The sequence below is a fragment of the Bubalus bubalis genome, chromosome 5 (assembly GCF_019923935.1).
Source record: "Bubalus bubalis isolate 160015118507 breed Murrah chromosome 5, NDDB_SH_1, whole genome shotgun sequence".
Classification (NCBI taxonomy): Eukaryota; Metazoa; Chordata; class Mammalia; order Artiodactyla; family Bovidae; genus Bubalus; species Bubalus bubalis.
In genome coordinates, this window is record NC_059161.1 from 1824007 (window position 1) to 1959417 (window position 135411).

General features: G+C 47.6%; 1 protein-coding gene and 3 long non-coding RNA genes across 10 annotated transcripts; 3 read left to right on the forward strand and 1 right to left on the reverse strand.

Moving 5' to 3' along the window:
* The first annotated feature begins 11040 nt into the window (after positions 1–11040).
* Positions 11041–23109, forward strand: LOC123333609. Its single transcript, XR_006550994.2, has 3 exons — positions 11041–11281; positions 12384–12456; positions 20682–23109. It is a non-coding gene; the product is annotated as an uncharacterized LOC123333609 (long non-coding RNA).
* Positions 23110–45686: 22577 nt separating this feature from the next.
* ZNF281 (zinc finger protein 281) lies at positions 45687–60648 on the forward strand. Of its 4 annotated transcripts, none has more exons than XR_006550995.2 (3): positions 45704–45822; positions 59938–60081; positions 60265–60648. XR_006550995.2 is itself a non-coding variant. In XM_025285305.3 (2 exons), the coding sequence occupies exon 2, from the start codon at positions 45974–45976 to the stop codon at positions 48593–48595; it is 2622 nt and encodes an 873-aa protein (XP_025141090.1). In that variant the 5' UTR covers positions 45687–45822; positions 45960–45973; the 3' UTR covers positions 48596–50684. The 4 variants fall into 4 exon arrangements, 2 of the variants coding, with proteins under 2 accessions (XP_025141090.1, XP_025141089.1); XR_006550996.2 differs by having other exon boundaries at positions 45709–45822; positions 56755–60081; XM_025285305.3 differs by lacking the exons at positions 59938–60081; positions 60265–60648 and adding an exon at positions 45960–50684 and having other exon boundaries at positions 45687–45822.
* A 10876-nt stretch (positions 60649–71524) lies between these two features.
* On the reverse strand, positions 71525–77367 carry LOC102392082. 3 transcript variants are annotated; one of them, XR_329285.3, is made up of 3 exons: positions 77230–77367; positions 76029–76149; positions 75533–75674 (listed from the first exon to the last, which is right to left on the reverse strand). It is a non-coding gene; the product is annotated as an uncharacterized LOC102392082 (long non-coding RNA). The 3 variants fall into 3 exon arrangements; XR_006550997.1 differs by lacking the exons at positions 75533–75674; positions 77230–77367 and adding an exon at positions 71525–71613 and having other exon boundaries at positions 76029–76367; XR_003109315.2 differs by lacking the exon at positions 77230–77367 and having other exon boundaries at positions 76029–76367.
* A 37948-nt stretch (positions 77368–115315) lies between these two features.
* On the forward strand, positions 115316–127612 carry LOC112585026. 2 transcript variants are annotated; one of them, XR_003109317.3, is made up of 3 exons: positions 115316–120648; positions 122711–122873; positions 123351–127612. It is a non-coding gene; the product is annotated as an uncharacterized LOC112585026 (long non-coding RNA). The 2 variants fall into 2 exon arrangements; XR_003109318.3 differs by lacking the exon at positions 115316–120648 and adding an exon at positions 121508–121807.
* The last annotated feature ends 7799 nt before the right edge of the window (positions 127613–135411 follow it).

Here is a 135411-nt window from a genome sequence, read left to right on the forward strand (position 1 = left end):
AATGCATGAAAGTGAAAAGTGAAAGTGAAGTCGCTCAGTCGTGTCCGACTCTTCGCCACCCCATGGACTGCAGCCCACCAGGCTCCTCTGTCCATGGAATCTTCCAAGCAAGAGTACTGGAGTGGGGTGCCATTGCCTACTCCATCTTAATGTACTAGTGAGCACCAAAAACCACTCCCGCCCTCCCACCTCACACCGAGCTGGAGACTGGACAGCTGCCCCTCACTGGCAGCTGTTTTCCCCTAATTCCTAGGACTGTTCAGTCCTTCAGTCAGGGAGTTGTTTGGGGATTTGGTACTACATCAAATAAAGATGAATTTGACTCCAACACATGGTGAGAGTGAAAAGTGAAAGTGTTAGTTGCTCACTTGTGTCCAACTGTTTCGACCCTGTGGACTGAAGCCCCCCAGGCTCCTCTGTCCATGGGATTCTCCAGGCAGGAATCCTGGAGTGGGTAGCCATTCCCTTCTCCAGGGGATCTTCCCGACCTAGGGATTGAACCCAGATCTCCTGCATTGCAGGCGGATTCTTTACTGTCTGAGGCATCAGGAATATATTCAAAATTGTTAGTAATGCCTGAAACCAACATTTAGCAAAATATTTCACACATGGCAGTACTCAATAAACTTTTGTGGGATGAATGAATGTTTCTAGGAGTGGTCTTTTAAAGTCTTTGAAATCCAGTGGCTGGGTGTCCTCTTATCTGAGAATATGAGGCTGGAAGGAAGGAAAGGTAGAGAAGAATCCAGGAAATTAAATACTTACAGACAAATATATATCTGCTCTGGAGCCCTAGCCTCTCTTCAGATGCACACGAAACACCATGTAACACGTCTCTTAGCACACTTCTGGACACCAGATATTTTCCTTCTGTATGTGGGTTTTAAAGTAGACTTGTGTTGTTGAATTGGGTCTGGAGCCACATGCACTCAAGAGCACCCGATCGAGAATCTCTTCTTATTTTAAACTGCAGTTCCATCAGCTTTCATATAAGACTCAGGACGTGAGCAGTGATACAGACTCTGAGTGCATCATCACGACTGCAGACAGGACACTTAAATGCACTGACCTGTAGCTTCCAGCAGCACGATGGACCGACGTCGAAGGCAGATTTGGACTAGGTTGGCTGTTTTGAGCTTCAGAGGAGATTCAAAGCAAATCATACTGAGTGAAGTGAGTCAGACAGAGAAAGACAAATATCATATGACGTTGCACAGATGTAGAATCTAAAAAAGCAGGACAAGTGAACTTATCGACATGTACAGAACAAAAACAGACTCACATACATGGAAAACAAACTTATGGTTACTGTGGGGGGGGAAGGGGATGGAGGGATAAAAATTGAGTGATTGGGATTGACATGCACTCGGCTATGCATACGATAAACAAGGACCTATTGTATAGCACGGGGAACTCTACGCAATACTCCGTCACGACCTATATGGGAAAAGAAGCTAAAAAAGAGTAGCTCTGTGTGTATGTGTAACTGACTCACATTACTGCACACCTAAAGCTAACACATTGTAAATCAACTGCTGCTGCTGCTGCTAAGTGGCTTCAGTCGTGTCCGACTCTGTGCGACCCCAGAGATGGCAGCCCACCAGGCTCCCCCGTCCCTGGGATTCTCCAGGCAAGAACACTGGAGTGGGTTGCCATTTCCTTCTCCAATGCATGAAAGTGAAAAGTGAAACTGAAGTTGCTCAGTCATGTCCGACTCCTAACAACCCCATGTACTGCAGACCACCAGGCTCCTCTGTCCATGGAATTTGCCAGGCAAGAGTACTAGAGTGGGTTGCCATTGCCTTCTCCGGTAAATCAACTATACTCCAATAAAAATTTTAAAATGAAGAATCACTGTTTCCCAAATGTGACTAAAATCTGTGTATGTACGCATGGTGTAACTCCTAGTGTGTGACTACAGCGAGAAGGGGAACACTACAAGACCTGAAACTCAATATACCTAAGGTCATGGCTTCTCAGATCCTACGATGAAAAAAGAGCTTGGATACGTTTAATTAAGCTTCCTCATCTCTCACAGCTTCAGAAAGCCCGAGTAGGGTGGAGAGGGGAAGGCTTGCGAGGCATGTGGGTCCGTCCCCTCAAGCTCCCTCCGATTTAATTGAGAGTGTAAATGACCCCCAGTCCTGCAGCATCTCAACCTGATGTGTGTAATTGACGGCCAAACATGTTTTACAGGCTGTTAAATGGTGCGCCCACAATGAAATGTATATACGGTTGATTAAAGTGATTTTTTTGTACAAAAGGGTCAGAGACATTAACAAGTTAAAAGAAAGCGTGAGCTCTGTTCTTATTCTTCTAACCTTTGTTCGGTTTTCCCCCATAATTGACACCACATGTTTACTATGCCTATTTTGGTCAAATTTAAGGCTGTAAGTATTGTATGTATTTAGAAGTGCTCTTGAGATTAGGGCTCTCGCGGAGTGCTCAGAAAGGTAGATTTCAGATATTATTGTAGCACATGATGAAGGGGAGAGATTGAAATAAACCCCTCCAGCGTGCCCTGCATTAAGTTGTCTGGCTCGTGATGGCAGACGAAAGTAACAGTCACTCTGAAAAGGATTCGAGTGGACATCTAAATGATAATTACCGGGTAATTTTGTTTTGGTTATAATTTGTGGTGTTATTTTTATAACTGACATGAGACATAATAGATTTTCAGGGCTCTGCAACAACTAAGCAACAAATGGAAGCTGTCAGAAAACATTTGTAGGAACGGTTCTTGAAGAAAGCTGTGACGCTGCTGAAACCTGCACAGGCCGAGCGTGTTTTCAGCCCGCACGTCAGTGGAATAGTTTCCTAAAAATGTAACTGCCCCGGCTTGAAACATTCTCTGATTTTCATTAATGGGAAACCCACAAGGTCTCTTTCGGGATCTTTCAACACGTCCTGTGTTGCAACGTGAACATCACTGGACATCTGGTGCTGTGGGCGCTGGTCGTCTCCCGCCCGCGGTCTGGCCCCGCCCCTCCCTCTCCCTCTCTGCTTCTCTCGGTCTCTCCAAGGACGCTGCAGGCTCTTTAGCTCCTGGTCCTTAACTGGCAGCTCTCAAATCGACTGCGTGTACTGACCTCTGCCCGAGCCATGAACTGAGACCAACGCACAGACCACCCAAACTGCCCGCAACTACCAGACGGCACTTTCACTCGGCCCTTCCCGAGCGACGTAATTTGGTAGAATTGACCTCTCTGCTCATATGGCTCTGATTATTTGCTGACTTGTAATTTCAGGTCTTTGTGTGCAAGTCTGATTTTCCTCGCCCAACGATAAGCTCCTGGAGCACAGGAGCGACACTGCATGCTTTTCGTGCGTCTGCCCTCACTCCCTGAGCGTGGCGTGGTGCCCCGCACAAAGTGGAAAGTCAGTAGGGACATGGAGTATCCTAAAGGTAATTGGCAATGCCCAGATTGGCCACATCCCTGGCTGAATCTGCAGCTACTCAAAGTATGTTTCCAGTACCTTATTTCCATAGGTAGGAAATCACGGGGGTGGGGGGGGTATATATTTTTAAATTTCTACAGTATCTTATTTCCAGAGATTTGAAATCAAGATGTTCCATCTTCCTTCACTGAGTAGGAAATAGCTCTCATGGCCTGCGGTGGCAGTACAAGGCTGGAGGAGTTATAATAATCCTTGGACTCAAATCTGATAACACATTTTATTAACTGGTTGGGGACCGGAACAAGACTTGTGGGGGAAACCAGCATGACTCAAGCAATTCTATTCTCCAGGCACAGAAACTGTACTTTTATGTGAGCAATGGCTTTACTAAGGGAAATTCAACCAATCATTTAATTTCTTTTTAATTATAGGAAAAGGGAAACTCAGCCTCAAGCACCCAGATATACTTGCTATTATAACAGTTTGGCTGGCATTGCATTTTGTTCGCTTCATGGTGATCTGGGGGAAATACACAAGAAGCTACCTATGTTTATTTATGAATGTTTCTGACTTTTCTAATTTTTCTTGACTCAGTTTTTCCATCACACAGAGATCTAAAATAATGAAATCAGCTCTTGCAATAATGAACCCACTTGGGACAAACCAGTGCTTTTCCATTTATGTTGTTTTCCAGAAAAAAAAGACTCTTTCATTCCCAACTATATTTGTCCTCAATTTCTGTCCAGTCCTTGATATTCAGTTTTAATTGAGATGAGATATTTTTCGAGTCACAAGCTCAAGAGTGCAGACAAGACCTTTCTGTTATAAGAGTGAAAATTCAAAAATGCCTAAGTTAGAAACCATGTTTCTGATGGTTTTTTTCCATGACTAACCCATGTCTATTCTCTATGAAATTGGTGTCAGAAAAGTATTATATATTTTCAGTAGGAAATAGAAGGCTGCCCTCTACTATCCTTGTCAGGACGCCGTACCCCTTTAATCATACTTTTCATTTCGGTACATTGAAATTTCCGTTGCCAAGGACAACATCATAAATAAAAGTGTTTGTGAAATTTTACCTGCAGCTTTCTAACTTTGTGCATTAAGCATGAGGCCAGCAGAGAGGTGGTCAAATGTGAAAATTTATAATCATTTATTACGTACGGCTGAAGCAAGGAGGGAATAAAAGCGTGAAGGCATACATCTATAAACGGAAGCCGAAAAGCTTAAATGAAAAGTAAAGTGAATTTCTGTGTCTTGTCATAAAGTAATGAGAAGCTAGAGCTTTTATTCATAGCAACCCAAGATGCATTTACTCTCAATCTAGCTTCGGCAGTAAACGCTTCCCTGATGTATTGCTTTGGACTTACAGAGAAATATTTGTGCTCTACATAATAGTATAGTTAGGAGAATTACTGCACGGTTGAGAAGATTCTATAAAGGTTTATAGCTGGCGGTGTTACTGTAATTTAATCACAATGTAGCTAATGTCGTACTTTAATATCACAGGTTACTTTTTTATTTACCATTTATTAGTAACTGACAGAGTCAATCATCTCTACATCATAAACAAATCATGGGAGGGTTCTATAGGAACCCTAAAACCCCAGAATAGATGGACTATGTTGTCATACACTGCCACATTTCCTGTAATGAGCTAACCATCGGATTATTATTTAGATCTGTGAAATGCAAGTCAGGATTCTCGTTTGCAGCTCATTGGCCAAAGGAAACTTGAGAGCATTTTATGTCATCAATACAATTAACACTGCACATCCTTTATGCATGGAAATAAGTCATCGATCCAATGTGAGCAATGATTAGAAGTGCTTTCTGAATACTCCTCAGGTATTTAGCTAGAGATTTTATCTACCTGTTTTGTAATATATTCATGAACATTACCATAGTGTTAACCTCAGTTTTTAATTGAAGTACAGTTGATTTATAACACTGTGCTCGCTTCAGGCGCACGGCATAGTGATTCAGTATTTTTGCAGATTATATTCCATTACAGGTTTTTACAAGATAATGGGTATTATGTTCTGTGCTATGCAGTCAATCCTTATTGCTTACCTATTTCATATACAGTAATTTGTAAGCTTGAACTGATGCTTTCTCATTAGAATTTTCTACAAAAAGATTTTGTTTTTACATTTGAAAATTAAAATCAACTGCTACTATGCTTTACTTATATACACTCGTTTTGCTAGATAGATGGGTAGATGGAATAAATACATGTAGAGAGTGAAAATTAGTGGTTGTATACATCAAGCCATGTTGATCGATCGATGCGAGCATTAATCCAGACTAGTGAAAAAATGGGACTCGTGTGCGGGGGCCGTGGGATGTTGTGGAAAGTGGACTGAGGCCAAATCTACATCAAAGCCAAGTTTAGTTTTCCAACCGTGGACAAGTCTCCTGACTTTCGTGAATGTCGGTAGCTCCATCTGTAAACCTGGAGAAGTGGTGGACTTCCCTGGGGGCTCCAATGGTTAGGACTCAACGCTTCCACTGGAGGGGGCGAGGGTTCCATCCCTGGTCAGGAATTAAGATCCTACAAGCTGTGGGGCACAGCAAAATAAGAGAGAACAAAAGGAATAATGACACTTGCCCTACTCACCCCTCTATTGCTGTGAGAATCAAATAAGATATTATAGGAAACGCATTCTGCAGACTGAGGAGGTGCATGAACCATCTGTGCATTGGACATAAAAGACACTGAAATAAACATAGAATTGAGTGCTCAGAGCAGATACTTTTCTATAATACTTGAACAGCTTTTATGACAATATGGGTAAAAGACTCAGGCCCAAAAAAAGTCTGTCATTGAGTTAGTAATCATTGAGCACCTCCTATGTGTCAGGCACTGATGGAGCCTGTTGTATTAAGAAGAGTTGATGAACATTTCTGAAGGCGTGATGAACTTGAACCAGGTTCAATGAGAGTCCCATTCACCTCCTCTAGCACCTTTACACAGAGGCAAAATACTCCTCCATCCTCAGTGGGATTGATTAGATTTTCTACATTCCTTAATTTCTGGGAATGTGCAGGCTTTCAAATGCTCCACAGATGTTCAGCTCACGTAGGGCTGATTCTGTGTGAAGTCGTTAGGCTCTAATTCAGTGACAATGACTGATCTCTGGTTAGGAGGTGATGCTTCTGGAAATAAAAATAGTCCTGCTGCAAAGAACAACCTTAGATTAACAACTCAAAGCAAGAGAAGCAGTCTTCAGGTACCTGAAGTGACTGTTCAGTTGAGAACTGAAATGTCAACACCGTCGTGGGCTTTATTGATTTTCCCATGGATGTTATTTAGTTCTGGGTGTCTGGGAGATCCCCTCCTTTGTCTGTCAAAAGTCTTGCTAATTTTTCAAGGTGCCGTTAGAGGGTCTACCCCTCATATGCCATCACACTATTTCTTACTTACAATTCTAAGATTCTGCCTATGTTCTGTTATTTCTGTAATTAATTAGTATAGTTTAAATTTTTAAAGCAAGGGCAGTGTCATCTTCTTCTTTGAGCTCCTTTGGCTTCTGGTAGCATGTCTTGCACAAGAAGCAAACCAAATAATCATTAAACCTAATGATTTAGGTTAACCTAACCACTTAAAAGAATTGTCCGACATAGGTGAGCATACAACATTAGGATTCTTATTAATAACACACTGGTGACCTCGAAAATAACAGCTAAAGCTGTTTTAGGCACTGAAGAACAGTGTCATATTGGGTTGGTTTTCCTTTAATGAAATTAATTTTAAAATATCACCAGTCCAGGGACTTCCCTGGAAGTCCAGTGGTTAAGACTCTGTGCTCCAAATGCAGGGGGCATGGGTTTGATCGCTGGTCAGGCAACTGAGATCCCACATGCTGCATGGCACAGCCAAAAATATCACCAGATTAGCCTTTAAATGTGGTTTTAAAATTCTGTTTTCTCCTCTGTCCATCGTATGACAGGTTCTTTAGTGAAAAGCAACACTAGTTCCTACGTTTTTTAGCACTGCAGTGGGTACAAAATAGACTCGAGAAAATCGAAGATTAAACACTTTTGAGGAGGCTTAGCTGTCTGAGAATTATAACAAACCCAGTGGACTGGCGCCCATCAGAACAAGCCATTGTGAAGACCCCGTGAGGAGGGGTTTGATCTTCAGGATTTGATGTTGGGATCAAAGAGGAAAGCAACGGGGTGGGATGTGCCCGCTTTCCCAGCTTCCCTGAGATGGGGGCACGTCGTCCCCATTCTACAATATGGAGCATTTCATCTCAGGAGAAGACAGTACAGAACTGTAGCAAAATAGGTTTGATAAAATATGCCCAGAGCCTTCCGTTTGAGGTAATTTTTAACCAGTCTCTAAACACGTTTATCTTCCTTTTACTCTAAGATGTAGAAATAAGCTTAAATATTTGTGTTAGTGATAACAGAAAATCACAAGTCAGTGCACAAAATCAACCTTGGGTAAGCTCTCTGTGTTACAGCAGCTTGAACACCAGGCACACCCCCGGCCATACAGGGTCACTTCCATATGCGTAGAACATTAATTTTTTATTTGTTTCATGTCAAATGTCTAATTGTGCCTTTTAACGTTAGCGTGTGTGCGCTTAGTTGTTCAGTCATGTCTGACTTCGAGATCCATGGACTGTGGCCTGCCAGACTCCTCTGTCCATAGGATGCTCCAGGCGAGAATACTGGAGTGGGTTCCCTTGCCCACCTCCAAGGGATCTTCCTGACCCTGGGATCAAACCCACATCTCTTATGTCTCTTGCATTGTCAGGTGGGTTTTTTTTTTTTTTTTTTAACACTTGCACCACATGGGAAGCCTTTTAACATTAGAGACTAAGATGGTTTAGTTCAAACTTCATAAAATTTTTGAAAGTCTACTCTTCCAGATCTTTTCTAGGTGTGCACCTATGTTCTGGAGGATTCTGTGAACAGAAAAACAGGTCTGTCCTGGCGGACTGTGCAGACCTGCCCACAAGGTCAAATGGCTTACCACATATGATGCAGAATTACCTTCTTCACAAGGGATTTCATTAAGTAGGATCTCTCATACAATATTCAAGACACATTTTCCCAATTTCTTTTCACTTTTGTTGTTTTTGTGTATTTCAAATGTCTATCCCCTTGGACTGGAATCTATTATCTTTTGCAATTTAAAAAGAATTTTTTTTTTTTTTGCCAAATCTTGGAAACGATCATTCTTTCAAAGAAGGGATAAATACACATGAGTTTTTCATGACTGGATTAATATTTAACTCTTTAATCCAAGTTTTGTTAAAGCAACATTTAAACCACTGTGAACCCTGGTACTTTTCCATCACCTTTCAGCCCAGTGATCACTCGCTGGAGGCACTGGGGCTGAATGGGGCCAGGGGTCGGGGGCGCCCCGCTGCCTCCTCCCCAGGCAGGATTTCTCTCCCTCATGTCACTGATCCAGTGATCCCAGTTGAATTTGATTGTGATGATATGTTTCTTCCTATGACTTATTTTACTTTGTGATGTACAGACTGCAAACACCATGCAAACAGGAAAAAGTTCTGGTTTTGTTCAGCCTTGTATTCCTAGCAAGGCGGTGGTGGCGGTGATGGGGCTGAAGATGGAAAGAAGCAGCAGACCCAGCACACAGTTAGGTTGTGAGGTTGTCAGGACAGGACAAAGTTCCTGGTTCACAGAACCGGGTGAGGGGTGGCGTCATTTTCCAAGAGGAAAACCTGGAAGAGGGCCAGCTGGATGTGCCTTGGAGACACGCAGTGGAGACGTCGAGCAGACGGCTGTCTTCCTGGAGCTCGAGAGAGCAACCAGGGCTAGAAATGACAACCTGAGAGTCCTCAGTGTGGTCACAATGAAGACGCCTCAGGAGAGGTTTTAGAGTGAGAAAACTACGGAGCTGGGACCAGTCCTGGAGAAAGTCTAACATTTGGGAAGGGAGGATGAGGCTGAGGAGGAGACAGGGTCCAGGGTCCAGCCCCAGCTCCCTGATTTCTGGTAGCCAGGATATTGCACTGTTTCTTTTTATGGAAAAAAAAATGATCTCATATTCTACAAACTGTGATCTGAGTCATTGTGTCTCGAGACAAATCTAGATGGTTACTCATGGTTCTAAAATCTTTAATTGAACAAAGATGTGTTGGCTTTTGATGCAGTTAGACCACGTAGTTCTTCTGTTCAAAAAACCCTTCCAAAGGTTAAAATTTTGCTATTTTATCTCTGTTTCCCGAGTAACAATGAGGTTGATCACCTTTTCTTTTTCTTACATAAATAGGTAGGTGGGAGCCGCCTTAAAATTTAGAGTTGGGGGTAGGGGAGAGGAGGATAGGAGGGGGTTTGGGGGAGAGGAGGACCTGGGGAGGCACATTTCCAGAACCCTGATAGCTCAGTTGGTAAAGAATCTACCTGCAATGCAGGAGACCCTGGTTCTATCCCTGGGTTGGGAAGATCCCCTGGAGAAGCGAAAGCCTCCCCACTCCAGTGTTCTGGACTGGAGGATTCCATGGACTGTGTAGTCCATGGGGTCACAAAGAGTCAGACATGACTGTCACTTCCCTTCCCAGCTGCAAAATCTCTCCTCCCTCTGCTCCCATCATCAGAGGCCTGACCATGTTTACTTGGAATAATTCTCAGAACAGAAGCAATCACCTCGCCTGGGGAGAGACCCAAGCTGCCAGGAAGCCTGGACTCCAAGCTTCTCAGATGGAAGACCCTCCAGGGGTGCAGGGTGGAGGGGTGGTGGCCATCTGTGCCTGAAGCCAACACCCTGGATGCCATTGTGGGTTTGCCCCTGTGCTGACAGAGGGGAGGGGGCCTTGGGGTCATTTCAAGGGAAGGCCAAGCAAGACGTGGCCTGGAGTGTGTCCATGAGGCTGAGGAGGTCACTTTCAGTGGGGGCGGTTTGGGGAGAAGGGGTTTTCAGGGAGTGAGGAGCGGGTGGGAGCTGAAGGGATACTGAGGAGGCAGCAGATGACGCCACAAAACCACATCATCACTGAGAAATTTTGTTTTAATCCAGTAGAACGTGAGAATGTGTGTCCTGGGTGGAATGGAGGAATAATTAGGAGTTTAGGATTAACAGATACTCACTACTATATACGGAGAAGGCAATGGCACCCCACTCCAGTACTCTTGCCTGGAAAATCCCATGGACGGAGGAGCCTGGTGGGCTGCAGTCCATGGGGTCGCTGAGCGTCAGACGCGACTGAGCGACTTCCCTTTCACTTTTCACTTTCATGCACGGGAGAAGGAAATGGCAACCCACTCCAGTGTTCTTGCCTGGAGAATCCCAGGGACGGCGGAGCCTGGTGGGCTGCCAGACGTCTATGGGGTCGCACAGAGTCGGACACGACTGAGGCGACTCAGCAGCAGCAGCAGCACTATATATAAAACAGATCAACACGGTCTCGCTGTACAGCGCAGGGAACTATACTCAAGATCTCGTGCCTGCGTGCTCAGTTGTTCAGTTGTGTTCGACTCTTTTGTGACCCACTGGTCTGTAACCCACCAGGCTCCTCTGTCCCTGGGGTTCCCCAGGCAAGAATCTTGGAGCCGGTCGCCATTTCCTTCTCCAGGGCATCTTCCTGACCCAGGGATCAAACCCACGTCTCCTACTCGACAGGCGGATTCTTTACCACTGAGCCATCTGGGAAGCCCAGATTAGAGCTATCTAACTAGTGGCTCAGTTCTAGAAAAGGGACCCCACATGCAACTTCCAAAGAGGAACCGAAATGGAGGGGAGAGTGGCAGGAAGGGTAAGGAGGGTGAGCAAGGAGGACGGACCGGGGAAGTGATTCCCTGACGCACGACGTCCTTGCGGGCTGCTGCGACCCCGATTCCAACCAGGAGCGCCTAGCGCCCCCGCCAACACCTCCCTCAGGAGAGTTTAACGACCGGCACGGTAAGGAGAGAGAAAGCAGAGATGTGGGGCTGAGATTAGGAGATTTAGGGTGGTGCCCGTCAAATCCGCTTGCCACCTACATCAGACTGCCGGCATGCCCGGGAAGGCAGACCCCTGGACCCGCTCCACACCCGCTCCGTGAATCTTGGGCCGGAGGAGGGGTGCGGCCTGCCGCTGACGTGTGTGCACGCTGCGGTGGGAAGACTCCTCATTTAGGGAAGCGCCAAGAGGTTGGTGGTGGGTGCCGTGACAAAATCATTACGGAAAATAAGCTCATCTTTCCAGCTCAGTCTTCAAAATTTAGTCTCGGCGCTTGCTTTGCTAGCACGTATACTAAAAATAACTTACAAACAACAACAACAAAAATCAAATAAACACAATTACTTATAGCTTACTGGGATTATTTTTGGAAAAAAATTAGGAAGCCTAAGAAAATGTACAGATAATAAAAATCACAGAAAGTTCAACAATTAGAGAAAATCCCCACTACTATTTTGGCTCTTTTCAGTCTTTTTCAGTATTCAGATCTCAATATATTTATATAATTGAGGTCACCTGCTCTATCCTCTTTTTCTCCTGACATTGTATATATCATAAGGAAAATTTCAAGTTGCTAAAAAGCCTTTGAAAAATTAATGGCTGCTTAATGTTATCACTTGGATGAGAGGAACTATCAACAATGTTTTCATCATTGGACATTTAAGTTTCTGTTTTTTCCCTGTTTTATTCAGTATATGGGGCTTCCCAGGTGGCGCTAGTGGTAAAGAATCTACCTGACAATTCAGGAGACTCCGGTTTGATCCCTGGGTCAGGAAGATCCCTTGGAGAAGGAAATGGCACCTCATTTCAGTGCCTGGGAAATCCTATGGACAGAGGAGTCTGGCAGGCTACAGTTCATTGGCTCGCAAAGAGTTGGACACAACTGAGGGACTGAGCACCGTTCGGTGTACCGCGTAGAGCTTTTATTATTTAAGATCCAGCCTCATTAAGTTAACGGGTCTCTTTCTCATGTCTCTTAGAAAGTTCCAGTGGGCTTCACTACAGAGCTCTGAGAGGCGTGTAGCCTTACTAAGTTAACGGGTGTCTTTCTCATGTCTCTTAGCTCCAGCAGGCCTCACTGCAGAGCTCTGAGAGGCGTGTATATCAGGTGTTCTCAGTACTTTGCATCCTGAGAGGTACGTCTGTTGAGCTGGGGTCCCAGGGGAGGGTTCTCTCTGCATGTACAACCACGGACTGGGAAATGAACTTGGCTTAGAAGGATATTGTCAGAAAGAGTGAATGAAAGCTATCTTAATAAAATCGAAACCAGGGGATTTTGCTGAAGCTGCTTTCAAAACATGAATGACCCATGCAGACATAAGGAAAGAATAAAGATCGAAAGGTTTGGTTTCTATATGATTGTTTTGGAATTTTTCCAGTTACAAAGTGTTATTTACTAGTACTGTAAAAGTATGCCAAAAATACATCTTCGAATGCAGAAGAGATAATTAGGTTTCACTGTCCCAAGTAAAAGGAAAAGAATTATTTTCTGTCTGATCTCTCAAACTCTGGCTACCTGCCTGGTATTTCCCTGCGATTTCACACTTTGGCATGGCCTTTGGGCAGACACCCGGAACGGTACCAAAGAACAAGGCTGCCAAAATAACCCTTTCACCCACTTTTCAAAGGAAACCAGCCATCTTAAATCTATATTTAGAGGATAGCTAAAATTAACCATTGCTTATGAAGATTATTGTTTTTGTGTCATATTTCTTACACTGCAGCTATCCCTGATTACAAGCCAACAGAATTCATGGAATTTATAATAAATACAAGTTATCTCACCTGAATCTTCAAGCTTATAGAGCTTTAACTAGAGTGTGTCCATTTCCCTGCAAAACAAACCTTAGGCAAATTTTTGAAAAAGGAAAATTGTGTCTTTGGATATTCTTGCTTTGATTTTTCGGGTTCCTTACATGTTCTTCTTTTTCCCTACATGCAAACCAGGAATCTCCATTATTAATCAGTACATCAGGTGACTCTGAGACACCTGACAGATATATAATGGGAAGAGGCACAGATGGGTAGGATTATATAAATACTGCCAGTGGGTAGTTAAATTACCATGTTGAATATTGGGCTTTTTCCTGTGTTTCCTAAAATGGAAGCAGGGAGGAGGCCCAAAATCTGTCTCCCTCTGGGCTACATTTATTCCTCAACTACTCACTCATTCATTCATTCATTCCCTCATTCATTCATTCCCTCATTCAATCATTAATTTACTCATTCAATCAGTCATTTAACAGATACATCTTAAATATAAGCTCTTATTAAACTGTAGGGAGTGGAGGGTGCGGAGCACCCAAGGTGGGAAAGACTATATTTGCCATGAATTCTAGTGTGGAATTTGCACACCTTAACAGGCAACCACAGTGTGAGACAAAATTCAAGAAATACCAAAGGATACCTGCAGAGTACATCATGTGAAATGCCGGGCTGGATGAAGCATAAGCTGGAATCAAGATTGCCAGGAGAAATATTGATAACCTCAAACACGCGGATGACACTACCCTTATGGCAGAAAGAGAAGAAGAACTAAAGAGCCTCTTGATGAAAGTGAAAGAGGAGAGTGAAAAAAATGGCTTAAAACAACATTCAGAAAACTAAGATCATGGCATCTGGTCCCATCACTTCATGACAAATAGATGGGGAAACAATGGAAACAGTGAGACTTTGTTTTTTGGGGCTCCAAAATCACTGCAGATAGTGACTGCAGCCATGAAATTAAAAGACACTTGTTCCTTGGAAGAAAAACTTGACCAACCTAGACAGCGTATTCAAAGGCAGAGACATTACCAACAAAGGTCCATCTAGTAAAACCTATGGTTTTTCCAGTAGTCATGTTATGGATGTGAGAGTTGGACTATAAAGAAAGTTGAGCACCGAAGAACTGATGCTTTTGAACTGTGGTATTGGAGAAGACTCTTGAGAGTCCCTTGGGCTGCAAGGAGATCAAACCAGTCCATCCTAAAGGAAGTCAGTCTTGAATATTCATTGGAAGTACTGATGCTGAAGCTGAAACTCTAATACTTTGGCCATCTGATTCGAAGAACTGACTCATTTGAAAAAAACCCTAATGCTGGGAAAGATTGAAGGTGGGAGGAGAAGGGGACGACAGAGGATGAGATGGTTGGATGGCTTCACCTACCCAATGGACATGAGTTTGGGTAAACTCCGGGAATTGGTGATGGACAGGGAAGCCTGGTTGCTGCAGTCCATGGGGTCACAAAGAGTCAGACATGACTGAGCGACTGAACTGAACTGAAAGGATACCAACATTTTCAGAAAGTCTTTTTTTTTTTTTTTTTTAAACTTATTTCTGCCTCATTTGGCTTCAAAAGAGGATTTGGGGTAGCTCCAGGGATACATGTAATGCAACAGAATAAAAGTAAAATAGATGAGAATGGCAGAGGAACATAAGGGTAGAAAAAGATGAAATCAGAGTGAACACCGTACACGAATGTCCATCTTCAGTTAAGCACGTGCATTGGTAGAGGTGGGCTGCACGCTTGGGTCTGAGCTTTCTCAGCTGCCGAAGCAGAGTCCCATCCTGTGGTGAGTTCACTGTACCAATAAAATATAAAGTTTCCAGGGATCGAGGTCTGAGAGAAGTCTCTTTTGTGGGTCTCCATTTAGGGTACTTTCGTGAGGCAGTGGACACTGTTCCCAGCCACATCCCTTGCAAAATACAAAGCTGTGTTTCACAAAGCTATCTATTGTAATACTAAAATGCAAAACAGTGAAGTTGGACCCTTACCTCACACTATATACAAAAATTAACTCAAAATGGATCAAAACCCTAAAAGTAAGCCCTAACACTAGAAAGCTCTTAGAAGAGACTTCCCTGGTGATCCAGTGGTTAAGACTCCACGCTTCCACCCAGGGGATGTGGGTTTGATCCCTGGTCAGGGAACTAAGATCCTCTATGCCGCATGGTGTGACAAAGGAAAAAAACAAAAACAGCAAAAGAAAAGGAAAACACTTAGAAGAAAATATAACAACAAATCTTGGTGACCTTGGATTTGACAATGGATTCTTCTATATGGCATCGAAAGCACAAACAATAACAACAACAGATAAATGGGACTTCACCAATATAGAAATCTTCTGTGCTTCAAAGGACAGAGCAAAGAATGAAAAGACCACCTGTAGAGCGGGAGAAAATACTTGCAGATATAAGGAACTTCTTTCAAAGTATACAATATAATACTATATTCTATACTGGCAGTATAGAGTATAATACTATATAATATAGAATATAATGCAGTATTTATAAAAGAAACTTATACAACTCAGTAATAAAAAGACAAATAACCCAATTTAAATAATGGACAATAATGGGCTTCCCTGGTGGCTCAGATGGTAAAGAATCTGCCTGCAATGCAGGAGACCTGGGTTCGATCCCTGGGTTGGGAAGATACCTTGGAGAAGGGAATGGCTACCCACTCCAGTTTTCTTGCCTGGAGAATCCCGTGGACAGAGGAGCCTGCTGGGCTCCAGTTCATGGGGTCGTAAGAGTCAGACGTGACTTAGCGACTGAACAACAACAACTCAGGGAGGACTAGGCTGCTGCAGCAGCCGCACTGCCAAGGTGAGATGTCCCCGTTTCAGAGGAGGCTGCTGCTGCTGCTGAGGCGCCTCAGTCGTGTCCGACTCTGTGCGACCCCGTGGACTGCAGCCTACCAGGCTCCTCTGTCCATGGGATTTTCCAGGCAAGAGTAGTGGGTTGCCATTGCCTTCTCGGATTTCAGAGGATGCATGGTGCTCATGTTAAGTGGTGAAAGAGGCAAATCAAAAGACCACATATCACATAATTCCATTTATAGGAAATGTTCAGAACAGATGAATCTGTAGAGACAGAAAGCAGATTAGTGGTTGCTTAGAACAAGGGGAGAGAGACAAAGAAGAGGCGTAATTAAAGAGTGGCTTTTTTATTTTTTGGTTAGGCAACTTAAACATTCTAAAATTGATGGTATTGATGAGAATACAATTCTGAGTGTTCTAAAAACCAAAAACCATTGAATTGGACACTTTGAGTTAACATTTATATCTCAATAAAGATGTTACCAAAACAAAAACAATCCTAGGAGAATTTAAAACATTGCAATCAAGTATATGGCCCTCTGATGGTCTGACTTGTCCCAGACAAGTCAAGAATATCTAGAAAAATACGTGCTGCATATCTTTCTGAAAATCATCCATTAATGTCATTTCTCGTAAGCAAGCTCTGATACAAATGGAGTACCAGAGAGTTCACATTACGCTTTCTGGCAGGATCCTAAAAATACAATTTTTTTGTGTGATTAAGGATAAATTCTTGTGCCTTGGCAATCCAAAATGGTGTTCTTTCATGAGGCCTGACGGTTTAGATATACTCTGGTGAGAGCACCGAGGTGTTTGGACGATAGCGCTGCTCAGTGCTGAGAATTAAGATGAAACAGAGTGAGTTTAGTCAACAGGATGACTGTTCACCACGCAGAATGAACCTGAACCATTACACTCGATGTGGTCCCAAGCACCATGATGAACTTAGACAACATAAATTAAAAAAAATAAATAAAGTGGTATCTGTTCTGATTTTCTTAACGTAAAACAGACACTGTAACTAAAGTAATAATAATTATTATTATTTTCAAGACGGGTATTCAAGGGACAGCCTGACACAAGCTCTGGGTGAGTCATCATTATCGGCATGGCTTCACATTATCTTGTGTGATGTGTGAAGTTCAAATATTATTACATTGCCTCCCTCAAAAATAACTACCGTACAAGGGGAGAGAAGGCCAAAGGTCGTCTTGTTCTGGGTAGAGACCCAGATCAGTCTTCTCGTTGACGTCATCCAGGGATGACGCCTCGCCTGCTGGCACCGCCCGCTCCGAGCCCGGGTCTCCCGCTGCAGTGCTGCCTTTAGAAGCCCGGCTGCACCCTCACCTGCTGGCCTCACCTGCTGCATCCTCACCTGCTGGCCTCACCTGCTGCACCCTCACCTGCTGGCCTCACCTGCTGCATCCTCACCTGCTGGCCTCACCTGCTGCACCCTCACCTGCTGGCCTCACCTGCTGCACCCTCACCTGCTGGCCTCACCTGCTGCATCCTCACCTGCTGGCCTGCTCTGGGCGCTTTCTGTCACTCGTGTCTCACTGGAGATCACTCAGGTCCATCTCTGTCACCTCAAAGCTCCACCTCTCTGCCTCTGTATCCTGCACACAGTCCTCATCTCAGGCTTTGGCCCCTCCCCAAATCAGCCTCTTTTTAGTATTTGTTTTTGGCTGAGCCACGTGGCAGGTGGGATCCTAGTTCCCTGACCAGCGATCAAACCTGTGCCCCCTGCAGTGGAAGCATGGAGTCTGAACCATGGGGTCGCCAGCACGTGCGTGCTAAGTCACTTCAGTCATGTCTCACTCTTTGTGACCCCACACACGGTAGCCTGTCAGGCTCCTCTGTCTGTGGAATTTTCCAGGCCAGAATACTGGAGTGGGTTGCCATGCCCTTCTCCAGGGGATCTTCCCAACCCAGAGATCAAACCCATGTCTCTTTTGTCTCCTGCACTGGCAGGCGGGTTCTTTACCACTAGCGCCACCTGGGAATTCATGCTGTAGTTCTGCATTTATTCCCTTCAAAAATACAGATGGTAAGAGAAAATAGCATGTAACAAAACAGAAAATAGTATGGTCCTATTTTTTTTTAAATGTACTTTCATATCAATAAGCATGGAGTTTCCTTTTCTGGGGGGCCACGTTGTATGGCTTGTGGGATCTCGGTTCCCTGACCACGGGCTGACCCGGGGCCATGGCAGTGAGGGCAGCACATCCTAACCACGAGTTTCCTTTTTTTACCAACAAAAGTGAGATGATACAGTTTGGCAACTTACGTTTTTATGTTTTATGCCATCGACCTCTCTCCGTTCTTAAAAATGACAAAACGTTATTATCCATACAAATGTAAAGTTACTAATAAATCATGTTCGTTTTCTTTGATACTATTATAAACACAGATTTGTATGTATTTTTAAATGTAATCACTCCTAGGGAGAAGAATTTGGGGTGATTTTTACTTTCCTCTTGTAATTTTCTTGTTGTTTAGCCGCTAAATTGTGTCTGATTCTTTTCGATCGATGGACTGTGGCCCTCAGGCTCCTCTGTCCACTGGATTTTCCAGGCAAGAATACTGGCTTAGCTGCCATTTTCTCCTCCAGGGATCTGCTTGACCGGGGATGAGAGCCGTGTCTCCTGCATTGCAGTTTGCCACTGAGCCACCGGGGACGCCCCTGTGTATTTTTCCCACCAGATTTTTTTTTTTTTTTTTACAATGAAGAAATATTTTTTAAAAAGCAATAGATTGCTCTCTTAATCATAAAAAGCTGGTCTACATAACAAAAACAAAGAAGATAAAACTCTGATTTCAAATCCTGCAAATAAAGCACAAGCGAGGAGAGGCAATTGGATGGTTTATGTGAATAAGATCTGGGGTTTTCCGTCACTTCATGCATCTCACCCAAACCCAGGAACCCTGTGAGGTGCTGTGGTGCTGAAATTCTAATGCATTTGTAGGAGACGTTAACGCTGAATTACGGCATGCCGACCGTTGGCTTTGAGCTTGTCCAAACACTCACAGATCAGCTCCAGTTGTGCATGGTCGACAGAGGCCTTACAATCCAGGGAACATTCAGACAGAGGACAAAGATCACAGGTCAGTGCTGAGAAAACCCCCAGCAATTGGCACAGAAGATGCAAGAGGATGTGTGTGTGTCCTCAAATACTTCCTGCTTTTGAAAGCAGGATGGAGTCCTTCTGTGTTGCCCCAAAGAGCAAAACTAGGCCAAGGCGCTGGGATTCATACAAGCCAGCCCGATGTCCCCCGCACATCAGTGCTGGCTATGCACAGCACCAAGTGCAGCGAGCTTCCCACTGCTCTTAGCGTTTACTCCCTGGGAAGTCATGGTGCTGGGGGCTGATCCAGACGACAGCCAAGCCCCCTTCTGCCCATAAAGGCATATCCTCAGTGGCCCCAGAATCTGCTCACTTCTCAATCTCTGTCTTCAGTCACTTCAGTTCAGTCGCTCAGTCGTGTCCGACTCCCTGAGACCCCATGGACTGCAGCACGCCAGGCCTCCCTGTCCATCACCAACTCCCGGAGTCCACCCAAACCCATGTCCATTGAGTCAGTGATGCCGTCCAACCATCTCATCCTCTGTTGCCCCTTCTCCTCCTGCCTTCAATCTTTCCCAGCATCAAGGTTTTTTCCAATGAATCAGTTCTTCATATCAGGTGGTCCAAGTAATGGAGCTTCAGCATCAGTCCTTCCAATGAATATTCAGGACTGATCTCCTTTAGAATGGACTGGTTGGACCTCCTTTCAGCCCAAGGGACTCTCAAGGGTCTTCTCCAACACCACAGTTCAAAAGCATCAATTCTTTGGTGCTCAGCTTTCTTTATGATCCAACTCTCACATCCATACGTGACTCCTGGAAAAACCATAGCTTTGACTAGATGAATCTTTGTCAGTAAAGTAATGTCTCTGCTTTTTAATATGCTGTCTAGGTTGGTTATAGCTGTCATCTCTGTCATATCACTTACTTTGAACTACATTATCATTGGGAAGGATAAACTAGGAGCTTTGGATTAATAAACACACACTTCTACATAAGATAGATAACCAAGAAGGACCTACTATAGAGCACAGGGAATTCTACTCAATACTCTGTAATAACCTGCGTGGGAGAAGAATCTGAAAAGGAATGAACATTTGTATGTGGATAACTGGGTCACTACCCTGTACACTTGAAACTAACACGACATGGTAAATCAACTACATGCCAATAAAATAAAAAACAGCACAACTGCGGCTGGGACAGTTGCACGGCTCTCAGTCGGGGTAGCCTGTGGCCCACAGCTCGGGGCTCATACCAAAGAAAATAGGAATGCATCTTGATGAACAACCTCATGTCTTTCCACTTGCAGGATTCGTCTCAATAAAGGAAAGTTTTGCTAATAACAGACAGGCAGTGCTGCCTGAAATTGGCAATGACGATTCAGTCGCCTCCCCCTGATGACCCATCAGAACCACTCGGCAGGACTCCCATCGATTGTAGCATCCTCTGTTGGCAAGGACACTTTTCTGTGAATCATTGGTGTCTACGCCGGTTACAGTCAGGCTTATAACACTTCAAATGCTATGAATAAGGTTGTTTTATCACAGCTATTTAAAGATGGCCATTTTGACCACGAATTCTGTGCGACAGACATTTTCACCCCTTAAGGTTGGCCCTCGTGTTAATTTTAACCCACACTCCTCTTCTGTTCCATGCCTGAGTCTGGCTCCGTTACAAAACCTTACCCATTCCGTTATTCCTATCCCATAGGAGTCTAAGCTCTTCCTCATCCTCTCCCATTGAGGAAAGGCTGTGATTCCTCAGGAAACGGTGTAGAAGGCCTTAGGTAGGTACGTGACATAATTTCTCATCTCTCTCTAGGCCCCCTTTCTTAGATGCAAAAAGCTGAAAGGCAAGGAGTCAAATGAAGAAGGAGTGAAGGAAGATGCTAAAATAGTGCCCCAGTGGCCAGGACAGGATTGCTGTTGTTCAGTTGCTAAGTCTTGTCTGACTCTTCGGCGACTCCATGGACTGTAGACCTTCAGGCTCCTCTGTTCATGGGATTTCCCAGGCAAGAATATTGGAGTGGGTTGCCATTCCCTTCTCCAGGGAATCTTGACCCAAGAATTGAACCTGCATCTCCTGTGTTGCAAGCAGATTCTTTACCACTGAGCTGCCAGGGAAACCAAACTCCTGAAGGGAAGCTCATTTTTTTCAAGCAAAGTTATTTATTGTTTTTAATCTCTGTTTCCTTTCTATTATCTTCTATAATGAGAAAGCCTTTATTTGGTCTTGCTTAGAAGTTTCACTTCCAATGAAGAATCATAAAGGATTAATTTATTGATTTGTTGATTTCCTCAATTATCCATTCACCGATCCATCACACCCATATTGACCACTGTGTTCTACAGGCAGGGAGATGAGAAGGGACAAGACACAGACCTGCCCACTAGGTGCCCATTCGGCAAAGTGGGCAGGAGCTCCCTCCTTGATGCCCTCCAAACAGTAAGGTCAACATCGGGACACTGATGATGTCATCTCTACTAGTGAATTCTCTTCCCAAAGGCCAGGCTTGAAGAAGTGGGTTTGTATTGAGATGGCAGCTCTCTGGGAAACTCCTGTTCACCCTTTGAAACTTACAGATGACACTTAGCGTACTGCCTGGCTTCTTATCTGGTAAACGTTCCCTGGCTTGTCCTGGTGTTGTAGGATAACGAATAATTCCCCAGACAACTTGGGCACTTCGTTGTTTATCTTTCTGTCTCCCTCTCCCAGAGTGTTAACTCCTCTGGGAAGGACTGAGTTTTAGCACTGCTGCACCCTAGCACCTGGCAGTGAGCCGGGCACATAGCTGGCACGTGTTGGCACCCCATCTCCGGAAGGGGAGTCAGGGCCGCCTCTCTGTTTGGATCTCTCCACAAACTGTTGGGATGCCAAGGTGCTGGACTGGCTGAGCAGCACGGGGAGGGAGGCTTGGAGAACTCCTTTTTACTTAAGGGACAGTTCTTTCCATTCTAAGTCTTAGCGTTGTCTGTCTTCCATGCGAAGCTTCCAAATGGGTTTTCCCCTTGATGGGAACTGCTGACCATAAATCAGTCATTTCTGCACATCTGTGTTTCATCCAGAGCAGCGCAGTGGAGTCCTTGTGTTTAGGGGTCCTGCCTTCTGCACCTCATGTGCTGGTCTAAGCCAGAGAAAGGAGTCATTATCATCAGGTCTGTTACCCTGGATACCCTGTACCCATGGTGATCAGATTTTATAAACAAAAGTCAGAGCTTATGTTCAGTCATGGAGGGAGGACTCACGGAGTAAGGCAGAAATTGGGGCGTAGTGGACATGAAGTCCACAGTGGGGTCACTGGGCCCCCCCTGAGTCCAGCTCTCAGAGTGTCTCGTGAGTGCTCTCCTCTTTTAAAGGCACCACAGCGGTCAGCAGGGTTAATAGAGCACCAAGCCGTCCTTGCCTCTTATGCCGTGAGAAGGGCCGTGTGCTTGGACCTGGGCTTGAATTCCTGGCTCTGTTACCTACTGACCTATGAGGCTGGGCGAGTGGGTGGACATCTCTGCGCCTCTCTGCTTTCCTGTTACGGGGTGAGCTGGAGAGCAGGTGCGCTGCAGCACACAGCCTGTCCAGTAGACGCCACGGGCACTGCGCACACACTAAGGCCGCCTCTGTTTCCTCAGCTCCTGGGGACAGGCTGAAATGATCATCTTACAGGCCCAAATCAGATTAAACCAAAACAAGATTTAAACAAATGTTAAAAAAGGAAAAGACAACAGCTTTAAAATTCTGGCTTCCAAATTCCTGATTATTTCACTCCAGGAGCTGTGGCCATGTTCAGAACAGCCTGGGTTACACTTGGATTGGGGTTCCCTTGCCCCACTGTGGGCGCCAGGGCTGGACACTGTGTATTCCTTGGGGTCAACAGAGGCCAACTTCCCTCTATGTAAGGGCCCCACTTGGCCGAGTGCAACGTTGGTTCTACTTTTGTCATGGATGTTGATGAGCGCTGTTCAGAGTATGATTCACAGTCTTGTCAAAATCACATTCTGCATTTCTTCACACAGATACTGAAATGTATGGTTTATCATTTTTGTATAAACTCATGGTCTCTGAAGATCTGCTTATGTGATGTTTCTCAGCAGTAACATTGTGAAAGTTGGTGGTTGTCTAATAAAGGTTCCTGGTTTCAAAATCAGTTTATTTCCTTGTTTCCTTATAAGTGTGTTTAAGTTCATTCTTGATGGTTTTTCCCTAAATTTTTCCAAGCTATTAAAAAGAGGCTGACTAATGCATTTGTACAATGTACACAACACTCTGAAAGGAAAAGAATCCAACTGAAATGAACCACAGTGCAATTGTGGTTGAGATTTGTTATTATGTGAAAAAGCAGAGAGTACAGAAACAGCCCTCCTTCCCTTTTAAACATATGTACATATGTAACATATGTGCATGTTTAGGTATGATAAAGATACCTAAAGATAAAAGACCAGAAAGCTACGTACCAAACTGGCAGCAGTGGCTAGCCCTAGGTGGCAAAAGTACAAATGACTTAAGGTTTTTCTTTTTCTAATTCCTACTTTATGGGTCACTGGACAGTCTAAAATGAGCATGTGTCCCTTGTTTAAGAAGGGTGGAAAAAGAAAGTTACTTTAAAAAATATATTTAAAATATGTTCTAATTTAAGTATTTTATATTAATAATAGAATAAATACATTTTATCATATAAGATATAATGTAAAATATAATATTTAGAATATTTTTAAAAATCTGACTTCTAAAATAATAAGCTGGGTGGACAATGATGTTAAGGTTCAGTTCAGCTCAGTTCAGTTGCTCAGTCGTGTCCGACTCTTTTCGACCCCATGAATCGCAGCACGCCAGGCCTCCCTGTCCATCACCAACTCCTGGAGTTCACTCAGACCCACATCCATCGAGTCAGTGATGCCATCCAGCCATCTCATCCTCTGTTGTCCCCTTCTCTTCCTGCCCCCAATCCCTCCCAGCATCAGAGTCTTTTCCACTGAGTCAACTCTTCGCATGAGGTGGCCAAAGTACTGGAGTTTCAGCTTCAGCATCATTCCCTCCAAAGAACGCCCAGGGCTGATCTCCTTCAGAATGGACTGGTTGGATCTCCTTGCAGTCCAAGGGACTCTCAAGAGTCTTCTCCAACACCACAGTTCAAAAGCATCAATTCTTCGGTGCTCAGCCTTCTTCACAGTCCAACTCTCACATCCATACATGACCACAGGAAAAACCATAGCCTTGACTAGACGGACCTTTGTTGGCAAAGTAATGTCTCTGCTTTTGAATATGCTATCTAGGTTGGTCATAACTTTTCTTCCAAGGAGTAAGCGTCTTTTAATTTCATGGCTGCAATCACCATCTGCAGTGATTTTGGGATGTTAAGGTTACTTATACACAAAGCTCTAACAAATCAATAAGATCTCAAGTGCCTCAACAGAAATATTTATAAAGGGCCTGATAAGACAATTCATAAGAGAAAAAATTTCAATGTCCAACCCAGGTAGGAAAAACTAGACCTCATTCTTAATCAAAGAAACAGAAATTAAAGACAGCAAACCTCATCAAATTCTCATTAACTGTTGGATGCTGGAGCAGAGCGGTGAGTCAGTAACAAGAGCCCCCATCTATTGAGTGTTTGCTGACAGGCAGGCACTGAACTGAGCCCCAGAGCTTAAGTAACCTGTTCGTGACGACTCTGAAGCCAAACCAGACTCTGTGAACTAGAAGCTCCGTGGGTCAGTGGGGCAGGGAATAGGAACCGCAAGGCTCCTGAGGAATACTGACAATCTGCTTTCCAGGAGTCTGCCTCAAAACAAACCCTCTCGCCAACTCGTCAGATCCTACCTTCTAGGAATTTACCCCTCACGGTCAGATAATTATTTTCATTACCTGAAAATAATCAGAATGCCAACAAAAATAAACACAAAAGTGTGCTAAAGTAAAATGTGTAACTTAGAGAAATAGTGAAATAAATGATATTATATCCTATTTTGCTGTCCTAAACGTAGCTATTTTGAGGAATTTTTAGCGACCTAGCAAAAGGCTCATGATTTAACACTTTAAACCAGTAAAACACTCTAGCCAGATCACCATTTGGAGAAGCCCACAGTTGATAAGCCCTCATCCCCAGGTACAGAGCTTCCAGCCAACTTTTATTGTGTCCCACTCTTAAATATATGAAAGAGAAAACAAACCCCAAATTGTAAAATTAATATCACTGGTATCCATGAAATGAGAATAAGATACTGTTAAAGGATAAGAGAAATTCAGGGAAGAAAATAAGAGTTTTTGAAAATTAAAATAGTATGGCATGACAAATTAAAAACTCAATACAAGGTCAGAGACTTCCCTAGTGGGCCAGTGGCTATGATTCCGAGCTCCCAATGCAGGGTTCTGGGTTCAGTCTCTGGTTAGGGAACTAGACCCCACATGTGACACCCACATGTCACCACTGGGACCCCACGTGCTGCAACTAAGACCTGGAGGAGCCAAATAAGTGAGTATTTAAACAAACAAACAAACTCAGCAAGAGGTGAGAAGATAAAGTTGGGGAAACATCCCAGAAAGCAGAACTGTTGTGCTTAGTCTCTCAGTCGTGTCCGACTCTGCGACCCCATGGACTGTAGCCCGCCAGGCTCTTCTGTCCATGGGGATTCTCCAGGTAAGAATACTGGAGTGGGTTGCCATGCCCTCCTCCAGGGGATCTTCCCGACCCAGGGATCGAACCCAGGTCTCCCACATTGAAGGTGGATTCTTGATCATCTGAGCCTCTGGGGGAAGGGGTAGAAAGCAGAATAAATAGATAAAAGATGGAATGTGAGAAGAAAAAAGGAAATTAATGATTCTATCCAGGAAATCCAACATTAAATAACAGAGTGTTCAAAGGTGGGAGGTGGGACATCAGGGGAGAGAGAGGAAATGATCAAAGAAACTATTTGAGAAAAATTCCCAGACATAAAAGATAAGAGTTTTCAGACTGAAAGAACCTCCAAATGCCAGCTCCATGAGTGAGACGCCATGACACCAAGAACACCATCCGTACCTGTAGGTCAGCTGTGTTGTTGTCTCGTCACTCAGGCGTGTTTGACTCTGTGCGACCCAGTGGACTGCAGCCAGCCCAGCTCCTCTGCCCCTGGGATTCTCCAGGCAGGAGCACTGGAGTGCGTTCCATGCCCTCCTCCAAGGGATCTTCCCGACCCAGCAATTGAACTCACATCTCCTGCATTGGCAGGTGGGTTCTTTACCACTGAGCCACCCAGGAAGCTCATATTTTAAGAATAAGCAGATCAGCAGAGTCTGGGGGCTTGTCTGCCTCCCCCCGCCCAGGGGCCCCACCCACCTCTGGGACTGCTTGTCCCATGTCGAAGAGCATCAGGACCACCTCATCCATGTTGGTCTGGGCCGGCACTTGGAGCACCTTCCAGATGGTCTCTTGGGCCGTGGCGTCCGTGGCGCTGGGCATGTGGTGGTAAACATGCTTGATGATCTCAGGCACCTGTGGGGGGTGGGGGGATGCGGAGTGCCTGCTTCCTGGGTGCTCGACACCCGCTCGGCAGGAGCCTCGGACCCAGGCATAATCAACTATACCTCAATAAAACTAAATGAATAAAATAAAGTTTAGAATAATAAATAAATAGAACGAACCTGTGCAGACGCTGGGACTAATGAAGAACAAGCTTTCAGACAGAACAATGCAGTCTTCACAGAAAGGATCAAGAGTAACAATGACATCCAGCTCTGAAAAGCAGCCCTAGAAGCTGGAGGATAACTGCTAGAGGCCTTCTGACATCTGAGGGAAAATCGTTTCCAGGCTAGAATTCAGTACCGTCCACCAAGCATGAGGGAAAGACAAGAGGCATTTTCAGATGTGTGTGGCCACAGCTTTGTCTCCGGTTCACACTTTCTCAGGAAGCTACTGAAGGACACACTCCACCAAAAGAAGGGGTAAACACACAGAAAGGAGAGTCAGGGTCATTGAGTAGAGCGGGGCTCTGGGGAGCCCAGTCCACATTTTCCACTGTGGAATGTCCATAGATGGAATGAAAACCGAGAACTAGGAACTAGTCAGAAAAGCATATCATTTAGAGATGGTAAGCACGAAAACAATCAGCTAAAAGTTAGTCGCCTCTGGGGAATGGGAAACTGGAGGTGGAGGTCCATGCTTTTTATCACAGGTCTCGGGCAACCGTTTGACTCTGTAACCTCTGTATAACTTCTAAAAGAATAAAAATTCAGCTTAAAAATTCACATAGATAATATTACTGGCTGAAGGAAACCGTGCAAACACGATTTGAATATATTGCTTTCTGACGCTGTCACTTTATGCAGAACCAGCACTCCGAGACTCTAGGAAGAGTTGACAGACCCCATCCCATAGCTGTCAGGTGTCCCGGACGCCTCTGACAAGTGCTGGGCGGCGGTCAATGGATCCTTGAAACCCTGTCAAGTGCCTGAAGGGCTGGCCCTCGGTGGTGGTGGTGGAAGGGCCACCAAGAGGCTCGGAAGCCTGACAGCCCAGGTGGGTCTTCCTCCCACCACACCGAGCAGCTCTGCGTCCTCTCGCAGCTGGGTGTGCACGCTTGCACACGGCTGCGGCAGGTGGGGTTCGTGTGCGGCTTGCTCCTGAGTGTTTCCAAGCTCACTGGAAGCCCACAGTCTTGCTGCAGTAACACGGAAGTGCTTATTTCAGCCCGTAGAACTCTGACCTGAAGAAGGCAGCCTAACGGAGCTCTCAAGATGCCACGCAACAGCGCCCTGAGGATCTGGGTGCCCCTGCCCAGCCGAGGCCTCTCATAGCTACTTTCATATTAAAGTTGTCCGACTGGAGACAGCACTCTCACTGTCAGCAGACTTGATGCTAAGCTGCCGCTGCCTACTCTCCTGTGTCCATAGGATCAGCTGCTTCTGAGGTCAGCACCCAGGGGAGACACAGCTCTCCAGGCCAGCCACTCAGGGGTCAGAGCCTGCTTAGGACAGGATAACTATTATTTAATTTAACGAAAAAGTGAGAGAATGAGGAGCCTACCTCCAATCCGTATTTTATACTGCTTAGGAGTGAAGGTTCTTTGACGTGATCTCAGTAGTAACGGGCTTCCCAGGTGGCACTAGGGGTAAAGAACCCGCCTGCCAAAGCAGATTGATGTAAGTGACCTGGCTCAATCCCTGGGTTGGGAAGACCCCCTGGAGAAGTGGCAACCCACTCCAGTATTCTTGCCTGGAGAATCCCATGGACAGAGGACCCTGGTAGGCTATGGTCCATAGGGTTGCAAAGAGTCAAACACAACTGAAATGAGTTAGCATGCAGAGCAGTAATATCATGCTAATAAATTTTGAAAAAAGAATGACTAATCATTCAGGATTTGGGGACAATTTAATTCTAGAACCCAGAACTCGGGCTGCGGGTATGCCACAGAGATACACGCTACTTTCAGCTCTCGTGGACCCACCGCTCCTGAGAGCTGCTTAATCTCACCAGATTTTAGGTCAGGTCCAAAAACTCATTGCCTAAAAAACTCAAGATATGTGGCAGAAATAGTAGATTTAGTCAGTTTCGCCTTTTAAAGATGGGTTAAATGAGCTTTTAAATCCATCTTAAGAAACGGTGATTACACAGTATCTTCTGTAGGAAATTCACCCATTAATTTTTGGCCCAGCACACAAAGGGGGTGAAGATGAGAGCTACAAGAGTAGAAGACAAAGCGGCAGATGGGACAGGCCATGTCATTGGTTACGGAGGAGAGTGTGACACCAGAAAACACCAGCCAGGAGCCACAGCAGGTGGTTCTGTCTGCACTCTGCTACGCTGCAACGTTGGGCAAATGACTTCTTTTCCTAATCTTTAGAATGGGATGTTGTAGGCCAAGATGAGATCATGCTCCGTAAAAGTAACTCACAAACTATAAAGTACTATGCAAATGTTTATAAGGAGTAAATTAAATACCAGGAACTGGAAACGGGAACTTGCATGGGCCAGCCTCAGGAGTTCTGGCGCTTACAAATAAATACTAGGCCGGGGGTTAGATTTGAGGGGGGATTTCCAAGCAGTTTGGACTTGTGCCATCTTACTGTTGATTTTTAAAGTTTCATACTTATTCCTTCTTTCAAAAAGCTTTTTTTTGGGGGGGGGGTATACATGTAATAACACCACTGAATTTTACACTGATTGGTATACGTATGTGTGATAGAGGAGCCCGTGAACTTGATGAGATGGTCTGGAGACTAGAAATCTGAAAGTTGACTATCTGGCCAATTAAAGCACTCAACAACACACATTCACAGCACACGCTCAGCAGTATTTGTCCAGTGATGTGGGTGATGAGGGCCTACCTGCAGGGTGCTTCTGGCCAGCGTAGCACCTTGATCTGAGAAACTGCTGAACTACCGACTCCACGTGCAAATGGTATGAGTTCCAAGGGCTAAAGTTGACTTTGGCAGAAGATACAGGTTGTTTCAACATGCCAACATTTTTAGGCTTTCTTTGTTTTTTGAATTTTTCAGCAGACCATGGCAACTACACAGTGCGTTTTTTTGCCTGGAGCAATTTGCCCGAATTGCATAGAAGAGGGCACCACGGGTATCAACAACTTTCCTCCATGCTCTGTTTCCAGACACCAAAGCAGCGAGATACCCCCGTCTTCCTTAAGCTGTCCACACCGTGTCATTATCTTCCAGACACAACAGGAAGTGTGAAAGTCGTCCTTAGCTCTGATTTTCTGGGATGTTCTAGGAAACAACAGGTTGTCCAATCCTGCTAAAATGTTAAGCTAGTTTTGCAAAACTCTCCCAAAAATATGTTGTGACATCTTTTAAAAAAAATGCAACTGGAAGTCTAGATTTATGACAGACATAGTTCACAAATAATTAGCAGAGTAGCTACTCTGGATAGTTTAGATTTATTAGGCTTTTAGGCCCACAGAGTTTTTTATATTACTTTGGAGGAGCAGTTCTGATTGTAAAAGACACACCCATCCACTGGAGAAACAGAAAAAAAATGGAAAAACAGGAAAAAGGACATTTTCTTAAATTTTACCACATAGTAGTGACATTTAGGTGTATTTTTGTCCATTTTTTCCTACGTGTACCGTTGTATCTTTGTGATTGTATTGTGACACAAATATGTATGAAGATTTTTGTCATTTAACAGCCTGGAATATTTTTGCCTCATGCTATTTAAAAAATCTTTTAAAATCTATTTTTACAAAGCATGTTTCTGATAATAAGAAACATAGAAAATTCAAAAAAATATATAGTAGATGTGGAAAATAAAATAATCCATAATCCTACAACTCAAAGTAATCATCATTAATACTTTGCCATATTTCCTCTCTTCTCTTTAAATGCATTTTCTTTTACATAGCCAAGATAATACTTCTTTATTCTGTTTTTCTTCACTCACATTTCTTAAGTAGTTCCCTACAAAATTAAAAACATTTGATAAAAATTATTTTTAATGTCAGCAAGTGTTCTAGCATGTCAGTATACACGTTGGTCATACCAACATATCATATGCACGTATGTGATGCTTAGTTGCTCAGTCATGTCTGACTCTTTGTGATCTCATGGACTGTAGCCCACCAGGCTCCTCTGTCCATGGGATTTCTCAGGCAAGAATACTGGAGTGGGTTGCCATTGCCTCCTCCAGGGGATCATTCCAATCAATGTATTTCCTTAAACACTCCTCTTCTCAGTCAAGGTTTTTTTCTAACAGGTTAAATCTTTCTTTAAGTAATCCAGGAGTCTTGAGTTTTGTATTAATTTTCAATAAACACTCAAATAGCTTGAGAAATTCTACCAAAGCTAAGGAGGAGAAAATGGGTCACTATAAATACGAAGTCAAGACGTCATCGTTCTTAACCTCAGGTACTGAGCTGGGCATTAAATATTTGCTGCATGTACATTTGCTTCTCACCTTTTCCAAAAAGAGCTTGAGAAGGTTTAGAGATCCTCAGAAATTAGGACAAGCACAAAGGTGCTAATGGCAGGCCACACTTTTGATTCTGAGCATCCAGCTGCCAAAGCAAATTAATCTTAAGAGTCACAGTTTCCTTACAATGGAAACTACGCTCAGCTCAGAAGGGCTGCTTTGCCTGGTATGGAGACCCATGAGACTTCTTTAAAAGAGAGTGAAAGCTTTGGGCTTGGCATTGGAGGCTGTGCCTGAGCCTAGGAGCAGAGGGTCTGAATTCCAGCTCTGGCCTGGCCACTCACTAGCAGAGCAAACTGGGTAATCACTTGTTTGCTCTTACAGCGTTTATTTCTGTCACTTAGGGGTCATTTTTTAAGTACCCCACCATGTGTCACTCAGATTGGAAAAGCAAATAAGAAGCTTGTGTCCTGAAGGAGCACAGATCCTGGTGGGGAAGACCAGTGTGTACGTTGCTCGGCCCAAAGCTTATCATAAAGGTGTACACCAGGGCTCCCCTGGTGGCTGAGTGGTAAAGAATCCGCCTGCCCGTGCAAGGGACACGGGTTTGATCTCTGGTCCGGGGGACCCTGGAAGCCGCAGAGCAACTGAGCCCAGGAGCCACAACTACTGAACCTGTGCTCTGGAGACCGGGGGCCGTGACTACTGAAGCCCATGAGCCTAAAGCCTGTGCTTCGCAGCAAGAGAAGTCACCGCGATGAGAAGCCCTAGTACCACAAGGAAGAGGAGCCCCGCTCGCAGTGGCTAGAGAAAAGCCCACGCAGTAACGAAGACCCAGTGCAGCCCCAAATAAACAAATAAACAAAACCGTATATATATGAAAAACATTATTTTTAAAAAAGTATAAATAGGTCTGGAATGTCCTATCTGACACCTGTGACTTGCAGGTTAATCCAGACACCAAAGAGCAGCTCCTGTACAATTCCATTACGCTGGTCAAAATCCACGCCCTGAGTTAGGGAACACTGAAAGCTTAATAGCACTGAACCTTCTCAAGCATCGGTGAAGCAACCAGGGCCGGTATGACATGGAAAACTGAGTACGCGCAGAAGGTAAGTGGCGGTGGTATTCTCACTCACTTTGTAATTATAACGTGGGTTGTTTTGCAAAATCTGTTCCAGCAGAGCGCAGTCTTTTTGAATTGCATGCCCTGTCGGAAAGCCAGCCCTTTCTGTCCCTACATCCACTTCTCCGGCACGACGGTCTGGCCAAGCCCTTTCCAGTCTCTATGTGATGCCCCCCCATCCACCTGTCCACGCTATCATGGCAAGTTCCCCTCTACTGTTCCACCTTCAAGTTGAAAATATTCACATGTCTTTGGCACTGAGTTTTCTTTGGTTTCTTGTATCCAGTTCATCAAACTTGACAACTTTTTTTCCTGAAGCACACGTTCAGGTTTTCCATTCACCTCTGTTCTCACAGAGGCATCCTGGCCTCCATTCTGGGGTCTCCCAGTAACTTCCCCTTGTGGCTTTCTGCCTTTTCCCCCCAAGCCCCCTTCTAATTATTCCTATAGATCTTTACACTATTAGCTTCTACGGTGACTTGGAGAAGGCAATGGCACCCCACTCCAGTACGTTTGGAAAATCCCATGGATGGAGGAGCCTGGTAGGCTGCAGTCCATGGGATCGCTAGAGTTGGACACAACTGAGCGACTTCACTTTCACTTTTCACTTTCATGCATTGGAGAAGGAAATGGCAACCCACTCCAGTGTTCTTGCCTGGAGAATCCCAGGGACGGCGGAGCCCGGTGGGCTGCCGTCTCCAGGGTTGCACAGAGTCGGACACGACTGAAGCGACTTAGCAGCAGTGGCAGCAGCATGGTGACTTACTTTTTAGAATTCCTTTGATAACTCTGCTGTTTTCCAGAGTAAATAACTACTTTGGACTCAGTGGAAAACTATAAAGACTCTAATCAGGATTTTCCATCCAAGCAAGTTTTTTTTCACATAATCTTTGTCTCTCAGGCATAAGACCTCTCATTGGTCACTATGATACTCCCTCCTCTTTTAAGACTCAGAATCCCAATTCACAAGAGATTCTTTCATATTTTTATTATTTGTTTAGGCTGTGCCAGGTCTTAGTTCTGCCATCTGGGATCTATTTCCCTGACCAGGGATTGAACCCATGCCCCTTGCATTGGAAGTGTTACCCACTGGACCACCAGGGAAGTTGTGATCCTTTCATATTTAACTTTGCATTTCCTAATTCCATAATTCACATATATTAGCCTTGGAGAAGGAAATGGCAACCCACTCCAGTATCCTTGCCTGGAGAATCCCAGGGACAGGGGAGCCTGGTGAGCTGCCGTCTCTGGGGTCGCACAGAGTTGGACACGACTGAAGTGACTTAGCAGCCTTTCTGCATTTTTTTAAAAATGTTTGATATAATTATTTAAGATTCAAATCAACATTTCGAAGCAGACTTAACTCATTGGAAACATTATTAAGGCAGAACGCCAAATGAGTCAAATTCAAAGCACTATTATTTCTTCTGTTCACTGATGGAGTTTATTATTCATTTTGCATTCATTAATTTTTTCAGTCTATGTGTATCTGTATTTCTTATATACAGCCTTGTTTGTTTTGCTCTCTCACTAAGTTGTGAGTCCTGGGGACAGTGAGCTTGTCTGCTGGAAAGTCTTCCTGGGGTGTCAGACATTTCTGTCTATCCCTCCCCATGGCTTCAGCCCTGTGGTCTGAAGGGAAGAGACCGTCTTTTCTTAGGGTCTTGCTTTTCCCAGTCACACGATTGGTTAAGAGGTAGGACTGTAAACCAGTGTGAGCCAGTCACAACAGTCCACTCCTCAGACCACCCGTGATTGGTCCACCAAGGGACATGTGACCCACATGAGGCCAGAATCCTGTCTTACGACTTTGAAGAGAAAAGCTGCTTTTTCCCCGTTGTGTGTAGAGGTGTAAGAACCAGGAGTCTGGACCTTGTTGGGCATGACATCTCCCACCCGCGAGAATGGTCTGGGAGGATGTGGAGAAGCAGGCCTCTTCACATGCCTCTTCCTGACATTCTGAGATTTAATTATTCAACTAGTATTCAATTCTGATAGCTACCCCAGTATCCTTTCAATAAATCTCCCATTTTATGTGTTTCATCTAGTTTCAGTGGAGTTTCTGTCATTTGCAACCTAGAGGGTCCTGACATAGAAAATTTAAACTGTATTCTGGAGTCCTTGTAGCAGAGAGCTGTAAAATGCTAACACGCATATAATGCAAGCCTTAGAGAATATCAGGCCCATTATCTTAACTTCAAAAAAGCTTTAGAAGAACATTTTTGTTGCTAAAATTCTTTACATTCTGTCCTGGAATTCTTCCTATTTTTTTCTTTACTCCCCACACCCTGTGGTTACAACACCTAAAAATTGTCACGAGATAGAATTTATTTGGTCTTCAGATAAGGGAAACTCCAACCTCTCTAAAGTGAAACAGACTTATATTTGCTGATTATTCCTTAAAACACAAAGTACCATGCATGAAATAAATAAGGTATAAGGATGTATTGTACAGAACGGGGAATATGAGAGTATTTTACAATCAGTCTAAACGGAGCATATCTATAAAAATGTTGAATCACTATGTTGTATACCTAAAAGTAATATAATACTGTAAATCAACTACACTTTAAAAAATGAGTTGTTTATTGTACATGACAGATATGTGTACAGTGCTTATATTGAGCCAGGCATGTGCTAAAATTTAACTCATTTGAGTATCCCAATGAATCTCTGAGGTAGATACTATTATTATTGCCATTCATAATGAGGTAATTGAAGCACAGAGAGATGGAGTAATTTGCCCTAGGTCACAGAGCTAGTGGAATGAATTTGACAATTTATTACGCGTCAAAACCAATGGGGTGTGCATGAACAATGCAGATTCCTGAGACCTACTTACTCAGAACCATACCAAGGAAAGATAAGACTACTCTTCCCATTTTTTTACATTGACCAAAAACTCTGATCTCTCCTCTGCAAGCTTTAGCTGTCTCAAATCTGGTCAAGAATACATTTCGTTGTCTTTGATTTTTGTAATAGAATGAGATTCTGCCACATGTGGATCTGATATTTCAGTTACACTGACTTTGCTTTAATAAATAGTGCCAAATATATACTCTCAAGCATTCACGAGAGATCTTAGTCTTGACTATCCCCCTAGCTCACTGCAAAAAAAAATAGTGGAAACAGATATTTGAGACAGACTTAACCAAAGAACAGGCTTACTATTCCAGCTTTCAGCCATTTCCTTACTCTATCATGCAAACAAAATAAACCCACGGGCTTGGACTTTGTTAGTTTGCTTCTCTGTGGAAATGCTTTCAATCTCTCTCTTGATAAACAAGCTGCCACTCAATGCTGTCTTAACTGCAGTCTGGGTACTCCCCCCAACCCCGTGCTTGTGCAGCGGCTGTGTGTGAGGTCAGCAGCAGCCACCTGGAGACCACAAATGTGGAACCCAAGGAGGTGTTTTCCAGAGCCACTCCAGCTCAGTTCAAAGACTGCTCTGCCTCTTCCTGGCCCCCAGGGGCTTTCCAAGTCCCCCTGTGCCACTCAGTGTTCTTATCTGTAAAATGGGATAATTATGGTACCCGCATCAGAGGGTAGCTGTGCGGAATGAGCGGGGTCAGTCCGTCACGTGAGAACAACACACACAATCTACATCCAATAAACCTCCTTCACCAGAGTCTGAGTTCCATGAAGAGCAAGTTCATTGTTTTGTTCATGAATCTATCTAGAGTGAACTGCAGCCACAAAATCAAAAGACGCTTGTTCCCTGGAAGAAAATCTGTGACAAACCTGTGAAAGTGAAAGTCGCTCAGTCGTGTCTGACTCTTTGCGACTGCATGGACTATACAGTCCATGGAATTCTCCAGGCCAGAATACTGGAGTGGGCAGCCATTCCCTTCTCCAGGGGATATTCCTGACCCAGGAACCAAATCAGAGTCTGCTGTACTGCAGGTGGATTCTTTACCAGGTGAGACACCAGGGAATCCTAGACAGTGTATTAAAAAGCAGAGACATTACTTTGCTGACAAAGGTCTGTATAGTCAGAGCTGTAATTTTTCTAGTAGTCATGTACAAATGTGAGAGCTGGACCATAAAGAAAGCTCAGCGCTGAAAAATCGATGCTTTTGAACTGTGGTGCTGGAGAAGACTCGAGAGCTCCTTGGACTGCAAGGAGTTCAAACCAGTTAATCGTAAAGGAAATCAACCCTGAATATTTACTGGAAGGGCTGATGCTAAAGCTGAAGCTCCAATACTTTGGCCACCTGATGTGAGAAGCTGACTCATTGGAAAAGACCCTGATGCTAGGAAAGATTGAAGGCAGGAGGTGAAGGGGGCAACAAAGGATGAGATGGTTGGCTGGCATCACCAACTCAATGGGCATTGGTTTGAGCAAACTCTGGGAGATAGTGAAGGACAGGGAAGCCTGGCGTGCTGCAGCTCATGGGGTCACAAGTCAAGCCTGACTTACTGACTGAACAGTAACTGTCTAACACGCCTAAAACACAGCAGGGACACACACGTAAGTGGAGTGAATAAATAACGCCCAAGTCCACCCGTGCTTCAGGGCCTTTATTTGACCTTACTGTGAAGTTATCATTCAGTAGCAATTACTTGTGCCACGGTCTGTTCTAAGCACTTTATAGACACTTTAAACCATTTAATTTCTGTAACAATCCTGTGAGACAGTTACAATGCGTGTGCCTTTTATGCAAGATGAAAGTGAGCGACAGAGATGTGGAGTACTTTGCCCAACCTCACAGAGCTGGCAAGCACCAGAACTAGATCCCTTTAACCTATGTTTGCCACTAATTATTTCTTCCTCCTTGAAACGCTCTTCCCATGTCTTCCCTGAAAACACCCTCTTTTAACCTGATTCCTCCTTCACTGGCTCCCTTCTTTCCTTTTAAAAAAAATTTACTGAAGTATGGCTGATTTACAATGTTGTGTTTAATTTCTGCTCTACAGCAAACTCGCTGTTATACGTTTATACTCTTTTTCATGTTCTTTTCCTTTGTGGTTTATCACAGGATATAGAATATAGTTCCCTGTGCTGTACAGGAGGACCTTGTTGATCATCACTGGTTCTTTTCTTTCTGCTCATCTCTGCAGCAGAAATGACACCCCCCAGAACCTTGTCCACGGCCCCTGTCTCTACTCTCACCCTAACATGCTGACCTGGTTGTTGGTGTCATTCTCCCATGTACTCTATGACTCCCAATCCGTACAGATTTCCATCCCAGACATCCTTCCTAAGGCTCGAACTTCTGTGTCCACTTGCTCACTAGATCACACACACATCCAGCATATGAAAAATAATAAATGGTGTGAAGCTTTCTACTGTTTTCTCTAGTTTAATCAGTTCTATTTGGGCAAGAGGAAGGGAAAGTTTGTCACTCGTTTTGCAAAAATGAGATGAGATAACGCACGTGTCTGTCTTTTCCTCTTTTCTTATTTAACAATGCACGGGAATCTCTCCAGGCTGGTAAGCAGGCTCTCACTCACCCTTGCAGGTGCCGATAGTCCAGGGGCTGGAGGCGCCACCATCTTTCGCTGTGTTTGGGTGTATTCGGGTCGGAGGGCCTGCGGTTGTTTCCAGGTCTCTGCCACCTCGCCCTGTGCTGCCGTGAGCAGCCTGGAGCATATGTGCCATTGTCCCCTGATGCTTTGTTTCCGTGGGATTTTGTCCCCCAAATGGGAATTGTTAACAGCAGCTAATTTGGAGCGTGAGTTATAAAGAAATAAACACACGGAGAGGGCCATCCATGCAAAGAAGTTCGGGAGATGCTGATAAGGATATTTGACTATATGCTTACTTAGCAGGCTTTGGATGTGAAAAGATACATTTCCCAGCAACTAGCAAGCAGGTATCATTGAAGGAGAATTTGGTAGGAAAGGACAAAAGACGGGGCCTGGCACAGAGCAGCTAAGGATCACCCTTGCGAAGCCCATTTCCTGTTGCACTTGCCAGGCCCTCTAAGGCTGGCAGAGGAGCAGGGTTATTACTGGAGACTGAGTCCCTGATCTTGAGCTAATCAAACTGCAAAATGCTTCCAGCAAACTCCAGCTCTGAAAGATCTTTCCAAATGCATTATCTTCAAGCTGGTGACTTAAGTCATGAAGGTGTCTACTGAAGGCAGGGTGTGTGGAAGAGCATCGTGTGAGGAGTGAGAACTCACGAGTCCTTGGCTCCGCCAGCTTGTCGGCATGCTGGCCCTCCAAGCGAGCCTCCAGATCCCCATATATAAGTTAAAGCCAATAATACGCACGCCGCCCACTTGGCAGCATTGTAGTGAGGAGCAAACGGAATTATGTAAATGAAAGTGCTTTGCGAGGGCTCTACATATATTAGCATTGTTAATCTTATTCAGATTCCTGAGTAGGCGGTATACTGTGTATGGTGGCACCTTTCCTGCTCTTTGTGTTGCCAGGAAAGAACATATTAGCACTTCAAAGAAGATTATTTTGTAGCAGTCACGAAGTGCCCTATGAAGGTTCAGAACAATGATATAGAAATAACCAACTAGGTATCAGCCCTTGAATCCATCATCAGACACTCTTCCACGGACTTCTGTAACAGTATTTACAAAGCTGCCTCAGTTTTGAAAGTTTTATAGATAAATGAGAATAAAGAAACAGGATGAGTCCCACCTCCTCCCCTTAAGTTCTATTTTTAACTTCTGTACAGTATTAAATGTGACATCCTGGTGTTCTTCCCCTTTATGGCTCTTGCCCGTAAGCACACACACGCTACAGGGATCCAGCCACGCCTGGAGTGCTCCCTCCTAATCAGTGTTATTTTTACCGGGACTAGGGGTTTCCCTGGTGCCTCAGAAGGTAGAGAGTGTCCACTGCAATACGGGAGACCCAAGTTCGATCCCTGGGTCGGGAAGAGCCCCTGGAGAAGGGAACGGCTACTCACTCCAGTATTCTTGCCTGGAGAATCCCATGGGCAGAGGAAGCTGGTGGGCTACATGGTTCATAGGATGGCAAAGAGTCAGAGTTGGACACGACTGAACAACTAACACTTTTCACATTACTGGGACTAAAATATTGAGAAAGTGGTACCTCTATAGATAAAGGACTCCAAACACACGATGGCTGGGTGTGTCTGTGGATGGAACTGCAGAAACTTCCTAACAGACGTGTGGGGTCATTCATTCCGGAGATGTGGCACACTCCAGTATTCACCCTGGCAGCACAGAATGTGGGCGTAAGGAGCCCCAGGAACCTAGTGCCAGTTGAAGTTTGGCAGTTGCTTCCTTCCAGCTGTTCTTAAAGGCATTCTTTGCGGGGGTTGGAGAGTGGGTCATAGTTATGGCTCAGGACCGCTATGTTTCGCTGTTTCTCTTTTGATTTTTCTCATTGGAAAATAGAGGAAATGGGATGTTTATCCAGCAGTGAAGGGTTTATGAAATTTTTCAGAGTTAGGTGCAAACCATCACAACTGTTCAATAGCTGGTAAAATCAGAGGGGAAAAAGGCATCATGGGTGAGGCATACAGGTCAATTAAAAATTAATTATCACTAACACTTTACCTTTGAACTGGTTGTGGTGGTATCAGGGGCACAACCCAAGAGGAAGAAAGGCAGGCATTCCTTGGAGTGACTTCGAGGCGCAGACTTCTTGGGGTCTTGGGAAGTCATCATTTAGGGGCTTTGCTCATCATGCTCTTAAGTGCGTCTGTTGAAGAAACAGGAAAAAGAGAAAAAAAATGTTTGAGACTGAAGCTGCTTTTATTGAAAAATCTCTTTTCAGTCTAATTTCTTTTTTCAACAGGGAGAGTTTTGATGTTGATCATTTTACAGTACTTTAAGGATAAATGTATTAAATTTTAAAATGTGTAACAAGAAATATGGAAGTGCAATAAATAAAAATATTCTCATTACTTCACCAAGATGTGAGGGGAAATGTGACTGGTTTTTTTTTCCTCTTGGAGAAAATTGAATTTACAAAATAAATTATTGGAGTAATTATACAAATTTTAGAAGAGAAATGATTTTCAGAGCATCCAGTGGATTTCATGAAAACAGCTAAATTTCTTAATATATTGATATCATAGTGCATATTATTCAATATACAGGAAATTGTATTTAGTCCTGAAGCCATCTATTACTGTAAGCAATATTGACTTTAGGGAGAGTGTACTGATTTCTGTACCAAAAAGTAAGACGGGCTGATGGGTGATAGAGGATGGACAGATTGATAGATAGGCAATTAAGCATATATGCTGCTGCTGCTGCTGCTGCTGCTAAGTTGTTTCAGTCGTGTCCGACTCTGTGCGACCCCATCGACGGCAGCCTACCAGGCTCCCCTGTCCCTGGGATTCTCCAGGCAAGAACACTGGAGTGGGTTGCCATTTCCTTCTCCAATGCATGAAAGTGAAAAAATAAAGTGAAGTCACTCAGTCATGTCCGACTCCTAGCGACCCCATGTACTGCAGCCCACCAGGCTCCTCCGTCCATGGGATTTTCCAGGCAAGAGTACTGGAGTGGGTTGCCACTGCCTTCTCCTAAGCATATATAATGCTGTGTTAATGGTAAACTCTTAAAAAAAAAAAACAAAAAACTTATCTATTTCACAAAGCAAAATACTCCTATCTCACAAGCAGAATTAAAGTCTGAATGACCTACTCTTAACTTTACAACTATAAAACACAATACGAAATAAAAAGGAGCAGTTACTAAAGGAAGGAGGGGACTGCCCAGGTGTTGCAGTGGTCAAGAACCCGTCTGCCAATGCAGGAGACGCGGGTTCCACCCCTGGGTCCGGAAGACACCCTGGAGGTCGGCATGGCAGCCCACTCCAGTATTCTCGCCTGGGAAATTCCATGGACAGAGGAGCCTGACTGGCTACATCCACGGGGTTGCAAAGAGTCAGACATGACTGAACACACACACACACACAAAGGAAGGAGGAATGTCCATTATCTTACAGCTTTTTCATAAATCGGAGAAACAAGTACTTCTTGAATGATCTAGAATACGTATGAATAGCCTAGAACATGAGTGCTACTTAAGCAGCTTAAATCTGGTCCGCACTCTGTATATCTTGACAAAGGCAACTTGAAAGATGGGGTGCGAGCACTGTAATTGTCCTAGTTTCTGGCTTTACATGGACAGTGGTCTTGAAAACCAACAGGATTGATTGTAAAAAAAACGTGCCATACTAACGTAAAATGTTGACAGTAGAGGAAATTGAGTGCAGATACAAGCAAGCCCTCGGTACTATCTTCTGAATTTTTCTGTAAATATAAAATTGCTTTTAAAAAATAAAGTCTGCTAAAAAGGAACAAGAACAAAGAACAAAACTCATTTCTGTTTTATTCAGTCTCCTTGTTCTAGGGTGGTTCCCATAGTCTGTAAGATGTAAGTATTCAGAGGTAAAACAAATGTTTAAATTTTCCTGTAGTATTTTCTTTTTGAAAATGCCATATTACTTTATTTGAATCATGTCCAGATTTTACCCCAGACACCTATTTAGTATTTGATTTATTAGTACCTAACGAGACTAATACAATATAGATTTTTATTTCCTCTGTAAGGCAAAAACACATGGGAAATTTCTTGCTCCATATTATTTCTAAGTTTAAGTCATATCAGTTTTATTTACTTCTAAAATTTAAGATACTAGATTTAAAAAAATGTTTATTTTACTGAAGTATAGTTGATTTACAATGTTGTATTAACTTCTACTGTACAGTAAAGTGATTCAGCTGCGTGTGCTCACACACACACACACACACACATATTCTTTTTCATATTCTTTTCCACTGTGGTTTATCATGGGATATTGAATATAGTTCCTTGTGCAATTTTAGATTTAAGAGACAGATTTATATCTTACAATTAAGTATTTTCTAATACTAAGAACTAATAAATACAGATCTTTGGAACTTTTATTACATATAGGATACAATAAAAAGATGTGCAGTTTCACAACGGCTGATAATGTGAAATTTTAACTTGAAGTGGCATTTTAAATATTTAAAAACTATTCACACTTACCACCCTAACTTTATTCTTTCAGCCGTTTTATACTTTAATATTAAAAAAGATTTTTTACCCCTGAAGACTGTGACAAACGTATTCTAATTGCTGTAGTCTAAAAGACGGCTATAAATACTGATGCTTAGCGCTCTTTCTCTGATTCCTTTGATGACATTTCCTGAGTTTGTTTTCCGTTACCCAGCTATCTTTCAGAGACTGGTATACTGATTTTTCTAATTAATATTCTACATACCTGGGATGGCATTTTTATTTTTTCATTTCTAAGGAAAACTGAATAGCACAAGCACTCTAAGTGATGTGCTGGTCTGTTATCTTATAAATGCTCAAGGCACCGCTTCTAATGTTGAAAAATAGAAAAATAAATTGACCTTGATGAAGTGTGTCTTCTTTTGTCTGTCCCCAGGAAAGTTTATTTCAGGTATTTCTACTGCTGAAATGATTAGCGGTAACAGCTTTTTCCCTCCATTTTATTTTACAGGGTCTCTTCATCTTCCTGATATATGGGGTGTACAACACAGAGGCAAGTCGGCTTGGAGTATCTCAAGGCTGACAGAGTGAAGGAGAGAAATGACAGGTTTCTTATCTTGATAACTGAGGAACAAAGTTGGCTTTTCATATGAGTGTCCTGCTGCCCTTCATGCTTGGACTAGCTTATATGCATCCCAGCTTACCATTAAACACTGCCACCCCGAGTAAAGGGACAGCCTCATTTCTCACAGGCACTGACTAATCCTACATGCCTGCCTCAAGTTTGTGCATCTTCAGTCTTTCTTTTAACACTTACCTGTACTTGACAGTATCAAAGTTGCAGTTTAAGTGGCAGAATACTTCAGTGTAGTTGCATGACGTTACAGAAATACTAATATTTCTCTATTCAAAATACTTATTAAATACTGTCTCTAAGCTTTTGAGGGGCTTCCCTGATGGCTCAGCAGGTAAAAAAATCCGCCTGCAAGGCAGGAAACACAGGAGACATGAGTTTGATTCCTGGGTCAGGAAGATCCCCTGGAGGAGGAAATGGCAGCCCACTCCACTATTCTTGCCTGGGAAATCCCATGGACGGCTACAGTTCAAAGAATTGTAAAGAGTTGGACGTGACTGAGCGATTGAGCACCAGCTTTTGAGCAGGCTCAGAGAGGCCTGTTTATTGTTGTTTAGTTGCTCAGCTCAGTTCAGTTCAGTCGCTCAGTCGTATCCGACTCTTTGCGACCCCATGAACTGCAGCACGCCAGGCCTCCCTGTCCATCACCAACTCCCAGAGTTCACCCAAACTCATGTCCATCGAGTTGGTGATGCCATCCAGCCATCTCATCCTCTGTCGTCCCCTTCTCCTCCTGCCCCCAATCCCTCCCAGCATCAGAGTCTTTTCCAATGAGTCAACTCTTTGCATGAGGTGGCCAAAGTACTGGAGTTTCCGCTTTAGCATCATTCCTTCCAAACAAATCCCGGGGCTGATCTCCTTCAGAATGGACCAGTTGGATCTCCTTGCAGTCCAAGGGACTCTCAAGAGTCTTCTCCAACACCACAGTTCAAAAGCATCAATTCTTCGGCGCTCAGCTTTATTCACAGTCCAACTTTCACATCCATTCATGACCACTGGAAAAACTATAGCCTTGACTAGATGGACCTTTTTTGGCAAAGTAATGTGTCTAATGCTTTTCGACCCTGTAGGCCTGGCGTGCTGCAGTCCATGGGATCGCAGAGTCAGACATGGCTGAGCGAATGATCTGAACTGAATTGCTGCATGCTAGCCTTCCCTGTCCTTCACTATCTCTTTGAGTACACTCAAACTCAGGTCCATTGATTCAGTGATGCCACCCAAACATCTCATCCTCTGTCATCCCCTTCTCTTCCTGCCTTCAATCTTTCCCAGCATCAGGGTTTCTTCTAAGGAGTCAGTTCTTCGAATCAGGTGGCCAAAGTATTAGAGCTTCAGCTTCAGCATCAGTCCTTCCAAATAATATTCAGGGTTGATTTCCTTTAGGATTGACTGGTTTGATCTCCTTGCTGTCCAAGGGACTCTCTAGAGTCTTCTCCAACACCACAGTTCAAAAGCATCAATTCTTTGGTGCTCAGCCTTCTTTATGGTCCAACTCTCACATCCATACATGACCACTGGAAAAACCATAGCTTTGACCATATGGACCTTTGTTGGCAAAGTGTTGTCTCTGCTCTTTTGCTCAGTTGTGTCTGCTGCTGCTGCTAAGTCACTTCAGTTGTGTCTGACCCTGTGTGACTCCAGAGACGGCAGCCCGCCAGGCTCCGCCGTCCCTGGGATTCTCCAAGCAAGAACACTGGAGTGGGTTGCCATTTCCTTCTCCAATGCATGAAAGTGAAAAGTGAAAGAGAAGGTGCTCAGTCGTGTATGACTCCTAGCGACCCCATGGACTGCAGCCTACCAGGCTCCGCAGTCCATGGGATTTTCCAGGCAACAGTACTGGAGTGGGTTGCCACTGCCTTCTCCTAATTTTCTTTCCAAGTAGTAAGCAACTTTTAATTTCATGGCTGCAGTCACTGTCTGCATCGATTCTGAAGCCCAAGAAAATAAAGTCTGTCACTGTTTCCACTTTTCCCCTTCTATTTGCCTTGAAGTAATGGGACCGGATGCCATAAGGATAAAATAATAATTTTTAAGTTTCCAATTGGGAAATTTCAATGAGACGTCATTTATTTAACCATGAGAAGTTATTTGGCTAGAAATACCAGCAATGGACTAGTAATTTCAATGGACTAGTAAAGCAATGGACTTGTAATTTCATTATTAAAATGTGCCATGGAAAGAAATTATTGTCATAAGGCTGGTTTTTCTTTGGAAAAAAAAAAAAAAAAGTCTGGGATTTACATAGTCTTGGTTAGGAAAGTTGCTGTCTTAAGTTTCTGCGTGCTTAACATGAAAGTGGGTGCCTTCCTTTTGTGTACATTAGGCAATGAATATATATTTGTTCGATTTTTGTTCATCTGTGATTTCATGATTTTGCTTTGTGACTTTCTCTTAAGAAAACAAATTATAGTGATTTTGCCCGCGTTTCTCAGTATCCTATACTAGGGAAGGGAGAGTGGATCGGAGGAGGGCTCTTAGAGGGGCCTGGCGGTCCATTTTCCGTAAATAACACAGACCGCCAGGCAGCAACACAACAGGGCCGGCAGACTCATTAGACAGACTGCGAAGGTGTGCGGGCATTTAAAAAACATCTGATGATGATGAAGTATGTGTGTGGGCGTGTTTTACAGGGTAGCCGCGCCTGGATTACACGCGGTCTCCTCTTCCCGTAGCCTTCAGGTAGGTTGGCAGTAAGACAATGTTTTGTGTTTTTTTTTCCTTTTTTCAACTGTACCTCTCTCCGCTGCGGTTTCAAAGCGGGCCCCTCCCACAAATGCAGAGGGTCCGCGCCCATTATTAAAGAGTGTGCCAGCCCAGGAGGGGCGCCGTAAGCGCCCCATCTCAAACCCCGAGCACTGGACGCCCCCTGCAAGGCGGGCAGAACCCACGGCGCCCCGAGCTTCCCCCGGGTCGGCGCCGGGATTCGGGTGCGACAGCCGGTCCACAAGCCGCAGAGACAGGAGAGGCCGACCCCGCCGCGCGCAGCCTCGCGTCCCTCCGGCCTTCCGCCGCCGCCGCGCAGCCGCACAGCCCGCAGCCCGCCCGGCCCGCGGGTCCCCACCAATCGCACCGGGCCGCCCCGGGCCTCCCCTCCCGGGGGGCTCCCTCCGCCCAACCGCCCGCGTGATTGACAGGCGGCCGGGCGGAAGCCGCCGCGCAGGCGCGTTGGCCGGCGCCGCGGCCCTCGGGCCGGGTCGCCGAGCTCCCGGCAGGCTCCGCGCCGCGGCTGCGCAGTGCCGCGCAGGCTTTTAATTCCATTGTGGAGAGGACGGCGTTATTTTTATTAACCGGAGGCGGCGGCGGCGGCGGCGGCGGCGGCGGCGGCGGCGGGACCCGTAAGTGCGGGGCGCGGGCGCGGGCGGCGGCGGCGGCGGGAGGGCGGGCGCGGGCCGGGGGCGCGGGTGGCGGCGGCGGGCGGGCGGGGGCGCCGCGGCCGGCGGCCGGCCCACTCCTCTCTCCTCTCCTCAGCCAGGCCTGCTCCGGGGCATGAAAGTCGGCAGCGCGTTCCTGAGCGGCGGCGGCGGCGGCGCGGGCAGCGGCGGGCGGGCGGAGATGGAGCCTAGCTTCCCGCCGGGCATGGTGATGTTCAACCACCGGCTGCCCCCGGTCGCCAGCTTCGCGCGGCCGGCGGGCGCGGCCGCCCCTCCCCCGCAGTGCGTGCTGGCCGCCGCCCCGGCCGCGGCCCCGGCCGCCGAGCCCCCCCCGGCGCCCGCCCCGGACGTGACTTTCAAGAAGGAGCCGGCGGCGCCCGGCGCGGCCTTCCCGGCGCAGAGGACCCCCTGGGGCTTCCTGCAGTCGCTGGTCAGCATCAAGCAGGAGAAGCCGGCCGACCCCGACGAGCCGCCGGGCGCCCCCCACCCCCACTACGGGGGGCTGTTCGCGGGGGCCGACGAGCGGGCGCCGGGGCTGGGCGGCGGGGACGGGGGCGGCGCGGGCGTCATCCAGGACCTGAGCGCCCTGCACCCGCCGCCGCCCGCCCCGCACCAGCACCCGCACCCGCGCGACGTGCTGCTCGGCCGGACTGACGACCCCCGCGGCCCCGAGGAGCCCAAGCCGGACGCAAGCGTCAAGAAGGCCAAGAGGCCAAAGCCAGAATCTCAGGGAATCAAAGCCAAGAGGAAGCCGGGCGCCTCTTCCAAGCCGCCGCCGGCGGGGGACGGGGAGGGCTCCGTGCTGTCCCCGAGCCAGAAGCCCCACGTCTGCGACCACTGCAGCGCCGCGTTCCGCAGCTCCTACCACCTGCGCCGGCACGTCCTCATCCACACGGGCGAGCGGCCCTTCCAGTGCGGCCAGTGCAGCATGGGCTTCATCCAGAAGTACCTGCTGCAGCGGCACGAGAAGATCCATAGCCGCGAGAAGCCCTTCGGCTGCGACCAGTGCAGCATGAAGTTCATCCAGAAGTACCACATGGAGAGGCACAAGCGCACGCACAGCGGAGAAAAGCCATACAGATGCGACACTTGCCAGCAGTACTTCTCCAGGACCGACCGGCTGCTGAAGCACAGGCGCACGTGCGGGGAGGCCCTGGGCAAGGGGGCGCCCAGCGCGGAACCTGGGTCCTCCGGCAGCCACAGCGGCGTGGGTAACCTGGCTGTGTTGTCTCAGGGAAATACCAGTTCTTCGAGGAGAAAAGCGAAGTCCAAGAGCCTCGCGGTTGAGAGCAAGGAGCCCAAGACGGGGAAAGCGAATGAATCCCACCTGTCCGCCAGTATAAACGCGCAGAGTTACTCCGTAGAAATGCCGGCCGTGCCTTCCAGTGGAGGCATCGTTGGCCCTGACATAGACGAGCTCCAGAAGAGGGTGCCAAAACTGATCTTCAAGAAAGGAAGCAGGAAGAGCACCGATAAAAGCTACCTGAATTTTGTGTCACCGTTACCAGACCTGGTTGGGCAGAAGTCCTTGTCCGGGAAACCCAGCGGCTCCCTTGGCATCGTGTCAAACAGTAGCGTGGAGACCATTAGTCTCCTCCAGAGTACAGGTGGCAAACAAGGTCAGATAAGCAGTAATTACGATGATGCCATGCAGTTCTCAAAGAAAAGAAGATACCTACCAACCGCCAGCAGCAACAGTGCCTTTTCCGTGAACGTGGGACACATGGTGTCCCAGCAGTCCGTCATTCAGTCCGCGGGCGTCGGTGTTCTGGACAGTGAGGCCCCGTTGTCCCTTATTGACTCCTCCGCCCTGAACGCGGAGATTAAGTCTTGTCATGACAAGTCAGGAATTCCTGACGAGGTTTTACAGAGTATTTTGGATCAGTACTCCAACAAGTCGGAGAGCCAGAAGGAGGACCCCTTCAGCATAGCGGAGCCACGAGTGGATCTGCACACCTCAGGAGAACACTCGGAACTGGTTCAAGAGGAAAATTTGAGCCCCGGCACCCAAACTCCTTCAAATGACAAGGCGAGCATGTTGCAAGAATACTCCAAATACCTCCAACAGGCTTTTGAAAAATCCACGAATGCAGGTTTTACTCTGGGACACGGTTTCCAGTTTGTCAGCCTGTCTTCACCTCTCCACAACCACACTTTATTCCCAGAAAAACAGATATACACTACATCTCCTTTGGAGTGTGGTTTCGGCCAGTCTGTTACCTCAGTGTTGCCATCTTCATTGCCAAAGCCTCCTTTTGGGATGTTGTTTGGGTCTCAGCCAGGTCTTTATTTATCCGCTTTGGATGCCACACATCAGCAGTTGACACCTTCCCAGGAGCTGGACGACCTGATAGATTCTCAGAAGAATTTAGAGACGTCGTCAGCCTTCCAGTCTTCATCTCAGAAACTGACTAGCCAGAAGGAACAGCAGAAAAACTTAGAGTCCTCAGCAAGCTTTCAGATTCCATCTCAGGAGTTAGCTAGCCAGATAGATCCTCAGAAAGACGTAGAGCCTAGAACAACGTACCAGATCGAGAACTTCGCACAAGCGTTTGGTTCTCAGTTCAAGTCGGGCAGCAGGGTGCCAATGACCTTTATCACTAACTCTAATGGAGAAGTGGACCATAGAGCAAGGACTTCAGTGTCAGATTTCTCAGGGTATACAAACATGATGTCTGATGTTAGTGAGCCATGTAGTACCAGAGTAAAGACCCCCACCAGCCAGAGTTACAGGTAAGGTCCCAGGAGTGACCAGGCTGGAGGTCTTCTAATGTAATTTTGTTTTATTTTGAGAACACTGCCATTGGAATGTTTCTACACGATCCTATTAAGAATAATGTAATGCCCTTTCAATGCAACTTTTCATATTTAGTTTATTTTGTTAGCGTGATTTTAGCTCTGTTTGTATTATGATTTTTAATCAAAATCAATAGATTAAAATAGTTTGACATTCGAAGTGACAATGTTTAGCAATCAAATTTACATGTATAGATTGTCAGGGAATAGCCCAAAAGTTTTAAATGCAAAAAAAAAAAAAAAAAAATCATACAAAAAAACAAAACAAAACAAAAAACCACAAAAAAAAAACTTTGTTGCTAGGATTAAGGTTATTCTAATTGCTTTACTCTCAGGAAAGTGTAATAACGCATGGGAATTCTGTACGTTATCACTGTAATGGAATATCCAATTTACAGATAGTATGATAATACATTTCATCACATAAGTAAGGGATCGAAAACATTTCAGATTGCTCTATCTGGGCTGATGTGATACACGTTTCATCATTTAAGGGATCGAAAACATTTCAATTTGCTGTCTCCATCTGGGCTGATCCAAAATTCTGAGATGTTGGCTACCTATATTTTGTTGCAGCTTTTAAATGTACTCTGATCTTCCAAACCACATTCATTCCAGCCTGGTAGAACAAATATTCTTGGATCTTTGATCAAAGCCTGGAATGATAGCTTTAATAAGAGAAGGAAAAGAAAAAGCACCCTCTCCTTATCCCAGCTGTAAGAAGGCTGTGACTCCATCCAGAGCTGATGGGCACAGTGTTAAGACCCACGTGGTTGGTTGGTTCCAGTATTAGAACCCAAGTTGGAATTACATAATTCTTTGAGGTTTGGGGTGTGTGGTATTTATACATGGCCTAAAAACATTGTTCTCTGTCTCTGTTATTACATGTCACCCACACTCTGGGGGAGTTTGTTATTTTGGTTCTTAACCTGTCCTCTCTCAAGAGTTCTAGGCCTTCCTGGTTCCCTCTTCTCCCTGTCTGAACAGTTTTAATTCTAGAATGATTCACATTCCAATGCATGATTCGTCTTGCATTTCGTATGCCTTATGGCATCCAAACAGCAAATAATAGGTCAAACATCCCCCTCTCCCTTTTTAAAAAACAGCCCACACAGATGTCCATGTATAATAAAGCCCCACATACTCGGAGCTGTGGATATTAATAAGGTGGTAATTCCAACCGGTGACAGAGCCAGTGTGAGGGTTAAGAGTATCTCCTTTAGTAAGGAAGGACATCAGCACCTCTTTGTGAAATTGCAGCCTGTGTAATGTACGTGTTAAAAGGGTGCGTTAGTCAGTATTGTAGAAGGGTCCTGTAAAGTCATCCACACTTGCTTTGAACGCTAATTGCCATTTGAGGCCACTGGTAGACAGTGGCTCTGCTCTAAACCACTTTTTAGCAATTGTATTTTTTTCCTGATTATATTTTTAATGTACTTTGATGTTTATGCTGATGAGTTTTTTATGTACTTTTCGTGATGTTTCAGTCTTATGTACTCTTCTGACGTCAGAAAAGTACCACTGGCTGTTTGCAGTCTTATTGTGTAATGAGCCTAACACAGGCTTCCATGTATAATAAAGTAATTAATATTGTGCAAGTGTAAAACACTTCTGTTATGAAAGCAGTGTTTGGAAAATGAGAAATTATTTAAAATGGTTACAAAATAGTTAATTTCCTATCCCCACTTTCCTCTTTTAAAGGTCTGCTTTACCAGCGAAAGGGTCACTTATTTGTCATTGCAAGATTCTTAGAAAATGTGTTTAATCCTCTTAAATACACTCAGCACTAAAAGTCTGTTATCTTGGTAAGTGCTGTCAGTCCTGTTGGGCGCAGAGTACAAGCTGCAATCAGGATGGAGAGGACCTTTCCCACTGTATCTCTTGAGCTGTATGATTTTTTTCTCCAGTGTTTTGTTTTATACAGGTTTTGAATTCCTTTAACTTTTATTGTGTGTACTGAATACTGCATATGTACTATTCTGATTGTTTGCTCTAGTTTACTACCAATAAAAGACCTGTTAATCACAAAATCGAAGAAAGGAGATATCACTTAATATCCAGTCACATTTTTCAGGTTTTTATTTTAAATACCTTTCATAAAATACTTATGTCAGTAATACAACCTGCAGTTTAGGGACTGGAATTTTATGTCTGTGTTTTTAACTTGAGTGTTTCATGTTTCTAGGTTTTATTTTACTTGAAAATTGGTTGAATATTTTCTTCAAATTGAGGCGTATGCAACAATAGAAACTTAATAGTATGGAAGTTAGAACATGGAAATGTGGTTAGCCATCCCAAATATTATTCCAGAGAGATTACTTATTGAAGTTTCATTTTAAATCAGATTCCAGTATCTCTGGGTTCTAGGTGCATCCTTTTTAACCCCAGAAGATTGTAATAAAAGAACAGTATGATACAAAGGTGGCCCTGAGCATTTTTAGTAGGGAAGAAAACATTTTTAAATCATAGTTTAACAGTGTTTCGTTTCAAGAAGTTGTGAGTATAGATATTAGAGGGAGAGAGCCAAGACATGTAAATACTGAGGATGCAGAAAAGGTTTGAAAGTTAGTATGTATGTTAAGTTTTAAAGGTAAAGGGGAAGAATTGTATGTGTGTGTAAAATCTGTGAGAAAAATTATGCTTTGAAATTTAGGGGGTAGACTAGGTCTTTGAGGCTTTGCTTTTTTCGTATATCATACTATGTAGAGAAATGATACATTCATGTTAAGTGTAAACGTGGATTTCTCTGTAGAGAGGCTATCTACTCATGGAGCCATTTAATTAGGGAAAGTAAATTTGTTTTTTCTTTGCCAAGATTATTCCCTAGATTTGGTCATTTTCTTGAACAAGAGCACTAAGTGAAATCTCACTGATGCTGCGTTAAAATCCAACTCGTGATGTCTTCTGCACCGGTGACTTATTTCTCTGTTCTAGATTAACCTTAACATTAATTAACCTTAGCATTAATTTTGTTCATCTACTGACCCTCCCCTCTCTTCATCCTTTGCATGGAATATCTGTATCTGAATATGATAATTTTAAAATTTAGGTTTTACTCCTCACATATTAGGGTATGAAGTAGGGAAATATGCTTTGAATTTGGACTTCGCTGCTGTGAATTCAAGATAAGGTCTACCATAATTTGGCAGTTGCCTGTTAGTGATTTGTAAGGTAATCTTATTCAATAATGAAAACAAAAAAAATGTGGGGGAAAAATCTGTACACGTTTTTGTAAAAATTGCAGTTTACAAATATTTCTACCTCAGATAGTTTTTCTGTCTTACAGTCATCAGATGAGCGAGGCGTAACTTTGGGTTCACCTCTGGTGTCTGGTTTTGCAGTCACTTGTCATTAGTAGCATTCAAGCCTGAACTTCGTGAGTTTGAGCAGTCCAGCCTCCTGAGGCCACACAGTTCTTAGCTTCCGAATTCCTAAGTTCTTGCTGAACTGGAGAATTTCCCTCAGAAAAGAATTGACTGCTGGACTAAAGAGCTCCATTTTTAGTGAGCTGCGCCTGAAGACTGCCGTTTCACAGTGCCACGGTCTCTGTGCTCTGAGACGCGACGACAGGAGCTCGTCCTGGGATGTGACGCGAGGCTCCTCCGCCAGCGCTCTGCCGCCAGCCTCGCGTTGTCGCGGGAGGCGGCGCGGCTCTGGCCCACGGATGTTGGCCGTCTGGTGTTCACGAGGACAGGTCTGAGGGGCTCCTCCAGCCTGCTGTGCCTTCTAAGTGCGATAGACGGTTTCTGATAGATTTTGAGCAACGGTGTTGTTTCAGTTTCCACTTGTTATTTCTCTGTCTCCTTAATAATTTATTCCTTAAAATGCATATTAGCATGAAGACAGCATCTGGGAATTCTTATGTCCTTAACCCTTGATCAAAAAAAAAAAAAAGATCTACAAAAGCCCCCAAATTCTCTGAGATTATATAGTTTTAAAAGAGATCGTTACCGTAAAGAGGCCATGCATTTTTCAGATTATTTCTGCTTTGTTTTTACCTCTCTTCCTTTTTCAAAAAGTATTGACTGTGTGAATGTAACTTAAGCAGATTCTATTTGAATTCTTTGTGAACCTTTGGGAAGAGTTGCACTGCATTTCTAGGGTCATGGACTCTGGGCAGCTCATTATAGAGTGGATATCTCCCCGCCCCCTGCATTAGCAGAAATATATTTGCACATGAAAATTTACAAGCCCATCATATAGGCTCACAAGAACTGCCCCCTACCAAAACCTGGTAATGGTAAAAAAAAATTCAGGTTAAGGGTCCTTTCTTTAGAAGGCTGTTTAAACATTGAACTTTTGTTGTATAAATAACATAGGCAATACTTAAAAAGCATGGAACAAAAAGCATGGAACAGTGGTTTTCAATATTAAAATTTCTTTTATCTGTTAGCATTTATGGATTACATTCAGGTTACATAAAGCTATAGAGTTTTATGGTAAGCTGGTCAAATAATGAATAGATAATTCTTTGCAGTTTCTCATCTGATAATAAGTACTATCGAGATGCTAGGCTAGAGAATAGTTCAGTCTTTTCCACCAACAAAGAAATGTGTTAACAGCGCATAATAACTACAGGCAACTCCTGTGCTTCTTCACTTGCGCGGAAGTAGCTTCCTGCATAAGTGTATTGGCCAGAATGAAAGCCCACGGCCTGTTTGTGTGGAAGGAATAATTGGGAGTTTTTAATAACACGAAGCCTGTACCTCAGGTAGCCTGAGTGACTAGCTGGGTTGAAATACACTGTGCAAGATAAAAGCCTTGTAAATAAAGCATGTTTTGTGTTGAAATAGGTATCTTCTTGGGAAATGTAGATGAATAGCCACAAAAAAATGTAATGATTTGGACCTTATACTCCACAGGGGAAAATGTGCTGCCTGTTTTGGAGAAGCGGGCAGAGGTGGTGCGTTCAGGGAGAGAGGTAGGGATGTCTTAGAGTGGAGGCCAGAGGGAACAGGATTTGAAGGGGAAGTGGGGAGTGTAAAACAGCCCAGTACTGGCGGGGGTCCTGGAGGGTAAGTGATCAGAGGGTAAAGGAGCTCTGTGATGGGAAAACGCAGTTCTTTTGTGATTTTTCAGTTTAGACTTCCTTGGGTACTTTGGTATGAACTGTAGTTCATTGTGGAGCAATTAATAAATAACAGACAACCGTGGTGAACTTCTGTTTACATTCCCAACTAGGAAAAAGATGGCTAATCTTTGTGTTTATATATTGTTATCTTTGCTTTAGTAACTCAAAATCACATAGCTTCCATTGGTTGGTGAGAATTTTAAGTGACTTTCTCATCAAAACGATTAGTCAAAATTACTGTTAACATGCGATGAAGTGAATATGCACAGAATTTAGGAATTGACAGAAGCTCTTGAGTTGCCCTTCCCAACCCACAGAAGAAAGAAAAAATGACAAGTACAGTATATAAAGGCGTACTTGGTTATAACAGTGGGAAAGTGTGATTGTAAAAAGTTGGGAACTCCCTAATTAATAATTATTTTTTAAGGTTTGCATTGCAAAATGTTTAATTTTAACTTGTGATGGCTCATCCGTTCTTTCTAATTTGAATAAGAATCTTGTTTTAAAGCATTATCTATTGGAAAGTTAATTTTAGTTGGGAGCTCAAGTTTTGATTTTGGGGATGCAGATTTTTTAAGTCTGAAAGTGATACTTTAGATTGTTTTTTTTTTTTTTTTCTTTAAGGAGTGGATTGCAAAACTGAGTGACAGGATCAGCAATATAACTGTTTTATGTTTGGTTGTGCATAAACTAGGCTCTTCCTACAAGAAAGCCAAGTGCAAACATTTGAGAGTTCCTTCTTTCTGGAGGGTGGTGAGAGCTGTAAATGGGTGTCCTTCTGGGACTCGGGTAGGCAGCCTTGACCTTGAGAGCAGGACTGGAAAAATCCTTTCTGAAGGTGCCCTCTCTTACTTAGGGGCCCAAACAATAAAAGTGCCTGTTAGTGATTACATTAAAAAAACCTTGATCTTGCACTACTTTCCACTTTTGCTATAAGTAGACCTTCAGTGAACATCTTTAAATCGGGTTAATACTGTTAAGGGTTGTGTTTGTGAGGTAAGTTACTGTGGAATTTGATTCCTCTGGATTCGGGAGACAGTCCTGCAGAAGTTATAGACATTTAGCTTGTTTTTAATGAAGTCCACTAAGATATTGTAGGTGTTTCTATACTCAGTCACATTTGGAATAGTTAGCTGTGTTTTTCTTAGAGGTGTTGGTAATTTAGCTGATCTTTTAAGGTTTAGAAAAAAATCTGAGCCCATTTCTAGCTAACGTTTTAAATTGCTTAATTAGTAAGGAAAATAATCAGGCTATGACTAGATTTAACATAGTTTACTCTGAGGATTTATGTGAATATAAAAAACCTATTTTATATTCACATAAACGTAAGGATTTATGTGAATATAAAAAACCTATAAACGTTGAACAGAGTGTAACATGTTCAGAGTATTAGAACTGTTGTGGCAGATTCGTCTTTGAAAAGGAAGGAAGGACTGCAGTGTAGAGGGAAGAGGGATCCGGGAGGTTGGTATTAAAGGGCGTTTCCTCTGGTTGTATCCTTGAAGGGCCCTGAAGGGCTGAGTGAGACAGCTTGGGAAGACGGGCAGCGGTGCCAAGCTGATGTGGGTTCCTGTGGGTTCCTGCCGGGGAGACACAGGCGTGCACGGTGGAGACAAAATAAGATGGGGGGAAATTTTCTATAGAAGACAGATAGAATGAATAAGAAAATCACAGCCTTTCATTTTGTTCACTCTGGGTTTTACTAAACCTCTGAAATTGGCGTTTGGCAAGAAGAGCAGAGGACTATTAATGGCATGATAGTATTCTTGCCGATGATGCTAGCGTAAGTGACGTGTGAAAAGGAGGACAGGTTGTGTGCGTGTTTTATAATTTAACAAGCAGTGATCCCTCTGGATTATACTCAGTCAGTCCACCCAGCTGAACCAGTAGTCCATCTGGAACTAAAATACAAAAACATTTTGAATGGCCTGAAAGTACTGTTCGTTAAAAATGTTGAGTACTGAAATACCAGTTGGAATCTTGGCAACTGAATGTGAGAAAAGAAATCTAAAATATTTGTAGAATTTTCTTTCATGTTTCAGTTAATGATTTTGTTTAAAAGCCAGGTGTAAACAGTTATTTAGGTACTCAAATTTATCCTCAGTACTCCTTGCCCACCATGTACTGTATGTTTTGTAACAAAATATTCAGGACACAAATTACTAGGGCTGAATATATTCCTTAAAGAAAGAATTTTCTGATGAAATACCAGCAAGAACAGATGGTGGGTACGTAGCTCAGCAATAAATAAGATTAATATATTCAGAGCTCTTGAGATTCTGAAGACAGGGGAAGAAAGTTTAGCCTGTCAAGAGGGAGCAACCACTGCCTACCTGAACCCAGCTTGACTTGGGCTTTGGAAAAAACCCATTTCTGATCAACATGCCTAGAAAATTGAGCTTCACCTGTGTTTGAAATTCTTTGTTCATGTACGGTTTCTGCCTGTGTTTCAAGAACATCCACTTGAGACCTTTCAGGGGACCCGCAGGTGTTGGGTGGCACAAGTCAGGCTGATGGTAAAATGTGAGTTAAAGATCTTTTTTTGAAGAAAACTGAAAGTTTTCACTTGATAAAATTGCAGTGCATTTCTAGAAATATCTGTTGGAAGGTAAAAGTTAAACACCGAAGAGAGTAACATGTGAAGCGAATTATCTTTTAGAAATAATCACTTGGGTATTTGATTAGAACCAAGAAATCATAAACTCGGTTTGCACTTTGGAAGTGGGTATCTTAAAAATTCTGTGATTTTCCTGTCATTTTTTTTCTATCAAACGTCTTGGTTAGCTGAAACTTATTAATCCATAAATAATACAAGTTTTAGTCATTTTTTTCTGTTAGAAATATAGCATCACTTGATTTTAAATTAGTAATTTTTTTTAAAGACATTTTGATAGTTGCTCATTGCTTACTTAAAGTTGCCTTTTGTAATAGAACTAAAGGGAGCGTTCTGTTACAGAGGCTCTCAGAGGCAAACCTGCTTTTGTGAGTTGGAGACGGTGATGCTCAGTGGCTCTCAATTTTGGTCCCAGGTACATTGTTGCCACCTCGGACTGAGGACAGCCGCCTCCCTCGGGCCTGCCGTGTCCCCTGCTCCATAGGTGGTGCTGAAGCATCACTGCAGCATTCAGCGACTGTCCCTCACTGAAGAGACGCATTCATCATCAGTATTTATTGTGTGGTAATCAGGAATTAAGCTTACTATTTTTAAATATTACAGATTCCAGTATATTACTGCCCAAACAAGACCAAAATGTATATAGATGGTCATCACATTGTGGACAAGATGTTGTGTAAACCTGGGATTGTTTAGTCTGGGATGCGCAGGCTCTCGGTGCACCTCCTCGGCCTTTGAAGCTGAAAGGCAGGCGGTACAGAGTTACACACGAGTGTGCTTTCCATGGGCAGGTCACTCTAGTTAGTTTTCTGTGGCCCTGAGTCTCCTCTCGGAGCAGCGTTGTTTAAGACCCTGCCCAGGTGCCCTGTCTGGTTGTCCCGGGGCAGGCTATGCAAAGTGGACCTGCGCCGTGGGCATCACCTGGGCACGTGAGACCCGCAGCGTCTCAGCCCTGCCCCCCCGGGCCTGCGAGTCGAAGATGCAGCTGAGCCAGAGCCTCCGGGATGTCTGCGGAGCGCTGTCCTAAGACTTCCACCGAGGCTCCCACACTTTCTCCTTGGCTTCCCTTCGATGGGACAATCAAACTCCACCCCGATCCTGCAGGTCCTTAATTTGAATTTCTCTGGTTTTCCTCTGTTCACCTTTTAAATAAATTGAACCGAGTCGACACGTAACTTTGTGCTGGCTGTGGAGGTGCAGCATGTGACTTGGTGCCCGTGGCACAGGTGGCATCCGCATGTGACTTGGTGCCCGTGGCACAGGTGGCATCCGCATGTGACTTGGTGCCCGTGGCACAGGTGGCATCCGCATGTGACTTGGTACTCGTGGCACACAGGTGGCATCCGCATGTGACTTGGTACTCGTGGCACACAGGTGGCATCCGCATGTGACTTGGTGCCCGTGGCACAGGTGGCATCCGCATGTGACTTGGTGCCCGTGGCACAGGTGGCATCCGCATGTGACTTGGTGCCCGTGGCACAGGTGGCATCCGCATGTGACTTGGTACTCGTGGCACACAGGTGGCATCCGCATGTGACTTGGTGCCCGTGGCACAGGTGGCATCCGCATGTGACTTGGTGCCCGTGGCACAGGTGGCATCCGCATGTGACTTGGTGCCCGTGGCACAGGTGGCATCCGCCGCCACCGTAGCTACAGTCACGGGCTTAGGCTTCAAGAGTCCATCCACCAGTCACACACCTGGGTGCCAGGCAGTGCTCTGGGTGGTTCGAGATGAAGGACCGAGTTGAGTGCCCTGCACCCCAGCAGGGGAGTGGGGCGGCCAGGCGCGTCGCAGGCTGCGGGCTGGGGTGTGTGCTTGCAGGGAGTCGGAGGCCTGGCGGGGGTGTGGGAGGCGGGAGGGGACCCTGGGGGAGGAAGGCCCGCAGGGGCTGCTGTCCCGCTTGGGGGTGTAAGACCGCGGGGATGACACACCTGGGTGTCAGCACGCGTGCCTTGTGCTGGGGGCGGGCCCGACGTTTCCACATCCCTGGTGAGGAATAGAGACCCGGGGGAGGCCGCACGTTGGGTAGAAGTGGTGAAACCCCTTGGCGATTCTAAGTCTGGCGGGGCTTGTTTTGTTTGGAACTCTACCCCGCCGCGCTGTGCCTTCTCTCATCAGGGGTCTTCTGGCCTTATGGAAAGGTCCAGATAGAAAACTTTACAGCTGGATGTGACTTAGCAGTGAGGCTCTGCGTTGGATGGGAGTGAAGTGACTTCATCGTCCTGAACCTGAGTTTCCTGTCTGTGAAGCGGCGCACGGAGCTCCAGCCCAGGGGCTGGAGCTGATGACCTTCCTTAACCTGCCAGGCCGCGCCCCATGCACTGCGATGCCCAAGGAGAGACAGGAGAGGAGTGGTTCCCAGCCCGGAGCTGTTACTGCCCTCTGGGGGATGATGGGGGGTTTCTGGAGACAGGTGTGGTTGTCACAGCTTGGAGCCAGGCTGTCTGCTCCTGGCGTCTTGTGGAAAGAGACCAGAGATGTCGCTGGACATCCCCCACAGCAAAGGTTTCCCAGCACAGAAGGTGTCTCTCAGGCTGCCTCTATTGAGGTGACCAGGGAGCAGGCCAGGGGAGCTCCTGGAATATGTAGATGACCTGACCAATCTCTGTGTAAGAGATGCGTACAGGGCTGTGTGTGGTCAAAGCCGGGGTGATTTTTACCCAGAAGCTTTGCTCAAAAGCCTCCTTGGGCCTGCCTGATGCAGTGATTTCATTTTTAAGCTTGTTTGAAAGCCAGTTACTCTCATTGTTTTATCTGACAGTGATACTAGTTAATTGAAGGAACTTCCTGCTTCTTAAATTTTAAATTAAAATCGCTGATGGAGTATTAGAGGCATCTGGAGATTTGACTCAGCACTAGAACGATTCTGGTGCATGCTGGACAATTTCTGGCTCACCATGGTGATGGGTTTAGGATTATTATGTGATATTCAGAGTTTGGGATCAGCCTAGTTTCTTTAATGAGAATAAATCTATTTGTAGTTAGCTAAAATTCCTTATTTATATTAATTTCATGTTTATACTGAAAGCATCAAAACACAAACTAGTGAAGGAAGAGATAACTAATCTCCCTTTTGTTCCAAGACTCTCTTCTCTTTAAAAAGGAAATGTCCCTTAAAGACCAGCCTTCAGCTGTGTGTGTTATCTGATAACCCCTTCACGTGTGGCATGCAAATCACTGCTTCAGATCAGCAGCAGTTCTGGACATGCATGGAGCAGGGAGGGGGCCTGTCATCTTGGGAGGAGCAGGTTATTACAGGTGACCTGGAACTGTGCTCCATAGGCCCGAATGTCTGATTTTGGAGCTGCGTGAACCCCCAGGAGCCCTAGTGATGTGTGCCCTGGCACCCCAAGCACATGTCCTGAACTGGGTGAAGAACCCCGTTCCCGAGGTTCCGCTGGCTTTTGTGGTGGTGGGCCGTTACCAATTACTGAACACCTACTTTGTACAAGAGCAGGCATACTTCGCCTCATTTAGTTCTCCCGACAAGCCTGGAAGGCAGGATCATAATCCCCTCATCTTACTAGTGAACAGAGATGGTGGAAAGGGCAGAGCGTGTGAGTGTGGCCCAACCCAGACCCCCTCCACCTTCCACAGGGCTCCCTGCCCAGCTGGTGCCAGGCTTCCAGGAAATGGACAGACAGAGCTCAAGCCACAGGTCCCAGAGGCGTGAGTTCTTTGAGCAGCTCCTGGCAGCAGGGCTTCGAGCCTCTGCTAAGCTGTTCTGGATGCCTTCTCCCCGTAAGTATAAAATGGGTGCCTGCCTGGGTCTCGGGACTGCTGTGACTGTCAGAGCGGGGACAGGAAATTGCTCTGTGACAGGTAAGGCCTGTGGCCTTACTTGAAAGAGGTTGACTTGGCAGAAGTGTGCTGAGTGGATGTATGGGAGTGAAGGTTTCTGTTCTCACCCTTTCTTTCTTGCAGACTCTGCCCATCCCTGTTGTGATCCCAGCCCGCGGCGGTGTTGGTGCCGCTGTGCTCAGCCGTGTTTCGGCAGTTCACAGTGTGTGTAGCGGATAGTGCTAACGTTGCAGTTTGTACACTGGAAAAGGTTTTTTGAGGAAAGGACATTTTAGAACATGAGAAAGTAAATTGTTTTCTGTCTCTACAATGTTGGATTATTTTTGTGGTTTCCATTGGCATGATGAATATAAAGGAAATTTAGTATAATTATGACCACCTTCTGCATTTTGTTTCCCCCAAATATAACAATTTATAGAGAAATTTGTCTTCTTGTTATTCATCACAGCATTCTTAATAAATACTAATAAGTAGATAAGAGAAAATAAAATTTTCTTAGAAATGGGAGTTGTATAATGGTATCAGCGTTGTTTATAATACCATGCAGTTTGTTTTTAGAATAACTAATTTAGAAAATAGAAAATGACATAGTCAAGAGTAGAAACTAGTGTTTATTATACATTAACTGTATTTTTTTATTTATTGTCTATTGAATCTTTCTGAAGCTGTTTAAGACTTGCTTAGAGGATGAACTGGGAAACTGAAGATAGAGAATATTTTTAAAAACAAAAATGTCACGTGGTTTTTTACTGCTTGTGATGATAATCTGATGACTGGTTTTTCTGGGACTTCTCATTATATAGTCAGCTCTCCCACTCAATCTTTCCCCACAAATAGTAGAAAGGAAAACAAAACTTGTTGCTAGTATTTGGGGTCTGACTTCAGTATTCCACATGAGTGGATGTCAGGCATAAAACACCTCATCTTGGAGGATATAGGTGCTTCTCAATGCAAACCAGCACCTTGTCATCATTATCTCATTAAGAGGCAGCTCATACTTTTTATTGCTTAAGGATTTAATTTGACTAGGACAGTTCAGAATTTCTAGCAAAACAAATTGCTTAAGATACCTGTATAAGATGAATAGTAATATCATAGTTACGTGTAACAGGTTGGCCTCACTTTTGAGACTTCCCACTTTAACATGCTGATAACACAGACATCAATCTTTTCTAGCAGGTTTAATGCCACACACTTTTAATGATTTTCAATATTAGCTTTTTATTTAAAAATTGCCCAAAAAAGGGAAACATAGCTTAACGTTTCTAACAAGTCGATGCTTCAGTATTCTGTGCTGCCAAGTGGATCCTAACCAGCCAGGGATGCTGCAGATTTACGGCCCTGGTTGCAAGGGGAGCAAAAGTGGATGCGCGTGAAGCCAGTCCCCGCAGGTGAGAAGCCAGTTTTACGTCCCTTTCATGGTGGGCGGTGTTTCCAGTCAAACGTAACAGACTAGGTGAAGTTGGTGAAAGAGCTAATATGATGACGTCACTCTTCAACTCAAGAATCACTTCCCTTTCATTATGTCCGTGTTCAAGATAGGGTATCACCTGTAACAGTCGGACTGCGTGCCAGGCTCCACTAGCTGATGGAGAAGCTAAGACTCAGACGTGGCCCTTCCTCTTGACCTTAGTTAAAGTCAAGTGACAGAGGGCAGCAGCCTGGAGTGATGAGGGGGGATTGGGAGTTTCCGGGAGAGGGGCCGGGACGTCAGGCAGGCAGCATGGCCTCGAGGAAAGGAGGCCAGGCCTGGGCACCGCCGCGACTGCGGGGCAGGTGGCACCCCCTGGCCAGGCGGCAGGACGGAACTGCCGTGGGGAAGGATGTCAGACGGGCAGGGAGAGGAGAGAGCCCTGGGACAGGAGAGCCATGGGTGTGGGTGGGATGGAACGGGAGGTGGAGGCCAAGGCAGCGGGGTTTAGTCCAGAGACCGACCTTGCTGTGGGGGCCGGTCGGACGGTGCCGAGCGGGGTGTTAGGAACTCGGGGGGGCGAGGGCATGGGTGGCGGCCCCTCGGATCCAGAGGGTTTCCAGGAGCATGGCAGGACTTGGCGAGGAGAGGAGCCCTTTCTAGAGCATTCCCTTTGGGGCCTGTAGATGCTTGGGAGACGTCCACCAGAAGACACGTGGGCAGGGCCGGAGCCACACGCCCTGGGGCCCAAAACAGCCTTTCAGGAGGGGAGCTTTCAGAAAGCTTTTAGAAAGTAGAAGGGTGAGACCTCCCCAGCCCCCAAACCCGATCCTTCCGAATTCTCCCCGTTTCAGCAGGTGGCTGGGTTCTCAGTCGCCCCAAGAAGAGTCCCTTGGTCTCTCCACTAACTGCCTTCCTCTCCTCCCAGCCTCCGTTTTGCCACCGTGCAGTCTGTCTCCTCTAGAAGGACTCAGTGTTGCTCCTCGGCTAAGGTAAACCCCAAACTTCCTGCAGGGCCCTCGGCCCGCGGTGGTCGCCTCTCTCAGAGTCTGCCCCTACCCCACAGCAGGCAGGTGTATGTCCCTGCGGGAGCCCAGCACAGGCTGACGGGCCCTGCCGGTCACTCTGTCCCTGCCTTGGGCCGGGCCTGTGGCAGGTGCCCTGTGAGTGTTAAGTGAGTGGAGAAAAGCCTCCTCTTGAAAGGCCGCGGGGAGAGAGGTTGCAGTGAACGCAGGAGGTTGGGTTGGAGAGTTTCATCTGGGCTGTGCATCCAGTTCACAAAGGGAGGCTTTGAAGGAGCAGTCTGGCCAGGAGTAGGGCGCAGAGAGCCTGGGGTTTGCAGCAACGCAGGCTGTGTAATTACGGTGTCACAGGGGAACCAAGCGTCAACAAACAGACCCGGGCTCCGTGTGGCCGCGCTGCCAACACTTCTGTGGTTTGGGGTTCAGGTTAGGTTAGGGCATAACTACGGGATCCTTCTGCCCCACGTTACTTTTTCATACTTTCCAGGAATACTTGATTTGGGGTTTCAGTCTGATGAGGGGTGGGGGAGAATGTTGGTTTCACTGTTTCTTCACTACATTAGAAGAAGCCTTCAAACTCTCCCCGTGATGGCACCGTCCATCACCTAATACAAATCAGATAGCAGATACAGTTTTCACGCAACATGTCTTCAGTATTGGGCTTCCCAGGTGGCTCAGTGGGAAAGAATCTGCCTGCAATGCAGACCTGGCTTCGATCCCTGGGTCAGGAAGATGCCCTGGAGGAGGAAATGGCACCTACTCCAGTATTCTTGACTGGTGAATCTCATGGACCGAGGAGCCTGGCGGGCAACAGTCCACAGGGTCACAAAGAGTTGGGCACGACTCAGTGTGCACACACACACATCTTTTTTATTGCCCTCTGATATATTTTATTTCATCCTTTAAAAGGTGCTGGAGGGGACCCACTAAAACCAAACTGATAACTTGAAAAATGTGTTCTGGAAAGTGAGGAGCATGCCTTCCCTGAATGATGGAGTTGTCTTATGTGTCTGCCTGGATCTTATCCCTTAGGGGGAATGAGGGAGAGGAACGGGCGTTTGCGACTCTAGGTTTTACGCCAACATCTCAGGGCAGCTTCTGAGTGTTTCTAACGAATGAACAAATAACCCCAAAGGCCTCTTCCCAATCCCCTTTCCTTGCTCTGTTTCCAGATGTCTGCTGCACAGGGCAGAGAGCTGGAGAATAAGTAACCAATTCTCTTCCTTGTATCCAGCCTTCTGTCACACTTCATTGTCCTTATGCAAGGAAAACACCTTTTATTGCTACACGTGCCATAGGTGGGCCTTAATTGCTAAGTTACTATGCTGTTAAAAGCTCATATAAATCATCTCATCCTAAAGAAAAACAAATTTTAAATACTTTCATGAGCCCTCTAGAGATCATAGGACAGCATTTAGAAGCAAACATATTTTAAGTTATAACCCTGTAGGTGCACAGAGTCCATTAACAGAATGAGCCAAGATGCAGAAGATAAAACTCTAGAACAGAAAGGGGATTTGGGAGCATTTTTACCTTACCAAAAGAAAAAAGTTTATATATACGTTTCTTTTGCTTTTTCTGGTTATCAAGATAACAAATGTTCATTGCTAAGAAGTAGGAAGATACAAAAAAAAAAAGCATTCAACATTTAGAAAACTTTTAAATTAACATTTTGTCATATTTCCTTTCAGTTTTCCCTAGGCCTGTGTAGTTTTTGTCCTTTTTATGGTTTTTCTGTGTATTTTTAAAAATCTGGTTTGTTGCTTCCCTGTTACTGCTTGTTGATAATTTTTCACTGTTGTGATGATGAAATATATAAAGCTGTGAATGCCTTTGTGTCTAGTTGTTTGTGCCTCTCTCTGATTACTGCACTGAGTCTGTAAGTATAGGTTAGAGTTGGAAAATTCTCAAGGTTCTGATACCGCTAAGTTCGCCTCCAGAAACGTGTGCGCGTGCTCTCTCAGCTTCACTGTCGGAAAGTGCCCAGGTTATGCCCGGTCTCACCAACTCCAGATAGTTCTTTCTGAGAAGCGTTGCCATTTTGATTAAGGGGAAATTCAGTCCTTTTCCTCTGCATTTTCATGATTATTTTGAAGGTTTATTGGCATTTTTTGTTAATGGGTTTTTCCTGCGTTTTGATTTAAGACATCATGCAAGTTAAACACACCGTTAATGTCCCATCCCTTTGAAATGGACTAAACTTTCCCATACAGCCAGTTGTTTAAATTAGTATAATTTTGCTGGAGGTCAATTATGTCAAAAGTCTTAAAATATTCATAGAGCATTTGAACTACCATTTACCATCCTGGGGTGAGTTCTGTGGGAGCACTGTGGATTTAACAGTGATGCTCATCCCAGCACGGTCTGTAAGTGGGAGGTGGAAGCATTCTAGATGTGCAGACAAGCTGACCAGCCCTCTCTATTTCTAGAGTGCGCTCATTAAAAGGGCTTTTGGGAGGAGTTCCTGTTGGCCTTCGGGTTGGGATTCTGCGCTTTCACTGCCGTGACCTGGGTTCAATCCCTGGTCAAGGAACTGAGATCCCGTAAGCCGCTCAATGCTTAAAAAAGTGGTTTCATAGAAATGGGAGAATGCTCGATATTGATTCAGTTTCTTAAAAAAAGAAGCAAGGAGCTGTAAAATAAAGTATAGGACCATTCCTTTTTCTTTTTCTAAGAACGAGCACATAGAGAAAAGCCTGGAAGGGCTGGCTGTGTTATGTCTGGGTGATGGGATTGTGGGTGGTTTTCTCCCCAAGTCTGTGTGTACTTGTGCATTCTAATTTGTCTACATCGATACATGTACATGTAGAGATTCAAGCTCTGCAAAAGACAACAGAAAGGAAGTGGCCAAAGCCTCCTAAAGGCTTTGTTGTTGTCAGAAACAGAAGCAGCTTCGACCTTAAGTTACAGAGAAACTGCTACATGGTCGCTCTAGTTGGAATATTACTATCTGCTTAAAAATAAGCTAATATAAAGTTTCTTTAAACTTAACCCTCACGATTTAGTTGGAATAGTATTTGTTCCATCTGGAGCTAGTGTGGAATATAAATTCACCTTTGTGATTGTTGGTAGATCTTTGTTAATATGCTAACCCAGCAACTTCTGGTCTTTTTCAGACGTGTGTGCTCGTTCCTCTGAGACGCACAGAGACAACATATTACAGGGTGCTTAGGCTATCTTCAGAGTTTTTCTAAATTCTAGAATAGTTGTAGGATGACTCTGTGTATGGCAATGAATCCTGTACCTTTTTGAAGGAAAAAAAAATTATTAAAGAGAGTGAACCAACATGGTTTTCTCTCTCTCTTTTTTTTAAGTTTGTCTTTTTTAAATGTTTTATTTGTATGGAGCACATTTGATTCACAATGTTGTGTTACTTCAGGTGTAGAGCAGTGTGATCCAGCCCTCCATGCACACGTATCTATTCTTTTTCAGATTCTTTTCCCATTTAGGGTTGTCGCGTGATATTGAATGGGTTTCCTCTCTAACCACATGAATATTAAAGAACGTGATGGAAACTCGTACTTGAGTGCAGCGTCTGTCTGTAGTAGAGGTGGTGTGTTACGTTCTCTAACACGCTTGTGCGACATGGCTGGAGCCCTGCTCTAGTTTCCGTCCTCGCTGGAGCTGCAGCGCCACCTTCGTTTTATTTTTCACACGCTGTCAGCATGCACGAGTTACCCAGAGCCACGGGGGGTATCGCGTATGCGGAACACGCTGCGTGGCTGGAGACAGGTGACCCCGAACTCGGTGATGTGTAACTGGGTGGAGTCATCCACTGACTGGAGAAAAGTGTAAAGTTTGCTTAAATCCCCAAGAGCTCTTGCGTTAGAAACCTTCCTAGGGAATCTCAGTGCACTCTTTTAAAGATGGTTTATGCTGAATTCCACTACCGACCTACTTGTAGTAACCAGAAGCCACGAACCGTGAAGCAACTGGACAAAGCTTTCTGTTTGTCGTGTCAGCTCCTCTGTTGGGCTTTCTTTCCCGCTCTCCCCGAGCGCTGGCTCCCTGATCACCCCGGGTCGCTGTGTGGGTCCCGCGATGAGCCGTGTTTGGCTCGCCCGTCTCTTGGGGAGAGGCGTTCACGGCCCGGTGTTTCCTCCGGGATGGTAGTCCGGTCGTCTCAGGCCGTGACTCCCTTCCTCCACCTCCTTCAAAGGGAGCTATTTGTGATGCGCACCACGGCTGTTTCTTACTTTATTTCTTCCAGTTAAATTTATTTTTAATATTCCTGTGTAGAGATTGGTCCTTTAGGGAACAGAAACATACCAAACATTCAGCAAGGAGTGTGGCCGTGTGTCAGGGTATCGGGCTGGGCGGGGCAGGCTCCATCAAGTTGAATATGGCTAGACCTCAGGGAGGGGAAGGATCTGAACTTGACCTTCCCGGAGGGCTCACCTCCTGACATTCTTTGAAATGTGTTCTGACTAAGAGATCTGTCAAAGAACAGATCAGTAGGTAAGTAAAGACTCGCTGAGTGCAAAAGCAAGGATTGTGTCTGACTTACACGTGTGTGGTGAGTTCAGACCTCCTTCAGTGTTGTTAGCATTCAGGAAGCGGAGCGGGTCGGCACGTGTATGGCAGAGCCCGGGGCCGCAGGGATGAGGGTGGTAACGTCCCGGCCGTCAGGGGGTACGGCCAGCACCTCTGAAGCCGGTTTCCGAAGAGAAGGTATACTGGATAGTTTTATGAATAATTACTGCAGAATGGCGCTAAGGAAAGTGAAGGTGTCCCGGGGGCGTAGCTCGTAAGCCGTCCCAGAGCGCCTCGACTCCCCAGAAATGCCCGGCTGGGTGGACCAGCCACTGCATACGGCTCACCCCTTTCCTGTTTCTCCACTGCTTTTCTTGACATAAACAAAAACCATAGTGTTTTTATACTCATTCTGCATTTCGAGGAACACCCAGATTACTCATGCTTCTGAGAACAAAGCTGAAGTCTGGGTTGAAATGTGATTGGATCCCTCAGTCCAGGAATTTGCTTTAGAATCTGACAGATGCGTGTAGTGTTCCTTTTGATGATCTCCCTACACATAAATCATACCTCGTGTCCCACAGAAGGAGCATTAAAAAGAAAAAATCATGGGATTTGTCATGAAATATTCACCACTGAAAAGTATAAATGTGAAGTATCTGGCAACATGGAAGAGGTAAAGCATAAAGGACAAAACCTGCAGTAGAATGTATACTACGCATGAAATTTAAAGTTATGTTTGGGAATTCCCTCAGTCCACTGGTTCAGTTCAGTTCAATCGCTCAGTCGTGTCTGATTCTTTGCAACCCCATGGACTGCAGCACGCCAGGCTTCCCCATCCGTCACCAACTCCCGGAGCTTACTCAAACTCATGTCCATGGAGTCGGTGATGCCATCCGACCATCTCATCCTCTGTCGTCCCCTTCTCCTCCTGCCTTCAATCTTTCCCAGCATCAGGGTCTTTTCCAGTGAGTTGGCTCTTCACATCATGTGGCCAAAGTATTGGAGCTTCAGCTTCGGCATCAGTCCTTCCAATGAACATTCAGGACTGATCTCCTTTAGGATGGACTGGTTGGATCTCCTTTCAGTCCAAGGGACTCTCAAGAGTCTTCTCCAACACCACAGTTCAAAAGCATCACTTTTGTGCTCAGCTTTCTTTATGGTCCAGCTCTCACATCCATACATCTATACAGTCCGGTGGTTAGGATTTGGGGTTTTCACTGGGGTGGCCCAGGTTCAGTCCCTGGTCAGGGAGCTAAACCCACAAGCTGTGTGGCCAAAAAAAAAAAAAAATCTTTTTTAGCTGGAGTGATGCGCTTAGTCGGGTGCGATGCCCGTATCGCCCCCTAAACGCTTTTTTCCTTCTTTCAGTCCACAGCTCAGGGAAGGCAGGGTGAGTGCACTGCGCTCAGTGGCACCAGAACAGAGTGAAGTTAGGCTGACGTCGGAGCTCCCATTCTAAGAAAAGGTCCCGTTAGGTAACATCCTTTCCTGAGAATCCAGACATAATGAAAAATTAGAGTACCCTAAAGTCACTCGGTTAGGGCAAAAAGAAGAAATCTTGGGTTTCTACAGATTCACTGTCGAGTTAGTGGATTGGGTTATGCTCACTATAGCCGTGATAATGAGAAGCGGGACAGGACCTTTATACTTACTTGGTAAGTTGAATAGACTTGGAGGCGATGCTATAGCTGGAATCTTGCAGGTTTTAATACATTAATTTTAAAAAATATATACACTTGTAGGAATGTAGGCCATACCTTAAATTTGAGAGCACTTTGAACTGTTCGGGTCTTTCTTAGAATCTGCCTTCAGTGGGAAGACTTGGATGGTTCCTCCATGGAGAATAAAGTCAATTACTTAGAAAGCCTCTTTCTAAATCTCACTTAAAAACAGATAGCAGGGGAGAGTAAGCGGTCTGAGAGCATGTTTGCACAGCTCTTCCTGGAGCTCCTGATAAGCTGTTTGCCTCACCCTTGGATCCATATTCTTTTAGTCATTCATTCATTCTTAAGAGTTTGAATATCTGCCAGGTCCCAGGCCCTGTGTCAGGTGCTGGAAGACGCTGATAAACTAGGACAGCAAGGGTCTGCTCTCCGGGGAGTGACATTCTGGTGGGAGTAACAGATGGAGAACAGCCAACGAGATAACTGGACTGTGATGGGTGCTGGGAGGAGGGGCCCAGGACCCTGAGCCGGGTGGGGGTGCGGGGTGCTGCACACGGGACCCTAGGAGGGCTGACAGTGGCGTCCTCAAGCAGCCTCGGAGCCCACTGCTCAGAGGGGAGACGGTGAATTAGGGGCGCAGGAGGTTTAGGTGGGACTGGCCGGGGGCTGGGCGTGTGCTCAAGGCCTGGTGGTCGCTTTGACCGAGAGCCTTGTGAAACTCGAACGTGACCCAGTCTACAGAGATGGCCTCCTTAGCCCCTGATATTGTCTCTGCCTTTTAAAGGCAGCATCTGTACCTGAATTTTAACACCCAGGTTTTGAATTCGGTGTGTATGCAGCGTCCTCTCTGGGGTGGGGTCTGTCTTCCAACTTATGAAGGCAGGTCCGCCTGCTTCCACAGCCTCACATTGCAAACTGTGTTTCTATTATCTGTGCATTTATCCACTCGTTCTTCCACACATCTATAGTAAACCTGCTCCTGCTGCTGCTGAGTCGCTTCAGTCGCGTCCGACCCTGTGCGACCCCACAGACGGCAGCCCACCAGGCTCCCCTGTCCTGGGATCCTCCAGGCAAGAACACTGGAGTGGGCTGCCATTTCCTTTTCCAGTGCTTGAAGGTGAAAAGTGAAAGTGAAGCCGCTCAGTCATGTCTGACTGTTCGTGACCCCATGGGCTGCAGCCCACCAGGCTCCTCCGTCCATGGGATTTTCCAGGCAACGGTACTGGAGTGGGGTGCCATTGCTCCTGGAAATACCACAGTGAACAAAATAAGCAGCCTCTGATTATGACACTTGATTCCTTTTCTTTTCCTTTCTGATTTTATCCTCATATCCCACAATGCCACTGCTTAACATCATATGTGGAAGACAGTCTGTATGTGACGTAAATGGATGTATTTTATGTTCTGTTGCTCTTAGCACTTATACGTTTTTAGGGATTCCCTGGCGGCCTAGCAGGTAGGACTTGGAGCTCCCACTGCAGGTGCTCGGGTTCCGTCCCTGGTCTGGAAACGTGCTCAGTCGCTTCAGTCATGTCTAACTCTGCGACCCCAGGGACCGTAGCCTGCCAGGCTCCTCTGTCTGTGGGATTCTCCAGGCAAGAACACTGAAGGGTGGCCATTCCCTTCTGCAGGGGATCTTCCCTATCCAGGGATCGAACCCGTGTCTCTTACCTCTCCTGCATTGGCAGGCGGGTTCTTTACCACTAGCACCACCAAGATACCGAATGCCGTGTGGACAAAAAAAAAATTTTTTTTTTGTATTTTTATTGTTGGTGGTTGTGTTCTTTGGGGTGTGGGTAATGTAACTTTTATTAAGGTGGTTTGGGTGTGTTAGATACTCAACACTTGGGCCATTAGAGCGTCCTTCTTTGTTTGGGAGCGTGTAACCACTTGTCCCTGACGGATTGTGCGGTCCTGACATAGCTGGCAGGAAGATCAGCTCTAAACGTTGCGAGATAAATCATTTCCGCATTCTTGCTTAAGTGGCTGTTTTAGTGTGAGAAGCACATTTTCTGAGCCTCGCTAGCACCTGTGACTCCTTGACCCAAGGTCACGGCGGTTTTTGAGCAACAGAGGCAGGACGGCTCAGGAAGAGCTCCACGGATAAGAAGAGATCCCGGAGAATTTCAAGTTTTCCCTTGGAAGAACTAGTGGAAAAACACTCCTTTGAAACCCTGTAAGTCACATCCATCAATGATTGTCAATAGGGACTCTTACTGACGCACCAGGATGACTGTGTCTGGGTTTCCTAAGCCTTGGCTGAGCCATAGGTGTTCTTCTAAGATACCTGAGTTCAAAGAGCTCAAGACACTAAGACAAACCTACAGAATTTAGTAGATCCCCCACCCTTAGTGCTTTTTGTAGCAGATGTGTACGGTCACACTTCATGTGGAAACATTGGTGACCAGCCTCTGTGTGGACGCCACTGTAGTGTCAGGACCCCTCCCTGCACTGCCTCCTTCCTGCCCTGTCCATACAGACGATGAATCCGCTCTCTGCATCCCCTCCTCTGCACCTCCCCGAGGACAGCGGTTGATGGGTCCCAGAGGAAGCTGCTCTTCCCGGGGGGGGGTGAAAAGTCTGCTTTTGAGAAACAAATGTCAAAACAGGTCTCACCGCTGTGGACTTTCCTCCCTTTGGGTCCAGGATCCAAAGTCAAGACTAGGCAGGGCTTACTGGCCTCCCAGAGCGTGCAGTGGCTGTAGGGGGCAGGCCCAGAGACTTTCACAGACCGAGCCTCTTTGGAAGTGGGAGGGGCCTGCATACGGATTCCCCATCCAAGGGCCTGCACTTCCTGCCTAGAGCCGGGTGCCCGTATGATCTTACCGTGTCCGACCGTCATGTTGACCCCGGCATCATCCCCATATCATGACACTCTTCTTAATTCCCGTTAATGGCTCTGTAATGTTTCATAAGAAAAGGGCACCATAATTAGATTTCCTGTTATTGGACATTTAGATTGTTTCAGATCTTGTAGGGAACATCTTTTTCTTTTGGCTCATCTCTGCAGGCCGGTTTCCAGCTGTAAGCTTCCTGTGTCAAAGGGGACAGACGTTTTTATGACTCTTGATACACACCATTAAATGGCTTTACAAAAGGTCTGACCTTTTCTTTGCACAACTTGGAAGCTGAGTCATCAGCTGTGAGCCAGCGCTGCGACTCAGGGCGGTTAATTATTATTCCCGTATCAGGCAGAGAGAGAGCTGTGGGCCCATCTGAATGTCTCCTAATTGCTTTCATTACACAGAGCTGACTTGTTGAGAAAAACGTCCTGGCCGTGGGATATTCCAAACAACTGACCATCACTTTTCAAAAGCTTGGACCCATCCCAACTTTTGTAATCATTTCCCAGAGCTGCTCGTATTTCTTTTGGCACAGATCATCTGTGGTCAAAGGCAGCTGGGTGGTGAAGTCCTGGGGTGAGCTGGTCAAGGGCCTATTTTAGCATTTGCTTGGCAGCCTGTGGCCAGGTGTCTGGGTATTTTGAGAGAAGTAATTTTGAAAAGTAATTTGCAAATCATAACTGCGAATAGCATCAGAAGAGTCATATGCAGGCCTTCCGTGGAAATTCTTTCTCTCTTTCTCTGTCTCCCTCCCTGCCCCCTGCACCACTCAGAGGATAATCATGTTTCCGTGAAAGCATCAGGATAGCAGGGACGTCAGGATGCTTGCATGCATCACAGCACCTGAGCTTTGCAGCAGACTGCTTGACCTGGGTTCCCCCTCTGACGAGCAGGGATGTTGGAAATAGGAGTCCCAGAGTCCCTGGGAGTTTTCAGGTTTTCTGCCCGCCGGGTGACACCAGTCACATCTGCATTTTTGTAGCCAAAGATACAAGTTTCCCCTTCACTGGTGCCGCTGTCAGGCAGCAGCGGAGAACAGGATGTGAGACAGAAAGCGACGTGTACAGTCTTCCCCTTCCACCAAAAGGCTTCACAGCCCGTAGAGTTAGGACTCAGGGCAAAAACTATTTCCGGCCTATAGAATTAAGGCCTTTTAGCTACCTGTGGCTCGAATTACAAAGGCCATCCTTGCTCCTCATAAATATGCTAAATGCAAAACCAAGGGGAAAAGGAAAAAGAGCTTTCACCCCTGTCCAGTGGGTGAAGAGGAAGCTGGCCCAGGCTTAGGGGCTAGCCTGGGATTCACTGGCCATGACTGTTTGCTGACGGCAAACATTTTAGCATGAAACTAGCACTCTCAGCAGCAACACCTTCAGACATGAGGCAGCTGCATTTTATTTAGCATGTTGTTCTCAGTCACTCAGTTGTGTCCGACTCCTTGCGACCCCGAGGACTCCAGCACACCAGGCCTCCCTGTCCATCACCAACTCCCAGAGCTTGCTGAAACTCATGTCCTTGGATTCGGTGATGCCATCCAGCCATCTCATCCTCTGTCGTCCCCTTCTCCTCCCGCCTTCAATCTTTCCCAGCATCAGGGTCTCTTCCAATGAGTCAGCTCTTGGCATCACGTGGCTGAAGTGTTGGAGCTTAGTGTTTGGGTCTCTTCCAATGAGTCAGCTCTTGGCATCAGGTGCCCGAAGTATTGGAGCATAGCATTTGGAGAATCTAGGAGCAATTTGATGAGAGAGATGGGCCAGTTAGGGGAGAAGATAAAGGGTGAAATTCGGGCGTAGGGCTCACTTCCTGTGAGCAGGACTGAATTAGTTTTCATTTGGTCTGTCATCAAAGTAATGATTCTCATTTCCTCCTAAGAAGGCATCATAGAGTCAGAAGAGATTTAATCAGGAGGCTGCATTGTCACCGTGTGGCCCTACACGAAGGATTTTCTGCTGGTGACGGAAACGAAACCCCCCTTGCGAGGCAGAGAGAGGCTCTCTCCAGCCGACCCTGGGCAGCTTCCCTCACTGCTGTGTCCGCGCTAGACAGTATGTTGCTGTGTAATCAGGACCAGAGCAGGGAAAGCACACACCCGCCCTCTGCAAGGGAGGAGGCAGAGTTTAGAGAGGAAAAGAGTCTGCCTGCCACGCAGGAGACCTGGGTTCGATCCTGGGGTCGGGAAGATGCCCTGGAGAAAGGAAAGGCGATGCACTCCGGTATTCTGGCCTGGAGAATCCCACGGACAGAGGAACCTGGTGGGCCACAGTCCAGGGGGCCGCAAGGAGTTGGACACGACTGAGTGACTGACTGCAGGCCTCAGCGCTCCCCGGGGGATATCTGCAGAAGGGTTGAGATGCTTCGCAATAGTTTTTAGCACCACCATGCCATCCACATTCTTTCCTCCAATTCAGCTCTTTTTCTCCGCCCCACCCCACTCCTGAGTACCAGGCACTGTTTCAGGCATTAGGAATAGTGGTGTGAGCAAAACTGACAAGGCCCTGCCCTGCTGGAGGCGATAGACAATAAACAAGTAAACAAACAGGGTTTATCAGATGGAGATAAGTGCTCTAAAGGAAAGGCTGGAGACTGCGGCAAATAGGGTGGATCCACCCGCCCTCCTGGGAAGACACTGGGCGTGTCCTGCAGGAAGTGCAGGGGCTCTGAGCTTGTGACAGCAGAGAGTGAGTTAAAGGCCCTTGGCAGGACAAGATGGCCGGATGGCATCACCGATGCGATGGGCATGCGTTTGAGTAAGCCCCGGAAGGTGGTGAAGGACGGAAGCCTGGCGTGTTGCCGTCCATGGGATCACAAAGTCGGACGTGACTGAGCGACTCGGCACTGACAAAGGCCCTTGGCAACAGCCTCCTTGGTAGTGGCCCCTGCAGAGGCCAGAGTTGCTCGTGGCCAGAGTGGACAAGGAGAGTGGCGGGGACTGGCCGGGACGCTGGGTGGGGCGGCCAGGCCTCGGAGAGCACGCTGCAGGTGACAATAAGGACATTCTTTGGCTTTTGTTTTGAGTCATAAGGGAAGCCATAGGGACTCTGAGCAGAGGCACGGCTGTGCTTGCCTCCAGGGCAGTGTTTGTGGTGGGCAGACTCGGGAAGGGGGCACCCGGGCGCGGGGGTGGGGTGAGGTGCACAGAGCTGTGCTTTCCAGTGTGGCGGCCTCTAGCCACAGGCGGCTGCTTTCATGCGAGGGAACAGAAGTGTTTTCTCTTTTCATTAAAAGTTTATAACCTCAGGAATTACCTGCTGGCCCAGCGGTTAGGACTTTCACTCTCAAGGGCCCAGGTTCAGTCACTGGTTGGGGAACTACAATCCCGTAAGCTGTGCAGCCAAAAAAAAAAAAAAGGTGTACCCGTGTTTTCAGCGCTCACCTCCCACACGTAGCGCTGATGGTGTCTCCTGTGTTAACAGTGGGATCACGTCCAGGGGGCCTCCCCGGCGGCCCGGGGGTTAAGACCGCGTGCTGGCACTGCCAGGGGCTCTGGTTCCGCCACTTGTCGGGGGACGAAGACCCCACGTGGCGAGGCCAAAAACGTGCCTGGATCACTTCCACGACCACAGACATTTCCGTCGGACAGCGCTGACCTGTTGGCCTCTGGGGGGGCCCGCCCGAAGGTTTCAGGCAGAGGAGGATTTCGCTCCAGGCTGTGATCACCAGGCCACTGTGTGGAGAACAGACTGTAACCCAGCAGTTGGGGGAGCAGGGGGCCGTTAACCGGTCGGACGAGCGATGACTGTGTCTTGGATGAAACGTCCTGTCGTGGAGGGGAGACACGGTTGGTTCAAAGATTCTCTAAAGGCAGGACCGATAGTCTCTTTGGTGCAGTTGCTGCGTGATTGGAGATGAAGGTGCTAGAAGTGCCTTGGGTGATGGTGAGGAGAGACTGCAAAGGTGGCGGTGGAGCGGGGCATAGAGGCGGCAGGCAGGGGAGGGTTGCAGGCCTCCTGGGCCCAGGGGGAAGGCAGGACCGTGGCTGGAAGGAGGCCTAAGAGCCGTCCCCTCGGGAGAGGTGAGCGTGGAGACGGGCGGTGCAGAGCGAGCTGAAGGGACAGACGGAGCACAGGCGCTGGCAGCGTTGGGGCCTGTTGATCCTGGTGCTCAGGAACACATCTCCCTTTAAAAAAAAAAATTGTTTTGTTTTTTTGGCTGTGCTGGGGCTGCGGCGCTGAGCGCGGACTTTCTTTAGTTGTAGCCGGTGGGGCTCCTCTCTGGTTGTGGCTTCTCACCGTGGAGGCTGCTCTCGTTGTTGAGTGGGGCTCTGGGGAACGCGGGCTGCGGTAGCTGGGGCACATGGGCTGAGCTGCTCTTCGGCGTGTGGTATCTTCCTGGACCAGGGCTCAAACCCGTGTCCTCTGCACGGGCAGGCGGACTCTACCCACTGAGCCACCGGGTGAAGCCCCCCCGCCCCTCCCCTCCGCCCCGCCCAGTCTCCCTTTTGAGGTTCTCCGGCAGGATTTGAACTGCTCACCTGCAGGTTGAGGGGGAAGAGGTGCTCGTGTCCCTCCAGGGCTGATGGCTTCTGGCTCCACTTCATAGGAAATACAAAGGGATTGGCCAGAGCAAGGTGATAACAGATCCCAGAGTCGAAACTGAAGAAGGAGAGAAGGGCAAGAAGCAGAGGGTTGATGAAGAGGAGGGAGCAGGCTGGGGGCGGGGGGGTGGTGGTGGGGCAGGTTCCTGAGAGCAGGCGGAGCTGGAGAGCAGGCAGGTGGGAGAAGCGGGTGCTTGTCCAGGAGCCAATGGCTGGTCCGCTCACGGGTGCTGGCAGCGGGTCAGGCCTCCGAAACGCAGGCAGATACGTCTCCATCCTAGGCTGACTTGCTGAGTCCTGGGATCCGAGGACTCTGCTAAGTCTTCGGATCCTGCCTCGGCAGGTTTGGTACCCAGACTCCAGAGAGCCTGCGACCAGAGCCCAGAGACCCGCCCCCTGCTCCCAGGCCCATCATCAACTGGCCTGTCCCTACAGGCCTCGAGGAACGGACTTTGCTGGCCCTTCTGACTCTAATCTGGGACTCTGTGACCTCATTATAATTACAGTCTTTCCCCAAACACTGACCTTCCATGTGGACTCTGAGACATTTGCCTGTTAAAGTGTGCAGTTTGGGAAATATTTATCTGCCGCCACCACCTCCTGGATCAGTGAACTTTTGGAAAGCTGCCTTCGGATCTCGTGACCGTGTGGCCACATGAGAGGGTGTGGGGGAACTCTTGCCCACCAGCATCTGGACTTAGTGTCCTTCGGGTCCTAAATGGTGGGCCCCTTTCCCTGATTTTCTCTATAACTCCCTCACCTAACGGGTTTCTCTTGTTAGAGCTCTATAGGGGAGCTCCTGCAGCAGAAATGATAGAGGCTGTCCCTCTCACAAGCAGATGCGATATGGTGACCCGTGAATCCCTGTGAACATCTGAGCGTTTCATTGATATTTATTGAGGAGCGATTCCAGGAGGCCCCCCCCATCCCCCACCCCGCCCCTCCATCACTCTTCCTGCTCTGGGGCAGAGAGAGAATTGAGAACAATCCAAGGTAAATCTTTAACAAGATGGTCTGGTGTGGGCTTTGTAGGCGCGACTGAAGTAAGTGGTGGTTTTTCGCTAAAATAACCACACTGTTTGTACAAGTTTTCCCCTTGGAGTTTTCTAGGGTCATTAGGATGATCTAACCGCCTCACCTGCTTTTAAACGGGGCGCGCCTCTGGAGGGACGGGAAACAAAAGCAGGGTGTTGAAATGCAAATAGAGCGCTCCGGTTCCGGTCCGGCGGCGAGGCTGCAGAATGGAGCCAAAGCTGATGGCACTGTCCGCACAGAGGTTTGGGGAAGGGCTCTAGAAAAATCTCACAAGATGTATTTCTTTTCACACACTGGAGCCCCAAGGTAGGTAAGAAAAACGAAAACAAAACAAAAACAAACAAGGGAGTTCATACTTGAGATCTGCCAGTGCCAGCTGAATGGCTAATTGTTTCTTGTTTTCGTTCCCTCCCCCTCCCCCCCTTTTTTTCCCTGCCTGAATAGATAATCTTTACAAAACATCTATTCATTCTACAAGTGAAAATTTCAGGAATACTGGATACTGACCTTGGCAAGACTAATGGACCGAGACTGAGTGATGGATTTGCGTGTGTTGTGGCTGACGTGTGTTTTGGTGCTTTGTACGCCAGTTTGAGAATATCTTAGCAAAAGGAAAGGAAGGTTTATGGCATTTTAATTAATGACAACGATGAGGGCTTGAACTTGTAGGTAAAATTATGACAAAGTGTTATTTTTATAGCTGATTTTTTTTATTGTTTTTGTTGCCTCAAGAAGGGACCTGCTGATAATTAATGGTGGCTCCCTTTTCTATTTTAATGTTGCTACTCACTGATATGTAACAATTATTTTTTAAGGGAAATAAAATAAGGAGGCAATACAGCCTAGCAAAAAGAAAAACTTTATCAGATTCTTAATGGCTAAATTAATTGGGCTCTTATTTGATTTCTGCTGTCATCTAGCTGTGGGTAACTTTAGGTAAGTTATTTAGCTTTTTTTTTTTTTTTTTGATTTATAAAATTGGAATGAGAAATATGTGATAGGGAAGAAAATGTTTTAAAGTCCCCTGAGAAAAGCACAATCAGAAACCACTGCTGGGTTGATTTTTTAAAACTGAAAATATCTGATCTTGTCAGTAAACCTCAATTTGAGTATCACTTAGTTTATTTTTTTAAGCTGTCATTTAATTTCAGGTGCTTTATGAACTCTTCAATCTGTTAATGGAAAGAAATGCCATTTACACAGGATGGCTACATAGCAACTTTATTCTGTTAAATAATCCCTTAAGTCTTTATATACACAGCTCCTAAGTGTTGGCTTTATAAGGTCAGTCCTAGCAGACCAGCCCTGTGGCTGTCAGGAGCTCGACAACTCCAACATAGCAGCAACACACACACACCCCCCACACCACACGAGTTTAACCGGTACCCCGGAATTCCAAAGTAACCCAGTCTGAACAGAGGACTCAAAAAAAGAAACTCACTGGCAAGGGTGTGTGAGTTATGGAGACTGTTGTGTTGTGGAGTTTTTTGTTGTTTAGTTGCTAAGTGGAGTCCGACTCTTTTGTGACCCCACGGACCGTAGCCCTCTAGGCTCCTCTGTCCATGAAATTTCTCCGGACACGAATACTGGAGCAGGGTGCCATTTCCTTCTCCAGGGGATCTTCCCGACCCAGGGATGGGACCCGTGTCTCCTGCATGGCAGGCAGATTCTTGGCACTGAGCTGCCAGGGAAGCCCTTGTAGAGTTCAGTCACACCTTAGTAAAGAGCAGGGGCTAAAGAGTGGAGTCCCTTCCACTAAGATGTTCTTAAATGAGTAGGGGCCCCACCAGCGGGCCAGCTCCTATTTCTGACTGCTGCCTCCTTTTCCAGGAGAAAGCTTTGGAAACGCACACTCCCGTCCCCAAGGCCTCCAGGAAGCCTGGTCCTGTGAAGGAGTGGATTGTTCGGGCTTACCAGAAGCCAGTGGCTCGAGGAACTGGGAACGCCAGGCCCCGGGCTTGTGGCTCCCGAGCTGACCTGCCTGTGAGTCACCCTGACCAGTCAGTGCCGGCTTGTGCGTTTCGCTCTTTACAGAAGGGCTGAGACTGTTGACTTTTTCAGGGGTTGCAAAACACACTGCTGAAGGGTAGAAAGTCACTGTGCAAACACGTAAATACGAGGCACTGGAAGGGCACACTTGAATCAAGATAAACGCATTCCTTGCATAATTGGGAGTTTGGTTTCAAAATAGTTTTTATGCTTGAAATTTTTTATTTGGACAGTGGGAACTTGGGTCACTGTTCTACTAATTGTATTGCTTACTGAAAGGAAACTGTTACCGAGTTGCCTTCCTAGAGTGGTTAATTGGTTATCAGAGATCAGACCCTCAGGCCGATTTAGAAAAGTACATTAAAATTTAGGAACCGGACTTTACAAAAGGGACACTAACTCTGGTAGTCTACTGGACACTGCCCTTAGGCTGCTCTAGGGACCTTACGGAAGTGTGTGTGTGTGTGTGTGTGTGTGTGTGTGTGTGTGTGTGTCTGTGTGTGTGTTAAGGAAACTGAGGTACCCACTTTAGCCCTCACTTTCCTGGGACCACCGTTCAGCACAGGTTGGAGTTTTGAATTCTGACTTCTTGTTGGACGTCACCTGGATGTCTCATTTATATGGCAAGCCTTTCTAATATGGAGCGGAATGTTTTTTAGTTCTTTTAATGGTACAGCCAGCCTCTTGTCAATTAAAAAAGAAAAGTATAATTAAAATTTTATTTTTAAAAGTAATGTGGTTTTAAATTGTAGGATAACCGCTTCACAGTGTTGTGTTAGTTTCTGCTGTACAACATGAATAAGCTCCAAGTCTACATATATCCCTTCTCTCTCGAGCCTCCCCACGCCCCTGCAACCAACACCACCCCTCTAGGTCAGCATAGAGCACCAGGAATCGAGGCAGAGCTATAGAGGACGAGCGTGTGGACACGGGGAAGGGGGGAGGGGGGATGAGGTGGGATCAGTCGAGAAAGGAGCATTGCCACGTCTACACGACCACGTGTACCACAGACAGCCAGCACGGAGCTCAGCTTGGTGCTTGTGAAGAGTGTAATTTTTGACCCCGTTCTCTCGGCCTTCTTTGTCTCTAGTCCAGCCTGTCCCGAGAGCCTCTTAGTTTTTCCATCTGTGTCTAGCGGCTCTCTTCTGACTCCCAGTAGAAAGTACTGTGTTCCCGTCATCCGTAACTAACAGCTATTATCGATATAATAACTATATAAATACTATAACTATTTCTGTTGGCTTCCCTGGTGGCTCAATGGTAAAGAACCCACCTGCTTCAGTCCCTGTGTCGGGAAGATCCCCTGGAGAAGGAAATGGCAACCCGCTCCAGTACTCTTGCCTGGAGAATCCATCCCATGGACCAAAGAGCCTACCGTCCTTGGGGTCACAGAGGCAGACACACCTGAACTACCAACAGGAACACTATCATCGTCACCATACCTGTTTCAGTTCTTTAAATGGATGAACTATTGGAGACAAGGTCGAGTTCCCTTTGACTATGAATTCCATTCCTTCCTTCTACCTTCTATCTTGCAGAGTCCATGTTCAGTTTGATATGTGCCTTTAAAACATTTTACATACATTTACATGTGCTCATAATTAGTATGCAGTACTGTTTTATGTATGTATGTATTGTTTTATGAGTGCACATATGTATATGCTTATATGGATCCACACATGCCCATTGTTCTACGATTTGCTTACGCTCACTGAACAGTGCTTTTGAAATCCACCCCTGCTGCTGCTGCTAAGTCGCTTCAGTCATGTCTGACTCTTTTCGACCCCGTGGACTCTAGCCTGTCAGGCTCCTCTGTCCATGGCATTCTCCAGACCAGGATACTGGAGTGAATAGCCATTCCCTTCTTCAGGGGATCTTCCCAACGCAGGGATTGAACCCAGGTCTCCTGCATTGCAGGCTGATGCTTTACCATCTGAGCCACAAGGTATATATGATATATACATACACATACACACTTATTTTTTATTAATATTGCCATTCATCCCATCGCATCATGGTATGAATACTACCACAATTTATTAATTCGTCCACTAGTGGATGTACAGATTAATAAAAAATTTTCACTAATAGAGATAATGCTTGGATTACTTTTCCCTAAGCTGGACGTAGGAAATGTTTTCTATGGCAGATGTCTAGAAGCAGAATGGCTACATGGTGAACATGCCCAGTTTCACTTTTAAGAGATACTACCAAATTGATTTTCAACTGTTTCCCCAAATATTTTCCAACACCGGTCAACTTCTTTTTATTGATTAAAAAAAGTTTTTTCTTGTGTGCGATGACAGCTTTCAAGCTCTATGCTATGCTCTGCTAGGTCGCTTCAGTCGTGTCCGACTCTGTGCGACCCCAGAGACGGCAGCCCATCAGGCTCCCGCGACCCTGGGATTCTCCAGGCAAGAACGCTGGAGTGGGTTGCCATTTCCTTCTCCAATGCATGAAAGTGAAGAGTGAAAGTGAAGTCGCTCAGTCCTGCCCGACTCTTAGCGACCCCATGGAGTGCAGCCTACCAGGCTCCTCTGCCCATGGGATTTTCCAGGCGAGAGTACTGGAGTTGGGTGCCATTAATCTAGGAATATTGGACATTAATTCTTAATTCAAAGTAATGACATTCACAGAATATGTCTAGGTGCCAGCCAATATGGAGTTCAAGCTCTACTCTCTTGTTTAGTTGCTCACCCGTGTCCGACTCTTTGCGACCCCATGGCTGTAGCCTTCGAGGCCTCTCTGTCCATGGGCTTTCCCAGGCAAGCAAACTGGAGTGGGTTGCCATTTCCTTCTTCAGGGCATCTTCCTGACCCAGGATGGAACCCGTGTCTTCTGCATCACAGGCAGAGTCTTTCCCGCCAAGTCGCCCGGGAAGCCCTGCACACAGGAGGACCGTGTTGTGGCGTTACCTCCCTAGCAGGTTTCTTCCTCATTGCTGACCGCGGGGGGACGTGGGTCCCACTTGGGTTTTCCAGCTTCACTTCCATCGGCTCCCCTGCAGGCCCCTGGGTAGCTGCGCCAGGCGAGTCGCCACCTTCCCAATCCCAGCTTTTCCTTTCTGCCTCTGCAACTTGATCCTGCTCTTCTGACTTTCTTTATTGATTCAATAAATATTTATTGAGTCCCTTGCTTCCTGACAGGTGCGGGGGGGGCATGAGGACGAACACGAAAGACAGCATGTAGGCTCTGCTGGTGTAGAGGGTGGAGGAGGAGGGGCAGAAAGGAAACGAGGGAAAACAGGAACAAGATGGCCTTTAACAGCTGCCAGTGCTGTGAAGCGAGCACGATGAGAGAAAGTCGCTGTGACTCTGTGTGTGTGCGCTGCACGGGGCGTGTCTGGGGCCTTGGGCATGTCCATCCAGGTGCCCAGGGAGACTTCCTCCTGAGATGTGGCGTGAGGCTCACTCAGAGGCCCGGGTGCTGCCAAGCCTGCCCGGGTGCCCCCAAGCCCCAGGCTGCTCTCAGGGCTCCGTGGCAGGTGGGCCAGGAGGCTGGCAGACGCGAGGGGAAGCAGTGCCCTTTAGAGCTGAGATCGCGCCCTCTCTGCACAGCCGTCCCCGAGCCACCTGCTCAGAGGCTCTTTCCCGATGTCCACATGTCCACAGCCCAGGGTGGTGCCCCTCACGGCATGTTGCAAAGTGCTTTGGGATCTTGGTGACCATTCGTCCCAAGAGCTAATTTTCTTTCCTGTTGCCGTTCTGCTTTTTTCCTCCTAAGGAACTGTCTTCTGCTTCTGGAATGAGGAGAAGAGAGGGAAAAAAGGCGCAGGAAGAGGGGTCCTGTCCCTTCTCACGGCGTCACTTTGGAATGAGCCAGGTCTTGGTGAAACCAACATTCCTTCGGTGTGTCCAAGCTGACTTTCAAATGAAAGAAATCTCATTTTCCTTAGTGATTGTTCATCACAGTTGTAGACCTCAACAGGACGCTTTTCACCCCACCCAGCTTCTTTTCTCAGAATAGCAGTCAGTTATTAATATGCAATAGTGTAAACCATCTTGCTAATGCTGCACCCACTCTGGGCTTCGGCTTGTTCTCCTGAAGGGATGCTGTGTTATCTGCAGTGGGGAACTTCCATTACCAGCTCTGAAGGTACCACCGCGCAGGGAAAGTGGAAAGTGTTCTGCTGTGAGTCCCGTCACTGCACCTTCGGGGTCATCTTTGAGTTGTGTGTTAGAGTTCTTTTACAGATGAAAATCCTGAGCTTCATAGAGGTCCTCCTTTGTCCCCAGGTTGCAGCAGTCAAGTGGGCGAGCAGGAGCGTTTAAATTTGGGGCTACTGACCACGGCTCTGTGAGGCCGCCTGCTTTAAATAATAATAGAACAAACACCAACCCACCACTGCTATTTCTAGACACAGCCTCACGTAAGCACTGAGCTGCAGCCTTGATCACCCTTCCTTCTTTAACTCTCCTCTCCTCCGAGCGTTTGTCAGACGGCGAGTGGCACTTTGTGCAGGAGCTGGTGCTGAGCAGGGACTCGGTCTGGGGCGCCCCTGCCGGGGTCAGGGTGTTCTTTCCGAACCAGTTCACTGCAGTGTGGGCAGGCTCCTCACCACGTCTGGAGATGGGGTTCGGTTTCCTTATTCTTGAGGCAGGGATACTATGGTATCGACGTTCCGTGGGTGATTCTAAGGATTGAATGGGATGATACGTTCTGTCCTTAGCAGGCTTGGAAGGAGCCTGAATTTGGGGAGCGCTCAGGTGATGTTTCTGTATCTCAGGTCTCAGCTGGCCTGTCCACACCCCACCTGGTGCAGAAGCGTCCCCCACCCCTGGCCCCCACGCCTGGGAATTGTCTCTGCCTCGCTTCCTGGGCTCCAGAGCAGGCCGTCTTGTGTAGCTGGCCCCTGCTATGTGTTTGTTGAGTGTCTTTCTCTCTCTCTCTCTTTTTTTTTTTTTTAAGATTTTTTTTGTTTTGATGTTGATTATTTTTAAAAAAGTCTGTATTGAATTGGTTACAACGTCGTGTCTATTTTGTTTTGGGTTTTTGGACTCAAAGCATGTGGGATCTTAACTTCCCGACCAAGAATCAAACCTGCGGCCCCTGCATTGGAAGGCAGAATCCTAACCATTGGGCCATCAGGGACATCCTGCCGAGTGGCTCTCTGCCTGCTGCTTTGGTCCCCATCAGCGTGCCCTCAGGATCCCTGGTTCCTGAAGCTCCACTCACGAAGCTTCAGCGATGACCCTGAGTGACTCAAAAACCTGGTCTCCTGCCCCTGCCCCTTGCTCCGTCTGTATTCCTAACCAACCACAAATAGAACAAAACCCCGCCACGCCCCAAGCCCAAGCTCACCCTGTTCAAAACTAAGGTCCCCCTGCCTTCTCGTTCAGGCTGGCCCCTTGCTCTGTGTCCTCCCGGCCGACCACGTAGGCCTCCCCACCGCGGAGAGGCCTGGGAAAAGACCTGGGCTCAGTGCCTCCCTCTCTGCGCTCAGCTCGTCAGCCAGCAGGGACGCCCAGTTCACGTGGGGGTCTGGCGTGCGAGGCCCCTGCTCCAGCCTCAGAGTCATGGTCCCCTGCGGGCTGGTCTGGCCCTGGTGAGTGCAGCAGCCTCCCACCTGCCCCCAGACCCTGCGCCTGCCATGCAGCCCCTGCCCACCCTGCGACGAGCGTCGGCATCTTTCTGAAATGTGACTCTGCTCCTAGGAACCTCTGTTGGCTCTTTCAGTGCCAACCATGCCCCACGTGGCATCAAGTCCCTCTCTCCTGCCCTGTCCCCTCTCCTGCCAGCGGCTAGACCAGGGCACGAGGTGGGCTTGGCACGGGCTGCTCGGGGCCCAGAACACCCTTCCTCCTCCTCGCTGAGTGACATCTTATCATCCTTCAGCTCACAAGCCACATCCTCTGCGAAGCCTTTCAGAGAGGCCCCCGAGGCCCCTCCCACCTAGGCACCCTCTGTTTCTGAAGAAGGGCAGCTCCCACAGCCCCAAGTGTGCTCCCGGAGACAGAGGATTGGACCAAGACCCCGAGGACCTCCTGAGACCCTTCCCTTTCGGCCCTCTCTTCCCCGTGAGGGCCCTTCCCGGGCAGGGAGCCATTGCCTTCTCTGGATCCACCCAGAGGCTGACCTGATGCCTCAGCACAGCCAGTGTTTCCAGAGCACGTGAAAATGACGCCAGGTTGGAGAGTTCAAGACCTCGGGTAGATTCCTCCAAACAGCCAACCTCCCCACCCGCAGACCAGTAAAAGCCATCGGTGGGAATCTTGGCTCAATCCGCTTCTCTGCGCCTCCACTTCCTCATCTGTAAAATGGGGCTGCTTTTAACCACCTCCAGGGGTGGCTGAGGAGGGAATGGAAGGAAATTAGCCAGCCCAGGCCCTGGCTGGGAAGTCTCTGTTGCATACAAAGATATGTGTAGCTAATCATTCTAAACAGGAACTGGGAGGCAAGGTCACGTCCTAAAATAACTGCATAAAGTTAGAATTTCACTGGGAATCTTAGAAGTTAGGACAGTTAAGTATGTCACTAATGTCTACAGCAGCTTTCACCTAAGAAGACGCTTCCAGCTAAATTTTAAGTTCTCTTTGCGTTTTCTCACACAGGTCACAGAGGGGCTGGGGGTGCGTGATATGCACAGCGTGTTCTGCTGCACTTGTGTGTTTGACAAGCTCTGTCCGATCCTGGGCCCGGTGGGTGTCAGGATCACTGGGGGAGCATTTTAGATTCCGAGGCCCTGTCCCACACCTACTGAATCAGAATAGGGGCAGGAAGGGGACCCACAATCTGCATTTAAGAACCTCCCTTGTGGTTTTGGTAATCTGCTGGGTTTGGGAACCGCCAGCACATACACCAGCAGAAAAGCCTACTGCTCAAAATTCTCAGCTTTATAGCCTCTGTAAATAAATAAAAAAAAACTAGTTTATTTGCCGTTTTGTCAGGGATTTGCTTTCTCTAGGCCTGTTTTTATCTTCACTGTGGTCTGTTTATCTGCCAGTGGAAAAAAACTGGCTCTGCTTAAACAATGGGAGAAGGAAAGGTGCAAACCACCCCAGCTTCCCTGTCTTTTTAGCACCAGTGGGGTATTTCCCCCGCATCCTACTGGGGTAATTTAAATGCTAATGCACTGAAGTCCAGCAGTCTTTTTAGCAATCAGATTAGAATTGTTTTTATGAGAATCTTATTTCTCTTTTCTCTGTTCTATATTTGTCTTTTTGTTATTATTTTTGCTAGAGAGGCATATGTTTAGATTCGTTGACCTTTTAAACCTTGAATAAAAAAAAAAAAAATCCCATCCTGATATCATCTCAGCAGTATCTTCTAGCGGAGAGGAAGATATCCACCCTGTAAACCTGAGGTCTGCAGTTTCAATATGCTGAGTCACCTGGTCTTTGCTGGGTCAACCCATTCTGAGCCCGGGGAAAGTACAGCAGAAAAATCAAACTGTGAGCTGGTCTGCTGTTATTTTAAATACGAATAAGACTGGAAGACGCTCATGCGCTGATGCAGAGTAACTTAGTATTAATTTTAGAACTTATTTCTGGAGATTTCTTTTCATTTGTTTGTTTGGCTGCCCTGGGTCTTTGCTGCACTCGGGGTCTTTGGTCTTAGTTGTGGCATGGAGGATCTTTCGTGGCAGGATGCGGGGTCTAGTTCCCTGACCAGGGATCCAACCCAGGGTCCTTGCCCTGGTAGTTTGGAGTCTCAGCCACTGGACCACCAAGGAAGTCCCTGGAGATTTCTTATCTGATAAGTCCTTTTTCTGATGGTCATATGTTGGTGAAATTTTGTAAATGTTTCTTCCCATTCTTAGAAAGTGAAAATGAACGTAAATGGAAAAGCCCTGGCCTTGCATGGTTTAGAAAAAAGAGAAACTTAATCTTGACCATTATTCTGAGGTTTTGCATAATTATGTTTCTTGAGTTAGTTTTCTTGGAAAGACCTAATAACTGGCAAATAAACCACATACAGTAATGAACCAGATCTTGAGAGGTGATGTCCACCTTCAGTTGAACTTTCTGGAAGTCTGTTTTCCTATTTTGATTGCGGAGTTGAATAGACCCTGAGGAGGTATGGCTGTGACTGTTAATAGAGGAAGTGGCAGGAAGCTAGAGTTTCCTTCGAATCAGAAAGTTTACAGAACTCTTGATGGGAATGCAGGCTACAGATGAAGATGAAAGTTAGAGTAATTTGTACTGAGAACTGCTGCTTTATTTTTATCCTATAAAAGTGGTTCCTCTAAAGTCAGTATCTGGGACTAGAGAGAATGCAAACACTCCAGGAAGTCAGAAATGTCTGTTTACCAGTATTAACAAACATCCTGGGGTCATTTCACAAGGTGGGAATTTACTACGGGGCAGTTACCGTGCTTGGCCTCCAGCAGGTTCGTGTCCCGAGTGGGGAGCCGCTTTGGGGCCCTCTGTGGCCGAGCCTTGGGCACGGCACCCCTGGACCCATCTGGGACGGAGCACTGGCCGCTGCCCTGCGTGAGTGCTGCCCACGCCCGCCACAGTGTCAGGAGCCTCCACTGCCTTCTCCAGGCCAGCCTCAGCCATCTACAGAGAAACAAGCTGCATTTTTTTTTTTTTTTAAATGACCGACTGATGGCCATGCTGGGTCTTTGCTGCTGTGCGTAGGTTTTCTCCAGTCGTGGAGAAGGTCTCCTACGTCATGGAGGTCTCCTACGACCTCCCATGCGGGGAGCTCTGCTCCCGGCATGGAGCTCGGGCTTCCTGTGGCGGTGGCGTCTCTTTTTCCCGAGCTCAGGCCCTAGGAGCGCAGGCTTCAGTCGTTCCAGCACGTGGCCTCGAAAGCTCGGGCTTAGTGGTTGTGGCCCATGGGTTAGTTGTCCCGAGGCATGTGCGATCCAAGTTCCCAGGCCAGGGATGGAACCTGTGTCCCCTGCAATGGCAGGCAGAGTCTTGACCACTGGACCACCAGGGAAGTCCTGCGACTTGTATTTTAAATACCTTCAGGCCGAGTGTATGGGAACTCAGAGGCTACATCGTCCCCACCACCCTCCTCACCGTGGCTGAGTGAGCCGGCCCCCAGGCAGGACCCTATGCCCTGGTGTCCCTGCAGAGAGCAGGGAAGGTCGTGAACCTGACGACTCACAGGCGGGAATGTCATCAGCGGCTTGGAGCGCGTGTTTCCCTCAGTGAGTGGTTCCGGGGGAAAGGGCAGAAAAGCTGGGCGGCCAGACGGGCTCTGAGAAAGTCTAACTTGCTGCGCTCTGTACTCGGGGCTGTTGTGTGACCCACGCAGGTGAAAACGTGAACTGTATTCAGTATCGATTGTGTGTTTTCCCAGCCTAGATTGATGGCCATGATACGGTGACTTGGCATTAAAAGAACAAATTAAACCCCTTAGCTACCTGCTTTTCACTCGACTCTGCAGAACGGGAAGGGGGAACAGGGCACGTGTTTGCCGGACGAGGGCGCCGGCTGCAGTGGTCGGCTGGGCCTGAAGACCAGGCGCAGACAGGCATGGCTCTGTCTCAGCTGTCATGAGCCTGGCGAGCAGGGACAGTTGCTTTGATTGTTGTGAAGTTGGACGGTTTCTTCACAGGTCCCAGTGTGGGCCGGAGGAGGCACACAATAAGGGGGGGCTTCTCCCCTCATGTCCTCAGAGGCCCAAGCGTGACTGGTCCACAGCACAGCATCCCAGAGTCCCTCAGAGCGGGGCGGGGGTGGGGGTGCTGTGTCTGAGTCTCCTTTCGAAGATGCTGCTAAGCTGCTGAGTCACTTCAGTCATGTCTGACTCTGTGCGTCCCCATAGATGGCAGCCCACCAGGCTCCCCCGTCCCTGGGATTCTCTAGGCAAGAACACTGGAGTGGGTTGCCATTTCCTTCTCCAATGCATGAAAGTGTAAAGTGAAAGTGAAGTCGCTCAGTCGTTGTCTGACTCTTAGCGACCCCATGGACTGCAGCCTACCAGGCTCCTCTGTCCATGGGATTTTCCAGGCAAGAGTACTGGAGTGGGGTGCCATTTCCTTCTCCAATGCAGGAAAGTGAAAAGTGAAAGTGAAGTCGCTCAGTCGTGTCTTACTCTTAGCGACCCCATGGACTGCAGCCTACCAGGCTCCTCCGTCCATGGGATTTTCCAGGCAAGAGTACTGGAGTTGGGTGCCATCGCGAAGATGGGCTTTGAGCAAAGATCTGAGGTCGGTAAGTGAGTTAACCTGGTGGGGGGTCTCAGAGGGAGTGGTTTCAGGCAGAGGAAACAGCGGAGGTGAAATGGGAAGTTGCCTGCAGGCAAGACTTAAGACGAACAAGGAACTCAGTGTGGCTGGAGCAGAGTGAGGGGCGCTGAGATGAGACGGGCCTTGGGCTTTACTAGGAGAGAGCTACGGAGTCATTGCTGCGTGTTGAGCTGAGGAGGTGCTGTGACTGAGGTCTTAAGAAGATTGCTCCGATGGCTGGGTTGAGATCAGATTCCTGGAGGCAGGTTTGAGGCAGGGAGGCCAGTGAGGGGCCACGGCCTTGATCCAGACAGGAGAGGGGAGGAGAGCATCCACCGTTGCTCACGGAGGTGGGGGGAGGGATCAGATCCCGGGTACATTTCGAAGGTGGGCCCAGCAGGATCTGTCAAGGACTAGGCACGGATGTGTTCGGCATGAATCCTTGGCAGAAGGAGTTTGCCAACATGTGGAATCGGGGAGGAAAGGCAGATGGAACAGAGCTGAGGGGACGACCAAGATGTCATCTTTGTGCACGCTGAGTCCCATTCGCTGGGTGCCCAGGTGGGAAGAGGGGTGTGTCTGGTGACACATTTGCAAATTTTCAGCATCAGTTCAGTTCAGTCAGTCAGGTGGGGTCCGAGGCCTCACCCCCATGTGCCGTGTGCCTGGCTCAGTGCTGAGAGTCACACAGCCCTTTGGCTGGTTTCTTTGTCTGTGCCGGGTCTTGCTTCCCCGACCTGGGCCCCCTGCCCTGGGAGCCCGGAGCCTTAACCATGGACCACCAGGAGGCCCCAGCTCGTGACACACCTTTAATCCCTTCATCCTGATGCCTGCCCTGTATGAAAGGGAGTGTCCTTATCTGCAGGTGAGGAAGCTGGCTCAGAGAGGCCACTGCAGGTTATCTTCCTGTCCCAAGGTCCATCCCCTTAACCACCAGCCTGCCTTCTCCTGTGTCAGGTCCTTCTCAGCTGCGGTCAGAGGGTCCTTCCCTTGGAGGCTGCGGGCTTCCCTCTGACTCCCAGAGGAGGCACTCTGCAGGCAGAGGGAAGGATGTGCTGCTGCACATACTGGTCTAGTGGCAGTGCGGGGCAGGAGGGCGATCTGGGGGAGCTCGGCTGGGCGTGGGGCTGTTGGTGGGGCTTGAGGGCTGACCAGCCATGTGGCAGCCGGAGAAAGGCATAGAGCGGGGAGCCAGGCTGGGGAGAAGAAGGAGCCTGCGGTCTGGGTGATGATACCCCTTTCTGAGAACAAGCGCGTCCCCCTCCCACATGGCAGGAGAAAGGCGCATCTCTCGCCCTCCTGTGTTCTGGGGCGTGTGTCCCCACCCCTGGGCTCCCGACAGAGGGAGATTCAGGGGGCTGGGGTAGTGCTCAAGGGCCCCAGGATGCTCCCCCGCACCGTCAGGAGTTTCGAGATGTTTGCTTCCACCACGTTGGGGGACTGAAATGTGGTTTTTGATGAGAGATGCCAAAGTGATCCTGGGGCTGTGATTTGCACAGATTTCAAAGATTTGAGTAATGTTGCTCTGAGTAGAAAGCTTGTATTTCTTCACTTATGTGAGAAGAGTTCCTCAGGGACTGCGTCTATGAAAAGAAAAGCAGAGACTTCCCTGTTGGTCTGGGCGATTAGCACTCAGACTTTCCACTGCAGGGGGCACAGGTTTGATCCCTGGACTCAGATCCCACATGCCTTGTATGTAGCATGACCAAAAAAAAAAAAAAAAAAAAAGAAAAGCAGTGATGCCAAGTTATGCCAAAATGTTTCATTGTAATAATGAGGTGTCCACAGACCCATGCACTAACCATTGGGATATAAACCCAGTTCATCTTGTTAAGGGATGTATTTCCATTAAGATTTTACCTTTTATGTTGAATCATCGTCAAAGTTTATGATATGCTTCTGATGCTTCGACTAACTCTGTACTGTTAATAATTGGGATTTACTGCATCTCAATCCAGAAGTTTTTTTGTGTGCTTAAATTATGGTCACAGCAACTTTGAAAATTTTAATTTTGAATTATGTACATAGCTTGTGGATGAGTTACACGGAAAGGTTGTCAGTAAAAGACTTTGAAGCTTAAAGGTAAATTTGGCTTAAAATCGGTGAGCAACATAAAAGCTTCTACGTGGATGTCTATAGCAGCAGCATTCAAGACAGCCCACATGTAGGAACAGCCAGCTGTCCACCACCGGGGAGCGACCGAGCGAAGCGTGGTCCATGCGTCCAGTGGAGCGGCTCTGGACAGTAGGAAGGAGAGAGCCTGGATCACGGAAACGTGGTGCTGCCTGAAAGAGGCCCTCACGAGAGACCACACGCTGTGTGATGGCCCGTGTTTGAAACGTCCGGAGGAAGTGAACCTACAGACCCACTGGGGTGGCTCTGGGCTGTGCTACGGGAGTGGGGGATGGGAGTGATTGCCAATGGCCATGGGTTTCTTTTAAGGAGATGAAAGTGTTTTAAAACTCATTGTGGGTGGAAAAAAAGGAAAAGAGGGAAAAAAGGGTCGGGGGTGGTGGGGGGGAGAAATTCCCTGGTGGTCCAGTGGTTAGGGCACAGCCCCCTGGGTCTGTCCCTGCTTGGGGAGCTAAGATCCTGCTAGCTATGTGGCCTGGCCAAAAAATAAGCAAAATAAAGAAAATTGATTGTGTTGATAGTCGCACAAATCTGTGACTATGCTAAAAACCATGAAATTTGTACACTTCAAATGGATGAACTGCGTGATGATGTGACTTATATGTCAATAAAGCAATTAAATCTGTGGGGTAAGTGGAATGGAAAAAGAAAGAAAAAAAGAATGATGTACCATTTCTGGCTTTATGAAACAAGATTTGTGCACTCACAACACTGTTAATGAGTTGCTTCGCAGCCATTTAAACTTGGGTTAAAAAATATGGATGTCAAATTGAACACTGCCCAGGGGCATGCAGTTTTCATTTTAGGATATTTCTGAGGAGAAGAGTGTGAAGCCCAGTGAATTAGATCTCCTAAAGGCAGTGCTTAGGTTGAGGGAGACCAGAGGCTGAGGAAGGAGAATTAGAAACAGCAGGCTTGGGAATCCATGGCTCGGACTCATCGCTTTCACTGCTGGAGCCCGGGTTCTGTCCCTGGTCCGGGGACCAAGATCTCAAAAGCCACACAAGCAGCAGACTCAGAGGGAGGAAGGGAGGGTGTGGGGACAGCTTCCAGGTGCAGGGACTGGCTGGCGTCCCCTGCGACTTTGCCTTCTGAGGACGCAGAGCCATCTTTGGGGACCATGATGGGGGCAATGATGAGCTCCTCGGCTTGGTTCCATGCATTTTAATGACCTTGTTGCAGCCCGGTGCAGAGTTGGTGGCTGGAAGCAGAGTTCTGGGAGGTCACAGGAGGGGGTGACAGGGAGGAGGAAGTGAAGACACCGGCCTCGGAAGCTGGGACAGATAGCGGGGCGGAAATGTGGTAACTTTGGCAGGAGTGGTGTAAAGGTAGCCGCTGCTCTGTGGACGCAATCGCCGTGAGCGTGTTTGCGGATGAAGGTGAGAGGCTGGTGAACGAGACTGAGCATGGGGGGCAGACACCCATCCCTGCAGGGCGCCCGGTGTCCTCAGAGGAGCCAGGGTGAGGGGAGCCTCCTGTGACCCCAGGACCCCCAGCAGCCAGGACGCCGCGGCCCTAGGGAGTCCGCCTGTCTCCCCGCGGCCCACGGACGGCGTCGAGGCGTCTAGGCTATGACAGCGTCGGGGGAGGGGGTGGGTGCGTGCCTCACCTGGCAGCAGTCTTGAACTTGGTTGAGGGTAAGACTGACTCCCAGTATCTTGGGTAGGAGAGGAAAGGGGTGCTCAGGTTTACTCACCTCAGTTAATTTGAAAGATGCTGGACATTAGACACTGATCCACCTCCAGGGCTAGAGGAAACGGTGGGTCGGAGGGTGGAGCTGCCTCCTCCGAGCCTGGCCACACCCCTACGTCGCCCTGACCCTCTGGGGGCAGGAACCACAGCCCAGTGACCAGAGATCCTGTGAACAGTCCCGGGGACCGGGCGGCCCCCTCGGTGCTCCGCTGTCCCTCCGGCTCACGTGACCCCATTTCAGCATGCTTATGCTCATAGAAAACGCTCTCAACAATCGCTGCCCCAGCAAGAGAGAGGAGAAGAGGTGTTTAGAAATAGGAAGAGAGAGGTGCGGTTGGGACGAAGCCTCTTGCTTCAGTCTCCATGGCAACAGGTGGAAAAGAAGCCTGAGCAAAGGCAAGTTCTTGTGGTTGTGCGTCTGGACCTTCACGGCCACTTGAGGTCACATTGCACGTGGCAAGGTCACGGCAAGGGAGCTGACTCCCCCGCAAAAACCCCATTGTCCCCTGAACCTTCTCAGTACTCTTTCCATGCTTCTATGTTAATGCTGAGAGACCCGGAGCCTCTTCTAAGGAGGCCAGGGAATAGTGTGGTCCCAGGTAGATGTATCTGAAGCCCCTCGGCCGTCCGTGAAGTTTCCCAGGCTACACTTGGCTGTGAGCACCCTAGTAGTAATGGTAACAGTTTACAGCGGGAGAAATTATTAACCTTTGTCTTTGAATTCATACTTAGGGCTGTCGTCGTTTTTACAGTGTGTGGTATCTGGATATTACGTTCCCCTCGTGTGCTAGGAGCTTTGAGAACACAAAGATAAATCGTACATGGCCTGAATAGCAGTTCTTACCCAGGTGGCCATGGATCCTTGTCCTTGGGTGGAATTCAGGGGCTTTGTGAATGTGGATGGAAAAGAAGGGTACATTTTCAGTAACCTCCAACTGCAATGCAGCGTTTCCTTCAGAGATGAGCAGCGACGGAAGCCGGGGCAGAGCGGCCCCTGTGACTGCCGGGCGCGTCACAGCTCTTGGCAGCTCTCTTGACATGCAATGCGCTTGTAGCAGTGCTTGAAATAATGGTAGTGACCGGACCTAGGGCTTCTCTGGAGGCTCAGACGGGAAAGCCTCTGTCTACAGTGCGGTAGACCCAGGTTCGATGCCTGGGTTGGGAAGATCCCCTGGAGAAGGAAATGGCAATCCACTCCAGGACTATTGCCTGGAAAATCCCATGGACAGAGGAGCCTGGTAGGCTACAGTCCATGGGGTTGCAAAGAGTCGGACACGACTGAGCAACTTCACTTCACCTGACCTAGACACCCATGTTACTGTGTACATCAAATGTATATTTTAATATTTAACTATTTCATAATTGTTGTTTAGTTGCGAAGTCATGCCTGACTCTTTGCAACCCCATGGACTGCAGCACACCAGGTCTACCTGTCCATCACCAACTCCTACAGTTTGCTCAAACTCACAGCCATTGAGTTGGTGATGCTATCCAACCATCTCATTCTCTGTTGTCCCCCTCTCCTCCTGCCTTCAATCTTTCCCAGCATCAGGGTCTTTTCAAATAAGTCAGGTCTTTGTATCAGGTAGCCAAAGTATTGGAGCTTCAGCTTCAGCATCAGTCCTTCCGATTAATATTCAGGATGGATTTCCTTTAGGATGGACTGGCTGGATCTCCAAGAGATGCTAAAGAGTCTTCTCCAGCACCACAACTCTAATTAGCTTTCTAATTCATAATTTCTAATTCCATAATTAGCTTTCTGCATATGTCTGTGTATTTTGCCTGATTCTGGGGCGGTTTCACACAGCCGCCAAAGGCAACCAAGGCACCAAACAGGTTAAGAACCCCTTTAGGTGTAGTCCGGGGTGAGGGGGTGATGGGAGCCGAACCAGAAGCCTGAACAGATAGAGTCAGTACAAACTGGAGAGAGGAGGTGAGAAGGATACCCTGGGGCCCCGGGGCCCTGGGGAGGGGCCCCTCTGGAGACCTCTGAGCTGCATCTGCAGGACTGAGGAGGAGGAGAGAGGCAGGGGCGTGGCGTGAGTCTGTGCAGGGCCCTGGGGGAGGGGGAGTGCCGAGGCCAAGGGCTGGCTGGGCTGAGTCCCGGGGGCTCCAGACTGACTCACAGACAGCCGGGGGGCAAGTGAGCTCGCCTTTAGAGGCGGATGGGGTGGACAATGCTCACTTTTCTTGAAGAAATTCAGTGACATAATAGAATTTTTCAAAGTGGCATCATTGATGTGTGATTCACATCCAGTCGATGCACACATGTGCCAAGTTTTGACATTTGTAGCCACCCTGCTGGCTCAGATGGTAAAGAATCCGCCTGCAACGCGGGACACCGGGGTTTAATCCCTGGATTGGGAAGGGCCCCTGGAGGAAGGCATGGCAACCCACTCCAGCATTCTTGCCTGGAGAATCCCATGGGCAAGGGGCCTGGCAGGCTACAGTCCATGGGGTCATAGAGTCAGACACGACTGAGCGACTGAGCACACGCACGCGCGCGCGCGCGCGCACACACACACACACACAGTGAAAGCATCATAGTCACGGTAAGGAGTGTCTCCATGTCGCCCTCTGCAGAGGGTCCGTAGCCCCTCCTGCCTCCATCCCCAGCTCCTGCCCATCCCTGGCCCTTGGGGAGACCCACAGGCCACGTCCTCTGCTGGTCTGGCTTCTTCCAGGGTAGCACGTTTGAGATTCAGCTGGGCTCTTACAGTCACTAGTTCCTCCCTTCTTACTGTCGAGTTGTATTTACTGTAGAATCATGTACATATTTACGTTTGGCTGTGCCACGAGGCATGTGGGATCTTGGTTCTTAGTTCCCCAACCAGGAATGGAACCTGAGTCCTCTGCAGCGGAAGCGAGGAGTCTTAACCACTGGACCACCAGGGAAGTCCCGAGTCAGGTACTTTAAAAAGGGGAAAAGCCCAAACCTTTATTTTCATAACAAAATTTGTAAAGGGAATGAAGTTCCTAATCCTTATCAAATGGGAATATGGGTTAAGATGTGTGGTCAGAGTGCATTCCAGCCCTGGCTTCTCTTACCAGCATTGTCAAACGTGAGCCCGTTTGGAATGTTTTAGACTTGCAGGAGGCAGCCCCCCAGGACTCACACAAGCACCTGTCTGCGTGCATGGGCTCTCTGGTGGGAGGACTGGGGAGGACGCTGCGCGACGGAGCACAGCCGGCGGCCTCTGGGTCGTCCCAGCCTCCTGCTTCAGACGCCACTGGGCAAGCACAGTGTCCCGCCTTGCACAGAGAGGAAGCGGGGTGCAGCGAGCTGTGAGGATGGTTATTCAAGACAGAAGTGTCAGGGACAGATGTGGCTGCCTGTGGCCGGGCCCCTGCCTGGCTCCCATTTAGGAGAAAATACAATGATTTCACTTTCACTTTTGTTCTTACGTGGGTTGTGATAGGATCTTTAAACTGGAGGAGCTAAGGTTTACTTCTCAACACTGTCCTCTTTCCACTGGGTCTGGGCCAGCATTTATCAAGGGTTCACAGCCTAGTGCCGTGTGGGCCGGGGGGACGCGAGCCCGGTGCCGTGTGGGGCACAGTCACCCGGGGTCGCTGGGCTGGGTCAGTCCTGGCGGTGACCCTGGAGTGGGTGGGGCAGGTGGACTGAATGAGAGTTCAGTGGTGTTCTGACCCCTCCCAGGTCACGGGAGGTTTGAGGATCTGGTGAAATCGTGGGTCCTCTTTCCCAGAAAGCGCACAGATGTGCACACACACTGTTCTGCAATGATTTCGGAGTTCAGAGAACTCCTGCAGCTGGTCTGTAAGAATGACCTCAGGCTGAGTGTTTCGGGCACTGAATGAAGTAGCCTTGCCTTCAGAGTCACTGATGAGAAAGGTCAGAGATGGGGGCCGGGTGGGGGTGGTGCAGTCAGCGGTATCTTGATAGACAGGCTTATCTATCAAAGAGGACTAACACCCCACCCCAGCCAGTACCCCGGGCAGTGTGGGTGTTAGTCTCTGGGAGGCGGTGCTCCAGGCAGAGGGAAGAGTCTGAGAGGGGAGAGTGGAGTCCGGTCTGGATGGAGAAAGATTATGGACTCGCTGGAAACAACCTCAGAAAAGTGAAAGTGGAAGTGTTAGTCACTCACTGCATTAGACTCTGTGACCCCTAAGGACTGCATCCCACCAGCCTCCTCTGTCCATGGGATTCTCCAGGAAACAATACTGGAGTGGATTGCCATTCCCTTCTCCAGGGATCTTGCCCACTCAGGGACAGAACCTGGGTCTCCTGCATTGCAGGCGGCTGCTTCCTAACCGCTGGTGCCACCTGGGAAGCCCCACAGAAGAATCGTGAGGGGTCATATTGTGAGCGATACTGGAACCAAGGAAAGCGCTCCTCCCCACCATCACCCGCTGAAATATTCTGTAACTCCTTTTATTTTATTATTATTTTTTTTAATGTGGGGTTTTGGGGATGTATATAGGTGAATAATGCATATTTATTGTCAGAAATTAAAGATGGTGAGAAACATGAACAATTCTTATATAATATAATCTGGTCTCTATTAATAGCTGATAGTTTTATTTTTTTGGTCTTCTGGCCGAGATGCACTGCATCTGGAATCTTAGTTCCCCAACCAGGGACTGAGCAGAGGGCTGGCTGCCTGCTGTCAGATTTTCTTCTGCGGATTTGACTTCCTTGCTGTTTCCCCGTCCGTGTCCTGTGTCTGCTCCTTAGCCTGTTTCTCAAACACTGGAGCTCCTGCTCCCACCTCTCCTGGCCTTGCACACTGACCTATTCTCTTTCTGATCTCCCTTAATGATAAGGCAGCCTGTGTCAGGCACCTGTCGTGCACCCAGCACCGTGTTGAACAATATCACACGTAATTTTCACCACACCCCCGTTGCATAAGGGTTCATCTTTCCCCTGCACAGATGTGGGTGCTCAGGGCAGAAGCTGCTCTTCCGAGGGCACGTCCCTGGGTGCATGTCCCCAGGTCTGCGGCTTCCCTCCGCCCGGCTCCGCGGCGGCTGCACATCCCTTTCCACCCGGGGTTTCCATGGATACCCAGCTCAGCCTGAATCCCACCCTCACCTGTCAGTGGCGACCCCCAGCCTGCCCCCTGACATCGCTGAGCCCACGGGTCACCCTGACAGCGTCTTTCCCCTCCCGACTGCCCCGCCCATGGCGTGCCCGGGTTTGGGGTTGGTCTCCATCCTGCAGCCTCAAGGAGGGCCCCTCAGTGAAGGCCTCCCCGCTGGCCTGTAGTGCAGCTGCAGCTCCATGCGGTCGATCCCCTGCCTCCCGCTGAGCATCCCCTCAGCGTTCTCCCCCACCCCGAACCTGTCCTGTCTTCTCCCTGCCTCAGCGACTGTCAGTGGCTCCCGTTTACCTTGAGAACGGAATGCAGCATTTTTTAAAAAAGATCTATGTGTGGCTGCAGTGGGTCCTCATTGCTGTGCAGATGCTTGTCTAGTCGTGGGGCTGCTCTTCACTGTGGCGTGTGGGCTGGGTGTGGTGACTTCTCTTGTGGAGGAGCATGGGCTTAATTGCCCCTTGGCATGTGGAATCTTCCTGGACCAGGGATCGAGCCTGTGTCCCCTGCATTGGCAGGCAGACTCTCAGCTGCTGAACCACCAGGGAAGTCCCAGGGCAGTGTCTTAGGGTGATACATTTGTGCACCATGATGACCTTCGCCTCCCCTCCACCCCTCAGCTCCGCTCACCCTGCTGCTTTCTCTACTTGCGTCCTGGGTTCCAGTCCCAGGAAGGACTTGAAGTTGTAAAGAACAGGGTCCCGGCTAGGTCTCTCCTTTGCTTCTCTGCCCTGTAACCCCCCTCCCCACTTTCCAGGCTGACTCCCGGGCGTCAGGGTCTAGAGGTCTTAGTCCCATCTCTTCCCCTCCCCCCCTGCCCCCAGCGATGCTCAGAGTCTATTCCCATCTGATTTCTACGTGCTTTCCCATTTCCTCGAGCAAGGATTTGAGGGTAGAGCCTGATTCCTTTGATCACCTCCAGGTTCCTGTGGACTCAACAGATGCTGCGGAAACGCTAGCTGAGTAAACCACAGTGTTGTCCCTGAGCATCGGTGGGCTTAGCAGGACCGTAGTTCTGCCTGTCACACCGCCATCTGGAGCAAGTGGATGCGAGCCTGCATCTCTGATGTTATAAGAAAGAACCGTGTCAAGTGTGTGAATTACAGTTTGTTTCAACATGTCCGTCGCTCAGTCCTGTCTGACTCTCTGCAACTCCAAGGACTGTAACCTGTCAGGCTCCTCTGTCCATGGGATTCTCCAGGCAAGAACACTGGAGTGGGCTGCCATTCCCTCCTCCAGGCATCTTCCCAACCCAGGTATCGAACCTGCGTCTCCCGCACAGCAAGTGGATTCTTAACCGTCTGAACCACAGGGAAGCCTGATATAGTGTTCTGAGTTGTGAAATGTTGTCCCGTTTTAATCAGATGGCTTCTTGCTAGGACCATAGTCCCTCCAGCTCTTGCCAGATTTAGTGGCTTCAAACAACCAAGTCTCTAGCTTGTGATTCTGTGGTCAGAGGGTTCAGGTGTGGCAGCTCCTGGGATTTCTCCTGGGTGGGTGGTGTGTCTAGAGTCAGCCGTGGGTAGATGGTGGCCACACACCCAGGAGGCCCTGCTGCAGTGCCTGGAGGGTGGCTGGAGTCTGCTCCACCTGGCTGACTCGGCTTGTTCACTTGGGGGTGCTGGGCCCCCAGGTGCAGCAAGAGAGCACCCCCACATACATGGGGGGAGGCGGGGTTAAAGTCACGGCTTGCATCGGCTTGCATCACATTTGCGTCACAAGCCCCGGGACGGATATGCAAGGCATGGGGAAACTGACTTTTGACGGGAAGAACCTCGCTATGACTGTAAGAAAATGGATGCAGGAAAAAGACATTTTGGTCACTTTTACAAACTACCTCACGGGAAATGGAGTTCCGCAGTGTCTGATAGCTATTAGGCACTTAACAAAAATCTGGATTTTTGGATAAATTTTTGTCCACACAAACACGTGTACGTGCATTATATTTATTTCACAGATAAAGTTGAAGCTTTTGTAGGAAAAACTGACCTTCTCTTTCCAGGTCATTTTATTTTTGGATCTTTGATATTCGTGTTATGTAGAGTTCAGCTATTGCAGAGCTCCTAATAAAATGCATCACTACCTCAGATGTAGTTTTGGAAAGGAGAGTTACTGAAGAATACCGAATTCGGTGTAGAATTGAATTAATTAAAGATGATAACTGCAGTCTAATATTTTGGGGCTAGTGCCTGGGGTGGATAAAAAGCTACAGAGGTTTGGTTTGCATTTTAAGAATATCTCAGGCATAAGGCTGCTCCATATCTCCGTGCTTCGTTGTCATTTCCAAGGAAAACATCTACCAACTAGAATAACTTCATTTTTCTGAAGTTGTTTGCATTTCAGTGGTCAGGTCACAGTTCAAGCTGCCTAACATGATGATTTTACAGATAAGCAAGCTGGACTTGGGTTACAAAACAGTGGCGGAAATAAGGAGTCAGGTGGGCAGTGTTTATTGCTCTTGCATGCCAGGGTCCAGCCCCACCCCCCGACTCCGTCTGACGCAGCAGCCGCTGTAACACGCAGATGGATTGGGCCCAGACTCGCCCCCCTGCCCCCGCCCGCCCCGCCTCCGCCCCCCCCCCCCACCTCCGCCCCCTCCCCGCCGCCCCCGCCTCCGGGGCTCAGTCAGAGCTGGGACAGAGGGACGGGCGACCTTCCCAGAAACCCCTGCTCAGGAAATTGTGCAGGCTCTGCAGCTGAGCCTCAGGGTTTTAAAAATCCCTTCCCTCCTTCCTTCCTTCTTTCATTTGGACCTACGTGTTTTCTTTCTCTTTTTAAATATTATATGGTTGTGCTGGGTCTTAGTAGCAGCATGCAGGATCTGGTTCCCCGACCAGGGATTGAACCCACGCCCCTTACACTGGGATCACAGAGTCTTACCACTGGACCACCAGGGAAGTCCCTTTCTTTAGTTTTTATTATGTGAAGCTTTGGCAAGCAAGGCTTCCATCATTCAAATGGTTTTCAAAGATTCTCTTTTTAGTTCATTTCTGATTTTTAAACATGGCCCTGGGGTCATTTTTGTAATGGTATCCTTCATTATCTCCACCCAGTTTTGTTGAGCTATAATTAACATACAACGTTGTATTCATTTAAGTTGTACCTCACTTGTTGTTTTGAAAAATTTCAAACCTAGAGAAAAATTGAATGAATGATACAATGAACGCCTGTATTCTTTTTACCTGGACTGACTAGCTGTTAACATTTTTGGCATTATTGACATTTTTGAAAAGTCCAGGTCAGTTATTCTGCAGGATGTGCCTTGATCTGGCTCCTGGGCAGAGTCGGAGGGACAGCTCGTGTCTTGCTCAGGTGAGGTGGGTCCCCTCAGAGCATGCATCAGGTGAACCCCAGGGTAAGAGGAACTAGAGAGCCTCCTGGTGAGGGTGAAAGAGGGCAGTGAACAAGGTGACTGGAAGCTCAACATTAAAAAAACCAAGACCATGGCATCCAATCCCATCACTTCATGGCAAATAGAAGGAGGAAGAGTGGAAGCAGTGACAGGTTTTATTTCTTGGGCTCCGAAATCACTGCAGATGCTGACTGCAGCCATGAAATTAAAAGATGCTTGCTCCTTGGAAGAAAAGCTGTGACTAACCTAGACAGCATATTAAAAAGCAGAGACATCACTTTGCCAACAAAGGTCTATACAGTCAAAGCTATGTTTTTTTCAGTAGTCATGCGCAGATGTGAGAGTTGGACCATAAAGAAGACTAAGTGCTAAAGGCTGATGCTTTTGAACTGTGGTGCTGAAGAAGACTCTTGAGAGTCTCTTGAACTGCAAGGAGATCCAACCAGTCACTCCTAAAGGAAATCAGTCCTGATACTCATTGGAAGGACTGATGCTGAAGCTGAAGCTCCAATATTTTGGCCACCTGATGCGAAGAGCTGACTCATAGGAAAAGACCCTTATGTTGGGAAAGACTGAAGGCAAAAGGAGAAGAGGGTGGCAGAGGATGAGATGGTTGGACAACATCACTGACTCAATGGACATGAATCTGAGCACTATCTCTAGGACAGAGGAGCCTGGTGTGCTGGAGTCCATGGGGTTGCGAAGAGTTGGACAGGACTTTAGTGACCGAACAACAATAACAAGATCTGACTGCCTGGCTCAGAGGTGCTCAGCAGACTTCTTCCCTGCCAAGTCGCCCGTCTCCTTTTTAACTAAGAAGTAGTCTGTTGGGTGATTTGCAGTCTGTGTGAACGGCCTTTCTTCCAGGAAACTTGCACCGCTTAGCTTTAGCACGCAGGCTGACCTTTGCCCGGGCCGGTTGCTCCCGCGGCGCTTTTCCAGTCGAGCTACGTCTGTTTGTCTTGCAGCCAGGGACTGTGCATCCAGCAAAGACAGTTCAGGAATTATCTTCGCCTGTGACTGTTATCTTTTATTTGGAAAAGGGAGTCTTTGCTGATAGAATTAAGGATCTTGAGATGAGATTATTCAGCTGGGCCCTGAATCCTTGACGGATGTCCTTGGCAGGGGGAGACAGTGTGGCCGCCATGGCCCCCCGAGCCCCCCACCGACTCAGGAGCAGGAGCTTCCTAAAGCAGGGGCTGAGCCACCACACCCCCTGTTCTTATGGACCTTTCAAACTCAGGGTGGTGTTTACATTTTTAAAATTGGTTAAAAGAAGAAGAGTTCATGACATGTGCAAATGATACAGACTTCCCATGTCTGTGTCCAGACACAATTTTACTGAAGGACAGGCACACAGACATGTACATGTGAAGGACAGGTGCACATGCATGTACACGTGAAGAACAGGCACACACAAGTGTACCTATGAAAGGAGGCGCACGTGAAGGACAGCCACACACACATGTACACGTGGAGGACGGGCACACACATGCACATGCGAAGAACAGCACACACGTGTGCATGTGGAGGACAGCCACACACGTGTGTACATGCAAAGAACAGGCACACACGTGTGTACGCACAAAGGAAGGCACACACAAGTGTGCACACGAAGGACAGGCACACACACGTGTACACATTGTCTCGGCTGCTTTCCTGTGAGGCTTCAGCCTTGGCTCATTGTAGGAGAGCCCATCTGGATGGCCCAGTCCTGACTATTCACTCTTGGCTCTTACAGCAAACATTTGTCCTCCCTGACCCCAAGGATGAGCAGGCATTGCTTGAGTAGACTGGTCTCTCTGCTTCCTGATCCTCAGTTTTTCCTGTGCGTGTTTGACTCCACTTTGCCCAAACATTTATGTGGTCAGGAAATATTTAGGGAGCATCTACTTCTCCCCCCAAGTAGGTCAATGGGCTCAGCCCAGAGAGTCTCCCTAAGTCAGTAGAGGGGTGTCTGGAGCACTGAGAGCAAGGGGCTGAATCTGTGTTAATTCCTCTCCAGCAAAGGGTATGTGGCGCTCTGTCAACAGGAAGAAAGCAGGGACAGGACTTCCCTGGTGGTCCAGCAGATAAGAACTCGCCTTCCAACGCAGGGGACTCGGGTTCCCTCCCTGGGTATGGAACTGAGAGCCCTCATGCTGCGGGTCAGATAAGCCCCCAGCAGCAACTGGAGGAAGGCCATGTGCTGCAGTGGAGACTCAGCGTTGCAAAGGGGAATGAATGAATGAAGCTAAAGAAATCAGTGGAAGAAGCCGCGTGCCCCCGCGGGATTGACTCCTCACCGTGGGCTGCGTCGGCTCCCTCCAGGAGGGGCTTCCACTCCTTTCCAGCTTGGGCTCCCCCGGCACCTGCGGGGCTCAGAAGCTCTGATTTCCGCCTTGCCTCTGCCTCCTCCACCTGGGGCTGTAAACGCGTCTGAGACACCCCAGAGGCCCCCTTTCCTCTTCCGCCACGGTTTCCACTTCCTGCCCCTGTCCCAGCTGTTGAAACTGCACTAGATGCGGAGGAGCTCAGAGCAAGGAGAGCCGTCAGCTGTGCCCAGGACGAGCACCCTCAGCACTCTGCAGGCACAGCCGGCTTTAATCTTATTGTTCACGTCTTTTCTTTAAATGGGAAGAAAAGACAGTGAGGTTGCTCAGTCTTGTCCGACTCTCTGCGACCCCATGGACTGTAGACTACCAGGCTCCTCCGTCCATGAGATTTTCCAGGCAAGAGTACTGGAATGGGTTGCCATTTCCTTCTCCAGTAGATCTTTCCAACCCTGGGATTGAACCCAGGTCTCCTGCATTGCAGGCAGACGCTTTACCATCTAAGCCACCAGGGAAGCCCATCAAATGGGAGGTATTTTTGTTCTGTTTTGCAGATGAAAAGACTGAGGCTCAGGGAGGTGAAGGAATTGGCCAGAGGGAACAGGGCTGTGGAGCATGGAGCCTGGAACTTGAAGACGGGCAGTCTGGTCCCGAGCCAGGCTTCTGTGGGGACAGGCCCAGCGCTCGAAGCACTCTGTGACCGGAAGGACGTGCCAGCAGCAGGCGTGGCTCCTTTCTCCGTAGAGGCACCTCTGCTCGCATCCTCGGGTACATTGTTGCTGTTGTTCAGTCGCTCAGTCGTGTCCGACTCTTTGCAACCCCATGGACTGCAGCACGCCAGGCCTCCCTGTCCATCACCAACTCCCGGAGTTCACTCAGACTCATGTCCGTTGAGTCGGTGATACCATCCAACCATCTCATCCTCTGCCGCCCCCTTCACCTTCTGCCCTCAGTCTTTCCCAGCATCAGGATCACCTCCAGGTACAGGCCGAGGAGAAAATCGGTCTCACGGGCTGACCACCTTCCACCAAAGGGACTTGAAAGACCTAACAGGCCAGACGCTGAAGGAAGGACAGAGGGATGGAGAGACATGCTTTCGTCGTCTGGGGTTGCCATACCTTGGCAAGATTAAAGCATCTCCCCAGCCCAGGGTGCTTCTCCCTCGGACCCTGGTTGTTCAGAATACCAGAAGCCAGACCTTCAGCAGGACTGGCCACCTGGCAGTGCCTGAGGCGTCCGTGGAATGTCGCTCAGGTTCCCAGAAAAGGTGGAGCGGTCAGATAAGGATGGGAATGTGGTGGCCAGGCAGGATTCTTGACGGAGCCTCCCAGGCCCTCGGGCCCGGAGCAGGAGGCTGTGCACGCTGGTGACCTGACTCAACATGGCCCTGCCCGCTGCAGGCACAGGACAGGTGCCCCTGGGCGAGGCTGCCCAGGCCCACAACCGCTCCATTTCAGACACGCAGGAGGCCTACCTTGGGAACTTGGGATTAACAGATCCACACCACTAAATGAAAAATAGATAAACAAGGACCCACTGTTTAGCTCAAGGAACTGAGAAATGGCAATCCACTCTAGTATTCTTGCCCGGAAAGAATTCTTGTCCATGGAAATCCCATTACAGAGGAGCCTGGCGGATTACAGTCCACAGGGTCGAAAGAGCTGGACACAACTGAGTGACTGAGCACACACACGTTATAGTCAATATCTTGTAATAACTTATATGAAAAAAATCAGAAAAAATATATATGTTGTTGAAAAAAATACATATATTGTTGTTGTTGTTTAGTCACTCAGCTGTCTCTGACTCTTTGTGACCCCAATGACTGTAGCCCACCAAGCTCCTCTGTTTATGGGATTTTCCAGGCAAGAGAACTGGAGTGGGTTGCCATTTCCTCTTCCACGGGATCTTCCTGACCCAGGGACTGAACCTGTGTCTCCTGCATTGGCAGGCGGATTCTTTACCACTGAGCCACCAGGGAAGCCCATATACATGCTATATATGTATAACTGAATTGCTTTGCACTATACCTGAAGTATATTGTCATCCTGCTTATTTAACTTCTATGCAGAGTACATCATGAGAAATGCTGGTCTGGGTGAAGCACAAGCTGGAATCAAGATTGCCGGGAGAAATTTCAAAAACCTCAGATATGCAGATGACACCACCCTTATGGCAGAAAGTGAAGAGGAACTAAAGAGCCTCTTGATGAAAGTGAAAGAGGAGAGTGAAAAAGTTGGCTTAAAACTCACCATTCAGAAAATGAAGATCAAGGAATCTGGTCCCATCACTTCATGGGAAATAGATGGGGAAACAGTGGAAACAATGAGAGACTTTATTTTTTGGGCTCCAAAATCACTGCAGATGGTGACTGCCACCATGAAATTGAAAGACACTTGCTCCTTGGAGGAGAAGCTATGACCAACCTAGACAGCATGTTAAAAAGCAGAGACATTACTTTGCCAACAAAGGTCCATATAGTCAAAGCCACGGTTTTTCCAGTGGTCATGTATGGTGGTGACAGTTGGACTATAAAGAAAGCTGAGCGCTGAAAAATTGATGCTTTTGAACTGCAGTGTTGGAGAAGACTCTTGAGAGTCCCTTGGACAGCAAGATTAAAACAGTAAATCCTAAAGGAAATCAGTCTTGAACATTCATTGGAAGGACTAATTTTGAATCTGAAACTCCAATACTTTGGCCACCTGATGCAAAGAACTGACTCATTTAAAAAGACCCTGATGCTGGGAAAGATTGAAGGCAGGAGGTGAAGGGGACGACAGAGGATGAGATGGTTGGATGGCGTCACCGACTCAATGGACATGAGTTTGAGTTAACTCTGAGAGTTGGTGATGAACAGGGAGGCCTGGCGTGCTGCAGGCCATGGGGTCACAAAGCGTCGAACACGACTGAGAGACTGAACTGACTGAAACTTGAGACATTGCAAATCAACTATACTTCAACACAAAAACAAGCAAAGAGTAATATGCACAAGCTTTAGGGAATTCCAGAAGAATGGAAATTCCCTTGTTCTCCAGTGTGTGTGGAGGGGAATTATTAAAATGATTTTTAAAATTTATTTTTTATTGACATATAGTTGATTTTCGATGTTAATTGCTGCTGCACAGCCAAGTGGCTCCGTTACACATTTGAGTGAAGTGAGTGAAGTCGCTCGGTCGTGTCCGACTCTCTGCGACCCCATGGACTGCAGCCCACCAGGCTCCTCAGTCCATGGGATTTTCCAGGCAAGAATACTGGAGTGGGTTGCCGTTTCCTTCTCCAGGGGATCTTCCTGACCCAGGGATCGAACCTGGGTCTCCCGCATTGTAGGCAGATGCTTTACCGTCTGAGCCACCAGGGAAGCACATTAACACATTAAAAAAAAATACTTTGTTCTTTAAGCTTCAGTAAAATTATAGTCTTCAAAAGGGAAAAACAAAACAGAGGTCCCAAGCAGTGGAGTGACCACAGGGAGGTCTGTGGCTTGTGTCAATCCACTGCTGCCTCTAGGCTGGAGGGGACGAGGGTAACTCCAGGTTTCCTGGATCTGTAAACACCTTGTTAGGAAAGTTTTGTAGAAATTAATCATTAGACATGATATCAATAGCGCAAAATCAGCTTGGAGATTCCTGAGGGTTTTTAGTTACAGCGGAAGTAAACTGGGGGCTTCCCTGGTGGTCCAGTGGTTAAGACTCCGCCCTCCCATGCAGGGGACACGGGTTCAAGCCCTGGTCAGGGAACTAGGATCCCACATTCGGAGGGCCAGATGAGCCTCGGAGCCCCAGCTACTGAGCCTGTGAGCCTCAAGGAAGACCCAGCCCAGCCACAGATAAATAAATAACTGCATCATGTAAACCGTTCTCGAGTGTTCATGTTTTCTGCATTTTCGTCTGTGCTCTCCTTTAACAAAGTGTTCAAACATCAGGACCCCGGAATACAAACCGTGTCCCACCTCAAATGATGGACGTGAACACGCACTTGTGTGATTCTGACATGGACTGCGGGCCTGGGGCCTGGCTCACTCCGTGTGGGAACATGTGGAATTTACTTGTCGTTTTCAGGAAATAAGGTGTCATTGTTAGGAAGGTTTCCTGTCATAAAAATTTCTCTAATTTGGTTTTAAAATAGCAACCTTAGATGTTGTTTTTGACTCAGAAATCTATAGGAAATCTAAAATTGTATCTTTTTTTTTCCCCTTTTTATGTGTGGACTTGAGTGTATGTGGGAGAATTTTCCATGTTTTCCACAGACAAAAAATGAGCTGCTTCTATTCCTGGTAGTGAACAATGTGATGATGTTTGTATTGTCTGCACGCATGTGTGCAGACGCCCTGACATTAAAAGGAGGAGAACTCTGTGTTGGTTTTGGTGACGGGTTCCAGGTACAGAGACCATCCTTCTTACTCCTTGAGCCCTCGTCCTGAGAGCTGGTCAGCCTGCCAGCCTTAAGGTTATAATCTGGGGCCAACAAACGGTTTTCCAACCCGAAGCTTCTCTGGCTTGGCCCTCCTGACCAGGCTCGCACTCACAAACAGAGCTGGCTGTTTCTGGTTTGCTCAAGCCACGCCTTGTTTGTAAAAGGACGAAATAGTCTGTCCTTAGTCTCTTTACATAAAGCATCAGGAAAATAAATACTTCACAAAAGTCTTTGCAGTGTGATTGAAGAAGTTAAACATTGAAGATTCAAAACCCAATCAGAGCTCTTAAAAGAAACAAACAAGGCCAGCCGGGAGGAAGCACTGCTCTTTGTGAGAGCAAGAAGCTGCTGCTTTGGGGGACGGCGGGGGAGGGGGCTGCTTGGAGGGGAGGGCTGTGGGCACCAGGCCAGGTATCCAGGACCCCACACCCCCGTGGTCTTCTCTTAACCCCCGCCTTTTTAAAAAACTGTGATACAGTGTATATGACGAAATTCACCAGGTCAACCACGCCAAAGTGTCCAGTTCAGTGGCATTTGGCATGTTCCCAGTGTCAAGCCCATCGCCATGGTCCAATTCCTGAGCGTCGCCCGCCCCAAGCAGGAGACCCACCCCCATGGAGAAGTCCATCGGCTTCTCTCCCTGCCGGGGCCCCTGCCTTCTTTGTATGGACTCACCTCCTCTGGACACTTCACACAGCAGAATCCCACAGTATGTGGCCTTTCGGTGGGGCTTTTCCTGCGTAGAATGTGTTTCTAGTGCTCATCTCTGCTGTGGCGTGTGTCAGGATTTCATGCCTTGTTATGGCTGAGTTCCATTGTGTGGATGGACCACGTTTCATTCATCCATTTATCTGTCAGTGGACATCGGGGTTGTTTCCACCGTTTGTCTGTTGTAAATAATGCTGCTGTGAACATCTACGTGCAAGTTTTTATTTGAAAACCTGTTTTTAATTCTTTTCGGTGTATAGCTAAATGTGGAATAGCTGGGTTACATGGTAGCCTGCAATGCGGGAGATGTGGGTTCAATCCCTGGGTCAGGAAGATCCCCTGGAGAAGGAAATGGCAATGGATTCCAGTGTTCTTGTCTGGAAAATGCTATGGACAGCGGGGCATGGCAGGCTACAGTCCATGGGGTCGCAAAGAGTCAGACACAACTGAGCGACTCAACAAGAACAACTTATTGAGAAAGCACTAAACTGTCTTTTCTCTTGCCTTTTAAAAGAAATATTCATTTTATGTATTTGGTTGCACCAGATCTCAGTTGCGGCATGTGGAATCTAGTTCCCTGGCCAGGGATCGAACCCAGGCCCCCTGCATTGGGAGTACAGAGTCTCAGCCACTGGACCACCAGCGAAGTTCCTCTCTTGCCTTTTAAATGCCCCTCTTAAAAATTTACCATACAATTGATATTCCAAAATAAATTATGGGATGTGTTAAAGAACGGTTATATTTCTAGACAGAGCGTTAAACATCTAAGAAGTTTCTATGGAGCCCAAATGCACTCAGCATAGTTTGCTAAATAAACAAGCAAACACACAGCACTTAGATTTATTTACTTCCTGCCAGAGTTGGCTCTTTCCTACAACATTCAGGCTTTTACACAATCCAGAGTCTCTTAAGAGGATGGTTATAAATGGATTATACGGTCACTGCCCACTTTGGTTTTCCACTTTCTGGGTCAGATGGCAGCTCTCTAATCTCTGATTTGGCTGGATGCAGAGTAATCCCAGGGCGGATCTGAGTTAGTGCTCATCTTCCATTTTTTGTTTGCTACTGCTTAAATGTCCTGGTTCCCCAGGGCAGGGAGGAGAGAAAAGACATGATTACAGATAATACTGATGGCTGGGGACTGAAGGCCCCCAGCACGCTGACTGGGAACTTCCTGGTCCCAGCTTCCAGGGGACATAGTGAAGAGCTGGGCGTTTGCCTGCCTTGGACAGTGCGAGCTCACTGGGGGGGCCAGCCCGTCCCTGCAGGCCAGCTCCCACCCCCAGCGCCTCCCTGGGTTCCAGCCTCTCCAGCTCCCTGGATTTGGGGATGTAGTTCAAAGGTGCTTCTCTAAAAGGCGTCCGCTGTCACCTGGGGCGAAGATCCAAAGCACTCAACAGTCAATATGGCGGAGGCACCAGCCAGTTGGCATAGGCTGTGGGCTGGGGAAGGGGCAGCAGGTTCTGGGAGCCCTCCCAGGGCTCAGACTCCACGCGGCAGTGGCGGAAACGCCGGCTGGTCTCAGGGTCCTGGGTTAGGATGCAGAGGCAGCGGCTCTGGGAGGGAGTGTCAGGGTTGTGACTACGGGCCAGCTGACGGGCAAGCATTTTAACGTCTTAGCAAGTAGCAGGGCTGTCCTGCCAGGCGAGGAGGATCTATCTTCTGCAAGGCTGGAGCGTGTCTTCGTGTGTCCTCACAGTGCAGCGATGCCCCGTCCGCAGAGGGCGAGGGCCTGGGGGAAGGCTGGGAGGTGAAGGCAGAGCCTAGAGTGGAGAGTTCCGGCTCCTGCCTGTTTTCAGAGACAAGGACCACGTGGTGAAGATGTAGGAGGCAGTGGTGGGGCCTGGAGAGGGCGCTGTGGGTGGGAGAGGAGGACTGAGAAGCAGCCAGCAGCAGGGGAGGCCTCTGAGACTGGGGGCTACAGGGCAGAGGTCACATCTGGGGAGGGGGCGGCGAAGGGGGCATCATCTCCGGAGACAGCCGCCAGGTGGGAACTGGGACGGCTCAGCTGCTCTGGGCGAGGAATCCGGGTGGCAAGGGGTGGGTGGGGCTCCTCTGGGTCTCCAGCGTTGACTTTCCAGCCTCCCATCTGAAAGCTGCTTCTGCCGGGTCCTTGGGTGAGGAGCCGGAGTACAGGCTTCCAGCCTTACCTCTAGGTTGTGTGCATCCTGCTAATGCTAAGGGTGCTGCTGCTGCTGCTGCTAAGTCGCTTCAGTCGTGTCCGACTCTGTGCGACCCCATAGATGGCAGCCCACCAGGCTCCCCCGTCCCTGGGCTTCTCCAGGCAAGAACACTGGAGTGGGTTGCCAGTGCTAACTGGTGCTAACCCTGGCCTGCAGACACTGAACTCAGAGTAAGAATAAAAGCAGCATTATTACTATTCTGTTGATCCATTATATAAAACATACTGTACTAACCCCATGTAAAAAATTCTGCTTCTGTAGAAGTTTCATAGAATGGGTTTCATTCCTTTTTTGGGGGAGCGGGGTGTCGCACCCTGTGGCTCCTGGGATCTTAGATCCCCCGCCAGGGGCTGGGTCCTCGCCATTGACAGTGAAAACGCAGAGTTCTAACCACTGGACCACCAGGGACATCCCAAATCACTCTCACAGATTGTAGGGATGACATTCTCGTTTGAAGATCCGTGGATACCTCTAGCTCTTTGCAGCTTGTTATCCCTAGAGATTTGCTGTTCATTTAATGTACTGACAACCACAACAGATGTCCTTTGCGGGTCCATAAGCCCCAGCTCTGGAGAGAGGTGGCCTGGGTTTGAATCTGACCTGACCCTCAGGGACTGACATGCCTGGGCCACTTACAGGCCTCCAAGTCCTCCCTGCAGGATGAACCTGAGTTACGGGGTTAAACGTCCTGCAGCGCGTGGCGTGACCGCACAGTCGCTCGGACCTAACTTGCTCTCGGTCCAGGTGAGTTTCTACGAAGGACAAATGTACTTCTCCTCCGTGCATGAGGTAGTGCAGCCATCTCACCCAATTCCACACAACGGGCTCACATTCCGTTCCTTCCGTCCTTGAGGGGGCGAGGGTCAGAGAGGACGAGTCTGCCTAGTTGGCGAGGGGTGGGGGCGGGAGGGTTTGCGTTCGCAGGTGCCTGGCTGGTCCCGAGGCAGCTGGTGGCCTGGGCTGCTGCATCGTCATGTCCCAGGAGCCCAGGACGCTGCGTCTGCCTCACTCTGCAGCATGCTGAGTAGCTTCAGGCGTGTCCAACTCTTCGTGACCCCATGGACGGTAGCCCAGCAGGGTCCTCTGTCCATGAGATTCTCCGGGCCAGAACACCGGAGCGGGTGCCCATTGCCTGCTCCAGGGGATCGTCCCGACCCAGGGGCTGAGCTCGCGTCCCCGCAGCTCCTGTATTGCAGGCAGATTCTTCACCACCAGTGCCACCTGGCAAGCTCCCTTGCTGCTGCTTTTTTGCACTTTTGGGTGCTGCACATGGTACCACAGCCCTCTCGTCAGTGCTTGGTTTCTTGTCTCTAAGCCTTTGTTTGTGCCTGGCCTGATGGCCGGGATGGCCTTGTGTTCACGGATGCAGCAATAAAGCTTCAGCCTGAGAGAGCTCAGGCAGTACTTTCCAGAAAGATTGTTCTGAACATGCAAGGATGGGGTGTCCTGACTTTCTTTGATTTTAAAGATTCAAGTACCAAATGCACCCTTGACTGGCTGATTCATGTTTTGCTTTTTTTCTTAAATTGAAATATACTAGATTTCAATATGAAGTTAATTTCTTCTGTACACCAAAGTGACTCAGGTATAGACATCTAGCATTCTTTTCTGTATTCTTTTCATTGTGGTTTATCCCAGGACTCTGAATACAGTTCCCTGTGCTGTACAGGAGGACCTCGTTGCCCATCCGCTCTGTGAGTAATACGTACTTTGCATCTGCCAGCCCCACACTCCCTTTCCCTCTCCCTTGGCAACCACAAGTCTGTTCCTATGTCTGTGAATCTGTTTCTGCTCTGATCCTTCTTAACTAGGATCGAATGCATGAGGGTTTTCACGTTGGCAGCTCACCTGGAGGTGGACATGTGGCCGCTTCCAGGTCTGCTACTACTCTTGGTGTTGGAGGCTGGGGGCTCAGAGGACAATCCTGGCTGTGGGCTGAGCCTCCTGGGCCTCCGCTTCCTCACTTATGCGCTCAACAAGGTCAGTAGAGACGACACGTCTAAAGGGCATTATAGCCGCAGAGGACCATGGAAATCAAAGGGGCCATCTGGAGAGTTTTTTTAGCAAAAAACAGGAGTGGGAACAGAGCCAGAGTCGTCAGTTTCAACACAGAGTTTCAAAAGAAAACGCCCGAGATTCTGCTTTTGTTATCTCTGAGTGAGGAGAACAGGGTCATTTTATCTCCTCCGTTTTACCTATCTGCATTTCCTAGCTGTGCTATTATCAGCTTTTTTTTTTTTTTTTTTTACTTAGTTGAGTCATTTTTTTTAAAGAAACATCTTTAAAGATATCCAAGAAGAGGGTTGTACTTACACTCTGATATTTAGTTGATACTTGGGGATCATTGCTGTAAATACCCAGGATTGTACAATAGATGCAGCTCAGTGACCACCTAACTAACATAAAATAACAGGATGGATAAATAAATAAAATTATATAAAAAAATAGAATGGTCTCCGTTGAATTTTTTTTTTTTTTAAGGAGCTGTGGTTTTCCTGCCACATCTGATAGGTGGTTTGGTTCCTTCTCTAGCCTGGCTTCTAGTGTGTGGCTCAGACTTACAGACCTCTGGGCTCTGCCCGTCTGGACTCCCAAGTTTGAAGCTAGACAATCACAGGGACACAATTGTGCAAGTTCTTGCTTGTTGTTCAGTTGTTCAGTTCCTCAGTCGTGTCCCACTCTTTGCAACCCCATGGACTGCGGCACGCCAGGCCTCCCTGTCCTTCAACATCTCCCGGAGCTTGCTCAGTTTCATGTCCATTGAGTCAGCGACGCCATCTAACCATCTGTCGTGCCCTTCTCCTGCCCTCAGGCTTTCCCAGCATCAGTAAGTTCACAGTAAGCATGGCTAAATTTGACACATGGACTACAACAGGGTTAAAAGAAATCCCATGTCATCTATGACCTTTTGGTCCTAACATGTCTGGGGAATCCTTCATATTCTCCTGAACTTGACCTTCTCAATTTATCCTTCAAAAAAATATCACTTTAAAATTGTTGAGGAATTGTGCATATTCATTATTAGTTATGCTTCTTTAAGCTGCTGAGTATTCAAAGTTGCCATGTTCCAATATTACATCACTCCTGCCTTTAGATGGTCCAACTACCCTTTAAATTTTCTGGGTCAGGGTCAGCTATCAGTTAAGATTGACAGGGACAAGCCCCACATGAGGTTCCCGGGGTCTCAGGCTCGGCCGGCATTTTTCTGCTCACCCCACATTGGCCACCGATGTTTTTATTGAACTCAGCGTTCTTGAAATGTGTTTGCCCATACATGCCTCTTAAAAAAAATTGTGTTCTCTCTTGCATAATTTCTAGTGGACATCTAACATTTTTCATTATAAATTTAAATATTCAACATTGAAAAAAATCTATAAGAAACGTTATATTCCTTGTCTAAGGGTTCTCTGGACTTGCCTGGTGGTTCAGTGGTGATGACTTTGCCTTCCAATGCAGGGGGTGTGGGTGCGATCCCTGGGCGGGGAGCTAGGACCTGGCATGCCTTGGGACCAAGGGACCAAAACACAGGACGAGAAATGGTCCTCTAAAGAAAGACCCTCAACCAGAGACGGTTTTGCCCCCAAGAGGCATCTGGGCAACTTCTGGAGGCATTTGTGGTGCCACAGTGACACCACACAAGCCTCCTTGGGCTGCAAGGAGGTCCACCCAGTCCATCCTAAAGGAGGTCAGCCCTGGGTGTTCATTGGAAGGAATGATGCGAAAGCTGAAACTCCAGTACTCTGGCCACCTCATGTGGAGAGTTGACTCATTGGAAGACTCTGATGCCAGGAAGGATTGGGGGCAGGAGGAAAAGGGGACGACAGAGGATGAGATGGCTGGATGGCATCACCGACTCGATGGACAAGAGTTTGGGTAAACTCCGGGAGTTGGTGATGGACAGGGAGGCCTGCTGCTGCTAAGTCACTTCAGTCGTGTCCAACTCTGTGTGACCCCATAGATGGCAGCCCACTAGGCTCCTCTGTCCCTAGGATTCTCCAGGCAAGAACACTGGAGTGGGTTGCCATTTCCTTCTCCAATGCATGAAAGTGAAAAGTGAAAGTAAAGTCGCTTACTCATGCCCGACTCTTAGTGACCCCATGGACTGCAGCCTACCAGGCTCCTCCGTCCATGGGATTTTTCCAGGCAAGAGTACTAGAGTGGGTTGCCATTGTCTTCTCCGTGTGCTGCAATTCATGGGGTCACAAAGAGTCAGACATGACTGAGCGAGTGAACTGAACAAGTGTGAAAGAGCATGTATGTGTGTGTATGTGTGTATGTAGACCAGGCAAGCTGCTCTGCACGCTACAATGCAACGTGCAGGAAAGAGTTATCAGGGCAGAATCCCAACAGTGCTGAGGTTTGAGCATCTGATTTGAATGCACCCCAAGAAATATGAATATCATGGTGAGTTTATGCTCAGCAGCACCCACTCAAAAAGCACATCACCATTGTCTGTAATGTTGTTTCTTTTTCTCCCTGAAACTGTATTTCCATTCTTAATCCCCACAGATTTTTATCCTGATGAAAGAGCCTTAGTTTCCAAAGCCTTACTAGTTGTCATGTAATTCTCTGCTACAAAACTCTGCACATAAACTGAATTTGTTTTTAACTCCTACACTATAAGGTTCTAAAGGTTAACATTTTCCTTCTGTATTGAGGTAGTATTAGAAAGCGATCAACATTCGATAGATGGGTTTTAAACACAGAAACCTCTTGGGTGAAGTGTGTCTCTTCACAGGGTGAATCAGGGAGGATCTTCAGGGACCTGGTCGATAGTTTTCGGTGACGTAGAGATTCCTGCCTTGGGGGCGAGGGAAGACTCTGGGGGTGGAAGGGGTGCCTCTTGAAGTAAGGTTGGAGAACCGCAGTGGAGAACAGGGTAAAAAAACAGAATGGGCATGATGTTTACTCAGTTAGACCAATTTTGGGAAGAAAACATACAGACACCGAGGATTTTGAAATGGCTTTTCTTGCGCACGCACCTCCTGGAAAGTCTTGTTGTTTATGTACTGGTTGGATTTAAGGAGCTAAGTAACCTAACAGCTCTCTTCTTTCAATGATTCAGACTGTTTTTGCACAATGCTAAAGCACGCTAAAGGGCAGTCAGCCAACGCGAATTATAAATACTTTAGAGATCCAGCACGTGGGCTGTCTTGCCGGGGGCATCAGTAGAGCAGAAGGGGTCAGTGTAGTACTTGAAGCATGTACTGGATTGTAACTAGTTCTGGAGCCAGACACAATGTTTATTCGCTTGTCCATCATCCAGCTGTGCGACCGGGTCAAATTATTACCAGTTCTGGTCCATAGCCTTCTCACCTGGAAAGTGGAACTAAAAATAGATTTCTTGTCGGGTTGCGAGACTTAAATGAGGTCATGCATGCAAAGCACTCAGTGCATGCCCCATATATGCTAAGTGCTGGGTGAATATTAATCATCGTCACCGTTAGATATTACAGTGTTTGGCTCCAGGAAAGAGCTCTGTGAGGCCCATGGGGTCATCATTTCAGCCTGGTTTCTTCCATCTCGTGACTCTTGCGTGCTCAAGGCGCTGTACCGCCCGCCCTGGTTTTACGGTCGACTGTAGACCTTTGCGATTCCAATTGACCTTGAGGCTCTGGAGCTCCTGGCAGGAGTCTGCCCACACCGGCCGGGCGCCCTCATTTTCCGCTCAGCCTCTCAAGGACACACATAAACACTCTAAGAGCGCCTACCGCGGGGTGGTCCTCCGAATGCGTCTTGGGTTTTCTCAGAACGCTGTCTAGGAGCTGTGTCAGGCCGCTGGCCCACGTTCAGTCTCCTCTGGGGCGACTTACACAAAAGCCATGTCAAGGCAGGGCTCCAAGGAGCAGCACAGGCACCTTAATCCTTGTATCGACAACTGTTCTGTTGGGTTACACAGTTTTCATCTCAGAGGAATTGTCTCTTGACATTAAACTGTCCAAACAGTATTTATATCTGCGACTGCCCCGCAAGATCACTTAACCCCACACAGCCGTTTAAAAGTAGTTAATGACAGAAGCGGCCTGACTAAACCCTGATGAGTGATGGGCCACGTTCGACCCAGGCTGTCATGGTTTATGGAGGAAGGCGGTTTGTCCATCGCCGGCTTCAACCACAGCAGGTAATTTGAAATGAAATGAGACAGTTTCTACAAGCAGATTGATTTGGGAATCTTGCCTGCTCTTCCCTTTGACCCTTGACAAGTTGACACTACAAAGATTGTGACTTTAAAAAATGATTGGGTGCAAATACGTTTCGGTGGATGATTTACTGGGTGCCGAAGGTGAGGACGGTGCCTTTGGAGCAATGCTGGGAGAGAAGGTCATTGTCCACTCTAACAACTCAGGTTTCGTGCGTCTCAATCTAATTAATTATCCCACCAGGCCAATCTGTTAATGATCCTTGATCAAGGTGTCTATATGCTTGCTAAGAGGCCACAGACCCAACTGCCCGGTCAGAGACCAGGTAGCCAACATCAAGGTGAAGAGACCCTGTCTCTTATTTATGTTATAAATACTCTTACTTATGATAAACTTATTAAAAGGTACTGATTCAGTTTGTCATTTCGGTAGAAAACCCACAGCTTGCATACGAGGATAAGAAATTGAGTTCTCTTTCATGGGTTCCCTTTTTTCTTTTTTTGTAAATGTGGCTAATAAAATACATGGGGAGACACTGTGGTTTAAAGGATGATGAGATTCAATTTTTTGATCTTCGAAGAGTTACCAGAGATACCAGGGAAAAAAAACCCCTGCAGTATCAAAAATTTTTTCTAATTCTTGGTAATCACACTTAGATTTTCCCTACCGGGTATTATATACTACTTTATGTGTATGTAGAATATTATGTGATACTTTAATATGTAACAATTAAGCAAATGTTTTCCACATTATTTTGGTGCTACTCTTCGGCAGTTTTTTCTCTTAGAAGCGAAGTTTTGTCGTGAGTAAATGTTATCTTACACCAAATTTAAAAATTAGCTATTTTCCAAAACAAGAATCAGAATGACAGTCAGGAAGATGATTTTTTAAAAGCAGTTGTCTCAGCTCATGATTATGTAATATTTATGCCTGGATTTCTTAAAACGAACTTGGCAATGGAGCTGTTGATTCATTAATGTTGGGATTTGCCTTGAAGTAGCCACGTTCCGGAACATTTGCCATTGAACCCGGCCTGTTAACTGAAGCTTTTGTGGTTCTCTCTATTCTAACCACTTTGTTTGAAATATAATTTTGAAGATGCTAGTAAAAAATATAACAAATTCCTTTTGGTCTCCGTTTAAATTATTTACTACCCTTTGGAGCCATATCTTCATTGAACTATGCTTAAAGTATTTTGCAGGAATGTTTCTTTATGTTGTCCATCGGGTTTAATAGACGTGCCATTTAATAAGCTCTCTACCTGTAAGGATAGACTATTTGACCTCTGTGCCCTGCCACTGGTAGACATAGTATAAGATTGCTTTGTGAAATAAAGCTGTCGGTAACATCAACAAAATAAAAAATGATCGTATTCCAATACTCTCTGCTGAGTACCATGACAGCACTGAAATATGGAATAAAATTGAAAGTAGATTAGTTTTGGGTCTTAAGTCATGTTTTGACAAGAAATAAGAGAGGAGAACATATCTTTGAACTTTTAGTTTTAAAGTTTTTTAATGAAAATATTTATCATTTTGTAAGGTTCCTTCTTTCTTTATCACACCGCGGCTGTATAACCTGAAAACAATCCGTTCTCTTATTGTGAGGGATATAAATACTGTTCTGTCTTTACATTAAATACCAGAAAGGGAGCTCGCACGGGGAGAGATGGTCTGACACTTGTAAGTGAAGGAGTGTCACGCTAATAAAAAGGCTTATTGAAGAGGTTGGAAAATCAGTCATTAATAAGCTACATATTTTTAGGGTATGTAATGCATGTAAATCCTGTAGACAAGCGGGCCGGGTTCGCTGTATTTTTTGTTTGCCTTCGGGAATGGTTTGAATCTGAAGAGGAAGAATAAATATGTCTGGGTGGGGAGAAAGCCGGGCGGGTGATTGCTTTTGACCTGGAGGAATCTGAAACTCGGGGCACCTGCAGATTGTGAAATGGTTCCTTTCACCCCCGTGGTTATATATTAATTGAGGCGAAATCGCTGCTGGTCCGAGGCACGGACGGTCAGCAGGGGTGTGGGCTGAGGACACTGACCCCCCCCTCCAGGGGTCTGCAAACAGCTGGTGTCACCATAGGGGCGCCGCTGGAGCCCTTAAACCCGCGGCGCCCGCTCGCCCTTCCTTCCACGCGCCGGCGGTTACTGGGAGGGGGCAGCGTAAGCCGCGCCCCCGCCTCCTCGGGATGAACCAGGATGTGAGTCTGCACACGTGTGCCTTCTCTTCTGCTCAGAGGCCCTCCTTCAGGGCAAGGCTTGTGTCTGCGAGCCATCTAAGTAGGGCTTCTTTGCAAAAAAATCCAAGTTGGCTTTTACCCCTAATGGATGTGAAGTACCCACACATGGCAGCATCGGGCTAATAACGCTAGCCAGACCCTCCTGGGACTCTGCTGTTAGTTATGAAAAAAGCAATCCTGTTCTCCTAATCTTCAGTATATTCTATAGTCAGGGGTTTTGAAAGTAAGTTTAAAAAGTAAAAGATTATTTTGGCTAGCACTTCCCTGGTGGTATAGCGGATAGGAATCTGCCTGCCAAAGTATGGGACACGGTTTGATCCCTGGTTTGGGAGGATCCCACATGTCGCGGGGCAGCTAAAGCTATGCACACAGCGACTGATCCCGCGCTCTAGAGTCCGGCAAGGAGAGAAGCTGCTGCTTGGGAACCCTGCGCCCTGCAATGAGAGAGTAGCCCCCCTCGCTGCAACTAGAGAAAGCCTAGGCAGCGGTGCAGACCCAGTGCCACCGCAGACACATAAACTACTTAAAAAAGTATTTTAAAAAGATGATATTGGCTAACAGTTCAGAAAAAAGTTTTCAAGTGGGCTCTGACACTCTCTTCTGATGTATTTTGAGGCTGTTCAGTTCAGTTCAGTTCAGTCGCTCAGTCGTGTCCGACTCTTTGCGATTGAGGCTGTTACAAAGAAAAAAATATTTTAAAATTTGAGATGAGTATGAGACACAGCGCGGCTGGGTTGAGGTGGGTGCCAAGCCTTGCGGACCCCTTTAATTCATTCCGAGACATGGCATTAACCTTGGCTTTGCTAAATAATACCTTTAAACAGGACGGTGAATCACTGTGGTCATTACGCTGGTGTCGTTTGTCATCACACTGAGTCCTGAGTGCTGAAGGTTTTGAGTAATAACTGTATAGTCACTGATGACGGAGACCAAGTTTACATGTGTGTTTTATTCATGATTTTCTGTCAAATGTCGAAATCCGAGAGGAGCCCTGAGCATCCCGGGAAGGGTCGGCGAGTGCACTCAGATTCTCGGAGGGCCCAGGTCACAGCTGGTCACACCATGTCCTTGGAGGGTGGAGGTCACCAAGAAGAGAACGAGGCCGGGATACCCAAACCCAGAGGGGAGGTCGGCTTCAGCCTTCTAGAAGACAGGAGAGAAGGAAAGCGCGGGTATGAACAGGGGCTGCAGCGCATGGCAGGAGAGGGGTGTGGACGTCTTTCTGGGGTTGGGGCTCCCCACAGGTGGGTGGGACAGCGTTCACAAAGCCCCGTCCTGCTTCACAAACAGTGCGTGCGTGCACGTCCTCCCGGGCTCCGTGCTGCTTCTTCCGCTGGTAGCCGTGGCACCTTCAGCGTAAGACGGGAGTCTTCTGGGCCCGAGTCTCTCATCTGTGGAGCGGGGCTGAGGGCGGGGCCTGTCTCCTGGGTGAGCCGGTGAGGTACGTGCCCTCCAAGAGCCCAGCTTGGGGCTGGCCCCTGGTCACTGCCCTGGGAACACACGGCCTCCCCTCTCTCTTGTGGGCTCTGAAATCAGGATGTCAACCTCTTCTTCCGCTTAGGTTTCATGAGCCCGATGAGGCCTATCCCCATCTTGTGAAGGAACATGTTCTAGAAGTTATTATTTTTTTTTCACCTTCTGCAAACCAAAAATGCTTATTCCTATTCCAGTTAACCCTGGTTTCTGGTTTAAGAAGTCCAGACAAGACCCTTGATGTCACTGAGTTTTAGAGATGATCTTTTTGGTGGTAATCAAGATGGAGTTAGCATTGTTTTAAATATTATGCGCAGAGACAGATAACCAACAAGGACCTCCTGTAGAGCACAGGGAACTCTGCTTAATGCTCTGTAATAGCATAAATGGGAAAAGAATTTGCAAAACAGTAGACACGTGTATACAGATAACTGGGCTTCCGTGGTGGCTCAGACTGTAAAGAATCTGCCTGTAGTACAGGAGACCCTGGTTCAATCCCTGGGTCAGGAAGATCCCCTGGAGAAGGGCATGGCAACCGACTCCAGTATTCTTGCCTGGAGAATCCCATGGACAGAAGAGCCTGGTGGGCTATAGTCCATAGGGTGGCAAAGAGTTGGGCACGACCGAGTGACTAACACTTTCAAACATATAACTGAAGCATTGTGCTGTACACCTGAAACTCACATGATACTGTAAATTAACCACACTTCAATTACAAAGAAAAGGCCAGGGCACTGGAAGCCTGAGTCTGGTGAAGCAAGGCAGTCCTCCTAGAAAAATGGCTGCAGAGATCAGGAGAGCGGGGGAAGCTGCGCTGAGATCCTGTCCAGAGGGTCCCCCAGGGCATGAGTGACAAGGGTAAGTCTCACCAGCAAGAGTGGGCAGAGGGGCCAGGGGTGCCTGGGGCCACATTAGTTCCACTGTGACCTGTGAACCCTTGTGGTGCCAGGACTCACTTCCGGGGTGCCATCCAGACACGGTTAACCTCTTCACCACATACGAGTACAGCACCACCTCGAGAATATCTAGTTCTAGGAAAGAGAGGCAACATAAAATTGGACATCATTTTTTAAAATGATCAACAGGGACAACTTTACAAGAACCGATGCCATGTCCCACATCTACCCTTCTCTTGTGAAACAGCTTTAGGGAAGTTCCCTGGCGGTCCAGTGGTTAGGACACCATGCTCTCACTGCAGGGCCCCAGGCTCAGTCCCTCGTTGGGGAATTAAGATCCCACAAGCCGTCAGGCCCAGCCAGAAAACAAACAAACAAAACACCTCAGCTTTAATTGACTGTGTTCACTTTTTTCCTTGTGAGGATCACATTATGTTTATGAACAAATGAATTTAAAATCAACTTTTGGAACAAAAGCTGTTATTCAAGAGAGGATTGCTCTCATATGAGTATAATTGCTTCTAAAATATCTACTTGTAGACAGACTTGTATACACCATCATTAATTCTTTGTATAACTCATGTATAAAATGCAGCGTTTCCATTAATGGAAAAGGAGACTCAAGCATCACACTGATAATATCAATAATATGCATTTGTAGTTACATGCTGTACATAGCTGTAAAAGCTACATTTTATTACATTAATAAAACCCCTGAAGCAGCCCAGCTTGGGCTAGAGGCGACATTATTACGGCTCATGGCTTCAGCAGCTAAGAGTCTGGCAAATCACTCTTAGCCGTAGCAACGCATGGCACGTTGGGGAAGCTCTCTCCCACCCATAAAGTAACGATGATTATTTTTCAGGATAAAATACTACAAGCTGCTGGAGTGACATGCTACCTGAGAGCTGTGGGAGTAACAAACAAAGATAAAACTCAAACTCAGTGAGAACAAAAAGCAGACTGAGAGGGCTTCTTGTCCTCCAGGCAGACAGAGCCATCAGGCTGTGTGTCGAGCGATGTTAAAGGTAACTTCTTCCCCAAGTCTACAGCAGGCACAGGGGGACCTCGTGGAGACAGTGTTCATCTTGAGGAGGGGACGTGTGTAGGGTTCCAAGTGTTTCTGGGTCAGTACCTTGGGCACGCTGACAGGTAGAAAGACCGGGGCGTTGGACCAGCCGAGTGGATCGATAGCTCTTTAGGTGTCTGCCAATCACCCATTAGGGAGGAAGACCAGGTGGATGAGTCCCAGCAGCTTCTCAGATGCTCTAACGACTGTGCATCCCCCTCCCTAAGTGGGAAATGGGAGGCAGGGCGGTGAGGAGGGCTCCAGATCAGGAAAGCACAGGGTATGTTCAGAACAGGGGCTTCCCAGGTGGCTCAGAGGTAAAGAACCCGCCTGACAAGGCAGGAGACGTGGGTTCCATCCCTGGGTTGGGAAGATCCCCTGGAGGAGGGCATGGGGACCCACTCTGGTATTCTTGCCTGGGAAAACCCATGGACAGAGGAGCCTGGTGAGCCAAAGTCCATGGGGTTGCAGAGTGGGGCACGACTGAGCTACTGCGCATGCGCACACGCGTTCAGCGCAGCACAGAGGCAGCGGAGGAGGCTGGGCTGCAACAGCGCTCACACGGCCGGATGACATCGCTGTGAACCAAGCCAGGATCAGACCACAGGCTCCAGACTGTCACCTGCCCAGAAGTCAGCTCCGGGAGGATTTGCCAGATCAACACCGGGGTGTCAAAGCATCATGCTTCTGTTGGAAATGTCACCTTTCCCACTGATCAACTTTGAAATCCAAACATTCTCAGCTGCAGGGAAAGGTTGATGGAGGTTATTTATGTATTTTAAAAAATTCTTTCAATACACAGCCCAGTTTGAACTAAAAATCAGAATTATCCTTCTGAATCTTGCATTCTAATGACCTCCCGGATCGCCCACTTGCTTCCACGCTACAGATTTCTTTGGTCATCGCACAAAACCTGAGGCTGCGCTGCTGGATGTGTGGTGTACTCAGGCGTGGGTGCATGGGAGGCCTTCAGGGTCAGGATTTTTGTGTGCACGCGTTTTTTCCCAGGAAGAAGGTCCAGGGCTTTCATAACTTCCTCTCCAGGGGGGTCTCTGAGCTCCCTTCCCCTCGTGTAAAAGCACAAATAGCTCGGGGAGACAGCATGCGACGCGGTTCTGCATGGAGGTGTCGTTTCTGGTAAGGCCGAGAGGTGGCAGGGTAAACACCCGCCTGCAGCGGCCCCATTTTCCCGACCGGAGAGAAGCCCCGTGAAAGGAGATCCTGTCTGTAACCTCGCTTCCGCTTGCACAGACTGTGGATACAGGGCCCATCAAACCGCCCTGAAACATCCCTGGAGGAGGAGAGCAAGGCTGAAGGGGCAGCCTGGGGTTTTAAAGGTCACAAACATCCAAAGACAACATTTGGTAAATGTTTCTTGGGGCATTGAGCACCACGCCAGAAATGCAGAGCTCAATCATTGGCAGAATCAAAAGCACTTATAAAACCAATGATAATTTCCCAAGCTATGATTAACACTTGGTTTTTACCACAAAGTATCATTGTTCAAAGACGCTATAAACTGCCTGAAGAAATGACTTCTGAACAGAAAAAGACCAGTTTCTTTGCATCAGCACAGAAAGATCTCTTTCAGTTCTTCCACTTCGTGGGGGTTAAAAATAACAGAAAAAGGGGAAGTTGCCTCATGTAGGTAGATTCAGAGGATTTTTATTTTGATAGTTAAGTATCACTTTCATTTTCTGTGAAAGTATGAGAAGCAGGGATCTTTGCTTGCAAATTCTTAACCAGATGCCCACTGGATAACATTTTCTACTTTAAACATACCTAGCCAATTCAAATATAAGTATTTAAAGAAGCAGATGCTGGGTTTCATATAGCTGAGCACAGTGAACTTTCTCAAGGCAAACTCAGTTGTTTAATGGTATATGTGCTGTGATAACCTATAGTTCTTAGTGATGAAATTAAGCTTGTTTATATCTTTAAAAGCAATCATTTGGTGGGCTGAGATGAAATCTATTTTTGCCTATCATTTCCATTCCTTTAAGAAGTTTCCATAAGATTCATAATTATTAGGGGACAGAAAGCAAATATGCACGGTTTCCAGCTATTCTGGGAGAGGATGATAAATAGGAAGGGCTTGAGGGCATTTGACAAATACCATCAGACGTAATGCAAATTTTGTGGGTGGAATAGATTCTGAGAAGTATCTGCCTGCCTGTTTTGGTTCATTTTTCACAGTCCAGTTTAAACTGTGAGACTCCTTTGAAATAGAAAATAATCTCCTGGGGGTAAAACAGGAACAAAGTGTTTACAGCGTAAGTCCAGGTTCTCTCGGATAATAAATAACTTTAGATCAGTTATTAACCAATTGATTAATCAGCTGATCAGTTAATTAACCAATTGATTAGTATTTATGGAGCATCTGTTTTTTTCCACTAAGTGTTGAGAGGAACATGAGACAAATTCAATACATAATTTCTTCGTTATATTCACGTTATCTGTTGTGCCTTAATGTGTGTGTGGGGAGGCGTGCAGAGAAAGGGTCCTAGTGGGAGCATTGGATGGGAAGGGTTATCTGAACATGATTTGTTAAGTGTTTAAGTCCCTCTGCCGTCCACCTGAAACTATAACAACAGTGTGAATCAGCTATACTCCAAGACAAAATACAAAGTTTGATTAAAAAAATGCTTCTCTCTCACTTTCTAAAGAATCTCTGATGGAGAAATTTCAATACAACTCCTTTCATGTGGCTGCTCCTTGCTTCCTATTAGGTCAGGTGCTTGAAACACCTGGAGTTCCTTTTATAAAACGTTTTATTGAATCCAAGTCGGTCCAGATGGGCCACAGTTTGAGCAGCCATTAGGCTGCTAGTTTGACTTTCTTGATCTCAAGGATGATAGCTGTGTGCTTTTTTGCCCTCTGCTGTAAGGGAAAGAAGATGTTGAAAAGACTTGTCAACCATGCAGGCCTCTGGGAGCACAGAGCCGGTTGGCGGGCAGGATGGTCTTCTGGGGACCAAGGTGGGGTTCATGCAGTAGAGCAGGTTTGGACTGGGGGCCCTCTCCTAAGCAGAGAAGCAGCCTGTGTCCAGGGCAGGACTGGGGGCCCTCTCCTGAGCAGAGCAGCAGCCTGTGTCTAGAGCAGGGGTTTCCAAAACCCCAGCCATGCTGGGGGCTGCCTCAGCAAAGATGGTGTCTGCCTTACTTGGGGTTGTAGCTCCCATGGGCAAAAAGAGATTATTTCTGGAAACTTCTTATTCTGTGTAGTTTCAGAGTTTTGACACAGTGTCTGTTTATATACACTTATGGAATTCACATCCTTGGGCCGTAACCAGCAAGTTTTTATCCAGTAATACCTCAAGGGATGTTCCACTACTCTCAGGAGCGGGCCGTTAAGTCTGTTTTATGCTGCCAGTCAGCACCAGAGATACATAGGACTCTACAGCCCAGCTCAGCTTCGACTTCCGGTGGGAGACTCCTTACAAAGTGGCGCTCCTGTCCCCCAAATGTTGACTCTAACCTGATTCACAATCACACAGAACGCCATGCTTTAGCTCTTGCCATGGACCCCATCTCATTCTATCCTCACAGCCTAGGGAAATAGGATTCTTCATTCCATTTCTCCATGCTAGGAAACCGAGGCACAGAGTGGAGTTCCCAGTGCATGAGCACAGTCAGGAGGGGGCACAGTGCCCAGACCTGAGCCCAGGGCTCTATGAGGGCCTCTTCCCTTCATAGCCTCTTCCCTACTCATTCCTCTGACTCTGAGTGGTACAGAGGTTGACTGTAAAGAAAGCTAAGTTGGTTTTGATTCTTTACAAGCTTCCTGCTAAGAAGTTTCTGAGGCTGTGGTCTTCCAAAAAGAAATGGGAGCTTGACTGAAGCCCCCACATTTTCAAACATCTTATGTTCTATTTCTGGGCAGCTCTGCTAACAGATCAGCGCTGACTTAGGAGGCATCTGACTCAACTGTGGAAGCATCTTGCAGTGTCTTTACTATTTTCCTCCCTAAGGGAATTTTTTTTTCCCTCTCTCTTTCTTTCTTTGTAACTGGTCGGAAAATCCTACTCATGAAAGCATGTTTGATCACTCCAAGCTTCTGGACACATACCATGGGTGATACTTGCTGTTCAGGTTGAAGGTTCTCAGCCATCCCAGCAGGGTGAACACATAATGTCAGGCTGGGAACTAAGACCCCCATCTTGCTCATGGGAGGAGCCACAGGCAGGCCAGGCTTTGCTCCCACATGCTCCTGGATGTCCTGGGGACTGTGTGCTTGGGAATTTCTGTGGTAGAGCACCAGCCCTGCCTTGAGAAGAGAGGCAGTCCTCCTATTCCTGCCCCAGCAAAGAAGGACTTGCCACAGAGTTAGCAGAGTATGAAGTATGACTTGAATAGACACGAAAATATATGGACAGTTAAAATGTTGATATAGCCAAACTCTCCCTTGAAGTTCTTTATCTTTTTGCAGCAGCTCTGTGAATTGCAAGGTCCCCAATCTGCCTTCTAACTGTATTCTGCCCTCATTTATCCTTTTGGGCTAACTGATCAGCCCCTTATTTCTTCTCTCTAAAAATCATCACTGGGACTTCGTGGCGATCCAGTGCTTACAATTCTGTGCTCTGACTGCCAAGGATCTGAGTTCAATCCCTGATTGGGGAACTAAAATCCCACAAACCAAGTGACTCAGCCAAAATAAATATATATATCATTATGAAGGGGAACTTCAGATGTCCACTCTAGTCTTTTGAGTTGTACCCCACTCCAGTACTCTTGCCTGGAAAATCACATGGATGGAGGAGCCTGGTAGGCTGCAGTCCATGGGGTCGCTAAGAGTCAGACATGACTGAGTGACTTCACTTTCACTTTTCACTTTCATGCATTGGAGAAGGAAATGGCAACCCACTCCAATGTTCTTGCCTGGAGAATCCCAGGGACAGTGGAGCCTGATGGGTTGCCGTCTATGGGGTCGCACAGAGTTGGACACGACTGAAGCGACTTAGCAGTAACAGCATATTGTGTATATACATATATACAGAGAATATATAATACATGTATATATATATTTTCCCAGTTTTATTGGGAGGTAATTGACATACAGCACTATATAAGTTTAAGGCGTTGAGCATACTGATTTGACTTAGAAACATCATGAAAAGATTATCACAGTTTAGTGAACATCCATCACGTCATATAGACACAAAATTAAAGAAATAGAAAATTTTTTTCTTGTGTTGAGAACTCTTAGGATTTATTCTCAATAGCTTTTGTTTACAACATACAGCAGTGCTAAATACATTTATTATATTGTACATTACATTCCTAGTACTTATTTATCCTATAACTGGAGGTTCGTACCTTTTTTTGGGGGCAGGAATATGGGAGATTTTCTATTCCTTTTTTTTCTCATGTTCCTTCTGCTTTCAAATGATCTACATAGAATCAGATTGCTTTTACAATAATTGATATATTTTTGAATGTTCTGTTTCCTCTGAATTCTAGAGATCTTTTTACTTATTATTTTTTAAAAATTTATTTATTTTTATCAAAGTGTATTTGATTTATAATGTATAAATCAAACATATATATTTGATTTATAATGCTGTGTTAGTTTTAGGTGTATACACATCCGTATCTATTTTTTCAGATTCTTTTCCCTTATAGTTATCACAAAGTATTGACTACAGTTCCCCGTGCTGTGCAGTAGATCCTTGTTGTGGAAGTTTGTACCTTTTGACCACTTTCATCCAGTCCCCCTTCCCCCACCCTTAGCTTCTGGAAACCACAAGCCTGATCTCTTTTGCTATGAGTTGTTGGTGTGTTTGTCTCTGAAGTATAATTGACCTACAGCACCACGTGAATTCTTGTTACACAACATTGTGATTCAGTATTTCTATACATTTGAAACTGATCGCCACGAGCAATCTAGTCACCACTTGTCACTGTACAAAGACATCACACAGTTATTGACTCCGTTCCCCACCCTGCATACGTCACCCCGGGCCTCGTTTATTTTGCAGTCCCCTCTCCTCCCTCTCTCCTCCGTTTCCTGCCTCTACACTGACCAAAACCTGTTTGTTCTGTGTCTAAAGCTCTGTTTCTGTTTTGCCGTGTTTATTCGTTTCACATGTACTGTGAAATCATATGGTATTTGCCTTTCTCTGTCTGATTTATTTTTCTGAGCATAACACCCTCCAATCCATCTATGTTGTTGCAAATGGCAAGACTTCATTCTTTTTATGGCTGAGTAATAGTCCATTAAATATATATGTGTGCACGTGTGTATCCATCTCTATATATCACATCTTTATCTATTCATCTGTTGATTGTTCACCTAATATTTAAAGCATTTTTAAAATGCAGTGGACTTATGAAATTCACTAAGGGTAACTAGGGTCAGCTTCCTCTTCATTCTCTGAAAAAAGTTCTTATGCTGCAGCTTGGCTTAGCCCAGCTTTGAATGACCCATCCATACATTAGCTGGTTTAAATCACTAATTCCTAACATGTAATCCTAGAAGTGAAAGTCCCACAGCATGTTATTGAGCCTTGTTTGGACACGGTTTCCACGCTCAGATCTGAGAAATGCTGAACCACGGCAAGCTCTGCAGGTGTCTTGCCTGAGCGCCTGGTGTGATCTGGAAACATCGCAAGGGGAGAAGGAATAGGGTTTTCCCAGGTGCTCTGGCCAATTTCCTTTCTGCAGGTGATCTTGCAAGATGGTGTTGGAAGAACCACACTTTGGGAAACACGCATTTATGGATTCGTCCATGCTTAGAAAGACTGTCAGAGGAGAAGTGGGAAAAGTTTACAGAGGAAGAGTGGACCTAGGAAAGACAAACCCTAAAGGGGCTTATTTTGCAGGTGATGGGCGTGAAAGAGTGCATCGTTTTGGAAAACCTCTTTTAATTGTACATTCTATCCTTTGTTCACCCCAAAATAACCTAAGACCAAAAAGGCAACAACCCTGAATATTCACTGGAAGGACTGATGTTGAAGCTCTTGGCTCTTAGCTCTTTGGCTACCTAATACAAAGAGCCTGCTCACTGGAACAGACCCTGATCCTGAGAAAGGTTAAAGGCAAAAGGATAAAGGGGTGGCAGAAGATGAGACGGTTAGATAGCATCACCCACTCAATGAATATGAATCTGAGGTAACTCTCCATATTTGAATTTCCTTTTGCAAGAGCAAGAGGAACATGGCATGCTGCAGTCCATGGGGCCACAGAGTCAGACACGACTTAACTGAACAACAAACAGGCCCACCTAAGGTAGTGAATGAACATATTCTAAGAAAATGTATTTTACAACAATTTTTAGGAAATGCATTTAGGATTACAAATTGGTGAAAGTATAAAGAGTGATCTAAGATATAGCACACTCTCAGGCATCATTTAAAATAAGGATCTCATTAAGATTCATGTTCTGAAAACACTGCATTTCTACAACAGGCTTGGTGGCCTTTTATGTATAATTTAACAACGGAAACCATAACAACAATAATGTATGTCTAGGAGGAATTTATCCTCTTGAATGAACAAATTAGGTCATCCTCAAGTAGTTTTATGTAACGGGAATCCCCTTGAGGTGCTTACTTAGAGGGAAACGGCCCTTCTCCTGCGGGAAAGGTCGTTCCAGCTGGCTTCACACGCGCGTGGGAGCGCACACGGAAGCTGGCCAGTGGGTTAGTCTCTGTGGAGCAGGCGCGCAGTGTGGGGACCAGGGCCGGTCTACACGTGCCCGGCCCGCAGCCTGGGCGAGTCCAGACTGTTGGAAGGAAGGCCACGTCCCCTTTGGTCCCTGCTCTGCGGCTCCAGCTGGAAAGGAATGGGGGTCTCCAGAAGGCCTCGGATGTGGGGGCTTGTTAATAGAAGTCCATCGATTAAACATCAAATCACGGACACCAAGTGTCTCCGAAATGTCACTTCTTACTGATGCTGGTCATAGTACGAAGGACACCGACGTTCCAACTCGACTCCCCACGGGCGAGGGGCGTCAGCGGGTGCGGAAGGTGCCGGTAACCCTTCGGGGACCCGCTCACGCCCTTTTCTGCTCTGAACCCGGGAGCCAGGTGGTGTCTCTGGCACCAGAGGAGGGGCTCTTGACTTGCCCTTCCTCCGGAGCGAGCACAACCTTCCGAACAGATGCCCAGAGCAGGATGATCATTCTCGGACGGTGTGGATGAGAGTCGCCCTCAAAACAGCGCTGCCCTTGCAGCTGTGTTCCTCGTGGCTCTGCAGCGTGAGCGCGATTCTTCCTGGAGAGAGAAGCTCCGAGACGCCTGAGCTCTTTTCGGTTTTCCTTTAGCGACAGCTCGCCCCGCGTCCGGTCCCCAGGGAAAGCCCCGCGCGTGGCCTGGCCCTGCGCTCCCGGCGGGCTCCGCACGGGGCTGCGGACCGCGGAGCCGGGCCGAGGGCGCGCGCGGCACTGGGGGGTGGTTTGGGGCCGCGGGCGGCGGCGCGCGGGTTTCGGGGGTGACGTCGAGGAACCAGGCCCAGGAAGTCCCCGCGCCCCGGGCACCAGGATCCCGACCGCTCGAGCCGCCCAGCCGGCGGGAATCACTCCTGGGGACAGTGTGTGTGCGCCGGGGAGGGGAAGGAGCGGTCAGTGGCGAGGACGGGGCTTCTCTGCCCCCTCGAGAGCGCTCCCCCGCGCTTTGCAGGCGTCCTGATCAAGGCTGCCAGATGGGTGAGAAGGCAGTCCTGGACGCGGCGAGGAAGACCGACCCCCGAAGACGGCGGTCCTGACTCTCTGTCCGCCCTCTCCAGCCCCCACCTCGGGAAGAGGTGTCGCTGCGAGGAGGCGGCGGCCGGGCGCTGGGCTGCGGGCCGGGGCCGTCGGGGTGCCGGGGAGGCTTGGGAGCGCGCGCGCGAACTGAGAGCCACTGGACCGAGTCCGTGCCGCGCGCTCGGGGGCGGGGCGGGGCGGGGCGGGCCTCCCGGGGGCGGGGCCGGGGCGCGTTAAGGGGCGGGGCGGGGCCGGCTCTCCCGGGGCGAGCGCGCCCCTGAGGTTGCACCCGCACGAGGGTGGGAGGCCGAGGAGGGTCGGGAGCGCGCGGCGGGGTCAAGGTCACTGGTCGGCGTCCCGGATTCCCCGGGGGAGCGGAGCGGGTCCCGGGCCCTCGGGAGCACAGCACCTCCTACCCGAGGTTAATGCAGGCGGTTCGCAGGGAGCTGCCGTCCAGTCCAGTTGGCTCCGCCGCGCGCGACCTCGTGGGTCCACGACTCTGTCCGGCTTGTTCCTGCCTCCCTGACCCCCCACACTCACTCTCGGCCAGTGTCTGCTTCAGCCGGCTGCTGTGTGTGTGTTGTGTGTGTATGATGTGTGTAATGTGTGTGTGGTGTGTATGTTTGTATGGTATGTGTGTGTGGGTGTGTGGTCTGTGATGTATGAGGTATGTGTGGTGTGTGCGGTGTGGAGTACATGTGTGTGGTGTGTGTGATCCCTGAGGTGTGTGTTGTGTGTGTGTGTGAGATGTGTGATGGGTGAGGTGTGTGTGGTATGGTATGTGTGTGGTTTGTGTATGATGTGTGGTGTGTGTCATGTGTGTGTATGCTGTGTGTGTGCTGTGTATGATGTGTGTGTGGTATAGTGTATATATGTGGTGCGTATGATGTGTGTAATATGTGAGTGTATGTTGTGTGGTGTGTGGTATACTGTGTATATGCGGTGTGTATGTGTGTGATGTATGAGTATATGTTGTGTGGTATGTGTGATGTTTGTGGTATATGTGGTGTGTGGTATGTGTCTCACGTGTATGATGTGTGGTGTGTGGTGTGTGTGTGTGGTATAGATTGTATATGTGCTGTGTATCATGCATGTGGTGTGTGAGTGTATGTTTTCTGGTATGTATGTTGTGTGATGTGTCTCGTGTGTGGTATGTGTGGTGTGTGTATGTGGTATAGATTGTATGTGTGGTATGTATGATGTATGTATGGTATGTATGTTGTGTAGTATATATGATGTATGTGGTGTGTGAATGTATGTTGTGCGTGTCTCGTGTGTGTGATGTGTGTGGTATGTGGTATGTGTGTGTGATATAGATTGTGTGGTGTGTATGATGTGAGTGGTGTGTGTCTCGTGTATGATGTGTGATGTGTCTCGTGTGTGATGTGTGTGGTGTGTGTGTATGCTGTGTGGAGTGTCTCGTGTGTATGATGCGTGTGGTATGTGAGTCTATGTTGTGTGTCTCGTGTGTGATGTGTGTGGTGTGTGTGTATGCTGTGTGGTGTGTGGTGTCTGAGTGTATGCTGTGTGGTGTGTGTCTCGTGTGTGTGTGTGGTGTGTGAGTGTATGCTGTGTGGTGTGTGTGTCGTGTGTGTGTGTGGTGCATGAGTGTGTGCTGTGTGGTGTGTGTCGTGTGTGTGTGTGGTGTGTGAGTGTGTGCTGTGTGGTGTGTGTCTCGTGTGTGATGTGTGTGGTGTGTGTGTCGTGTGTGTGTGTGGTGTGTGTGTTGTGTATGTGTGTGGTGTGTGTGTTGTGTATGTGTGTGGTGTGTGAGTGTGTGCTGTGTGTTGTGTGTGTGTGTGGTGTGTGAGTGTGTGCTGTATGGTGTGTGTGTCGTGTGTGTGTGGTGCATGAGTGTGTGCTGTGTGGTGTGTGTCTCGTGTGTGTGTGTGGTGCATGAGTGTGTGCTGTGTGGTGTGTGTGTCGTGTGTGTGTGTGGTGCATGAGTGTGTGCTGTGTGGTGTGTGTCTCGTGTGTGTGTGTGGTGCATGAGTGTGTGCTGTGTGGTGTGTGTGTCGTGTGTGTGTGTGGTGCATGAGTGTGTGCTGTGTGGTGTGTGTCTCGTGTGTGTGTGTGGTGCATGAGTGTGTGCTGTGTGGTGTGTGTGTCGTGTGTGTGTGTGGTGCATGAGTGTGTGCTGTGTGGTGTGTGTCTCGTGTGTGTGTGTGGTGCGTGAGGGTATGCTGTGTGGTGTGTGTCTCGTGTGTGTGTGTGGTATGTGAGTGTGTGCTGTGTGGTGTGTGTCTCGTGTGTGTGTGTGGTGTGTGAGTGTATGCTGTGTGGTGTGTGTCTCGTGTGTGTGTGTGGTGTGTGAGTGTATGCTGTGTGGTGTGTGTCTCGTGTATGTGTGTGGTGTGTGAGTGTGTGCTGTGTGGTGTGTGTCTCGTGTGTGTGTGTGGTGTGTGAGTGTATGCTGTGTGGTGTGTGTCTCGTGTGTGTGTGTGGTGCATGAGTGTGTGCTGTGTGGTGTGTGTCTTGTGTGTGTGTGTGTGGTGTGTGTCTCGTGTGTGATGTGTGTGGTGTGTGTGTCGTGTGTGTGTGTGGTGTGTGAGTGTGTGCTGTGTGGTGTGTGTCTTGTGTGTGTGTGTGTGTGGTGTGAGTGTGTGCTGTGTGGTGTGTCTCGTGTGTGTGATGCGTGTGGTATGTGAGTCTATGTTGTGTGTCTCGTGTGTGATGTGTGTGGTGTGTGTGTATGCTGTGTGGTGTGTCTCGTGTGTATGATGCGTGTGGTATGTGAGTCTATGTTGTGTCTTGTGTGTGATGTGTGTGGTGTGTGAGTGTGTGCTGTGTGGTGTGTGTCTTGTGTGTGTGTGTGGTGTGTGAGTGTGTGCTGTGTGGTGTCTGCGATGTGTGTGAGGTGTGTGTGGTGTGTGTGGTGTGTGTCTTGTGTGTGTGTGGTGTGTGAGTGTGTGCTGTGTGGTGTCTGCGATGTGTGTGAGGTGTGTGTGGTGTGTGTGGTGTGTGTCTTGTGTGATGTGTGTGGTGTGTGAGTGTGTGCTGTGTGGTGTGTGTCTTGTGTGTGTGTGTGGTGTGTGAGTGTGTGCTGTGTGGTGTCTGCGATGTGTGTGAGGTGTGTGTGGTGTGTGTGGTGTGTGTCTTGTGTGTGTGTGTGGTGTGTGAGTGTGTGCTGTGTGGTGTCTGCGATGTGTGTGAGGTGTGTGAGGTGTGTGTCTGCGTGTGCCCGTGTGCCCCGTGTGCCGCGTGTGCTGTGCGTGGTGGACCGGGTGGCGCCCGCGCTCCAGGTGGGAGAGCTGGTGCTGCAGGCGGGGCGCCGTGGGCTCTCAGGGGCGTCCGTCTGGGGGAGCAGGACGGGGCCTGACTGCGTGGATCCCTGAGGCGTGGACGGGAGCGCCTCCTGGGCAGCAGGGACCCCCGGTTATCAGGGACCCCCAGAAAAGGCGGCGGGACGTGGAAAGCGGTCCGGGGACCGGCGGGAGCCTCGGGCAGGCCGGGGGCCGAGGGAACCCAGAAGAGGGGTGTCTCGGCGGCCTGATGAGCAGTTTGGTTGAGTTTTGCTGAGACTGTGAGAGGCGGAAGAGAGAGGGGTGGGGGTTCTGGCCCGGCGGTGAATGACCGGCTGCGGTGAGGGTGGGCTGCCTCGCGGGGCCCTGGCCTGCCTTCCTGCCCCGGGCTGCGGTCGCCACCCTGGGCTGGAGGGGAAGGCCGGAGGGCACCTTTCCGTTTTCATCGCTTCCGGGGCCCTGAAACCTCTTTTCTCATAGAAACCTTCTTCCAACAAATGTGTCCAGGTTCCAGAGCAGACTCATAAAGCCTGTTTAATCCACAGTGTTTCACATCATGTCATAGCACATGAA

Excerpts from the sequence above, each read along its gene's own strand:
- ZNF281 (XM_025285305.3), top strand. The coding sequence starts at position 45,974 with ATGAAAGTCGGCAGCGCGTTCCTGAGCGGCGGCGGCGGCGGCGCGGGC.